Source organism: Anolis carolinensis, chromosome 4 (genome assembly GCF_035594765.1).
Source record: "Anolis carolinensis isolate JA03-04 chromosome 4, rAnoCar3.1.pri, whole genome shotgun sequence".
NCBI classification, from domain to species: domain Eukaryota; kingdom Metazoa; phylum Chordata; class Lepidosauria; order Squamata; family Dactyloidae; genus Anolis; species Anolis carolinensis.
Genome location: NC_085844.1, coordinates 235311196 through 235450412, shown reverse-complemented (window position 1 = coordinate 235450412; position 139217 = coordinate 235311196). Strand labels below are relative to the sequence as shown.

Below are 139217 nucleotides of genomic sequence, written 5' to 3'. Positions count from 1 at the left end.
GTTGGACAATGACTCTGGAGACCATGGTTCAGTTCTCTGCTCAGCCATGGAAACTGGGTGGCCTTGAGTGACTGAAACAATTCTGACTAAATGTTTGTTGCCCCACTTTTTCTGCTATTTTTAAACTGTCCCAGTTTCTCTCTCCACCACTACTTTCTTCCCTTATCCTCAGCTTATTTCAACTGCTTCAAATAGTACTCCAAATGAAAAAGTAACTTTGCACTCAGTTAACTCAGAAAAACAGGACAAGGGAGGAGTGGGTAGAGTCTTGTCTGTCTCTGTGGACCCAGGCAAAAAGGAAAGTGCCACAGCATCTTCCATCTTGTGCATTCTTTCTCCCTAATTATTTTTGCCATCCTGACCACACTGTGCTGTTGCTTAGTCACACATGCCCTGCTTTTCATCTGTGAAATATCTATGTGTAGTTCGGCACATTTAAAATGCTTTCTCCCAATAATTATAACAACAACAACAACAACAACAACAACAACAACAACTTTATTTTTGTACCCCTCCTCCATCTCCTCGAAGTGACTCGGGGCAGCTAACATGGGGTCCAGGCAATTACAATAAAACAAAGTAAAATACATACATGACACGTGTCATCAACAAGTAAAAATACTTACACAGTAACATAATAAAACAGTAAAATAGTAACAGTAACATAATAACTCAGCCATTTGTTTGCTGAATTGGTATTGTAGGTCAGCTTGCCAAAGCACATCGCCATTAAGGTTGACACATTTTCAAAAGATACAGAGGGGCAGACCTATAAAAACCTCTAAAATCATGGAAAAGTTCTGGGCTCCTGAAAAATCTCAGATCCCATGGGATTCCCCCAACCAGAAATATCATGATGGCAAACAAGCAGAATCGTACCAGTACTAGACTCAGCTTGTAGAGGTAAAATGGGCACTACCACACCCAGCATTTTGTGCACAGTTTGAGAGCCATGCATTCAACCAATACTTCAAAATTTCAGATTTTGTTATTCATACAGGACACTTTTCTGGCCTTGAAATAAAGGACAACTCTACAATATGGGACACTTGGCAACCTGACGTTACCACCAATATGTCTAAATGTCTGCCAAGTGCTTCATAGCTTCCTTGTTTGGGCATTCTTATGAACCTACCCCAACACACACACATTAAAAGTGGCAAGACTAAGGAGATGTAAATCCTGCTCAAATGCTGAAAACTTTAAAATGCAAAGGAGGCAAGTTTCATGCATTCTGCTCTTGCCCCATTTACTCACATCATTCAAGTTATACGGCGCTTTCTAATCATGATCACTAGAAGGTGGTTAGCATTCCTCTTAAGACTTTCCCCATCAATCTGGGGAAATCATGAGGAGAGAAAGTGGGACTGGAGCCAATATGTTTGCATTGCCAGATTGAATATGGAATGGGCTACTGTAGTTCTAGGTGTTAAGAGCATTGTGCTAAAAGGTAGACATACCCTGCTATAGTCTCCCACCATTTCAGAGATTCCGGGCTTCTCTTCTGCATTCATTAGAGATTTTTTTGCCATTTTATATAATGGGACTTTTGACCCCACCACCATTTTATATAATGGGGCTTGAGCATCCACTGACTTTGGCATCCACAGGGAGAGTCTTGGAAACCAAACCCAGTGGATACTGAGTGCTCACTGTAATTGATTTTCTATAAAGATTTAATAGCACATTTTCCACCATACCCTTGCAATGCTGCAAAAACGCATTTACTTTGTAATTAAAATAATGCGCTCAGATTTGGTGAGACATCAGATACAACTCTAGCATATATGTGTAGTGTGTTTGTGTGCATGCGTGTGTGTATCAGAACAGTAATTTTAATTAAACTCTGTCAGATGAAACCTTCCCCCAAAAAACAGAATTCAAGATAAAGTTCTGAATTGTTTTAACATGGGCTTTGAGAAAGTACAGGGGCATATTAGTTTCCTTGGAAACATTGGCAATGTATTAGATGTATCAGATCTACAAAAAAGAAATTTGCAGGAAGAAAAGTCTTCTCGCTTCAGATATTGTTAGGACTCTTTCTGTTTTTCAAAATCAAATGAATGTGTGCCTTCTAGGATGAAGTCGCATACTCCCCCACAAACATTCCTCATTTCTATTAAACTGAAAAATGATTTTAAAATGTGAAGTTCTTGATACTAATGTCTTATTTAAATATGACTAGAAAAATTACTTGTTTTAGTTCTATAGACTTCAAGCAAATTACCCAGGATTTGCATAATGTTAGGTTTTAGCCCAGGCACAGGCAAACTTGGGCCCTCCAGGTGTTTTGGACTTGAACTCCAACGATTCCTAACAGCCTACTAACTACTAACTTCTAGGATGAAGTTGCATACTCCCCCACAAGCATTACAATCACTTGTGATTTTATTAAAGTGTATGTGACATTTGAGTTCTTGACTTTCTCTTCTTTTTCTTGTTACTTTTGGCAATTATTAATTTACAACAATGATGGCAAAAGTCCTGGCACAACTTCAGAAGCGCTATCAGTCTTTTTTTTTTGCCAAACAATGTTTCTTTTTAAATAAATAATTAAATAAACGAGAAGACAATATTTGTTTGTTTTTCAGACTTGATGTTTTAGTCAGTTTATATCAGAATCACATACACTGTCTTCAGTTCTCTGTCTCTGTCTATTCCAATCACACGCCTGCACTGATGTGAAAGTTTTAGTTTTGTGGTTTCCAAGTAAAAGAGAAATTGGTCCTCTGCATTATAGTCATGTGTCTGAAGCCCTTCTTGAACAAGTCCATTATAGTGGAATCATGGACAATTCACACAGCAAACAATAAGGCTTGAGAAAACCAGGTATTTGCAGACTTAAATGCCATTAAAGCAGTGGTTCTCAGCCTGTGGGTCCCCAGGTGTTTTGGCTTCAACTCCTAGAAATCCTAACAGCTGGTAAACTGGCTTTGATTTCTGGGAGGTGTAGGCCAAAACACCTGGGGATCCACAGGTTGAGAGCCACTACATTAAAGGAACTGGATCTTGTTTCATCTTGGAAGCTAAGCAAGATCAGCCCTGGTTAGTATTTGGATGGGAAATTGCCAATGTACCCCAGGTGCTGTAGGCTATATTTCAGGAGAAGGACTGACAATCTTACACTTGGGTATTCCTTGCCTAAGAAAACCCTATGAAATTTTTGGGGTCACTGTAAGTCAACACACAACTTGATGGCACCTGCACACATGAGGCATGACACATGTGGCATGAGGTGACTTTGGAATAATTACTAAGTCTCATCCTCATAATCTATCATTATCCCACTTTTCTCCACCAAAAACCATTAGTGTTCATAATAGCTATCAATAGAGAAAAATACAGTGTAATGAAAACATAAAAGCACGTCAATTCAAAGATGCATTGAAAGAAATCATCAGCATCTATCATATCTACATTGGCAAATACCCATTAAAAGCCCAGAGCCTGTCAGAATAAAAATACCTCAGCCTGTTAGGCCCCATCTACATTGCCATATAATCCAGTTTCTAAATGCCTATTGTGTGCTTTAAACTGGATTACATGGAAGTGTAGACTCAAATAATCCACTTTAAAACAGATAATCCACATTCTGAAACCGGATTATAGGGAACGGGAAGTGTTGATTCAGCCTCAGAGAAAGGACAGCAGAGATGGAGTCTTCCAAAGTCTTTATGTTCCTACAAAATATGTCTCCAATGTTGCCGAATCACAGAGAGATGGGCCAGTAAGATCTTAAGAATCAGGTGATTTCTTTCAGACAGACTGCTGAAAATCATTTAAGATTCCAAAGTACACATACTAATATTTAGAATAGTTAAGAGATTGGTAACCAGGTATGCTACTGTAATAGTAGAATCACATGCTTTTAGTAACTCATCCTAGCCAATAACACAGTTAGTTTTATTTAATTTGTTGAAGTTTGCAAACTGTTCAAAGGCAGTTCCACATGCACCTTTTTCATTAGTTCAAACAGGACAGAAGTAAAGTTAACCATGTTCAGATGTGTCATTTCAATAAACGGGCACAGCTGACACACTAGCCATAGCTATTCATACATATTCCTGGCCAACACTAAAAATCAGTTTGAAGGTCCAAACCAGAAGTGCATTCAAGCTGTGACTCTTGACTCTTCAAGGGCAACATACCTATCCAAAACAGATTGACTCCTTGATCTGCCTTTTAACTAACCAGAAGCATCCCTATTTTATTTAGATTAGGCTTCAATTTCTCTACATCTCATAAGAATGGACTCTGATTCAGTGCTATCTCCTTGCCATCTGGAATTAGCAAGGAGATAGAGATTTTCATGCTATCAAATACTCTGGACAACCTCTCCCATTGATTCCACATATACGTTGGGAAGGGGGAACAAGATAGAACAGCAAGATCCATAAACCAGGAATCCTGACTTATTGTTATGTGTCAAGGCGGCGATATTACCACTAAACAAGCAAAGAAACTCTGCCTTCCCATGTAATTTAGGAATATATAACTTAAGCAAACCCAGGCGCTCCAGGTTTAAATTTCAGTTCTTCCAGCCAAACCTAATCACCATAGCAACAACTCTAAAGTGAAGATGATACTTAGAAGCCCTCTAAACAAAAATAAATTGCTGAGCATGTGCAGCTCAAAATGATATCCCTTTTATTAATTAAAGGGACATGCCTCAGGTGTTCACCTCCACTTTCACGTCCCCAATAGAATTAGGCTCATATGCTGCATCTGTTCACTTTGAATTGAAACATGAACCTTGGATTTTGGGAAAGCGTATGTTACCAAGTTCAGGGAAATACTTGACAGAATTCCATGGCTAGAGATGCTAAAAAAAACCCAGCATGGGTGGGATTTCATGGAGAAGGAACTGCTAAAAGTACAATTGAAGCTGTTCAACAGTGGAACACTCTGCCTCAATGGGTGGTGGAAGCTACTTCCTTTGAGGCTTTTAAGCAGAGGCTAGATGGACAGTTGGGGTGCTTTGTGCTTTTCTTGCATGGCAGGAGGTTGGACTAGATGGCCCATGTGATCTCTTCCAACTGTATGATTCTATGAAGCAGAAACACTTGAAAAAGCCATGTGACTGCACAGTAAACTCAATGAAGATATCAAAATAAAAAGGTATAAAGGGTGGAAGGAAGGACACATCACCAAGTAAGAATACAGATGTGTAGCCCAAGCATCCAGGAACAGTGTAAGGAAAGCTAAAGCTCAAAATGTGCTTTTCCTGGTTAGACAAGCAAGGGGCAACAAAAGGGGGATTTTCAAATATGTTCAAAGCAAGAGAATGATGGAGATGGTGGGACCTCAGTAAGAATGGTAAATGCTAGCAGGTCACAATGAAATGCTCAATCCCTATTTCATTTCATTTTCCTCCTAAAAAGAAGACTGAGTACTTGCATGTCTCAGCAGAAACCTTGCTAAGGAATCTGAGTTCTAAATCAAGGTTGGTAAGGATTTAGTCAGGAATCATCAATTTAGCCTAATTGTGTCCAAATTTGCAGGGGAGATGAATTGCATCCCAGATATTGAAGGAACTTGCTGACATACTTGCAGAACCACTTATCATTTTTTAAAAGAAGTCTTGGAGAATGAGTAAGGTTCCAGAGGACTGGAGAAGAGTGTGCATTGTCTATTTCTTCAAAAAAGGCAAAAAGGGCGGGGGGGGGGGGGGACTTTATCACATAAGGCAGGTAAACTGGCATTGCAGATCGACTATCATCTATTGCATGATGCAATGGTCTACCTCTTCTCAGTGATTTGCCAATCCCTAGCTATTAATGGGTAAAATTCATCAATAAGTGGCAAACTCATGACATTAACATCCCCTACCTTAGTGCAATGAGTCCTTTCCACTTCTGTGCTAGCATGCTGGCAGCAAAGTGAAGCCAGGGGGTGAGATTCCTCTCCTTTCTACTTTCCACCCTTCTATTCCTAAGCTGGTGTTTTTCATTTCTTTTATATTTTATAGATATCCTTGCCTTTTGTGTGTGGTTATTTTTTTGTGTTAAAATTCTGGAATTGCACAGTTGTGCTCTGTTGCCTCAGTGCTTAAAACTGGATCTAATGTTTTCATGTTACAGGAGGATAGGTTACAACTGAACATTAGAAGGATCTGCTTGACAACAAAAGGAATACACAATGAAATCGATTGTCTAGAGCAGTGGTTCTTAACCTGCAGTCCCCAGATGTTTTTGGCCTTCAACTACCAGTAATCCTAACAGCTGGTAAACTGGCTGGGATTTCTGGGAGTTGTAGGCCAAAAACATCTGGGGACCCCAGGTTGAGAACAACTGGTCTAAAGCAATGATTTCCAACCTGTGCTCCTCCGGGAATTTTGGATTTCAGCTTCCACAATTCCAGCTAGTAAGCTGACTTGAATTTCTGGGAGTTGAAGTCCAAAACAACTGGAGGATCAAAGGCTGAGAACCACTGGTCTAGAGAGAGATGGGAAATCCTTATCTGGATGTCTTCAAAAAGAGTCGTGAAAACTATCTGCTAGGAGTACTATAGCATTAGCTGGAGATCCTTTATTGAGCAATGGGTTAGATTTGATGGCCCATATTGTCTCTTCCAACTGTATGATTCAATGCAACCTACCTTGGATCATCTTTGACTGTCTGTTTAATAATTAGTGATGGACCACCTATAAATTATAGAACATAGGGAAAGTTGCAAAATTTATCTAAGAGAAGATTGATATTGCTATAGACTTTCTGTGACATAAAGTGTGAAGAAGGTAAATAGGATTTTAAATTGCTTAGAAGGTATGCAGTACTTACCTAAGCTATATCCCTCACAGTTCAACTGTTAATGCCCCAGATTTATTGTTATTGTGTGTCTTTGTGTTGTTTTCAACTTATGAAACTCTAAGGTGAATTTATCTTGACAAGATTTGCCATTGCCTTCAATTGAGATTGAGAAATTGTAACTTGTCCAGCAGCTTTCCATAGCTGAGCGGAGATTTGACGTGGTCCTCCAGAGTCCTAGACCAACACTCAAACCACTAGACCATATTGGCTCTATGTACAATGGCCGGCATGGCTATTTCACTTGGAGATTGAGAAGGCTAAAACATAAGCAACTGGCTCAAGGTGGAGACTGGTTCAGAACACTAAAATATGCAGTCACTCTTTTACACACACAGTTTCTCTTCCAAGACAGAAAGACAAACTGGTGAGGCAAACAGTATTCTTTTCAGTACAATATCCAAAGGTGGAAACTCAAAAGAAAGCCCCATCTAAGTGTTTAAAAACCCTCAACGCAACCATTTTGCAATCTAATAATAATAACAGCAATAATAATAAAACTTTATTTATACTCTGCCACCATCTCCCAGAGGGACTTGGGGCAGCTTACAAAGCACTCAAAGGTGCAACACACAAAATGCAAAAATTGCAGAAACAATAACATAAACAATAACAGCCAACATAAATATCTCACTTCACAAACCCCCCTGGTTAAAATCAATAAAATACAGCAATAGCTGCAGGTATAAAACAACAATAGTCAACCATAGCCATGAAATTTATGGGTCTTCACATATATTCCTTAAGGCATCTAAATATGGTCAAAGGCTTGTCGAAACAACCATGTCTTCAGTTGTGTGCGAAAGGCTTTGTGTAAACCATTGTGTAAATAGGCACACTAACATGGCAACTATTTCATGACTGCACCTGCAGCTTGTTGTGTGTGTATGGTGACCCTAAGGCATCCTATCACACAGTTTTGGGGGGCTGGGAGGATATGATTTGCCCAAGATTGCCAAGTTGGTTTCCGTGGCCAACCAGGTCTCCAGAACCATAGTTCAACACTCAAACTACTATGACACACTAGCTGCCTACTACACCAGCAGCACTGTATCCCAAATGTGTTTGGAAACATTTGGTTTAAATCTTTTTACACAGGTAGAATATACTTTGAATAAGAACAGTTGGTTTTAAGGTCAGAAGCTTTTACTCATCGATATACTACACGAACAGCTTTCTTTAATAAATCATTAATGCTTCAACTTTGGAATTGGAAAGGTGCCTTATACAAAGTTAGATCATTTATCAGTTGTTCTCCTCTGACTGGCAGGCACTGTCTGAGTTCTCAGACAAAGGTCTTTGACATCACTTATCAACTGATCGTTTCAACTGGAGATGCAAAGGACTGGATCTTGGATCTTCTGCACCTGGCATTCATACCGCTGGCATTCAGCATCTGGCATACTTCTGCACCTGGCATTCTGCCACTGAGCAAGTTTCCTGCCCTTGAAGCATCTTCTTATAATAAAATAGTCATCTCAGTTCCAGGATCTCTTCAGCATGAGAAATTAAATCTACACAAGGGAATCTTGAGTGGAGGGAGGTAGATGGGTCAAACTGAGTCATGGCCCTTTGGAGTAGTTCCAGAGGGAAGTGTTGTTCCTAACCAGGGATTTTGCTGTTCTAAACTCAAGATCTTGTCCTTGCTTATTTTTTTTTGAAAGGCAGTGTAAAAATATAATACTGTATGAGGTTAGGGGACCTTTGGTATTCTGGATGCTGATGAACTACTGTTTGTATTATACCGCATCACTCTTGATGCAGACAAGATCTACCCGTAGTTCAACAACATGGGTGTGCCTACAGAATTTCTAGTCCCCATATAGTCAAAGTAGGCAATTTGTGCAAGCCCATATTCAGTTTCTGGTTGCTTGAGAGTTACTAATAAAAAATAGACCTAATACTATACCGTACCATAATCTTTATCAACTTGATGTTGATACTGAAATACAACATTTAAAAGCATATAAAGACAAACTTAACCTAATGTAACAAAGCCTTACTGTATTATAAAACCGATTTTATTGTATTATAAATAAATATACTGTATGATAAAATTGATTTTATTTGAATTTTTATTTAAAGTATTATTTCTTCAATTTTTTGCCAGTGCTTGAGTTCTGGTTAATTGCTTTATTTATAGATGCATGTATATTTTAATTGCAGCTTCTTTAAGACACTGATTGCCATTCTGAGAGGCTTCCAGGAGAGACAATTCAATTTTTATTTTGCCCAGACCTACTTCACAGGGTTGCTGCGAGAATAAACTGGGAGATAGCCTATGTATGTGGCTTCAACTGTTTGGAAAACAGATGGGACATAAATGCAATACAGTAATACAATTATGGTCAGCTCTCCATATCCATGGAGTCTGTATCCACAGCTTGAAAATCCCCCCTCCAAAAAAAAAACAACTAAAAGGCAAGCTTGATTTTGTCATTTCATAAAATAAAGGGTACCATATGACTACAGCATGTAATGTAATGTGACTTGAGCATCCATAGATTTTAGTATCCAGGGGTGTCCTGGAAACAAACCCCAGTGGATACCAAGGGTCCATGAAGTCAGTTTATTTATCGTGTCAGAAGCAACTGAGGGTACCAGTTGTAATTCATTTAAAAAACACAAAGTTTTAAAAACTTGGCAATTATACTAAATGTGCTTTAACCAGAAGGTGGCCACTAGGAGTGCATTTGGTACTGCTATAGGAAGGTCCTCCATTGTGCATGTGGCAGGGCTCAGACTGCACTGTAATAGGTGCTCTGTGGTTTGCTCTTCTCCACACTCGCATGTCACGGACTCCACTTTGTGGCCCCATTTCTTAAGTTTGGCTCTGCATCTCGTGGTGCCAGAGTGTAGTCTGTTTAGTGCCTTCCAAGTCAACCAGTCTTCTGTGTGCCCAGGAAGAGGGAGTCTCACATTTGGTATCAGCCATGGCTTGAGGTTCTGGGTTTCAGCCTGCCACTTTTGGACTCTCGCTTGCTGAGGCATTCCTGTGAGTGTCTCTGTAGATCTTAGAAAACTTTCTTGATTTAAGGTATTGGTGTGCTGGCTGATATCCGAACAGGGGATAGGCCGGAGGTGTCACTGCCTTGGTCCTTTCATTATTCACTGCTACTTTCCAGTGGATGGTGCAATATTGGCTAAACAGTATAATTTCTCCAGTTCTTTCCCTAGAAGCGACTTGCAACATGAAGTCAGTGAATGAAAGGCAGGTTTGTGGGGGGTTTTTTTGTATTTTAATGAAATTTTCACAATGGGAAAGAACCTGTTGGGGAGTGTTAATTGAGACACTACACCTGCACATCTTATTCACATCTTAATTAATTATAGATACAACAATTCAAACATCCATGGCTTGAAAATATTTCCAATTTTTTTTTCCAAAGACCAAACTTTAATTTTTGCCATTTTATATAAGGGACATATTTTGTTACTCTATTGCAAATAATGGGACTTGAGTATCCATGAATTTTAATATCCACAGGGATGTCCTGATACCAAAAACAGGCTGTTAAATGCAAAGTTTTGATTTTTAATGCAAAATTGCAAAAGAAAAAAAACCCCTTTGGGGTGGGTTAATTGGGACAATGCATATGCACCTTAATTACAGATACAGAAATTATCTATATTTCTGTATCTGCAATGGGGGCCCCAGCCAGGCCAAATGGTACCCTTTTCTAATTAAATAAAGTGAGAACCTAAGACTCACCCATGAACTTCAGAGCCCTGCCTGGGAAACAAAAGATGTTTAGAGGGAAATTGCCTTTTCAACCCGCTCCCCCAACTCCCCCTCTTTGCTGAATAGACAAAAGTCTGAATGCAGCCCCCATAGAACAAATGCTAGGTCTGTCCCTTTAAATGGGGCGGAGGGGGGAGAGAAAGAGAGAGACAGAAGGAGAAGCTGTTTGTGCTTTTGTGATAGCATCGGGTCAACTTAAGGTCAGCAGCCGCCCCCCCACCAACCCGACCCCCCCCCCCCTCCAGCCGCGCTGATTGCCTGGCTAATGAACTGCGTCTGCCTTTGCAGACACCGCACCACGTGACTTAGTCCTTTTTCTCCCCCTCCGCGCACACAGGCAGCTGAGCCCTGCCTTTCTCCCGCGCCTCATGCAAATGAGCTCCCCTCGCCGCCAATGGGAAGCCTCCACCTGAAGGATTCGAACTTTGGATTGGCCGGCCAAGGCGTAGAGGGCGGGACGGCGGACTAAAAAGTATCCTTAACAAGCGAGACGGGGAAAGTCCTGGCCGGGAGAGCGAAACCTTGTCTTAAAGGGACAGACCCTTTTCTTAAAGGGACAGACCGTCGAAGCCGGATGATCAGAAGAAGCGGTGGCTGAGAATGCATCTCTGTGGATTTCCTTTTTAAGACTTTCAGAGCGAGAGATAACAGAAAACAACGCCTTAAGTACGGTTTGAAAATTACACAGATACAAATTAAATTACCTTACATACACAAACACTGCTTTGTTTTGCTTGGGAGCACAGAAGGAATTCTGGGCATGCCCTGGAGCTAGGATGTCAAATGCAAATAATAATAATAATCAAGTGACAAGAGAAAAATGCAACTAGAGTCTGGAAGTAAACTGGGAAAACATCGATCCTTTCTCTTTATAAAACAATTTTTGTTTCATTAAAAAAAAATCCCTTGGTGGCACAGTGTGTTAAAGCGCTGGGCTGCTGAACTTGTGGACCAAAAGGTTCCAGGTTCAAATCCCAGGAGCGGAATGAGCGCCCGCTGTTAGCCCCAGCTCCTGCCAACCTAGCAGTTCGAAAACATGCAAATGTGAGTAGATCAATAGGTACCGCTCCGGCGGGAAGGTAACGGCGCTCCATGCAGTCATGCTGGCCACATGACCTTGGAAATGTCTACGGACAATGCCGACTCTTCAGCTTAGAAATGGAGATGAGCACCAACCCTCAGAGTCTACACTGAAAAATCAATGCAGTTTGACATCACTTTAACTGTCATGATTAATTACAATAGAATCCTGAAAGTTGCAGTTTTGCCAGATATTTAAGTTTATCTGCAAAAAATTGCTGGTGCCTCACCAAATTAAAACTCCCATGATTCAACAACATTGAGCCACGGCAGTTAAAGTGGTATCAAACTGAATCAATTTTACTATGTAGATGCACCCAAGCATGCCCTTTATTTGAAACTGGAAGGTTTGTCCTTATAAGATTAGTAGATCTTTTGCTAATTACAGGGAATGTCACCTATTTTGAGATTCTTTTCATATAAACTGAACAAGATGAAAAAAAAATCCCATATTTTGACATGTGGACCCTTTATAAAGGCAGAAATGTATGAATGTTGGCAATATGTTGATTTTACAGATAAATACTTGGCTATCTGAAGTTTCTTTTATCGTGTCAGAAGCAAACATACAGCAAGTTGCTTCTAGTGTGAGAATTGGCCATCTACAGAGACGTTGCCCAGGGGACGCCTGGATGTGTTACCAGCCTGCTGGGAGGCTTCTCTCATGTCCCTGAATGGGATGCTTGAGCTGACTGAAAGAAGCTCACTCCGTCTCCCAGATTCGAATCGCCAGCCTTTAGGTCAGCAGTTCAGCCAGCACAAGGGTTTTACCCATTTTGGCACTGCGGCTCCGTGCAACTATATGAAGTGAAATGTATACTTTCATTCAATGTGGTTTCAATGCTGGGATTTGTAGTTTGATGAGGCAGCAGCACTCTGTGGCAGAGAAGGCTAAAGACCTTGCAAAACTACTAGGATTCCCTAGCTTTCAGCCATGTCAGTTAAAGTGGTGTCAAACTGCATTAATTCTGCAGTGTAGATACACCCTTGGTGTGTTACTAAAACACGAACTTGTTCATAGCGCCTTCCTGACTGTCAGTTTTGAAAGTCATGAATTTTGATTGTCTTTTATTGCTGTTTTGAAAACCTGGCAACACTATTATAAACTGAATTTCACCATTGTGACCTTCCCTTCTTGTTGCATTTGGGTTAAATGAATACTCAAAGAGAAGAACGTGGCTGGAGATTTATTTGCTCAGAAGCTGCCAGCCTCCTGACAGGTGAAAAGGAGAATAAGCCAAGAAGGTGTTCTCTCCCTTCTTTTCCTTTCTTTGCAAAGCACAAAATGTTAATTAAGGCAGGAGAGAAGGTGTGACAAGTACTTGTTGCCAATCTGGGATCTCATTTCTTTCTTTCTCCTTTAAAAATAATAAAATAAAGCAACTTTCACAGTTGAAAGGGGGAAGAGCAGCCTACCTACCGTGATAATGGAACCCTGTTCAAAATAGCTATAGTGCTGTGCATTTTAATGTTCCTAAATGGAAGTGACTCAGATGTGCCACAGCGTTTTTTTCTCTTGTTCCAAAGTGCTGTGGGACAACAAGACTTTATATAGATATGCCTTCATATTCCCCAACTGTCAGTTATTTATGTTGATACTTAAAGACCACCCAACCTACCCAAGAACTCAAAAGCGAAGTTGCTGATTGCCTAAATACAATTCAGTAATGCATGTCCTTAAGATCGGCCTCTGTGACAGAGAACTGGAGATTTGCCTGTGAAGTATTCCTTCTTAGAAAGGAGTCCAGGAAAACAATGGTCCAATTGGCTTCATGTGTATTACAGACAACTGAAGGAAAGATATTCAGAATGAAATAATCAGAGATACAGAAGGGCAAGTCCTGCTGATGGAGCAACCTGATTCTGAAATGGTAAACTCTATCCAAGTATACATTTATACTGTAGAATTAATGCACTTTGGCCACACTGCCATGGCTCAATGCCATGGGATCATGGAAGTTCTAGTTTTTAAGGTCTTTAATCTTCCTCGCTAGAGAATGCTGGTTCTTCACCAAACTACAACTCCCAGGATTCCATAACATTGAGCCATGGTAGTTGAAGTGGTGTCAAACTGCATTAATGTCGCTGTGCGCTCAGTTGCCTTTGGAAGATTAATAAATGTATGGATAGGAGCGATCCCACAACATGTATGGACAACATCTACTTTGACTCCCAAAGGCCTTTTTATAAAGTTCCAAACCAAAATACCTCAGTAAACTTAGACCTGGAACAAGAAAGTCCTCCTTGGGATTAAAACTACTTAAAGAGGAGGAAGTGAAAAATAAGAATAAATGGTTAGTTCTCTCAATGAAGTGGTGCCTTGGGGAACTGCATTGACGCAGATACTTCTGAGGCACCAACCTTTGCTGACACTAAATTACTAGGTAGTGAAAACAAAAACAAAAAAGGGATTACACAAAGCCCCAAAATGATGTCTTCAAACTGAAAAAGTGGAAACTAGAATGGCAAATGAGATTTAATTTTAGCAAGTAAGAATGATGTTTATTAAACATCTCTAATTTCATATATACATGGGTGAAACCTGAACTGGGAGCTACTGACCAAGAAAACCAGCCCAGAGTGCAGCTTTGTTAAAAATAATGCCAATATCAAGCTGTTCTTATATGAAATCCATTGCGGGATGTTTAATTTTTAAAAGGGGGGAAAGGAAGGGCAGAAGTAGTACAGGTGCATTAAAGACTTAGAGAGGTTTTTCTCACGCTCTTATAATATACAAGTGCAGTTGATGTCTTTTAAAGGCAAACTCTGTGTTGGGCCTCAATAAAAGAGGACGAAACTGGAATGGCTAACCTGGAGCCTTCTGCATTTTGCAGTCAGAAGTCTTTCCCATCATCTCCTGCTATTTGATAATCTATCATAACAAAAACGTATGTGTATCTGTATGTAGCCACCACAACTACATACAGACACACAACTGAAATTTGATACTCGGGAAATTTTGGAAGTGTGCACCTTTGAGTGATTTGGTTTTTAAAACACATCCATTTTAATCAATCACAGTCTTTCAGAGTGTGCAATATTTCTAAAACAACTTGATGGCAAACTAGTTAATTTGAATTGCTGAACACTCAGTTCAGTCACTAAGTGGAAGACATCCCAAACCATGGCATAGCCTTTTCCCAGGAAAGTTACTATAAAAAGAAGAAATGTTCTAAGAAGCAATCATATAAAGGTCATAGTGACTGAAACCTCTACCACTTCCGCAAATTCAGTAGATGATGATGATGATGATGATACACTTTATACCCTTCAACTGTCCCAGTTTGACTGGGACCGTCTTGATTGATTCACCGTCACCCCACTTTTCAGCTGCTTTTAAAAAATTCCTAGTTTATCTCTCCTTCTCCCATTTCCCCTTTTACTCAGCCTTATTTCAGCTATTGCAAACTGAAAGTACAAAAACAGTTTGCACAACTCTGCAAGGAGGATAGAAGAGAAGAGAGGTTTCTTGCCCTTCCTAGTAAACTCAGCAAAAAGCAAACTACTGCAGCTCTGCTAGTTTGTTTGTCTTCATCATAAACAAATTTAACCATATAGAACAGACTGAAGTTGTTTGGTCCCAGACTTTATCAGTCACATGTTGGAGGGTGTAGTAGTTCAGTTGAGATCAAAATATTGTGGAGCTTTTGCTCTGTCCTACTCTGACCTCAAAGCTGCTCAGCCAATCCTTTCCAGTGGTTTTGCCATTAGTGCAAAAATCCCTTAATGCACTTTAGTGTCAATGATTCGAACAGTTGAAGGGATGCAGGGAATGGCTAAACATTTACTCATGCAACCAGTACTAGCCTTGCCACATGCTACAGAAAGATTGGTACCTATTTTGTAAAATACTAGTTAGAAGAGCTAAAAAGAAACAGTCTTTGCTTGGGCAGAACATCAGAACAGGATCTCTGGAATGGTACACAGTGAACTTCACGGATATCATGTATGGCCCCATAAACAACAGCCCCACATACTGCTGCATAAGCTGCTCTTTGAACCTTTAGGGGAGTATCAAAAGCAGTTTGCTAAGCAACGCAAACAGCAAGAGAAATAAAAAGTCAGACACACTACTCTCGGGTGCACATGAAAAGGCACGTGCACACTCTTTGGAGGGTAGCCATTATTAGCTGGGAACAAGGCACATTATTTGCAATGTATTAGAATAATTATGTAAATGTTACCCATTCTGGCATACATGGAGTGAGGTTGTGTGTGTATCAAATTTGTTTGCTCTAAGAATCAACAAGAATATAATGGCAAAATAAGAAACAGATGCCTGGATAGCAGTTATAGTAGTCTAATGGGACTAAAGGCTATGGCTTCACACTATGGAATTTGTGATAAGAGAGGTCATCTTATCATCAAATACACTAGCAGATCATTCCAAGCACTTGTCCAGCTATATGATTTTCTATATGAGGAAGTCATGACAGTTATGGGAGCTGACATAACTGTATAGTGTGGATACAGGCTGTAATCCAACATTCTCTCAGTGTAGCATACATGTCTGCATGCAGAGTTATGGTGCCCCAGCACTAAAGATTCTCCATGCAGAATATTTCACATTGATGAGGTGCCGCTCTGCGATGTGCAATTCCAATGCACAATCACAGTGCACAGTGACTGTGTACAATGCACAACTGCAATATGTAGCATTGTTGTATGCACAACCCTACTTCTGCTGCTGCCAGCAGAATACACTTGTTGTTCTATTGTGAATAATTTTCCTTGCCAGTGGCGCAGTGTGTCAAAGTGCTGAGCTGCTGAACTTGTGGACTGAAAGGTCGCAGGTTCGAATCTGGGGAGCGGAGAGAGCACTCGCTGTTAGCCCCAGCTTCTGCCAACCTAGCAGTTTGAAAACATGGAATGTGAGTAGATCAATAGGTACTGCTCCAGTGGGAAGGTAACGGCGCTCCATGCAGTCAATCTGGCTACATGACCTTGGAGGTGTCTACGGACAAAGCCGGCTCCTCGGCTTAGAAATGGAGATGAGCACCAACTCCCTTATGGACAGCTCTCTTGTCTTCAAAATGTGAAATGGCCTACCATTTCCTGCAAGATGGTATAGTTGCTTTTGTGAATGACAACTCCCAGAACCTCAATCCTCTGAGGAATCCAAAAGCAGTTTTCCTTTCAGTGTTTATGCTACAATAAAGACAATAGGTGTGCTTTACATGCTTTGGGCTTTTGTGTTAAAAAAGAAGGACCTGAGGAAAGAATGCTCAACTTTCTCCTCCTCATAATTCTGCTTGTTGCCCAAGACTCAAAACAACTCACTATTTGAAAGAATACAGCCAAAAACATATAAAAAGTAACTATTAAAATAGAGTTAAATTCATTACAATATTAAAACAACCCAGATCAGAATAAAAGAATGAAACCATTTAAAAAGACGAAAAGCTCTTTAAAATAGTTCAGTGAAAACAGGCAGCATCCCCAGCCTGTTCTTTAAACATTTCTATTTCCAAAATCTGTTGAAATCAAAACTTTCAATTGTGTCCAAAACCATACTAGACTCTTGTAGCAGATTGAAAATGCTGGTAAGAAAATTTTCTTCTTCATTTAGGTTTTTCCCCCTCTTATTTGACAAACAAATCCTCCCAAGTGATGGAATTAGCTTGGATTAGAGGCACTGTAAAGTAATTTTAAATGACTTTTTTCCATAACCATGTTGATTGCTGAAAGGCATTGGATCTGGTCCTGTCCATCCCTGTCTGTTGCCAAATATGTGCTATAAATCTCCTCCCTTTTAAAAACTTTCTCTTGGGACTTGAGTTCCCGCTGCATTGCTTTGCCCAACCTACTGGATCACAGGAAAGACTGCAGCAGAGGGCAAGAAATAAGAAGTATGACAATGATTGTAATGAATCATTCAAGATCCTCTGATGGGTTTTATAGCTTCACAAGATGCATCTAGAGAGTGGCTTTAAATATTCATTGTTAATTTGTGGTACAGATGGGTTAGTGGATCTAAAGGCTAGATCTAGCACTTTCATTTTAAAGAATGATAATGTTAAATCCTGCGTTTTGTAGACAGTTGAAGTGGGAAGCACCAGTTTTTAGCAAATGGCTCTTGGTGCCTACACAAAGCAGATAAAATATCGGGAAGGGTTATAGAAATATATGTTGCTCTAGCAATCAGCAATGGAAGCCAGTTAACAATTCATACATTAAACGTTTGAAGCCCATAAGGAGATACACACTGTGCTTCAAGGCTATGCAATCAAAATAGAGAAGAGGAGTGATAAACATTGGATGGTCATTTGAGTGTTGGACTACAACTTTGGAGATCAGAGTTCAAATCCCCGCTTGGCCCATGAAAACTAATTGGGTGATTTTGGCCAAGCCACGCATTCTAAGAAAATTCCATAATAGGATCACCTTAGGGTTGCCAGAAGTTAGAAATAAGTTAAAGATACACAACAAGAATAACAAGAAAGGAACACACTGAAAATAAAAGTGCAGATAGTAGTTACACGAAAAGTTCTCTCAGATTTGTAAAAAGTATGACGTAGAGTGAAATAATTGTAAGGACAAACACGAATTAGATTTTTTTAAAATCTCATTAGCTAAGTAGTTCCGTTCAAATCAATAGGTTAGCCATTACCCACCTATGTTTCACTTTTTAAAATCATGTCAGAAGCGACTTGATAACATACTGCAAATTGCTTCTGGTGTGAGAGAATTGGCTGTCTACAGAGACGTTGCCCAGGGGACTTCCTGATGTGATAGCTGGTAGGTTTCTCTCATGTCCCCGCAAGCTAGAGTTGACAGACGGGAGCTCACTCTGTCTCGCAGATTTGAACCGACAGCCTTCAGGTCAGCAGTTCAGCTAGCACAAGGGTTTAACCCATTACACCACTGTGGCTCCTATCTAAGTTCCACTAATTTCAATGGGCCAACTTGTAGGGTCTTCTCAGTGGTTGCCCCTTAAACTTCCTTCCTAAAGAGACTCCTTGCAATCCTTCTGTCACCACACAAAGATTTTTTTTATTCCAACAGGTTTTTGAGAACTGATTATTTTATTTGTAAAGGCAAGGCTTTTAAGATTAAGCTGTAATTATTTTGCTTTTTAACATTTCAATTGTATGTCTGAAATTGTTTTTAGTGAAAGCTGCTGTTTTGTATTTTTTTTAACCAGGTAGTATTTCTTTGCATCTATAAGTTTCGTGGAGTCCCATTTCTCAAGAAAAGGCAGGATATAAGCATAAAGGCAACAGATCCTGTTGGAAGATAAGCAGGGCCAACCCTGGTAGTACTTAGATGAGAAACTGCCAACAAATACCAGGTGCTGTAGGCTGTATTTCAGAGGAGGAAACTGGCAAACCATGAAACACTATGGAAATCATAGTGTTGCTATAAGTTGCCAGGTGACACACACACACAGAGCTCTCTGGGACAACAAGAGGTCCACAAACATATAACTTGAAGGCACACACATACAGCTCTCATGAAGTCCATAAATGTATTTGCCCACCCCAAGCTAGAAGTATAGATATATTACTGTTCTAGGAGCCGAGGTTGTGTAATGGGTTAAACCCTTGTGCTGGCTGAACTGCTGACCTGAAGGTTGGATTGCTGACCTGAAGGTTGCCAGTTCAAATCCGCAAGATGGGGTGAGCTCCCATCTGTCAGCCCTAACTTGCAGGAATATGAGATAAGCCTCCCAGTTAACACATCTGGGTGTCCCCTGGACAACATCTCTGTAGACTGCCAATTCTCTCACTACAAGAAGCGACTTGCAGTATGTTCTCAAGTCGCTTCTGACATGATAAAAAAAAAACCAAACTATTGTACTGTAGTCTGTAGTCCTAAAAGTGTTTCCTCCAATACAAAGTTTGGTTTTATTACTCCTGCACAGATGGGCTATCTAAAACTGCTCTCTTTCAGGTCCTATTACTCGAATAATTATAGTCATTTTTCCAAGAATTAAAAAAGGCACTGGGAAGACTTTAAATTATATAGATCAAGCTAAAATGGCAACTTTTCAGAATATTTTATCTGCTTTTTTAAAAGTCCAAATACGTCTAGGTAAAATAGAAGGTATTCCAAGAGACACTGGCTGAGTAAAATTGCTACCTGTCCTGATTTCTTATCTTCTACAGTGCACTAGATGTTCTAGAAAAAAAACAGTAAAATGGCTGCATAAAAGTGTATTACTCATATTTGCTTGGCAACAAGGGCTCAGACAGCACACAGACAGCTTCTCAATGGTTAATTATAAAGTTAGCATAAGTAGGTCACTGTTTAATGGTTTCCGACGAAACATGAGCAAATGTGTCTTGCTAACACAGTGACTTATTTATGACTCAGCCCCATTCTGCAAATGTGAAGATGTGCATTAGTTATAAATGTATAGTTTGGATTTAGCTCAAAAATCTGATGGGTCTCAGATTCCAGTTCCTGGACGTCACTGAGACCTTACCATTTGCTTAATTTATAAACACTCTCTACAGGTGAGATGCTGGGTCACAAAGCTAAGGATGAAAGGGGTGGAATTGGAGAGAACCTGAGATTCAAAGGTAGGATTTTCTGGTCATGACTTGTGAACTATACCGCTGGATTTGGGGATAGATGCATGGCAGCGGGTGCAACTCTCCATGTTCCATGGGAGGCAATTCTGTCTACTAACTCCCAACAGTTGTATGGCCCAGTCTACTAAGGCAAGTGGCTCCTGTTCTGACCATTGAATGGGGCATGCCAGGCATCAAACTTTGGGCAGAGGAAATACTCCTCTGCCGAGCAGTAGAATATCTTCCCAAATAGATTTAATAGTTTGCATATTTTAAAATATAAGCTGGAGTCTGAACAGGATTGGGACCATAGCCAGGTTAAGATACTGGTTAATGCCTTATGTGCCATGAAAATCACATACATCTCTACTATTCAGGAAGGAAGACTCAATTGGCACTAATTCACAGACTTATCTAGGCCCTTCAAATTCCCCTGACATTCATGTTTTTGTCTCAATCAGATTGCATGCACAAGAGCAAGGATTAATGATAGGTATTATTTCATACCTTCAGCACTGTTTGTATCAAATTCATGTATGGATCTTGGTTGGGTTTTTTTATCTGACTCTATATGCATACATGTGTGGGTGGGTGTCTATGGTTATAATTATTAATATATAAGCCATGTGGGGTGTGAATGTGAAATATATGCGACTGGGATATCATTAATGAAATAAATACATCTTCTGTTTTCATCTTTTGTGTCATTATTTTTCTATTTATTTGATCCCTTTCGATGTAAAAATACTATTAAAATATTATGCCAAGTAAAATTGTAATACAATCCTATTAATTCTGATGTTCTAGCATTATAGCAAAAAGGAAAATAAATATTTAAAGGAAGAAAAAAATAATTCATAAATGTCAATAAAGCAGACCAATCTGCTTAATTTGCCTGCTTTGCTATTACTTGTGACTTGCATTTCCATGAAGAACTATATTTAAATGACTACTTGTGACTAAATTTATATATAAAATGGCAATGATAAAACCAATTAAAATAAATTTAGTTATGAATTAAGTTGAAAACTGCCAAAAGAAAAAGGAGGAAAAATTTTAAACTACATTAGTTTACTTGAATGGGAATTTCAGCAGAAATATTCAGGCAGAATTAAGTTATTAATGAAGCTATTTAACTAATTAAATGAAAGATAATGCTGAAGACCAAAGTTTTTAAAAAATCAATAGATTTTTTGATGCACTGGATGACAAATGGTGTTTTCAACTATTCACAAAGCTATTTACAACACAAAGTTGGAGGGGTAAAATGACGGATGGGATTTTTCATCTTTTTTGTGTGTAAAATAACTTAAAATAACAAAACTACCAGGATTCCTAAAAATGTGCCCCTTTTGATATAATGGAAATTTAAAATTTTAAAACACTGATTATGCCTTACTTGGAATTTTGAGCCCCCAGATGGCGTAGTGGACTAAGTGACTTGAAGGTTGGGTTGCTGACCTGAAAGCTGCCAGGTTCGAATCCCACCTGGGGAGAGTGTGGATGAGCTCCCTCTATCAGCTCCAGCTCCATGCGGGGACATGAGAGAAGCCTCCCACAAGGATGGTAAAAACATCAAAACATCCGGGCGTCCCCTGGGCAACGTCCTTGCAGACGGCCAATTCTCTCACTCCAGAAGCAACTCCGGTTGCTCCTGACATGAAAAAACAAAACAAAAAAAACCCTTGGAATTTTGAAATCCAAAATAGTCCGAAATTCAAAATTGTCCACTTGGTTGGCTGATAGTGACATACTTGCTTTCTGATAATTCAGTCTACAAAAACTATGTTTCAGGCTATTATTTAAAAATTTATTTAAAATAGTGTGTATAAAATTACTTTCAGGCTATGTATGTAAGGTATATATGAGATATATATGAATTTCATGTTTAGACTTGTGTCTCATCTTGAAGACATCCTGTTACATATATGCAACTGTTCTTCAAAAAATCAAATCAAAATATGGAACACTTCAGGTCCCAAGCGTTTTGATCATGGCCGTAGTCAGAAATTTTTTTCGGAGGGGGGGGGGTGTTGAAAATTTTGGGGGAGGGGGATGAACCCCTAGCTTCCCCCCCCCCCCAGCTATAGACCTGTCAATATCTGCTTGAGATAGTGCCTGGAGGGACTCTTAATTTTTTGCGTCTCGTAAACTTAGCATGGGGATTTGGTTAACCAGTTAAAATTCATGAGTAAACCAGGTTTTGTTTTTTAACCTGAAAATTTGAGGGGGGGGGGGGTTGAACCCCTAAACCCCCCCCCCCCCCAAGCTACAGGCCTGGTTTTGAGTTAGGGAGACTCAATCTGTAATGTAACTTGTAACTTAATGTCTCAACCTTTTCATGTTTTGTAAAATGTTCATGTAAATCTCAAGCCAGTATGCCTCAATTAACAAAGTCTCTGAAAAAGAAGTCCCCTTTTACCACGTTTTTTCATACCTCCTTCTCCCTCTTTTCGTTTGTTGACCTGGAAGATATTTTGTTAGCATCAGCACTAGGAAGAAGATAAAATAAAGCTGAAGAAGCACAGGCTTTTGGTACTGGATTACAGCAGCATGTTCACAGTAAAAAATGCAATATAGTTTGAGCTGGGGAAAAATGGGATTGTACTCTAGCTGTTCCTAAAGTAGCTGTGTGTGCCTAGTTGTAAAAGACATGCTAAAGAGCAGCTGCATTCAGAATCCCTGACTGAGCATGTGCAAACAGTTAGACTGGAAAGCAAGGAGATAATAAGGACCTCATCAGATGGGCATGGGGAAAGCAGGGGAAAGAGGGGAAAGCAGAGGGAAAAGTCTTCCTTTGTTCCCTACTGTCTTCAGGGATAGCCTCCCATCTCACATGGTTTCCCGTCCTTGCCCTGCTTCCTCTCCGTGTTCTTCAATTGGAGTCGGGTAACATTTGACTTCTCCAAAGCCACTCTGGGCTCTGTTTCTCCATGCTGCCAAAACAGAGCCTCATGGGGCCCCGCCAGAAGTTGCCTTTGGTCATGTGATGCATTTGGTAGGATTCCATTGTGGCAACACAGAGAAACGGGGAGAAGATGCAGAGGGAGCTATGCCTGATAAGGCCCTAAGTCTGCCTTACCAACTGCCACCAGAATATTAAAAATGCAATACAAGTTTGGCCTCCAAAATGGAATTACCATATTTCCTCAAATCTAATGCTCACTTTTTGTCTTAATTACATAGCCAAAAGTGAGGTGCGCATTAGATTCGATGTCACATTAGAGTCGCATATGGAAACCCACCTGCACCCCTCCATCAGGCTGAGGCTGGCCACATTCACAAGGCCTTCAAAACTTCTTCAGTTTTGAAGGCCTTGTGAATAAGGCCTTAGTTGGGAAGCCACTGTCTATCCAACAGCCTGATGAGGGCATGGATTCTCCTTGCCTTTTGGCCTTTCTGATCCATGGAGCAGAATGGCCAACAGGCAATGGGAAGCCATGCATTACATTCAACAACAAATAATTTTTTTGCAATATACATCTTCAAAATTGAGGTGTGCATTACAATTGATGGTACATTATACTAAAATAAATGTGGTAATAAGAGGTTGATAAAAGATAAAGTCATCCCTGAAAGAAGCTTTCATTAATCTCCAGAAAGTTCAAAATGCTTTTGTTTCCATATAGAAGGCATATCTGACCTGGTTGTTTCATTTCACATATGCATATTGTTAGTTTAGACTAAAAGGTTTCTTGAATTATGCTGAACTACTCTTTTTTATTCTAGTGTTAAGAACCTATCACTTTTCCGTGTTATTTCTGCTACCAAATTTTCTGTTAAGAACTAATGGCTAGGAACACAGCTGCTTTGTTAATAGCTGCTTTGCTGTATATATTTTATATTTATGTGTGCAGAAACTATCTCTTAAAATCACCTGTTTTGTCATTTCAGTTTAGAATTCAAAACAAGCATATCAGGAGTACTAGCGTTATACCTCAGAACTGTTTCAGGTATGCCCTCTTAACTCCCATGATTGAAAATAGGAAATAATGAAAAGTATTTCTTCATCTGAGTGCCGCTTTTATCTAAACAAATACTTTTTGAATCCACCTGGCTCCTGCTCACCTTAGAACTGGCTAAAGTGGCCTAGTAAGCTTTCTCTTTTTGTCTCCAGCCCTATGATAATTCACAACCTTTCAGCTGCTTAACTTCCAAAATCACATTTGTCCTCTGCAATACAAGACTTTTCTTCTTATTCCCAATGGATTAACAAGTATTGTTGAAGCTGGGCACAGACTGTCAGGTGGCAAAAGTGTGAAGATTAAACAACCTTATGGGAGTCTGTTTCTGTTCAAAAAAGCCTTTTCATCAGAAAGAGAGAAATGGTTTCCAAACAGACTCGGGAGACTGTAAAAGCTTATTTAATACTATTTTTAAATCCCATTTTCCATGGAAGGCAATAAAAGTTCACACTCTCCATTAAAAGGGGGGAAACATGGTTGGTGCTTCATTATTTTCATCAGCTTGCAAGTGCTTTTGGTTCTGCGTATCCTTTCATTGCACATCCCCCTCCCATCTCTTTTTATGCAAACATACACACACATTTCCCTTATATTAATACATTTGGCATTGTTTCTTCCCCAGGGAATGGAGGGGCAAGATAAAGACCCTTTAACCAACTCGAAGTAGTAAATCATAGCTATCAAGAATTATGGGGGGAACATTCCTTTTTTACAAGATAACCCAAAGCTGTCTTTATCTCTGAGTAACAGGATTCGCCAAGTATTTTAGCAGCTTGTTCACACTGCTATGGTTAAGCTTGCATCAGCATTTTGTATTAAAAATTCCTTTCTTCACACAGGTTTATTTCTCTGCTTAGGAAGAAAAAAACTGGACTAAATCTCGGTGCAAAGTGGGGCATGGGTTTAGGATTGACCCCCCCCCCTCCCCAGTACTCAGCAATATGTTAAAAACTAAACTTAAAATTTAACTTTTAAAAAAGGGTATCTATTAAGCTGAAATAACAACAATGTCTATTAATGCTGCCAGTACTGCTGCTACCACTATGGGCTATTTCCAAAAGTTACAAGATGCCTTTCAATTTATTTGCTGTCACCCCACGTCCTTTCTTTCATATGCAAGTGTACGTAATGCATCAGACTTTCAAATCACAAAAGTGTTGGCGAAGGCTAACAAAGAGGTAAAAATGTTGACATGTTTGTCCTTGAACCATTTCTTAGTCTCAAACAGTATATTGCATCAATTGGACTTGTTAGATCAACTCTTACATTTAATCCTATTGACTCAATGTGTCTAATAATTTAGACTTAGCTCCTTGTCAATAAGCAACACGATCCAAAGCATCATGATGAAGAACCTTAGTTCCAACTCAGAGCTTTGAAGTCCCCTTCCCAATACTTTATTGGTCATTTTCAAAATCAGATGGGAACCACAGAAACTCAATATGGAATGAGATTTTATAAACCCTGTGGCCCATTTGAGCACCTCCATCAGGTGGCTCTCCAGTTTTTGGTTTCAAGATCTCAGTACCCCTCTAAGGTTATTGATTCCCCTTTGAATTTGTGTCAACATCAATATATCCTTCCCTAATATTCACCAGGATTCTGCCTTTGTACAGTCTGGCCCTAGTTGACTTGCTTAGCAGAGAATAAAACCTTTATCTTATTTGAAATTAGCTTTTGAAACATTTAAAGGTTAGGCATTTTGCCACTTGAGACAGTAGACAATATGTGCCTTCATTCTATATACATGATAAACTGACTGGTGATTTAATTTTCACACTGGGCAGGTGGTTTAATTTTACACTGGTGATAAGGTAAAATCTTCTGTTATACTACCTGCTCTAAATTTAAATTGCTGTTCACAAAACAAGCATTTTCCAAGTTCTCAAAAGCTGTGGGATCCAAATGTTAAAAAAAGAAACACTTTTCCCCAAAAGAGATGTCTGGTTCTCAAAAGTTCCATAACTTTGTCATTGACTTAGTGGGCTATTTGTTGAAGTATTTGTAAGTCCAATTGCAAGTTGATGGGCTAGAATAAAACAACCCCTTTAAAAGAAAGGATGTCCTTTTGCATAAGAGGTCTTTAGATAATGACTGTAATTATCATCTAGCACTTGCATTGTCTTCTCAGTTGAACCATTTCTTGCAAATCCCCAATTGACAGACTGTAGGTTGTGGATCCCCTCTTGACTTCATTATAGTCATTTGTCTTCCATTGTTCCCTGAAATGAGGGTAGCATCACATGTTATGCAGCAAACACTATCACCATTTGAACAGCTCTTTTTCCAAGTACATCCTCAAATATTCATATACATGCGGCCCACTACCTTCAGGACACTTCCAAGTAGGTATATAAAGCTGCTTGTACACAAGTACACAGCATCCACATTTTATGTATGAATACAGCTGGTGGCGCAGTGGGCTAAACCACTGAACTTGCTGACTGAGAGGTTGGCAGTTCGAATTCCACTGTTAGCCCCAGCTTCTACCAAACTAGTAGTTTAAAAACATACAAAGTGAGTAGATCAATAGGTACCGCTCCGGCAGGAAGGTAACGGCACTCCATGCAGTCATGCTGGCCACATAACCTTGGAAGTGTTTACAAACAATGCAAGCTCTTTGACTTAGAAATGGAGATGAGCACCAACCCCCACAGTCAGACATGACTAGACTTAATGTCAGGGGAAAACCTTTACCTTACAGCAATGAGAACACAACAAATATGCTGCTGGGTTCATAGTGAGTTCATTATTATTTTTCTACAGTGGTTATCCACGTGCCTATGGGAGGAGACATCGATCCATCCAAACTAGAAGCCATGGATAGCCTTTAACCTGTTTTTGTTTGATGCTAATTGCCACCAAGTTGGCTTTGACTTATGACAACCCTGTGAATTAGAGATTTCCAAGGATCCATCTAAAGTGTAGAATTTATGCAGTCTGACACTACTTTGACTGCCATGGCTCAGTGCTCTAGAATCATTGGATTTGTAGTTTGATGAGGCATCAGCATTCTTTGGCAGAGGAGGCTAAACACCTTGCACACTTACACCTCCCATGATTCCATAGCATTTAGCCATGACAATTAAAGTGGTTCCAACTGCATTAATTCCACAGGATAGATGCACCCCAAGACACTGTAATTATTAGCAGTCCTGTTACAGTCTACAAGTTTACTTGATTAAGTCTATACAAATGTAATGCAGTCTTCCTCTTGTCCTACTGCCTTCACTTTGCAGCGTTATCGTCTTTTCCATTGTATCACATCATCTCGAAGTATGATAGCCTCAGTCTAGGCATCTTGGCTCCTAGGGAGCATTAAGGCTTGATTTGCTCTCAAATCCATTTATTTGTGTTTTTGGCAGTCGATCATGAATTCACCTAGTCTCTTTTTAAAGTCACCCAAATTGGCAGCTGTCACTCTATCTTGTGGTGATGGATTCCATATTTTGATTCTGAGCTGACTGAAGAAGCATTTCCTGTTCCCTGCCCCGAATCTCCTACATTTAGCTTCAGGAGATAACCATTGGTTGCGATATTATGAAAGACTTAGTATTGCCACATCGTGTGTAATTTTATACATCTCTTTCTGGTATCCCTTACTCAGCTTTTTCAAAGTTAAAATAGTCAAAGTGTTGTAATTTTGTCTTGTACAGAAATTGTTTCACTCCCTTTATTATAGTAGTTGTCCTATTCTGTCACCTTTTCTAGCTCCGCAGTATCCCATTTTCACACTGGATGACCAGCCCTGTACTCAGTAGTCCAAGTGAAGTTACACCATAAATCTGAATAAGAGCAAGATGATACTGGTAGTAATATATTTCATTGTTGAAGGCTTTCATGGCCGGAATCACTGGGTTGTTGTGCATTTTCTGGGCTGTATGGCCATGTTCCAGAAACATTCTCTCCTGACATTTCACCCACGTCTATGGCAGGCATCCTCTGAGGATACCTGTCATAGATGGGGGTGAAACGTCAGGAGAGAATGCTTCTGGAGCATGGCCATATAGCCTGGAAAATGCACAATAACCCAATATATTTTATTCCTTTTGAAACTATTACACATAATTTGTTTTAAAAAAATAAAAAATGAAGCTGCACAACGAATTGACATATTATCCAGCTTTCCACCACAATTCTAAAATCCCTTTCTTGGTGAGTTGCCAGTAGTTCAGTAGCATCAGTGAATATGACAAGTTGGGAACTATTTTATTTTATTTTTTCTCAATAAGTATCACTTTACATTTGCTTAGACTGAATATCCTTTGCCATCTTAATACACATTTGCCTGGCTTAGGCAGATCCTTTTTGTGCTCTTGACTCAATCTGTTTTTGTTCTAAATTAAATTATTTAGTATTGCTAGCAAACTTGGCTACCTCATGTAATATAATCTGTGGAGCTTCCTTAGTCCTTATGGAGGCAAAAGCATGTGTGACAAATTTACTTCTTTTGTAGATAACATTTGCATAAAGGAACATCCGGATTTTGAAAAGCTGATGCTAACAATTGCTGGTTTGTCTGACAGCCTAAAATGGGGACCTCTCTTTGCTGACCTAATTTTCAGAGATGCCAAAATTAAACATCCACTAACCCAGCAAACATCGCTGGAAGCACTGCAGGAAAGTGAGATCTGTAGGCTCGCTCAAAAGCAGGCATCCAAAAGCCAAACTCTTCCAAGACTCCAGTAATGGCATACCTAACTAATGCTTGTACATACTCTGAATTGCTCCAGTGAGACTTTGCATGAGCTTGTAAACCTGTGGTGTTCAATGGCTTACATGCAGGTCTTTCACAAGGCACACACTTCTTCACAGTGACAGCAAATTGCGAATGATGAACCTAGTCATCTCCCCCTCAGAGAGTGTGGTGACACTTTTCTAGTTTATCTTCCACAGGTCTCTCCAGAGGGTACATGAACCACAATTCACTCTATATAGGCGGTTACACTGAACACTGAAAAAAGAGCTTGGAAACATTAATAGGTGGGGGGACTATAATTTCCCAAATTCCCTGGCCATCATGCTCAATCTGGTGTTTCTCTCTAGTCTTTTGGTTTCTTATAATGATCACCTATGATGTCGAGCACACAAACCCACATTGCTTTGACACACAGCTGATTTCTGCCAGGAGTTCCACAGGCTCACAGGAAGCCTGAATTTTCCTTCCAGATAGTATTCAGTCACGTGGAAACATTGTATCTTCCCTTTAGAATTGCTACATTAGTTAAAAACTGCAAGCAGCCTCTCTCCATTGAGGCTCCACTGTCCTTTGTTACATATTAACCCAGAGGAATAATTTGTATCCACTGCTTGCTTTCACTTCCCTGTCTGCAAAAGAGCTCCTTTTGCAGGCTGCTTCCACTAACCAAAAATTAACCATAAACCCCTTTCCAAGCCGTGGATCTCAGCCAGCTTGGCCGAGGTGGTCCAGAACTGCCTCAAGAACAAGGAAATGCAGTTCTTTCGACCACGGATATGGAAACCCACCAGGTCCCCATATCTGCAACTCAACGGATTCACTCCGGACCAATTCCATTTCACTCTGGAATACTTTCTAAACTAAACTGCTATCTTTTTGCCACAGTGGCCCCAATTCGCCTCCTCACTAATGTATTGGATCCCTTTCATGAATAAGTTTGCCTTTTTATGAATGAGCATGGGCAACGCAATCTAAAAATGACCTTTTGCGCCTTCTTATGAACTTTTTACATATCAGGGACCCCTTTCCCCTTTCCCTGCATGACCTCATTTTTGCCTGATGGGCTGCTGGAGAACCACTGGGATTCCTCTCTTTCCCCCTCATGAGAAACACAAAGGAGATCGAAGCCCTTTGAACGCCTCATGGGATTATCTGTGTCTGTCTCCCAACACATGGGGATGCTGGGTCTCATGTTTCTCCCCCATTGTGAATCCCACATGTGTCTCCTATCAATTTTATATTAATTTTTATTTGTATTATTATACTTTATGATATCGTGCCCCTTATAAAAGAAGCACTGTGACCCTGATGTGAACTTTTGACCAGCACACCATCCTGACCTGAGCACCACCAGGATGCCTCAGGCCATGTGCCACAAGTATGGATTACCATGATCACCCTCTGGAAATAAAACAATGGACTTCTTCTCAAACCTCGGAGGGTGATGCCAGGCCATTTGGGAACGAAGCAACTTTTGGATATTCCAAACATTCACCTAAATGGCTAACCTCTTCCATGGCAAGGGTATGCCGCCGCTGTCAAGACAAAGCCATCTCCCTTCCTTGGACTCTGAATCATTTAATTCCATCAAGATTTCCGATGCTGCTGCTCTTTCATGTGTCAGGACTGTCATTCATGTGTCAGACTCCCATCCAAGGGACTTGTTCTTTCAATCAATGTATCAATAGACAGGTCCAGCTTGCATGGCCCTGGGGCTCTCGCCAGACCACTTGACAAAGGACCTTACATAAGGTTATTCATTAATCCTGTCATCAACATATGTGTTTGCCTTTGTTTCTCCTGTTGCCGCGCCTCCATCTCTCCCATTGGCCAGCGAAGGAGAGACGTTGCAGTCGGGGCTCGCGCTCCCATTGGCTAAGGCACGTGAGCCCCCCAGACCGCTCCTCCTGCCTCCTGACATCAGGGACTCCCCTGACCAATCAGCAAGAAGATGGCCAGGTGGGCGGGAGCGGGAAATTCAAAATGCAAACGTATAAAATGTGTATTTTTCTGTGTAATAGCATGCTGGTTCTTCTTGCAACTTATTGCTGCTGTCATCCTGCTCCAGCTGGACCAGAATAAACTTGGTGACCTCTGCTTCAAACCTGGTGAGCCTATTATTGGGACTAGGGAAATCTTTATTTTGCTTCTTGCAAGCTCACCACGTCTTGCGCAACCCTCTTTCTGGGTCTGATGCGGGTCTCCCTTTCCAGAGAGACCCCCAAATCTTTGATCTCCTCATCACCTAACAGCAACTGTTTACATTGAATTGCTTTAAGAACTGCTGTGTGACCTTTCTTTTTTCTTCTTCTCCTTCCTTGTCTCTTTCATTGTATCTCATGTCCAGACATTTGAAAGCTTTTTGGCAGGAGAAGGGACGTTTTACACTGGAGGATGAATACTTGGCTGAAAAAAACATGTACAAGAATTCCTGGAAACTTGCAATGTCTAGCCTCAAAATATAGATTACTTATGGTGCACCTCTTCTCCACACTAAGATCTGTCTTAAAATGGAGGCAATGCTGCTGCCATCCCATTGATCCTCCCTATGAGATTCCCAGACATTATGGACAATGACTTGGTAGTTGAATTCTGGATTGCAACATTTAAAAATTTCACAGGTTGCTAGTGAGATTGTATTTTTTGCATGCTTTCCTATTAACAAAACAATCCTATACAATTCTCCTTAGAAGTAAACCTCAGTGAGTTCATTGGTTTGGCTGTGCAGATTTAAGGAACTTGTGTCACGATATCAATAAATATATCAATGTCACAGTATTTCTGATTTTTGTGTGTGTCAGGAGCAACTTAAGAAACTGCAAGTCGCTTCTGGTGTGAGAGAATTGGCCGTCTGCAAGGACATTGCCCAGGGGAACACCCAGATGTTTGATGTTTTACCATCTTTGTAGGAGGCTTCTTTCATGTCCCCGCATGGGGAGCTAGAGCTGACATACAGGAGCTCACCCCCTTCCCCGGATTCGAACCGCTGACCTTTTGGTCAGCAGTTCTGCTGGCATAAGGGTTTATCATAGTATTTCTAATTGCTATGGGTGATTGTGAAAATGGAACTGTGAAAAAAAGCCAATAGGGGAAAAAATCAAGTCACTTGAAATGTGATGCTGGGGAAAGGTTTTGAGAGTTTTTCTCCCCTTTTAGAGGAAATGCAGAATCTAAATCCAGTAAATGAATGAATAAATAAAATACCGTAGGTTTCTAAAAATGCAAATAAATGGACATTACATTTCTGAGTCCTCATTAGAAGTCAAGACAACTCAACTGAGGCTTTCATACTTTGGATGTATTATGAGACGACATGACTCAATGGAAAAGATGATACTGTCTGGCAATGCTGCAGCAGGAAAAAAGAAAAATAAACAGTAATTCCGTCTCTAGAGTCTCTGAGTATGTAAGACCTGAGCAGGGATTGCAAGACCTGACCAGCACTCTTGAAAGAATCTCCAAAACAATAGCAAGTAGTGTGAGAAGCCTGTTACTGGCTTTGCTTCTAGCTATGGATCTTTTTCATTTGGTGGATTTGTTTTCCATGTTTTAACTCAAGTCTTTTGAGTGGGAATTGCAACAATTCTTAGTTCAGGCACCACCAGTAAGGGTAGAGTATAAATAAACGATTAAATGGATAATATGAATACCGACAATGACACATATAGGTACAGAGTTATGTTATAATCACAGTACGCTATGATACTATCAGCTGAAAGGACTCTCTCTCTCTCCAACACACTTTTCTTTTAAAATACATGGTGAGGAGATCCATAGGGACCTACAAGCCAAATGAAGGCAACATCCATGTTAGGACACAATGTACTTGAACATCAGATGCTGGTACAAGCCATTATAATGGAATACAGCATCACTTTCATAGCCTCCTTCTGGGCTTCCCAAGAGCATTTAGCTACAGATTTTGCCTTGCAGTAAAAACCTTCCAGGGGATCAGTTGTATTAGTTTATCTGAGGGAGAGAAGAAAGGCATTCTGGTATCTGAAATCTTGCACCAAATAAAACTTTCGTGCTCTTTAAGGTGTCGCAAGACTCTCTGTACTGATATGGCTAGTGGAGGCGGCAGGTGACCTTTATTATGAGGGATGCACCTTATTTGAGGTTCAGAAAACAGTTCCTTTTCCATTTCAGATGTGAAAAAGCTCTAAAATGTGTGTGGGGGCATGCTTCATAAGGACCAAAATGTATGCATCATATAATTTTTGAATTTAGACATTTAATTTAATTAATTTTACAGGAAACTTTGGGTTAAATGAACTGAGATCAGTAATTTAATTTGATTACTAGGTAGGACATAAATTTGTTCATAAGTCCATCTTGACTGTCAGCCCTGCATGTCATGCATTTCGACAGTCCCTTACTGTCGTTTTGAAAACCAGGACACACCTCTAAACACAGAATAAACTGAGATTAAAATTTCCCCATATTATGGAACTATGGATAGAAGATAATTTCTCCTTTCCAGGCACAAGAATGGGAAATTCTAAGGGATTCTCAGAACATAAAGTCTCTTCTGAATTAGAGGCGAGGATGGTAAAGGCACTCATAGCTCCATCTGCCATTGGATTCCCTCAGGAAAAGGGTCACTCCTGCTAGATCTCCCCTTTGTATATATCCTTCTGTTATTTTCATCCTGAAATATACAGGACCATAGGTTGTTCAATACCGAACCACTCTGGCATGCTTTCTTCAGAAATGCTCCAAGGCATCTCAATATATGCAAACACAGGTCCCTTCCACACAGCTGTATAAAATCCACAATGAATTGGATTATATGGCAGTGTAGACTCAGATAACTTAGTTCAAAGCAGATATTGTGTATCATCTGCCTTGATATTCTGAGTTATATGGGCCTAGGATATTGTAATATAACAAGAAGAAGAAAACTTAGGTCCAAAACACTTCTGGTCTCATTTATTTTTCATAAGGGTAACACAACCTGTATAGTAGTCATATCTAACTGAATGGATATTTTAATTATAAATAACTAGCTTTGCCCGGCCACTCGTTGCTGTGGCTTATGGGAATCCTTTGTTGGCCAGGTGGAATAGCAGTGAATAGCCTTGCAGTCTCAAAGCCTGGCTGTTTTATGTCAAGGCATTGAATGTTTGCCTTTATGTGTGCAATGTGATCCGCCCTAAGTCCCCTTCGGGGTGAGAAGGGCGGAATATAAATGCTGTAAATAAATAAATAAATAATAAATAGCTGGAGCTTTTTGTTGTATGAACATAGAGGCATGGATGAGGGATTGTGCTGCCAAGTTTAGTTTCTGGGATGTGTAGTTTTGTTGTTTTGTCCTAGGCCGAAATTTCATTACCCTTTTATATATATAAAGATGAATTTCTGTTTAAACATTGCACAATAATTGTATAAAGCAGGCATGGGCAAACTTCGCCCCTCCAGGTGTTTTGGATTTCAACTATTGGCTGCTATGAATTGTGGAAGTTGAAGTCCAAAACACCTGGAAGGGCTGAAGTTTGTCCATGCCTGGTATAGAGTCTCATTTTGGTGCCTGACGTCTGGTGTCACACCCCTAAGCAGTCTATCCTAGCGATGCCACCTCACTCCTTGCCTTGGTTTCTTCAAGCCTATCCCAGCTCCGTTTGCAAAAAAAAAAAAAAAAAAATCTGGCCACTGGGTTGCTGTAAGTTTTCCAGGTTGTATAGCTATGTTCCAGAAGACAACAGACAACTTTTAATTCCCACCCTGGGCATTATTCCATAGATATACCGTGTTTCCCCGAAAATAAGAGTGTCTTATATTAATTTTTGCTCCCAAAGATGCACTAGGTCTTATTTTCAGGGGATGTCTTATTTTTCCATGAAGAAAAATTCACATTTATTGTTGAACAAAAAAATGAACATTTATTATATACTGTACAGTAGTTATCACAAACCAGCATAACCAGACAAACTGTGAATCTTATCAAGAATTTCTTGTTACTACCATTATTTCCATGTACAACACTCTATGGTACACACATTTACAGATCCTGCATTCTCTGGTGTTCTGTTTGGCGGGCATGCTTCCAAACAAAACCTTTGCTAGGTCTTACTTTCGGGGGAGGCCTTATATTTAGCAATTCAGCAAAACTTCTACTAGATCTTATTTTCTGGGGATGTCTTATTTTAGGGGAAACAGGGTATAAACCTCCCTTGCCTAGTTTCCAACAGACCTCATAACCTCTGAGGATGCCTGCCACAGATGTGGGCAAAACGTCAGGAGAAGATGCTTCTGGGACATGGTCATACAGCCCGGAAAACTCACAACAAGCCAGTGATTCCGGGCATGAAAGCACATTGAACAGGTCTGGGCACCTTTAAGAGTCAGGGCAGATGAGCTTGGGAAGTGGGCGGAGTCAGAGGGAGGCGACGCACCTGTGATTGGTCAGCCGGGGCGTCCATTCACTTTCTTCCCCTTCTTCTTCGCCTCCCTCCTTCTGGATTCCTTCCAGAGGCGCGCTCCCCCCCCTCCCTCCCTCGCTGCCGCCCCTCCCGTCGGAAAGGGCAGTTCCAGTCTAGCGCTGACGTCACCCCGCCTGTCTGCTCCCAGCCGCTTCCCCCCTCCCTTCGCGAAACTGGATCTCCTTGGACTTGAATGAGGAGCAAAGGACGGAGGGAGGGAAGAAGAGGAGGAGGAGGAGCGGGGAGGGAGGAAAGGAAAGAGGGGAAAGAAGGGAGGGAGGGAGGAAGGAAGAGGGAGTTGCGAGAGAAACAAAGTGGCAGCAGGACTCTTTTCCTTCCCAGCGCTCAACTTCGAGGGCTGAGCGGGGCTCGGGGGACATGGCCGGGGCCGAGACCGCCGCGCTCCACGCCGGGCTTTGACTAGAGCTAGAGCCCGAGCCGCCTGCTCCCCTGCTCCCCCGAGAAGCGGGCAGAGAAGCGGACACTCTTCGCTCGCCCGCCTCGGCCCAGGCGAGGCGCCGGCTTTATGGTGATCCCGGCGGAGGAGGAGGAGGTCTGCGCCGAGGGTCCTGCTTGCCGCCGGGCTCCGTGGCCGCCCCGCCGCCCTCCATGTATCACTTGATGGGGCTCAACGGCACCAGCGGAGCCAGCCAGCCCAATGTCTCCTGCACATGCAACTGCAAGCGCTCTTTGTTCCAGAGCATGGAGATCAGTGAGTAGGGGCGCTCCGTTTTGGGCAAAGGGGGAAAGGGAGGGAGGGAGGGGGTCTCGCCCGGACAAGGGCTCCTTCCCCCACTTCCTCCTCCCGTCCCCCAAACTCTTCCCTCTTTATACTTTCTCTCCCGCAGAGAGAAAAGTTTTCGACAGAAAGGAGGAATGCGTTGTCGGAGGCTTTCCTGGACGGAATCACTGGGTTGCTGTGAGTTTTCTATGCTCTCTCCTGACTTTTCGCCCACATCTATGGCAGGCATCCTCAGAGGTTGTGAGGTCTGTTGGAAACGAGGCAAGTGGAGTTGATATCTCTCTGTGGGAGAAAGAACTCTTGTCTGCTTGAGGCAGGGGTGAATGTGGCAGATGGCCACCTGGGTTAGCACTGAAGGCTAATTCTAGGAGGAAAAAAAACATGGAAATGAACAAAACCTGGCTACAGATGCCCTTACTGTAGAAGAACATGCGGGTCAAGAATTAGGACTCCACAGTCACCTAGGTACCTACCGCCAAGACACTTGGAGAGCCATCGCGAGGGATCGCCCAATATTATTTTTAAAAAATCTAAAATTGGGACTATAAATAAAAAGAGCAACACTCTGAAAACGGGGGAATTCAGGACATGAAACAACCAGGGCCAGCTAACACCTCACAACAAAAGATTTCCTCAAGCAGGAAGCAGCCAGGCTTTGAAGCTGCAAGGCTGTTCGGTGCTAATCAAGGTGGCCAATTGCAACATTCACACCTGCCTCCAACAGAGGAGAGTTCTTTCTCCCAATCTGGACTTTCCACAGATATAGAAACCCCACTTGCCTAGTTTTCAACAGATCTCTGAGGATGCCTGCTATAGTTGTAGGCGAAACTTCCGGAGAGAATGCTTCTGGAGCCCAGAAAACTCACAGCAACCCAGCCAGGAAAGCCTTCGATAAAGCAGAAAAGTTTTCTTTTGAATCGGGCTTGCAACCCGCACTCCCATCTCTCCCGCTTTCCTTCCCTCCTCTGGTTAACAACCGCCACTCTATCCATTTGGCGGAGAAATACGAACCTGGGCTTGTTTCCTGACCCACTCTCAACACACACACACACACACACACACACACACACACACACACACACTTCTCCAAAGCCAACCACTCTGTGTCCTCGTTTTAGGCTTGATTGATTTTGAAGGTAGAGGGGGGAAGCTGAACTTCAACTCAAACTCTAACTAACCCCCCGCCCCTAAAATAAAATGAAAGAAACCCCCCTTGCTTTTATGGGGGCGAAGAGGGAGAAGCTGGTTTTCCTTCCAGCCTCCAAACGGGCGCAGCTCCCTTTTCTGGCTCCTTTTCTGCCCCCTTTTAGGGGGAGTCCGGGGCCGGGTCTCCCTTCTGGAGGAGGGGGAGGAGGCAACCCCAGGCGGCTGCTCTGCTGCTGGCCCCGCGGAGCTTTGTCTCTCCTTGGCCGAGCCAGACGGCGGCCCAGGCTGCTGGGGCTATTTAAAGCACCCGCTCCGGCAGAGGAGGAGGAAGAGGGAGCAAGGAGAGCAGGCAGGCAGCCGCGTTGGGAGCCCTGGGCCCTCCACCGGCTCTCCCCAGGCAGCCCCTTCCAAAGACCAGAAGCCCTCCCCTCATTTGCCACTCCACTCCTTCCCACCTCAGTTTCCCATTTTTCCAGGCCGCCTTTCCTAAGTTCCAGCCCCTTTCCCACTCTAGTCTTGCACCCTTTCCCAGACCCTCTTCCTCACCCCAGTCTTTCCAGCACCCCTTTCTATCCCTGCCTTCCCCAGTTTCCAGCTCCCCTTTCCCGCCTGTGGTTATCCCACTTCTCCTCTTGCCCCCTTTCCACCCCAATCTTACCAGCTCCCCCCTCCTTTGCACCCTGATTTGGCTCATTTTGCAATCTTCCTTTCCCTACCCCAATCATTTTCAGCTGCCTCTTTTTCCCACCCCAATTTCCCCAGTTTTTCCCAATCCTCCCCTTCACACTCTAGACTGGGGTGTTTCCCACTTTTCCAGCCCTTCTTTCCATCCCAACCTTTCCCAGTTTCCAGCCCCCTTTTCCACCCCTCAGTCTTTCCCACTCCCCCAGTTGCCCCCATAGAATAGTAGAATCATAGAGTTGGAAGAGACCTTGCGGGCTATCCAGTCCAACCCCATTCTGCCAAGAAGAAGGAAAATTGCATTCAGAGCACCCCCGACTGATGGCCATCCAGCCTCTGCTTAAAAATCTCCAAAGAAGGAACCTCCACCACACTCTGGGCAAAGAGTTCTACTGCTGAACAGCTCTCACTAAAGCTCTTCCTAATGCTCAGGTGGAATTTCCTTTCCTATAGTTTGAAGCCATTGTTTCGCGTCCTAGTCTCCAGGGCAGCAGAAAACAAGCTTGCTCCCTCCTCCCTATGATTTCCCCTCACATCTTTATACATGGCCCTCATTATGTCTCCTCTCAGACTTCTCTTCTGCAGGCTAAACATGCCCAGCTCTTTAAGCCACTCCTCATAGGGCTTGCTCTCCAGACCCTTGATCCTTTTAGTCGCCCTCCTCTGGACACATTCCAGCTTGTCAACATCTCCCTTCAATCTAGGCGCCCAGAATTGGATACAGTGTGATTCCATGTGTGGTCTGACCAAGGCAGATTAGAGAGGTAACATGACTTCCCTGGATCTAGACACTTACACTCCTATTAATACAGGCCAAAATGCAAAAATTTCCAGCCCCCCTTTCCCGCCTGCATCTTTCCCACTTCCCCAGTTGCCCCCTTCCCACCCCAATCTTTCCACCTTTCTAGCCCCTTTTTTACACCCCAATCTTGCTCATTTTGCAATCTTCCATTCCTCATCCCAGTTGTTTTCAGCTGCCCCTCTTTTCCACCCTGATTTCCCCATCTTTTCCCAACCCCCCACTTTACACTCTAGACTGGGATCTTTCCCACTGTTCCCAGCCCCCTTTCCATCCCAACCTTTCCCAGTTTTCAGCCCCCCTTTCATGCCTCAATCATTCCCACTTCTCCAGTTACCCTCTTCGCATCCCAGTCTGTCCTACTTTTCCAGCCCCCCTTTTCCACCTCGTTTTACCACTTTTTCAACCACCCCCTTCCCATTCCAACCTTTTCCCATTTCCAGTCCTTTCCCACCCACTTTCTCCACCAGTCTTTCCCACTTTTCCTTTTTCATATACACATGCCTTTCCCCCCCAAAATGTATAGTTAAAATAAACTAGGGTGATTATTGGAAGGATACGTAAGCATGGAAGAAGGTTAGAACAATGATTTAATCAGAGCTAGACGGTCTTATCTTAAATTACAATTTTATGTAAAGTATTCACATTGTCCATGCCTGCGCAGCAACGCATTCCTCGCATACTCAATTCACTTATTTCACTTAAAAGTTTGTCTGGCAATTTCCTAACACGTCTCTACTATTGGAATAATCAATCCTATTAAGGGTGTATTGTGGGAAAAATGCAAGAAATGATAACAATCCAGAATTATAAGATGTAAAGGGTGTATACATTTTGGGAGACACCCCCTTTAACTCAGTTTTCTGTCCTCTTCCCAGTTCCCCTCCCCAACTATTGAATTTTCTCTTTCTATAGACCCAGTCCCAATCCTTCTCCCTGAACTCATATTATTAAAGGATTGAATGCATTCATGCAGTCTGAAGGTTATTTGTCATGTTAACTAAAGGGGATCCCTCAGAGTTAAGAGGCAGCCCACCTTGGAAAGTCATGGTCAGGGTCTAATGGGGTGGATGCCTTGTGCATTTGGTGTTTTGCCCTATAAGTTTCCAAGGGAAGCCATATAATGGGAGAGTAGAAAGCTGAATCAAATGAGTTTGTATTGATCCAGCAGAGCTCCTGTTCTGTCCGAGTAGACCTTGAGAGGGGAAAGGGACCCACCACAATACTGTAGAATAATAATTTAGCAAAGAAGTTGCCTTACCAAGGAGTCTTGTGTGTTTGTGTGCACCTTGAGAATGCAAATGTTATGTCCAGCACACCAGAATTTGTGACTATAAATAGTAATCACTAGGTCTGAGAAGTAGATTACAGCTCTGTCTAGCCTTCTGAAAGGCTAAGTCAGACAAAGTTGGCTGTTTTCCCTCTGTGTGTGTGTGTGTGTGTGTGTGTGTGTGAGAGAGAGAGAGAGAGAGAGAGTGTCTATAAAACCGGCTAAGTCAATGTATTGTACTAGAGACCAACGATAAGACTTTCCGCATTGTATTCCCTGGATATTTCTAAAAATCTTATGCTGGCCTATGCCTGTAATAAATCTTTTGTATATAAAATGTGTGTGGCTATGTGAAAGCAGCATGGGTGGTTAAATAGCTTTATAAATGTCCTAGGGTGGGGAAAACAGTGATTTTAAACCCAAGCTGCAATTCTCTACCTGCTTACCTGACTTAGGCTTAATTGAGCTTCTCAGCAGTCATGTATATAGCATTGCAGTTGATGCAGTCAAATACATTTCCACTCTGTTCTTTCTTTACTCTTCTGTAATGTTATGCACAAGATAGGCTTCTTTTTCTAAAAAAAATTCTCAAGCACAGGTAAGATTTAGGAGATTTTTGGATTTTTAATAGTTAATGAATTTAGCAGATTTTCAGTGTTCCCTCCTCATTTGCACACCCACATTGTACAAGTAAAGGGTCTGGTATTTGAAGCATCAAACCTGTGCAAAGGACAAGAGCGATATGTATCCTCATTAATTCTTGGTGTAGTAGTGCCCTTGATGTAACTGCTATATGGCTAGACTCATGGGGTCTAATAACGCCAGTGGGAGGGCCTGTCTCTCCCCTTGCCCCTGCCGGTTGAAGGTGTATGTGCCAAATTACTTCCTCCTAAAATTCTGCAAATTAAAAATCCATGTCCATGGAAAACGTGGTTTCTCTCAATACTGCAGACATTAAAATGGCTTTCTCTTCGCACCCTCAGTCTTTAAACTGTTTTGGCTGTAGCTTTTGAATATCTATCACCCAGAGAATCCCCAACACATGACTGTATTTTCTTTGCTTATAATAATATGTATGCAGCTTCTGCCTACTGTGTAATGAAGTGCCAAATGTTCATCTCCCCGTCTTCCAAGCCCCGTCTCCACATTTCCCCCTGCTTTTCTTTTCAAATGCATCACCTTTATTTTCAGTCCTTTCCTCCAGGATAATCAGCCGTAATGATGTTTTGGCTGACACAGAGGCAGTCTTGTTAATTTCGTTGTCTGCTCTTCCAAATAGACTTCATTTCTCACTTCTGATGAAGTGGTTCTCAGGGGAATTTGACCTGCAAGGTTAGCATTAGTACTAACTGCATTCTCTCTCTCTTTCCTCCCCTCTTTTTCCTCTTTCACTGTGTATTTAGAAATGCAATCTTTTGCTGTGATCCCAGACAAAAGGGAAATGGAGGAGGGAGTTTTAAAAAAACTTTATATATTTTCTTTAAATACATTATTTAGGGTATCAAAACCTCGAAGTCCCCTAATTTTCATATATGCTATGAATCCCTAAAGAAGTGTATGGTGTACAAACTCTTTTCAAAACCATGATCTTGGGACGGTTAAGAAATACAGTACTTTCATTTGTGTGGGATTTCTTATAATAAGCTACAACAGAATTAAAAATAACTCTATATACATCCTTGTTGCTGGTGAGATTTAACATTGTGTCCTTATTTGAGAGTAATTCTTATGTAAATCTATGCAACTTAGTTCCAGGTATTTGGTATCAAAGAATATCACACTAGGTGTGTTCATATATGTGTGGAGCAAATTTTTCCTTTGATACCGCAATACAGCCACTGCCTATTAAAGCTAACATAATGGTTTAATTCAGCTCTAGATTATTCTGTTTTTTGCAGTTTGAATTCTGAGAACATGTAGTTTTGAGTTTGGTCTTCAGTTTAGTTTGTCTGCACATTAAATTTGAATTTAACTTAATTTTTTCCTACATATACATATACAAATGAATATTTTAGTATCTCTTCCAGATAATGTATAAAGCTGGATTTGCCAGACTATCTTAATGTATAACTAAATCTAATTCTATTCACTTTGAAGTAACTTGATAAAGAACTGGATAATAATGCTGCAGACAGCTATATGGATATTTGTGTGATAGACCATCAATGTTATTTGACAAGAGAGGACGTTACTAGAATCAGCCTATGTCCATAGGTAAAAGTAAAGGTTTCCCCTTGACATTAAGTCTAGTCATGTCTGACTTTGGGGGTTGGTGCTCATCTCCATTTCTAAGACGAAGAGCCGGCGTTGTCCATAGACACTTCCAAGGTCATGTGGCCTGCATGACTGCATGGAGCGCCGTTACCTTCCCACCGAAGCGGTACCTATTGATCTACTCACATTTGCATGTTTTCGAACTGCTAGGTTGACAGAAGCTGGGGCTAACAGCAGGAGCTCCCCCACTCCCCAGATTCGAACTGCCAACCTTTTGGTCAGCAAGTTCAGCAGCTCAGCGGTTTAACCCACTGTGCCACCGGAGGCTCGTTCAGTCCCATAGATCTTTCAATAAAATGTTTATTTGATAGACATTGCAAAAATTCAGAAATCAGCACTGATCTATAGTGCAACCTATGGAACATATGAAGATTTTCTGGTTTCGGAACAATATGTTCTCTTTCAAACAAACAAAAAGCAAGGGTTGACACTTTGAAGACAGGACTCAACCTATAGTGTTATTTAAGACTTTTTCTGGGTGTAGATTATTTCTTTTGCTTTTTGTGCAGGCAAAGTGTTGGTTGGTGATCTCTAAAGAATTTGTTTAAGGCTAAAGTACTGTGCCATTTACTTGAGAGTAAGCTGAATAAAAAACAGTAGAAAACACTTTTTAAGGAAGCATACATGGAATTGGAGCATTCTTTGGCTCATGGCTGCCACCTTGTAGACACTTTGCTTGACTGCTTCACCTTTGTTTTGCTTCAGATTGTCCACCTATGCATTGAACTATTTCTGTGTTGCTTAATAAAAGCAAATTGAAACTCCTGTGGGTCAAGCTCTTAAAAACTTTATCACTTCTTAAAAATAGCATCAGGTGGCATGGGGTGTAAGAGTAATCCTGATGGGGAAACTTGTGGTGCAATAATTCTAAATGTTTTCTTCCTTCTGCTTGATGATTAGTATTTGTACTTGTTTGTGCCCAATATAGTTTAGAATAATTAATCTGAATGACTCCCCTATCCATAGCTGGTTCTATATGCTGTATAATGCTTTTTGCAACTACATTATATGATCAATATAGCCCCATATACTGCAGTCTATCTGCATTGAACTGCATTACATGGGTCTACACTGGCTACATAATGCAGTTTCAGACTGCATTACATGACAGTGTAGATCAGGTCGTCATTTCTTATCCACTGCCTTTTAGGCTTATTGAAAACTGCTCTTCTCAAGAATGATGGAAAGTCCACTGTTCAGCAATTCAACACAATGATTGTATGTAATAAGGCTAAGAGCTGGAGTATGCTAAAAGGTAACTGAGCCGCCTTAAGTGGTGTTGTGTATGTGTACCTAAGAATAATCCATATAAAGCTTTAGCAAACATGAGAACAAGCAAAAGAATTTCAGTCTAGACAAAATGTGAATCTTACTCCATGTGAAACCTAGTGAGAAAATATTGTAGAGGGGGAAATAAATATTCTTTAAAAAATATTATCATATGTGTTAATTCGCTCTTAGGTTAATGAGAAGACTTGTCGGGAGGGATCTTCATTTCCAATTAGCACCTGTAGACAGAGGAAGCACTCAGTTGCTAAACGGCGCTCTTGGATTAAGATTGCAAAAGCAGCTCTTTTCCGTCCCTCGCTCCCCCCTCCCTCCAAGTTCAAAGTCTTGACTACTGTACAGACTGGCAAGTACTCTGACCCGCCGTAGCAACCATTCATTGCGACGCCCTCCGAGGCAGCCAGACATCTCTGATGTGGTCCTAATCAGACAGATGAAGTGAAATGAGGTCAAGGCAGATCACACTGTTGGCTGCGGTTGTAAATAACAAATCATTCAGATCGGCTGAGTATGGCTCCATCCTTCATTAACTTACTGTGCTTTCCGCAATTCCTTGAAACTGTTAATTCTGCACGTTGATTCTCTTCAGCGTTGTTTGTCATTGGGTTTGTTTGTTCAGGGTTCACAGTTTCTTAGCGGAGGGCAGTTTGTTTCAAGGCAAAGGAAGTTACACTTCCTGCTGAGGTGTGTGTGCGCGAGAGAGAGTGTATGTTGTGTCTAAGACTGAGAGAACAGAGAACATCTAAGCCTCACGTGTAGAAAGCAGAGTTATAAATCTTTAACTACTTAGCCTTCTTGCATATTCTTACCATACTCTTAGTAGTGCCTTGTTTTATCAAGACAGCATCAGAGACACCAAATCTTTCATGAGCTGTGTTAGCCATTCCGCAAAATACAATTATCATCCAAAATCCACAAAGCAGTTATTTATTGGGACAACTAAACATACATAAAAGACACTATGCAAGCTTTCAAAGTTCATCTGGCTTCTTCATCAGGCAATAGTATTAAAAATCTTATAGGAGATAAAAAATGATATTAGAATTACAGGCTTACGTTTGTTGTTAGGTTAGATGGTGTGGAGAGAATGTCCTTGACTGACCACTCTTCTCTTTGGTCAAGTGGGCTCTGGCAGACATAGTCGTAAAATCCAGGAAACAAAAAGTTAACTCCATTAGCAAGAAAAACAGCAACTTATGTTGAGTTCTAGGCTGTTTCTGTCCTGCCCCTTTCTTAGACAGAGAATATTGAATTTCTCAAAAAGTCCCTGTATGGTTGCATCTGGAAAGCCTTATGGTGCTGTATAAGCAAAACTCACAAAATGCAGTCCCGATTTTTTTAAAAAACAAGAAACTTTGTTGCGGGTAGAAACTTCAAAGAGTTGAATCCCACTGCATTGGCTTCCTCTTTAGGATCTCCCTGTTGCAACTAAAAGGGGTAGTATCTTCAAAATCCAGAAGACATATCGAAGGGTAACTGTGCTGGCTGTACAGTAAAATTCAATAACATCCAGAATTCACCAAATAATAATGTCTAATTCTGATATCAAGGTTCCTTCTTGAAATAGTGCCTTCTGGGGACACTTAAGGGAACTTAAGTCATTTGAGTAGCCGCATATGTGAATTCCTGACCAATAGTGGATGCTCCTGCACCCCTTTTACATGTAGCTGCGATATTGGCAGGTACAAATCCAAAAGAATCAGGTAGCCCCTGCTTGTGGTGGAAGGGAACATACCATACCCAACATGATAATCGTAAATCAGTCTTTGGGTATTTGAGTACCATAAGCAATATGACCTAGAATAAGTAACATGATGCACTCATATAGCTGTGATGTGGTTTTGAATCAATATGCAAAGTTCTATAAATACCCTAAGGGCTGGTGTGGGAGGGTCAGCCTTGGTTAATACTTGAATGGGAGACTGCCAATGGAAGTGTATATTCCAATAGGGAGGAACTGGCAAAACCACCTCTGAGTATTTCTTGCTTAAGAAAGCTCTATGAAATTCATAAGGTCACCATAAATTGACAGGTGACTTGAAGGCACCTACAAACATATGCAGTTCCTAATGCTCCCAAAACATAAACACAAGCACATATGTGTTTGTATGCACTGTGCTGGGATGCAATACCATAGTAATAGCAGAATTTTCACAAGGAATGGTTCTATTATCAGGGGTAGACACGAACTTGCACCCCTTGTGTCTCTACTCCCTACCGCTGCCTTGTCCACTTCCTTCTTATAAGTAGTCCTTAGATCTTGGTACTTTCCTTTTTTTCTCCCCACCCTCTGGTGTTGCTTTTATTTCATCTAGCTTTTGTCATCTGTCCTCCAGCTATCCTCTTATTCATACCACAATGATCTTTCTTGCTCACCCATAGAATGCCATCTGATCTTAAGCCTTGTGATATTACTTCAGAGCCTTCTCTCTTGCCCCATTGTCCTTTAGTTCCCCATTTCTTTTGTTCTTACTCCAGACTTCCCTTTTCTATTTGCTTTTCCTTCACCATCTTTGCCACGGGATTCCCAGAGTCCCTGATTTTTTCTGTGGCTTGAGACTTCTTCTCAGTTTCCAATCTCTTGAGTTTCTCTTTCAAAACTGTTAATATTCGGTTCCGCTATAGATGCTAGATTGTAATTGCATGAGTTCCATTAGCAACTAAATTTTCAATGTGGCAACACCAACTCAGCCAATCAGTGGTTGACATTTCACCATCCAAAGGATATCTAATTTCGGTTGCCCTTTTTAATAAAGATAGAAGAGAGAATGCTATTCCAAACAGTGGCATCATTTACTTTCTTTCTAAGATTTTAAGCAACAAATCATGTAAACCTGTTTCAGAAAGTACCCTATTCAGACATTGTTTTCATCTGAGCAAAATCTGTACCACCAGTATTTGATGTCATAAAACAAGAGCATCTAGTCATAGTTCCATGATAAGTGTACAGTAATGTGTATAGTGGCCCTTATTACAAGTTTGATCCCTTCTGTTGAATGCAAGTGGCTGTTGTAAACAAAGTCTGGTTGAACAGTCCATTTATGAGTTTAAATGCAATGTCACCATCCTTATTTGAATGAAAGGCTAAACTCTAGTTGCAGAAGGGTAGTGTGAATAGATGCACCATCGGCTTATGTGATCCCCCTCTCACCCCTTTGGCTGCAAGGATGAAATCCAATGTGTTTTGCTTCCTTATTAACTATACTTCAGTGTTCTATCTGAACTATGATTTACTGAAACAAGCTTTCAAACAATGGCTTATGAAGTTGCCTTGATTCAATAAACTACGATTGAGGTTGACTTTACTTTATGGTTCAGGTGGAACACTAAACTGTGGTTAATTGAAAATGTGTGCAAAAGCTTCACATTTCATCCTTACAGCTGCACTGAAGAAAAGGGATGTACCTGAACCCAAAGATTATTCACATAACATTGAAGTATTATTTAAACTCTTAAGAGGCCATTTTGTAATGCAATGTTGTAAAGGTTTAAGGTCTTTTCTTCATCCTTGATGTAAATATACTTCAATCTGTGTTTACATTACTCCATGGTGCTTCTGTTGCATAGGATTAACACAAGCATTTTTTCTCCAGTGAACTACTAACTTTTTCTTCAAGACCTCTAGCAGTGTTTTATACCTTTGTCCCCTCTGCCTCTTTTTGATTATTAGGAAGCTGAAGGGTTATTAACCTAAGGGATTTGTCTAGGTGAATTGGCCCAGAGTGCTTTTTAGAGAGAACACTATACATTAAAAGTTCCCCTGATACGTATTTACCTTGAAGTCTTCTTAAAATAGACTTTCAGGCATATGTGTAGTTGAAGAGACATATATATCTAGATGCCAGCAGTCCAGACTACCCAAATCTGTAGGGATTTGACATAGACTGCAGTTGGGTCAGAATTGAATCCCAAAGCAGACATTCACAGCATGGAAGTCAAAGACAGCTCAATATTACTGCAAACAGCTGTATTGAGAAACTGGATGCATTCCAGCCTGTGCCACAAATACGCATAGGAATAAAAATCCATTTAACGGATCTTCGGTCTGTAGGTTGAATTTATTTTGGCAAAGCGAATAGTACAACGTTCACTCTTCATTTTGCATTCTCACTTCTTCATATTTTCCACATTCAGAAATTACTCATTGGACTTGGACTAAATCATTGCTGGAAATGATATTCTGGGCTGGCAGTATAATTGGTTTAATACAGACGGGCTTGTTCTTACAATGATATTTGAGTGATAGCCTAGAACAATGGTTCCCAATCTCTGGGCCTCCGGGTGTTTTGGACTTCAGCTTCCAGAATACATGACAGTTAGCCAAACTGGTTGGAGCTTCTGTGAGCTGAAGTCCAAAACACCCAAGGGACCAAAGGCTCAAAACCACAGGCCTAGAACAAAATTTTGATGTGGAGGAGGTAATAATGGGAATCCCCAAGAAGAAATGTAGGTATCCTTATTAACCAATTTCAGTACTTTCACCTCTGCCTGCAGCATGTGTGTCCAAAATCTAATGGGTCTTAATTACACATTGAGGATCAAGCCACTCCAAACCACTTAATATTTCAACTGCTGACAGAATACAACAATCCACTGGTGCTGGGGAAATCGGCAGAAATTTATTTTAAAACAAATATCCCTGGTGCCATGTCCAGCCAGGCCAGCCTTCTTTTTGGCTCCTCTCCCACATGTAAGATTTTGGTGACTCTCCATGTCAGGTGCACTTCCTTTTCCATACTGCCAGTTGTGCGGTGCCTTAAGCTTTTTAATTTTGGCCTCAGTTCTCTTTTGGTGCAACATCTTCCTCCCTTTGCCCCATGTCACCTAATCATTTGGGGGTGACCAACTGTAGTGATGCCACTGGCTGTTATTGTGAGCCTTATCTCTACTGTACCACTACAGCTCAATAGGCATAAGAACAATCTTAACTTCCTCCTTGTACATTTCAGGGGCATTATTAGAATTTTTTGCCTCATAGTGGAAGACACCATCTGTAGATGGGAAGCTACTTTCATGGTTATAAGTCCAATTGCCTTGTGTGTGTAAGATGCTGTTAGCCAAATGATAGATACTGTTCTCCAAATTACAATTTAAAATGTTTGTCTTTCTGAATCCTCCACTGATGTAGATCTGAAAGTGAAGCCTCTCTAGCATGTCAAAGCCCACATTCTAATAATCCACTGCAAAGTCACATCTCTTTTTGTGTTCATTATCCTATCCATTTTTGGTTCTGTTTTTTTGGCATGACTTGTGCACTTCTGATCTTCCAAGTGGAATACGTACACCGCAGTCCTGTTGGTGTTCTTTATACATGTGTAAGTTCCATTGGGAAGCAGTTGATCACTTTTATCTGACGTGGAAAGGCCTCATTCAGTTCAAAATCATGGGAGCAAAGTGACACATGCACTAATATTGCGTGTGTGGATGCATATTTGATTGTGCGTTTGGTTGTAAATTCAGTTACACATGTAGTTGTACAATAGTGCCATTCAGCACAAGGGTTCTACATGCAAAAATCTGTGCTGGGAAATCCAAATGTAAGATCTCATCCTCACAAATACAGTGGGTTGCTTTTGTTCCATGCCTAGGAATATTTGTCCATCTAGGCTTAGAATTACCTACTGTTAATGGCAGGGGTGGTCTAACAGAGAAGGTCTTTCCCTTTTATCTGGAGATGATGAGGACCATACATGAGACCTTCTGCACTTGGAAGTTCATGCTCTACCCTTTAGCTGTATGCTCCCATTTCAAACCCTTTTTATTTTAACATCAACATCCAGTTTAACCAATGCCCTGTCTTTGATTTGCCCATGTTAGAATTTAGAGTAGACGGCTTCATCCTATAGATTGTTTTCACTTCATACTGGGCTAGTTATTAGCAAGTAATGACTTGCATATAAATAGAAACCATTGCATATATTACACCCACACCCCTTGGTATTGCATGAGATATTCAACTGTGGTGCAAGCACTGAAGACATCAGGAAACGTACGTGTTATGTGTGAGTCAAACCTATCACTGCCATTTTGTTTATTTGTTAGTTATTTTATATCCTAACCTTTCTCCAGTTAGTTTAAGGCAATGCACATGGATCTCTTCCAATCTTCACATGACAGACAGAGCTTAGACAGTGAGCATCATGGCTCCGCACAGATTTGAATGTGGATTTCCCAAAGTCCTGGACCAGCCAGCACTTTAACTACTGTGCTGCATTCACTGAAAGGGGCTTCTGAAACATATAGAGTGGCTCTTATCCACATTCTAAATACTGTATCAGTAGATTTTTGTACAGTTACTGTGACTCACTGCTATGTAAATGTTTGATTAGAATGCTAATTCTATAGGATTGGGTCTGTTACTGTAGCCTTGCCTAATGTCTACAGCTTTCCAGAAAATAAAATTTACAAAGGGTAGCTCTGTAGGTTTTGGTTGTATCCTAACGTGATTTCTCCGCCAATCACTTTGTAGGTGTTTTGATGTTTAATTGAAGATGGTGTGGAATGTTACCCATATCATCCCATGCTATTATTTGCCACATGTTAAGTGTAATGGTTAGTTATCATTATAATTTATTTCCAAGGAATAAAATAGTGAATAAGCCTACTGAGTTTAGAGACTGTTAAAATTTAAAAGCTAGGACAGCTATTTACAGGGCTATTAAAAATGTAAACATTGGCTGAATTTTTCAATAATTGCATTTATTTGTGAAATGTTTAGTTCCTGTTCAATGGGAACATCTTAATATTTTGCTTGCTGTGCCAAAAGTGCCTTAGGCCACACAAGGGTATTAGTTATAAGAACTTATCTGCAGCCAAACAAAGAGCTATTGATTACTTATATGTGTTTCTAGTGGTTTAATCTTGCATTTTTTTAAAAAATGTTGCAACTGTTAAAGTTAGGTACTAATATGGCCAACATACAAAGATTTCTTTTAAATGTAGATTTCTGTGATGATAATGGTGGTAGGGAAGGGAAAATGGACCCATTTCAAAGATATGTGTCCTGGGGCAAGAAAGAAATATATTTAGAAAGTATACACTGGAACATACACTGCAGCATTTTAATGATGTTTAATAGCTCAGATCCCATGTATTTTATTTCTGTTCATGGTAGCCCAGACAGCTGCAAGCTGTGAATACCTCGCACTGCTAGTAGAAGAAATGTTAAGCATGCCCATCACCCTATCTACTACTACAATCCAGCGTCATCTTCTGAAATCCAGTTTTCAGAAAGTTTGGATAGGCAGACCAGTTTATGCACTTGTGCATGAATGTGTGCACACATATATGCTATAACTTCATGCTATTATAGTCAACAAATGTGAGCTAAAACAGACCCATTAGTTAGTGCCGAGATATTACATCTCCCCAGTTTATTACATATTGAAAAGTCTTTATTAAGTGACCCTCAGATCTCAGCTGATTATATGATTCTAGGCATCGCGTATGATTTGATTGTAGGAGATACATATTATATTATAGCCGTACTAGGAGAGAAAAACTCACATTGTAGAATTAATGCTGTTCATAACCACTTTAACTGTCATTGCTCAATGCTATAGGATAATGGGAGCTGTAGTCTTTAGTCTTTCCTGTCAAAGAATGCTGGTGCCCTGTCAAACTACAGATCCTAGGATTCCATAGCATTGAGCCATGGCACTTAAAGTAGTGTCGAACTGCATTGGCTCTACAGTGTAGAGGCAACCTCAGAGAAAAGAACAGGAGCCTTGGTGAGTTAAATGAAAAGTCCATTCATTCTAAAGCTTCAAAGAGGTACATTGTAGATTCTGGGAATTGTATTAAAAAGGTAGCATTTTTCAAGCACTTGGGAGTAGCTGTCATCTGCATTTAATTCCATGCTTCATTCCTCTTGTTTATCCTTAGTCCACTACTAATCATTAGTTCAGTTGCACAACTCAATATTATAGTATTATAAAGTTGGGAGAAAATTGTACCTCTTTCCATTTTTCCCCCCAGTGTGTATAATTTTATAAGCCTCATTTTCTCTGATTTCTCTCCTAACCTCCTAATTTACAAGGATTCAAATGCCTGAGAAAGTTATTGTAGGGAACACGTTCCAGCCCTTGATCATCCTGCTTGCCACCTTCTTGGTTTGTTTGCAGTTCTGTGGTCTTTTTTTACGATGGGGTGACCCCAACTGTACATTCTTGAATTGGTTTCGTCTTCCCATTTGCAGACTTGCTATGCTGCCTCCTGCCCCTCCGTTCAAAGGATTTCTAGTAATAAATCCTCAGCTCATGAATCAACTTTGATTAGTGTTGTGTAAAGAACATGAGTAATATCTTTGTTTTCCCCCTCCCCACTTTTGACTTTCCGATTGGTGTCTACAGAAGGCCAAAGGTATAGTCTTATGGAAAACGTGATTCATTTATTGGTTTGCCTGTTGACTAGTTATCTTTCAGTAATTCCAGAGAGCTGCTACCAGCCAAGAATGATTCATACATGGCTAAGTGCACAAACAAATGGGGTCATGCTCATCTGCAGAAACTTTTCTGATCTATTTATGGCATCTGGGAAAGAGGTGGGTGTATGAACGATGGTGGAATGGGTGGCAGTTACTTTTGTGAATAAACCAGTTAGGTAATGGTAACTCACCGTTATATAAAACACTTTTCTTCCACTTTGCTAGTGATTCTTACAAAGGACAACTTTTAAATGCTATTATGTCTGCTTAATGATATAGCTGTCGTGTTTCTGAATTACTTTGTTGAAAGACAGCTAAACCTCTCGCTTCATCAAACCTACAGAAAATGCTGCTGATTGAGATACCCTGCCCTCCCATTCTATTTGAAACACATGCCTTGACTATTAGGAGTCAAAGTTGGTGTATAAAGAAAACTATCTAAACTATAATCTGTCTTGGAGGCCATAAGGCGATGATTACAAGATTCAGAATGGAAAAAGCCCTTATCTATCCTTTATAGCATCACAACTTTATTTAAACAATAAATCAGTGATTTTTAAGTACAATGTGATTTAAACATTCCATGGAAACCTACTTAGGTGAGGTTCATGAACCCCCATGTCTTGTACAAATCAGCCTGGATATTTCACAAAATGCCAAACACTCAATAGTGAAATTTAATTTTTCATTTGGTTTTGCTCCAAGCAATACGTATATGGTTCTGATACTCAGTTTCAATACATTTTTAGGTATTTTTAGACACCAATATCTTTACAATGTTATCATGCTAATGATGATGAACTTGGACTCTCATTGGAATATCTTATTATTCTTACAAAGTAGGCTATTTGTCAGCCTTTTTTGGGGGATGAATCTGGACATAATAATTAACTTTATTGCACTTGTTTTTTTTTCTTCTTTTTCACCTTGGAATTCCTAGCCTTTTGCTTTTGTAGCTTGGACTTTGCTCACAGAGTTGCTTTGGGAATAAATGATTTCCCAGTGTTATGTAGTTTATGTTTTTTTAAAAATATTTTTTTAATCACCTTTCCCCTCAGTGAGCAGTTGAGTAGATTTTATTATAAAACTCTTAACTTCTGCAATTTCATTCCCTCTTTCTCTTTTTTAAAAGGAAACCTGAAAACAACAGAATAAAATTCTTATATTCCAATAAAACAGGAGAACCCTTTAAAATCAAGGAGTGGTATTAATGCTGGAAAGCTTGATGGAACAGTGTTGGACATGCCATTCATCTAAAGGCCAATTGCAGTGGATGCTAGGGAGGGTAAAATGCTCTCACAGATGCTGTTAGCAGATGTTTAAAACTAACTGTGCCCTCCCTTTGTGTATACCAGGGCCGGGCTGTGGCGCAGCTGTTGAGCAGCTGCCTTAAATCACTCTGACCATGAGGTCATGAGTTCGAGGCCAGCCCGTGGCGGGGTGAGCACCCGTCAATTAAAAATAAAAAATAGCCCCTGCTCGTTGCTGACCTAGCAACCCGAAAGATAGTTGCATCTATCAAGTAGGAGATAAGGTACCACTAAAGTGGGGAGGCAAGATTAACTAATTTACGACCTGGAATGAGGAAGTGAGGAAGTGCCATCAGTGTGGATGATGAAGCAGCTGCTCCCCCCTGTGGCTAGAATCGAACATCCCCTCAGAAGAAGGTTAACTTGCCTCTGCGTGTGTCTCTCAGTCTCTGTTTGATGTGTTTATGGGCATTGAATGTTTGCCCTATGTGTGTTATAATGTGATCCGCCCTGAGTCTCCTTCGGGGTGAGAAGGGCGGAATATAAATACTGTAAATAAAATAATAAAATAAAAATAATATACTCTGTTGACATTATGGGCTAGCTATTCATATCAGTTAGTCATTGGCCCTTAGGTTAGTCATTGGCCCTTAGGTTTTTTTGCTAAACATTCCTTTACTTTGTGCTGACAAAGGCGAAGCCCCAAACAATGGGTGGGTTGCCTTTATATTGAACTTCAGTCCCATTAATGTGGTTGTGTCATTTTCAGAATAAATGGTTCAGCTAGTTCTACCTATTCAGCATATATTGAAGTCTTATTTCAAGGACCTTCATTCAAACTGATGCCTTGGGGACTCAATGGAACAAAAACTACATGGGGTTCACATGTCTATTCAACAGAATTTACACACATTGTGTCGACCGTACACTCATAGATTTGTTTCCCCCTGCAACATATATAGATAGCTATTACATACAATGTTACAGCTATTCACACATGCATATGTTCAGAAAAGTTTTATGGTTTTATATTCCTGTTCACTATGTGCAAAGAACAGAAACATGGGATTTTGTGTAATTTTTGAAAATACAATAAGCTTTTCCTAAGAGTACAACCAACACAGAAATGTGTCCCTTGTACAGCTCGCTGGGCTTTTTCTAATAAATTCAGATCTTTCTATCATCATGAATTTGCAAAGCAATAGGGTCTTAGCCGCCCATATCTACATTTTGGTTATTAAAAACATTGGCACCCTTTACAGCATTATTGTACATAGTCAGCTTGTGGAGGATGGGAGAAGGGCTGGAATTACACATATACATACCTTGAAATTTGTGTGAAAGAAATGGGAATATCAATGTATTGAAAATAGTATAGCAGTATCAGAGTTCACAGGGCCAAAGTACTCAGACAGTTTGACTAGAAGCATTGAGGGCATTGGGCACCCATCTCCGATTTCTCTGTCTCTTCTGAGATTAGCAGCAATTTTCATAATGATTTAGCATAGGATGGATTCTGTCCAGCCACACATTTTGGCCAGTATTCTAGATCAGCTACTTAGCTTAGTCATGTAGCGAAACACTGTCTCTTGGCCAGACACCTCCCTCCAGTCCTGACTTACTAGGCAGCAGGTGCTGCAAGCAACAGTGATCTGTCTTCCTGTTGTTCAAGACACAGCAGACAGATGTTCCCAGCCTCCTCCCTCTAGCAATCTCCTGAGCAAGGAGGGATTGCAACAGAGATCCTACTTATGGCTGTCACAACAGAGATCACTGGAGGGAAGGGAGTAGGAATGTCAGTCTGCTGCATCCTGATCAACAGAAGACAGACTCCTGGACTGTCCAGTGACTTTTACCTGATTGAAGGCAGTCATTAAATGAAGGACTCTCATGTCAGAGACTAAGATTTCCAGTTAGACTTAAGGCTGTGTTTGTTTCAGAACTACACAGCTGGGAAGAAAGATGTGGGAGAACTCTGGACACATGGAGCAAGGAGATGGTATCCTCTTCTTCTAAGCTGGCTCCAAAGTTTTGCAAACAATAGTTTCACATTGGCCTTTAAGTAGCGCAGAATACAGTAATAATGGTAGTCATGATCATGGTAAAGGACAGAGCAAGCTTAATTTTTTTTCCCTGCACTGTAGGGGTTTTACTGCTTGGCAAAGCACACGTGCTTTATTTATTCTCAAAAGGCTTTTGAAGGAAGCATGTGTCATCTCCTATTTTGCTCTAGGCAGGGTCAGAATGTGTGTATGCTTTTCCTGACTATCTGTCTAGGAATTTGTATTGAAATCTTCCACAGAGTCATCCTTGTGCAAACAGAACTCTCACTTGAAACTGGCAAAGGTGGCCCCTTTCCTGCTTTCCTTAAATAATGATGATAGCAGTAAGGAATTCATATTCAAATAATAATTGTATTGATAGGTATGCACATATTTAGTGTAAAGAAAACACATTCTCTGAAAAGAAGGGAAAGCATTCCTTTTCAATTACCAGAAATGAAGCAGGGGTTTTCATCAAGTCCTGAGAAAACCATGAATAAGTACATCCTCCTCCTCCTCAATCAAGCTGTAGATACGGCAAGTTGGGCGCGGGGGGGGGGGGGGGGAGATGAGGAAATAACCCCCAGGCATCAGATTCCCCCTTTCCAAAAATATATATATCCTTCATTTCCCAAATGTGTACCACTACCTAAAGTGAGACATTGCTAGATTTCTTATTCACAACCCCTTATTCATGTTGCCTTCTACTTTTCTTTGGATGTCCAAACTACCTTTCCCAATGTTGAGCTGAAATGTTAGGCTTCTACAATGCTGGAAATTTGAGGACTGAAGGAAAAATACATCAGGTGGTGGCAGATTTTTTTTTATTTAAGAGCAATTTACTCACCCTACCCCCATAGTATAGCCCTATCAGAGTTTCTCCACTGTGTAATATGTCTATAGCCAATATAGGCAGCTTTTGAAGAAATGCAGGTGTGAACCTACAAAGCAGCTTAGTGCAGCTGTTGTGTTCCCAAAAACATTGGCTGTAATCTAACAACTTAAGCTTTATTTTGTGTCTCGATAGGTACTGCATATTCAAGTGGATGGAATGATTCAGGATATTTAAGCCTTTTGGATGGGGTGGGGTTGGGGGGCTTTCTGCGCTTTCTTTGCCTCTCTCTTGAGTGGAAAGAGGGGGGAATTTTCTCCTGGCATAAAAGCTTTCCCTTTCCACTCTCCAAACGATCAAGTGACACTCTGATAGAGTTTGAATGCCATCCATTTTAGGACAAAATGAATCTCAATCTTGGGCTTAGCAACACCGGGGAAAACAAACACTTCCCACAGAGCTGTCAACAAGAGCGGTTTTGGAGTGGTAGACTCAGAGATTATCTCCATCTCAGCCACTTTTGAACTTGTTTCACTGCCCCTAGATTTGCTTTCTGTTTAAACCTAGTCAACTTCCTCAACGTATGTTTATTTCTTTGTTGTGGTTTCTTCAGCAAGGGCATTGCCAGTTAGGATGAGCTTTGCCAAGCTTGAGAAGTCACAGCAAATTTAAATTAGAGAAAGGAGTTTACCTAAAGCCTTAACCAAAAGGAGCTTGCAAAAACCCTTGATGGCCAAATAAGACAGAGCTCTGGTCCAACCTCTTTGAGAACAAAGTGTTTTTGCAAAACCTGCCATGCGTGGGTCATGTGTGATCCAGAAGATAAGATTTGTATGAGGTGAACTCCACATCAAGATTAGAATTTGCACAATGAGCAGAACATAGCGCTGATAAACAGAATAGCTTAAAGTAGGACAACATAAAGAATATTAATGTAGCTGCTTTGCATAATACATCCACCCAGAAACAACTTCATATATTAAAATATGGATCAGTGGGGGTTTTGTTTATTTTTGAGAAACAGATTTTCTTCCAGCTTGAAGGATGCCATGCCTTCCAACAATGTCAATTTGCCAGGTACAGAAGTTTAATCCTCTAGGGTCCCACTTTTGCAATTCATGTTAGAACGTCCCAGTCCTCCACTTTTCCCCAATTACTTTAATTTCTGCAAACTGAGTTTAGAGCACAAAGGTAGTTTGCATTCAATTATGTATAGATTGAGGGTATGTTTAGAGGTCAAAATTATGGATTTTTATATGACCCATGGATAAGTCAAGGAGAGGGGAAAGCATCAATGCCGTCTCAGAAGAGCAGCCACTGCCATTTTTCCGCCTAGGCCTGTGGTTCTCAACCTTTGGGCCTCCAAGTGTTTTGGACTTCAGCTCCCACAGTTCCTAACAGCTAGTAAGCTGTCTGGGGTTTTTGGGAGTTGAAGTCCAAAACACCTGGAGGTCCAAAGGTTCAGAACCACTGGTCTAGGCTTTCAAAAAGACCTGAAGTGGTGCCATGGTGGAGAGAGTGGTGCTTCTTTGAGGTTCTCCCATGATGGACTATCCTCTTGTCTTTTGCCACTTTTCTCACAGAAGGGGATGGTTCCTTTTTAATAAGTGGTAAAGTACAGTACTAAAATTGACCCATGGATAAGTCAACCCAGTTTATAAACATTTTTGACTGAAGTTTTTAGAAATAAACATGAGTATATACAGCACATCAGTAGAAAGGGAGAGGAAAGGATGGAGTCTTTCTCTTCTCTGTAAGGTTAGGCAAAAGCAAACTGTTACAGCTTTTCCTAGCTTGTGTGTTTTTCATCATCAATGAGTTTTGCCACTCTGGCTACATAGGGTTTTGTTTTGTTTTGTTTTTTGGAAGAATTGAAGTAATTAATTTTATGTTTTTAAGCTTGAATAATGTATTTTATGGATTATTGTTAATGGTTTTAAATATGTGGTTGTTTTTTTACTGATTTTGTGTGGCATTGAATTTTGCCGATTTTTGTAAGCTGCCCTGAGTCCCCTCGGGTGAGAAGGGCGGGACAGAAATTGCTTCTACTGCTATATATTTAGGAAATATTAGATGGAAATTTTTAGATCAGAAAAGATAGTGTTGATTACAATGTGAACTAGATTAAGGAAGATAACACCTGCTCCCTCTCCTTTGCCACTTTTTTGTTTTAAAATCACATTTTTTATTCTCCTTATCCTCTAATGGTATAATGGCCACTCTTTTGGATCAGAATTTTTCCAATATTTTAAGGCTAGAGATGTTTCATTTTTCACATTACAAAAATAATGTGGGGACATTTTTGCTCTTCGGTTGTCCTCTTTAACAGAATATGCTTAAAGTTGCTTTTATCTCCTGGGAAGGAAGTCTGGGTTTGAGGTGGCTTCAAATGTAAGAAGGAGGGAAAAAATGGCTTTGAGATGCTGGGGAACATATTTGATCATATTCTCAGCCGTTTCATTGCTAAAGTAGAATGTTATGCAAGGTTATTCAAGGTCATTTTCCATAAAAGTTCAGCTGGAAAATCTAAAATCCATGCCACAATGTCAATCTTTCCCCTTTTTGTTAGGGCGGGACTCGTTATAGCTTAGAAACTAGGATATTTCTCCAATGCCAGAGTGAAACTCTTGCTGATCCAGTTAGCATGCATTGCTGTGGAGGAAATAGATTCTCTATATTAAAGTAATATCAGTCATCAACTGGCCTAGGTCTGTTTCCCTGTCAGAGCTTGGAATGGATTTCTTATGTGATATATACCCAGTGGCTAGTTGGCCATGGGCTTGAAAATGCAAACGTAGTCTCCAGTTGGTCATGAAATCGAATGGGTAGCCTTGAGCAAACCAGTTTTCTCAGTCTGTCTTACTTCACAGGGTGATTATGAAGATAGCATGTGGCTCTAAGCTCCTTGAAGTGGGTGTTCTGTGTTCCTTGCAATCAATGAGTGATCTGGCTCGCTTTTTAAAACATATCTGCACACCCCTAAACTAGTTTGATGGCTATAAGTATGGGTGGTCCAGCCACTGAAGCCAGGTATTGACCTCCAGATCTCCTGGGGCACCCCACTTCAACTGATGTTCCTCCACTCTTCTTCTCCTTCCTCTCATCGCTTCAACATTCACAGCAGGGCTGCACAGCATGAATCAGTGCTTGAACCATGTGGTGTTCCTCTTCCACCCTTTGTGAATTATGAGTTCACACCCATGTAATGGGGAAAGGAACACAAAACATAGTTAATTTGCAAAAGAGCAGAAAGCTATCTCCACTTAAGTTATAGTTGTAATGTAGTTAGGAAAATGGAATTAATTATAATCACCTTGTTATTTGTAACTTAACTTCCAAGCTTTGATTTACTTAAATCTATTTTATTTCCCCAGCTTGGAAGTCCCACCAAGTCTTCTCATGTACTCTTCCTGTGAATATCCTTGCCGATTTAAAAATTCACTGCATTTATCTAGTTAAAATAGTCTGTGCTCCACCCAACTGTCTTACACCATAAACCTGTGTTAGATTGTTATAGTCCTTGCCTAAAATTAGAAGTACAATATAGATATGGTTTGCATGCACTTCATTTCTAACGTAGGCTCCACAGGTTGCAATTGAATGTATATGCACAGTTTTTCTTGGTTTTGTTGGCATTAGAACATTTAAACAAATGGATTGTTTCCCCTTTTGATTAGTAGGGTACCAAGGACAAGGGATGGTAATAAACTTGTTGGCATTGATTTTAGTGGCATTTTTCACTTCCGTCTCTACTCATGATAAATGGTTTGAGGATCCACATTTAAATAAAGATTTATCGGATGCACACAGTAATGTTAACATGCTACCCAGTGGAGGTTCAGTACTTTGCTTTGTATGCCCTCGCAGATAGCGTTCTAATGGATTTTGGACATGAAAAACCTATTTGTAATTTATCTGATGGGTACACTTATTTGAAACCAAACTCCACAGTTCTGTATATTGGGCTGATAAGTTGGAGGATTCATAAAAGCAAAAAGCTTGGGAGAGTATCTCTAAGTGTCTATGGTACAAAAAAATCAGAATAGCTCAGTCATAATGGACTGGATCTCTGAATGCTTCACAGCAGAGGACTTTGGCAAGAACGAACTTTTGGCTCCGCAAGAGAGGGCTCTGAGAAGCAAAATCATGTGGACCAATTTTGATTGTGAAAAACCGTTTTGGAAGTTATTCTGTTCTCATTATGGAACTTCTTAGGAGAAATTTCACACTTGACCCTTTTCCTCCCTGGTTCCTAAAAGCATCACCATAAGTGTTGTGGATTAAACTTAAACAAATCTATGAAATAGTGAGATGTAATTATAAGCTTCTGGGAGTTGGTAGACTTTGAAGAGTTGGCTACTACCTGCCCATTGATTGACATATTATTATTGTTATTTGTTATTTATTTATTTATATACCGCCCTATTTCCCCAAGAGGACTCAGGGCAGTTTCCAACTTATGCAAAGTATTTTTTTTTCCGTGTCAGTAGCAACCTGAGTCGCTTCTGGTGTGAGAGAATTGGCCATCTGCAAGGATGTTGCCCAGAGGACGCCCGGGTGTTTTTGATGTTTTTACCATCCTTGTGGGAGGCTTCTCCCATGTCCCCGCATGGAGCTGGAGCTGATAGAGGGAGCTCATCCGCACTCTCCCCGGGTGGGATTTGAACCTGGCAGCCTTCAGGTCAGCAACTCAACCTTCAAGTCACAAGGCTTTAATTCACCACGTCATCGGGGGCATAATTTAATTGCCAATAGAACCATACAACAAGATAGACATAAAACAAAATATACAGTACTGCTAAAAGCCATAAAAATTAAAATAATACATCTATTCTGAATTATAGTACCTTTTCATACATTCCTTTGTGAGAGGTATGATATGAATCTGTTCCATGAGATGCTATGGAACATTTTTATATGGTAGAACACAGTGTTTCTTTTACTATAAATTATTTTTATAATTATGAATAGATGATTTAGCAAATGTACTGTGGACTAGTAATATTTGTGCACATATTTGTAAAGCAGTTACTGTTTATGTGCAGATAACATTGACTGGTAACACATTACTGCTTTTATGATCACTCAGTAGTTTTAGTGATAACATCTACACTGACATCTACTGTATTTCATTGTACAAGAATAGCCGATGGTAAGAAATGATGGAACTTGCAGTCAAACAATCTCTGGAGAGCCATATGTTTTCAATCCATGCTTTAATTCTTTCAAACCTATGTTAATATTGTGACCTCTTATTTTGAGGGAAGGAATTCAGTCTGGCCCAAATCTACTGATGCCTGCTTATGTCTGGCAGAAAACAGAGTTAACCTACAGGGTAGAAAGAGAAATGTGGGTATTAAAAGCTAACAGTCATTGATAGATATTATCCTGATGGGGCATGAGTGAGCTCTCTATGCCATTATATAGAGACGACTTTTCTCAGGTAAAGTATTGCTAATGTTTACAGGCAAATGCAGAAGCTTATGAGTAACCTAATATTTACAGCTCTGAATATTGCCAGATGATACAATTTTCAATTTTTGATTTTATGACTTAAAAATCAAATCAAATAAGCTGTGATGGCTGAGGAGGAAGCTGGCTGCACTGCACTTGGCATTTTCATTCATGAATGCATTTCAAGTATTATTGGGAGGAAGAACAATTATTGCTTGGTGGACTCCATTCACTACTGCCCTGAATAACAAATGTGAGCTTTTTTGCTTGGAAGCTAGACAAATAATACAATATGCTGCATCCAACAAAAGGATATGCCACCTTTCCCTTGTGTTAGCAAATTGGATATTTACTCTCTCCACCTGCCTTCCTCCTTCCACCCACATGTTTCAGAATCCAGAACAAGATGTCCTATGGCACGGGAGGTATCTGGCAGTCATGTGTAAGAGTTGCTCCATGTGCGGTTGCTGAGACAGAAATGATAGGTGTGCTGACAGACAAGCTTGTTCGGAGGTGAATTGCTTTTCATTCCAATGTCTCCAGGCACTGAATGTCTGGCCACGATTTCCCAGGTAAACTGGTTCCGCTCACTATTGCCAAAGCTGCCAGGATCTACCTTAGTTACGCTTCTTGCTATGTTGCTAAGAGCTGCCATTGTGAACCCCCTAAAATGGTATGAGAGTTCCTTTTTGTGCCATTCATGCCATGGTATCTCTGCCGCTGTCTGGGAGGACTGCTAGGTGCTTGAGACATATCACAAGCAATAAGTACACTTAAGATTTCTTTCGCTTGTTTGAAGTGTTCGGCGATTTTCACTAGGCATTGCCTACACACTAGAAGCTGAGGTTTTCCTTAAATAACATCTAAGAAGTCAGGGTGCTGGGTTCTTGACTAGTGTTGCATATTTCCTTCAGTGCTCATGGGGAGTTTTTGAATACACACAGCCCTGGGCATTGTGGTTTTCAATGTTACGAGGTGCAATTTCAGAGGAAGGATCTTGCAAAGCCACCTCTGAGCATTCCTTGCTTAAGAAAGTCCTATGAAATTTGTGGGGTTTCTTTAAGTTAGCAGGCAACTTGAATGCACACACACACATGTGATATATGTGGTATATATTGGTAACAAAATGTGTGATCCAAGGAGTAGTTTACAATAAAACCTCTAACAAAGATTGCTTTGTGAAATGTTAGAAGAAAAAGGGGAAGAAGGTGTGTGCAGCACAGCAAAACAAGAAGAGAGCTCTGAGCATTTCAATAAAAGGCAGACCTCCCCATATCAGATAGTTATTCCCTGAGCCTTTGTTGTCTGCGTCTGGTCTGTAGCTACAGTCTGTCTGTTCGCTGCAGCCAGAAGAAAGGAAAAGCTACCCTCAAATCCAAAAGTGCCTCTCTAGTCACAAGCTTTTGTCAGTGTTGCCATATGGTTTCAAGCTTCCTCCCCTAAAACATTGCTACCTGTTTCCAAAATACAACCGGATACCTTTGCTGCATTTTGTGGCATTATGTATTCCTTGCAGGTGTAACAACTGCCATGATGTAGTAGTGATGAGGCTGACATTTTTAGGCACTCATTGAAGCTTATGCCCTAGTAGAGGACTTTGCATTGAACCCTAAAGCCATTGGTTTTCCTCCTCCTCTTTCTTGTTTCTACTCTTCATATAATTTTGAGCCATAGCAAGAACAAGGAGAGGAAGTAGCAAGCCTGCATTTGGCTTCTGGGATATGTTACCCATTGAGCCTAGTGGCTGAGCATGAGAAATGACAGTGATGAGAAGGTGATCCCACGTAGGGTGGCTTACCTAAAGACTTTCCACAATTCAAGCTGAACTTGTGCAGTTAACATCCTTGTGATCATTGCAAAAGTTATTGCTTAATAAGTTGGTATTGGCTATGCTGGTTGGGGCTCATGACATTTATTGTCTAACAATAACTAAAGGGTTACAATTTATCCACTCCTGAGTTAAAGGTTGTCCACTAGCAGGGTATTGCAGTGTTTGACTCTTGGCCAATCTAATCAGTGCAAACAACCCTGAACTGAACTGATTAGTGATCTGGTTAGCTATAAGATAAATTAATGACTGCCTGTATCTTTACTAGAACACATGTACTAACTTACCCAATAATACGTTCACTCACCAGGCAAATTGCAAATAAGCTTTCTATGTCCAGAATCCATCAGAACGCTATATGCTAAGATAGAGAAAGCAAAGTACTAAACCTCCACTAGGAAGCATGTGAATATTAGACTGTGTGCATTTGGTAATTTTTTGTTTAAATGTAGCACGCCAAACCATTTATCATGAGTAGTCTTCAAGTTTTGGTGAATCTATTCTAGAGATTTCTTGCCAAGGTTTATTCAGAGGAAGTTTGAAGTATAACTGTCCTAAAGTTACCCAGTGGGTTTCCATTATTGATCAGATTCCTAGATTCTTAGTCCAATGGCTGCACTATTCTGGTTCAATCACCACCCCTTACTAGCTTCATGCATATCAGTTTTTCAAAAAATATCACTCTGTTTGCTTTGTAAAAAAAACGCTCTTTCTCACCAGCCACTTGGTTGGTGAAAGTCTATTTGAATAAAAAGGTCTTTGTCTCATTAGAAAGCCTGACCCACAGGAGATGGTACAGTATTTAAGCTGTTCTCTTTTTCATCCATGGTGGGTTTTGACCACAGACCACAGCTCTAGTTCAGTCTCTTGCTGCACAAGTATATTCCCAGGAAACATCTGTGCTGAGGAAGTAATAATTGAGCCAGCACATCCCTGCTTCCAGTTGCTGCTTCTCATTGTGGTGGTTCTGTCTTGGTGTGATAGCTAAAAAATATATCACTTTACTCACGCAAACTGCCACTGGAAAATAGCAACTGTAGTTAGATTTATGCTGGGTCAAGTATTGCTTTCTCCATGTGGCTACATGATCCCCAGGAGTGCTTATACTGCTCCATGTGCGGGAAGCATCTGAACATCTGAAACAGCCCTCATCACAGGTCTTGACCCTTAAATCCATATCAAATTCTACATTGTGGGCACTTTTTACTTTCTGTGTGAATGCTAATATTGGTTTTATGGCACAGAAACACGTGGACTTCATCAAAGATTCACGAAGAAGAGAGCTGGTAGAGGGCACATGTTTTGCATCCTGAAGGTCCTGGGTTCAATCTTTCTAGTTGAGAAAAGAAACCAGGGAATAGATGATGGTAAAGGTGTAGGCCTGAAGCCACATACCCTCCACTTATGCAGCAATAGCCCCAGTTAATTCTCTTTTGCTCCATAATTTCAACTGCCTTAAAATGCCCCCAGTTTATCTTCCCCACTTCCCTCCTTTGTACTCAGTTTACTTCCAGTGCAAAAACAGTTTGCATCCAACTAACTCTGCAGAAGGGGGAAGAATTTTGTCCAGTAGGCTCAGGCAAAAGCAAACTGCAGCACTTTCTTCTAATTTGTCTGTTTTTCCTCATTAATGTCTTCACCCTTTCAAGATACTGTAGAAAGCAAAATGTTAGAATGAGAGGATTTTCTCTTTAATTTTTATGGGTTGCCTTGTAAAGACATACATACTCATAAGACTGATTTGTAACTTGGTGTCCTCTTCATCATATTTGGGTATATAGAATATAGGCTACAAGAAAAAAGGAGTCATTTGGCCAATACCAAATCTTTCTCACTCACACACCATTTGTATAGGCAGGAGATATGTTTGGTAGTTGCTTCCAAGGCACCTCCTGTGTTTAATGCATCCTCCATTCTTCCTCTCAAGAGAATTCTGGAAGTATAAATATTATGGCAAAATCTCCACCCCTGCTCTCTCTTGCTCACTCATACAAAAGGAGGGTGGGAGGGGAAAAGTGTCTCTGGGGAGAAAACATGTCTTCTCTCAATCATGAAAGGTGAAGCCCATTTTCAGAAGTGGTGAATAAGCACAAGAAAGGTGAGGGTATATATTCTATTTTGTGTGTGTAGAAAACCTTATTTGGAATGAAAATTAAATCTTTAAAAACATTTTGACTCCTTTTTGGGACTGGGAGCTAAACTTTGCAGATCATGTATTGCAGAAGATGATAGCAAGGCCTCCCCTGATCCTCTTTATCATCCACTTAATACAAAGTCTGTAACAGTGGTGTTAACAGGTTTGCCTGACCCAGGGTTGGGGCACTGTGGAAAGGTAAGGGTCACAGTAACCATCAATTCTCCCCAGTTTTATTATACTGGCATGCCAAAGTACCTACACCCATTAAAAAATATCTTTGGGAATCCCAACTCCCTCAAAGAGGGTCAGCATTCCTACAGATTGTGAGTGTGTTGCGCCCTAATCCTCAACCTCCCCATATCTTTTAATTCCCCAAAATAGTGTCACTTCCCATTTTTATTTTGACCAATCTTTGTCCCCACCCCCCTTTGGGAGGGTTTAATTACAGGGGTTAGGATGGGGGCTGTGCTAACCTATGGCTTTTTGCAATAGGCTTGACCCACTTGAGGATTTGGGGGCTAAATATTTTTTCAACAGTTTGGAGTGATAGCATTTTGCACACTGGTGGTCTAGAATTTCAAGGTGAGAAGTTCATAGCCTGGTGATGCTCTAAGACATGCTGAACTACAACCTTCACTGGTTATATTTGATCAGTACCAATTGGATGTTCAGTATAAAACAGGAGGGTGTTTGGTTGCACACTGCACCATTAGATGTTACTGGAGGAGATAGCAGAAGTAGGAGATACCAGACTGTGGTTTTCAGCTGCAAATGGTAAGATTTCAACTGGACCAGATTTGGGGAAAGTTTGCAGACATCTCACCGTGCTTCAGCTGCAAATCCCATCATTCTTAAACATTGAACAGAGTGGATAAGTTATTTCTGAATTGGTGGCCATGCTGATCCTAGAACTATGGGAGTTACAGACCAAAAAAAAAAAAAAAAAAAAGAAAATTTCCAAACTTTGTCATCAACCTTGCTGGCTGGAACTTACAGAGTTGCAATTGGACAACTCCTCTCCCATCCCTAATTCACAGGCTTCTAGCTTTCAAGATCGAGAGAAATTTCATCCCCCAAATGGCCCAAGAAGGTTGTGTGTTCTGACAAATGTGCGTAGCCTGAGTGTAGTTTCCATTGTGTCTAGCCATTTGGCAGTGCATGGTTAGAATCTTACTTGAAATTGCCAGTTATGATTTGATATTTTTCACATAGGAGTTGGTGAATAAGAAACATGAGTTGAATAAGTGGATGAGTAACCTTTTGCTGCAGTGCGATTTATATTTTCAGAGATTCTTTGCTTGTTTTGCTTGTTTATTAAAATCAAAATAAATGCCATTGATCTTAATAAGGTTTACAACCTTTTTTATTTGGGAGGAGGAAGAGATAAAAATCTTCATTGTGCCCTGCAAAAGTCTGCTCAGAAAGAAACCCAAGTCACTCATTAGGAGAGTTCTTAGAGATATTACAATTTAATGACCAGAGTGCAGAAGGGAAGGAGTCAGGTTAATAGTTACTTCAATTTGCTAAAGTCAGGCAGAGAAATGATACCTAGAATTATAAAGTTGGAAGAGACCCCATGGGCCATCCAATCCAACCTGTGCATCAACTCATGTTTACTTACTACCTCATCAGAGTTCCCTCTTCACTTGCAGCACAGAATCCACTAGCTCCCATCCCTCAACATAGATCGACTTCCAGTGGGGCTCTGTGGTGCAAGTGAAGAGGGAGTGTCATAAGCCACTGCTGTGGCATAGGCAACAATGGGAGGAAGCCAGACGACAGACGTGGGATGGAGTGAGAGGGAACACGGATGTTGCTTGGCCACACACATTGTGGTTTTCACCAGTGAATACATTGGAAGGCATGGGCTATTATTATTATTATTATTATTATTATTATTATTATTATTATTATTATTATTATGTCTATTCAATTCATTTAATGCTCTGTAGAATACAAGGAAAAGGCAAAGGAGAAATAAGCAAAGAAGAATCCGAGGACACTCACAATGACCAAAACTAGTCCAATAAATGTAAAAAAGAAAGAAATGGAACAGAACCTAGCCCACAAAGAATAGAAAGCGGAAGGACTTCTGTATCCCCTCCCTCCCTTCCCCCCCTTCCCTCTTCCTTCCCTTTTTTTCTTCTTTACCTCTTCTCCCCTTTTCACCAACCCCTGTGAACCATCTCCATTTTTATTTTTTACTGTACTGTATGTATGTGTAAGAAAATCTGAATAAAAATTTATTTTAAAAAAAAAAAGACAGCTTGTTTATAATGTCAATGTGTACATAAGCCCTTGCAGCCTATAGAGCAGGCACGGGCAAACTTTGTCCCTCCAGGTGTTTTGGGCTTCAACTCAAACAATTCCTAACAGTTGGTAGGCTATTAGGAATTATGGGAGTTAAAGTCCAAAACACCTTGAGGGCCGAGGTTTGTCCATGCCTGGTATAGAGGGTTTCTTGGGAAGGCAATGTTCTATTTTAAGATGTTTGACTACAAAAAAGGAGTTTTGAGACATTCTAGCCCGAGGGAGATGGGGGACATCTCTGCCCTCCTTTGTCATAGGAGTAGTTTCCAATTTTCAATGTCACACCACTCTTCAGGGAAGAAACAAGCAATAAATAAATAGGAAAGAAACGGTTACTAAAGGTGTTAGGTCTAGCATGTTGCAGTCTCCAGAGGAAAGTCTGGCTTTGTTTCTGTGTGCTCCAGGATCTCAGCATGGTTTAAGCGCAAATGTTAACCCGTCATATGGTTTCCTTGAAATGATATGTGCAGCAAAATCCCCCAAATATATTACAATTGGACATTCTTTACCTTGTCCTGGTCTTCCTCCCTGCACCCCACTCCAAGGCTTCTTTCCAAGTTGTTTTCTGCTTCCTCCCTCTCCTCTCCCCTCCCCGCAGTATATTCCAGCCTCTGTTCTCTGGAGCAAAGCATGTATCTCAATAATACAATACTTGCCTTCTCTTGCATTCAGACTGAAGGTCTAGACGCTTTCTCTACCTTTTGTTCGCAGGGGTCATGGGGTTAGTGTAGTGTTCCCAGCCATTTCTCTCTCTCCCGAGCCCTGGATGCGTTCCCATAAGAGGGGGTTAGGCTTGGGAAATAAAACCAGGACTTGTCCGCGGAGAGCAAACCCCGCTTTTTAAGCGTGCTCAATTTTTATAATTACCAAGGCAGCTCCCAAAGAGAAACGTGCTTTTGAAATGCGTTCAAAATTACTCCCACTCCAGTTCTTACATGCACAGATTCTCAGCTGACACCGTCTAAATAAAAACCTTTTAGCCTATGCCAATAAGTCTCAAGCAAGCTGCCAAATAGGAACCAGGACCAAGATACTGAGAAATAATTTCTAAAAAATCTCCACCCTTGAAACATGGGAGTCAAATCTAAGCAAGGCATGCCTCATAGAAAAGGGTACAACTGATGTTCTTCTGTCTACTGCGTTCCACACACAAGATGTTCAGTCTTTTGGGAAGGGGGTGTTGTTGAAACACATTAGCAGAATTTTAAATATCTTTGTTAGAGTCAGTCCCATAGCAACAAAGCACAGTCAATGCATTGGCTTGTGTAGGCTTTCTCCTTTACTCTTTTTTTAAAAAATGGTAAGGCATTTACTTTATTATTAAAAGTTTTATCCCCCTTTTTTCAAACAGTGTTCTGTTTATTCAAACAACCCTCTTCCCTTCAACTTTGCAATTGTTGTGATGGAACCATCTGTTCTGCTTGTTGAAATCCACATTGACTCCATTGCTTGATCAAGCGGGCTGTCAAGAGAATAAGATTGCAAGGCTAAGCGTGCTGGCTAGGAAGTACGTCACACCAAAATACATAGAACGTACATCTTACCTATCAAGCCGGTAAATAAATGTTTAGTTAGGCTCAAAATGTCTGTTCCAAGATTAATTATGTTTAAATGTAGTATCTGATTTCAGGGGACTGTTGGGGTCTGAGCAATATAAGGATCCTGTTCCCATCTTCCAAAGTACAATTGTCTCTGCGCACTTGTGTTTTTGTTTTCTGAAGATTTGGTTATGTATATATTTTATTAAAATGTTCTCTCTGAAAATCTCTAGGTTCCTAGAGGCTCTATGGTCAACCCTCAAATGCTGCAGGACTAGAGACTTATAGAAAGAATGCCTCACTAGGACTTTCTAGGTCCTTCAGTGCAATTCTGTGTTCAGTTTCAAGTAAACGTTAGTCCTAGTGCCATGCTGAAAGACTGAGAAATTCCTAGAGAGATATTATCTTTCTATATATGTGTGTGTGCGCTTTTCATTTTCACAGGGGTTCTGTTCCACTAGACCAGGTTCAGTTCCCCTAGACTTTGACCCTCCAGGTGTTTTTGGACTTCAACTTCCACTATTCCTAACAGCTGGTAGGCTGGAGTTGAAGTCCAAAACACCTCGAGGGCCAAAGTTTGCCCATGGCTGCTCTAGCCCTTCACTATGTACATTTGTCCCATTTAAAAGACACAAAATACATCATGATCACAATTGCTGTCCCCTGGTGGCTTCTTCAAGAAGAGATGGTAAATTTAATAATGTATGAGAAGAAAAGTAGTGGTGTTAGAGAGTCACCGGTCTGTGTCAGGTATTATTGGGAGTGAGTCCATGAGGACTACAAGGTTAGGCTACAACATCCCATGGCCATGAACAAAAGCAATAAAAGGGAAAAACCCCCAGTAAAAATACATTTTCAATTGTAGTATAGCAACAAAGCACTTCCTTTTTGAGAACTGTTTCTCTCTCCATCTTGTTGTCTTAATGATCCTTGGACTTTGTTGGCCACTATTGACAGCAGACCGATAGACAGACAGGTGCTTGATCTGGTCCTAGCTCTTAAGTTCCTACCAAGTTGTCAAAACCCCATTCAGTCTTTCACGAGGGATGGTTCTTACAGGGGGATAATTGAGTTCAGAACTGGGTTGAGAATAGGATCAAGGTTAAGAGCAATCCCTTATAAAAGGTTTGAGAGGAGGGCAGTTTACAAATCCTTCAAAAAGGGGTGGGAAGGAGAGACAGAGAAGAATCTATTCTTCACTGTTCTTTTTTTGTAATTTCTTTCAGATAACCTACGCATCTGTGTCAGTGCAATTAAAAGAGAAATTCTGTCTAATGAACAGTTGTAGCCCTTGGGCTATTGTGGGAAGAGCAGTGAAGTTAAGAACAGTCTTATTAAAATAATAATTAAGAAACAAGGAAAAGGGGTTGCAGCATAAGGAGGGAGGTGGAATAATACATGTTGATATTGCAAAAAGTGGTGATAAATGGCAGCAAATCCAATTTAGAATTTCCGGGACAAGCTTCCTGGTCACACCTTATCACTCAAAGCAATAGTGGCAAGAAACAAAGGCATAAAGGCTACTGATCCCATGCTCTCATCTTATTGTATATCTAAAACAAAACATACAACACAGTTCTTTCTTTACCTGTCTACACAACACAGTTCTTTCTTTACCTGTCTACTCAGATGTAAATCCCACTGAATTCAATTGGCCTTAATTTCAGTTAAGTGTGGTAGCAATCCTATGCACACTTGTATCCAAGCATGTTATTACCATACTATCCAACTGTCCCAATATAACCGGAACCGTCCCAGTTAATCCTCTGTTGTTCAACTTTTCCAGTTGCTTTGGATATCTCTCTGTTTCACTCACTCCCCCAGGCAACAAACTTAGTTCAAAGTGCAGAAGTAGTTTGCATTAAATCAATTAAGCTGGGGAAGAGAAGGTAGAAGAAGCTTGTCTTTCCCTGAATGTACAGACAAAAACAAAATGTTGTAGTCTGTCCTAGCTTGTTGCTATTCCTCATTAATATTTGTTGCTATCTTGACCAAAGACTGGTGCTGTTGAGTATGACGTGTACCAGTTTTCATCTGTGATATGTTGTACAGTGAATCCTTGGTATTTACTGAAGTTTCGTCCTGGACATCCATCCCCATGGATACCAAAATACATGGATGCTCTGTTTCCATTATATTCTATGGTGTATTTGAAAATGTCCCTTAAATAAAATATCAAAATCAAAGTTTGCTGTTTGGAATTTTTAAAACTATGAGTTGTTGTTTCTGTGGATACAGAATCTATGGGTATGTAGAGGCAATTGTATGTATTCCTCCATCACTGTTGTGAAACCTCAGCTTCCAACTGTAGCTACTTTTGACTTCTTTGTGGTAACTGCTTCATCCATATATCTAGGACCATTTGACTATTACTTGCTTCTTGATACGAGACTGTACTAATTCACTTAAAAATGCAAGAAAAGAACTGAAACAAAATAGTGTCCCATTGAGTAATTTTGCAAAAGTAGATCATGCCATTTCAGTTCTGTATAAAAATGTGTTTATCGTGAGAGTGGTTCTTTTTCTTGTTTTCCTGCCCTGTTTGTGGCCTGACATAGGTGGGTTATCTGTGCTACAAATGCAACTTGGACTTGGTTTTCTGCCAACTCCTAGGGTTTTTTTTTTCTCTTGGAAATAAGTAAGCAGAGAGAGATCTTGGCCAAATTGCTTCATAGAGAAGGATCACAGGAAACTGCCACATGGCTCTGCAGGAAACCTTTGAAATATAACTCCTTTAGGCAACAACTTGTAGAATGTGCCCAGTAGCATGACTTATTTGAGTTTCAGGCAGGAGACTTTCTCAGATCTACTTGGGGGCACCAGAGATCAAACTTGGGAACTTCTGCATACCAGGCATGTGTTCTACCACAGAGCTTCAACCCTTTCCCCAGTCTCAGTGGCTCTTAACCCAGCAAATATATTCTTTCTAGAACCTACATTTAAGAGTTGGCATTACTTCAGGTCACCAGATACTGAGAGTGTAGAATAGCATGAATTCCTCTACCAGATCTGGTAATGGTTGCCTTTAATTGGAATCACAGTGCTGGATGTAATGTGCCTTTAAAGATAAATGTACATCTTTATGTTCTGGGGAGGGAGATTTACACTCAACTGAGTGTAAACTTCATTTCACTTTGTATTAATCCATGGCAACCTACCTTCATCTCATGCTGCAACTCCCATAATGCTCAAAAAGCATGGCCTTGGCTGGAGAGGTGATAGAAGTTATAATTCAACACAGCAAGACCATGCAGAGTTGTGAAGGCTAGTATGGAAGCAATAGTTGTGCCATTCCTACAATTCCTCACTTAATGAATATCAGTGATGGTTGGTAAGCTTCCCTCAAAGATAGGTTGCCAACCTCTCCTGATTGTCACTTTCCCTGTGTATTTACAACCTTGCATGCTGTAGCGGACTCTGGAAACAGGTGGGTATTATTTTTGGTGCACATATTCAACTTTTACTGGTCACACAAGAGACTAGCATTCAATATGAACTGTTATTGGGGTAGACAAAGTGTAGCCTTTGAGTTGTGTACTTATTATCCTGGGCTGTTTTTCATAACCCACAAGGATCCAAATATGCTGAAATAAATCCCCCATGTCCACAGAAATCACTGTGGAACATAACGGATGTATTTTAGAAGTGGGTGCCATCCTCCAAGATGTACTAGGGGCCAGTATGAGCCCTTGACTCCTAATAGTTGCTCACCCTTGACTTTTGCCCAGAATCCTCTGTAATAGTAATTTTAAAGGCTGAAGTGAATAGTTATGAGGAATGAGCTATTGTTTTTCTTCCATGTCATTTTTGGCACACTTTCACTTTGTCCACTACTACCCACCTTCAACTCCTTGTTTTTTACAGTCCAGAGAAACAATCACACAACACTTAAGTTACAAAGGAAGTTGGGGACATGTTCTTCCAATCTCAACTGTTATGATATACCATCAGGTTGAATGCTGCTTGGAAGCCCTTCTCCTGTCCTCTGTGCAGGTGCTATTAATCTTTACTATTGCTATCTCTTGCCCATGATGTAAATACTTCTTTGGGATACCCCAACTGGAGGCAGTGAAGGAAGCCAGGTTAGAACAGAGGCAAAGCGATAGCAGTAGTGACTGATGGAGTCAGGAGAAAGAAACAAGACAGTAGGCCTTCAGCCAACATTCAGTGGAAGCCTACATGTGGAACACGTGGTACATGTGGAAGCCTACATTCAAAGGCAGGCTCAGAAGGCTCCCAGCCATTTATCTGTTTTCTATCTTTTCCTGGCCATGAGCATTTCTCTGTTTTGATTTTGTTGTGTTTTCATTTGATTTGACCTGTATTTTTATCCCGTCCTTGTTTTGTATCAAGGCTATGTCATGTTTTCTTCCCACACTGAAACATATACAAGTTGGCTCATATTCCTAATTGAAACCTGTATTTGCACACACTATCTAATGTCTACAACTTTTCTCATATTTTATCCCAATTATGCACATTGAATCTCATCACATTTTAAATCCATTTCTTGAATAGGGTATTTATGTATTTGTGTCTAAAGGCTTAGGAGGTGCAAAAATACTACTGCCCAGTGAAATTTCCTTCTATTCATATTTCCCAGCCGAGTTCATTTCAAACACCTAAGCACATTACTGTTATTCTTCACTAGGTGTAGGACTGGAGATTGTGCTACTGGAATACAAGACACCACTTTTCCAGCTTTACGACATATCAGTTAGAAGCTAAACATTCCCAGATACATTTATGATACCATTGGCAACATGTTGTCAGAACTTGGGGTTAGACCCATAAAATATCCTCCATTTCATTATAATGAGGGATACTATAACCTTAGGCTCCCAGATGTTTGATTACAACTTGCAGAATCTCCGATCATTCTTATATTGGGTGGGAATTCTGAGAACTGTAGTCCAGCCACATCTATGAACATCATTTTGAGAGCCACTGTTTTTCTGGTCCCCTTTTGTTGTTGCTTGTTGCCAGTAGATTTACTCTGAGGGTGCAGCAATGGCCATGCAGAAGAGATCTGTGATTCTGGACCTCCTGCAGTTGCTGAGAAGTGCTACATGCTAATTCAGAGCATGCATGTTATGCTAATAGTATGTCTCAGTGCAGCTGATAATGTAAGTTATTTCCTCCAGAACTGATGCCCCAGTAGCAATGGTTCTGCAGTATCCTTCATTATCACTCTTGGGCATGCTCGTTCTTCAAAATCTAAGCAGATTGTGTATATGTTATATGTGTGTGATTTGAAATATTTTAAGTCTCCAGCAGCTCATAAATGCAAGGAAGCAGAAGATGTTTCCTCTCTTGGCCCGGTTTTTCAAGAATTTTCACTTCACCCACAAACTTGCCCTTTTGTTTAATAAAGCAGGTGCAGATGCCAAGATCAATTGGCTGCCTGTAACTGAGAAAGTTGTCTGCTACTGCTTTTAAAGTAAGCAGCTTGGAAGGCAACATTGTGTTTCTAGGAGCTGATGCATCACTTAACTCTTTGCATATGATTGAATTGCTGAGCAACTAAAAGGTGAAAGAATTAAAGCTGCGTGAATGAGCCTAGTGCTCATCTGTTGCTTTCCTTTCAGTCATCTGTTGCTTTCCTTTCTTCTTCTTACACTGAGTCATCCTGGTATGAGTCTTGACTTTTTTCAAAGTTCTGCCCACTTGGCATGACTAAATGGTATTGTGAAGTATGTTGACTCCATGCCATCATGCAAAATGGGTAGAGCAACATGCGATAAATACATAGCCCAAACAGCACAGTCTCGGCAAAGCAACATGGTCTGTCGGCACATCACACTTCTTTTGCATTGCTAAGGGTCAGAATATGGCACAGGAGAATGCAGTATTCAACTTAAGTAGGCAAGCTGTAAACAACTCATTTACTGGATCATATAATGAAGACTAGATGCAAATTAAATAACTTCACCCTCTCTCAAATTACCAATAAACCTGGTTTGATTAAGGTAGATTTCTCCAAGGCAATGCCAAAGTTTGGAATTATAAATCACCATATAGCCTGTTATTGTTGAGGTGGAAGTAAATAAAAATAATAATAAAAAGTAGGGTCATGTTCTATGATCCTATTATTTGCTGGAACTGACATACAATTTACTTTTTAAAACATTAGTTTTGGGAAGTATCTTTCAGTGATTTTCAGCAGAGCATGGAAAAGTTACTTTTTGGATGACAACTCAAATAGCCCTCTACTGACCTGATTGCCTTTTTATAAAAACAAACAAACAACAAAAACAAAGTTTAAAAGAAATAAAAGGTAAAGATAAAGGTTTTCCCTTGACATTAAGTTTAGTCGAGTCCGACTCTGAGGGTTGGTGCTCATCTCCATTTCTAAACCACAGAGCTGGTGTCAGTAGACTTCTCCTAGGTCAGTGATTCCCAAAGTGGGCGCTACCGCCCCCTGGTGGGCGCTGCAGCAATCCAGGGGAGCAGTGATGGCCACAGGTACATATATAGAATCATAGAATCATAGAATAGTAGAGTTGGAAGAGACCACATGGGCCATCTAGTCCAACCCCCTGCTAAGAAGCAGGAAATCGCATTCAAAGCACCCCCGACAGATGGCCATCCAGCCTCTGCTTAAAAGCCTCCAAGGAAGGAGCCTCCACCACGGCCCCGGGGAGAGAGTTCCACTGTCGAACAGCTCTCACAGTGAGGAAGTTCTTCCTGATGTTCAGGTGGAATCTCCTTTCCTGTAGTTTGAAGCCATTGTTCCGTGTCCTAGTCTGCAGGGCAGCAGAAAACAAGCTTGCTCCCTCTTCCCTATCTTTCTGTTTAATTGCTATTAACATTTATAACATTTAAAAAAAATTAATTTCCAGGGCGCTGAGTATATTTTTTCTGGAAAGGGGGCGGTAGGCCAAATAAGTTTGGGAACCACTATCCTAGGTCATGTGGCCAGCATGATTGCATGGAGCACCGTTACCTTCCTACCGACGCGATACCTATTGATCTACTTACATTTGCATATTTTTGAACTGCTAGGTTGGCAGAAGCTGGGGCTAACAACTGGCGCTCATCCCGTCCCGCGGATTTGAACTGCCAACCTTTCGGTCAGCAAGTTCTGCATCTTAGTGGTTTAACCAGTTACCCCACCATGGGCGCTTTAAAAGAAATACATTTTGTTATTAGTTTGTTATTAGCTGTCATGTTCTGCTTTGACTTATGAGAGTCCTATGAATAAGAAACCTCAAAGAGCCCCTGTCATCAGCATCCCTGCTCAGGTCTTGCAAGTTCATGGTCGTGGCTTCCCTGATTATCTGCTTTGAACTGGATTAAATGGCACTGCAGATTTATATAATACAGTTCAAAGCAAATAATGTGGATTTTCTGATTTGATAATCTGGATTACATGGCAGTGTAGAAGGGGCCTTAGTGAGAGTTCAGCTTTATTTTGCTGTAGGACCGATTCATGTGCTTTCCTGGCTGCTTTCTTCATAGACCTGTTTTCCACATATATACAGGCAGTCCCCAATTTACAAACATCTGACTTACAACTGACACATTGTTACAAGTGGGTGAGATAACAGAAAGTGAGAGAAATCTATCCCTCAAAAGGGAAATTCACTCCTCAATGAGTTTTCTTGGGGAAAAGGTGTCCCAGTTGGAGCACCTTGGAGACGGCTTTTAATACAAAATACTATGGCATAAATTATTCTTACTTTGGTATCCCAACTGTATCAATATTTTTATCATCTGCTTTAAAATTATGTAAGTCATTTGCCTTTGTTATTTTTGTTTCCCAAATATTCAGCTGTAATCATTCTTTTGAACTTTCTTCTTTAAATTACATCAGTAGTTATTCCAAATTTTTACTCGTTTCGGCTGGTAATGTGGTGTCATCTGTGCATCTTAAAATGTTGACATTTCTTCCCCCAATTTTCACACCTCCTTCTTCTGAGTCTAATCCTGCCTTCTGCATGATACGTTCTGCATATAAATTAAATAGATGGGATGGGAAATACCATTTTGTCTGACCTTCTTGCCCATTGAAAATCATCCTGTTTCTCTATGTTCTGCCTTGACAGTGGTCTCCTGTTTAGGTCACACATCAGGTCAATCACATGTTGTGTACACATGTTGTTCAAGTAGCAATTCATAGTTTTTGCATAGTCTATATATAATCAAAGGCTTTGCTAACAAATTATAATGCAGAGATTGATTTCTTTCTGAACTTCTTGGGTGCGCACTATTAGCCAATGTGTGTTTGCAATATTCTGTCTAATAACTCTCTTTTTCTTGAACCCAGCTTGGACATTGGGAATTTCTGTGCAAAAAGGAAAAAACATACTGAATTTTAGTTTCCCCAGACATTTTTGTTATATTACAGATTACATGGAAGCCATGGAGATGCAGGAACAACACTCCTTTTAGATCCAGTAAACCATGATTTATGTAGCGATTATCATTTTGTGTGAACAAGAACTTTCTCTGAAGTATGTGAACTGACTCATTGGGATGATGATACACCATATAATTCTAGAGACCAATGTTTGCATTTGATTTTTTGGGGGTGTAATTTGTGAATCACTGCCTTTGGAAATTGCATTGGACAAAATGGCCAGTGGACCCTGTATGAATAAAAGACCCTCACTCCACCCCATTATTTGCATGTAGCAATTTACATTCCGACCACTTGGACGAGAGTAGATTTTAAATCCAACCAAAGTCTATTTTGAGTATTGGCTGTAACAATAATCAAACTTAGGTAAAGGTAAAGGTTTCCCCTGACGTTAAGTCCAGTCATGTCTTACTCTGGGGGTTGGTGCTCATCTCAATTTCTAAGCCGAAGAGGCGGCGTTGTCCGTAGACACCTCCAAGGTCATGTGGCCGGCATGACTGCATGGAGCACCATTACCTTCCTGCCGGAGCGGTACCTATTGATCTACTCACATTGGCATGTTTTCGAACTGCTAGGTTGGCAGGAATGAAACTTATCATTTTGCATTTCATAGTGGAGAAGGTAGGAGAGTGGAGCAGCTATTTAAGCTGGGAAAGAGTGCAAAAAGGTTTCCTTGAAAAGAACAGATTTGAAGCAAGAAATATATGACATCGAGTAGGGTTGTAAGGGACAGCAAGAAGGAATGTGTGTGACTTGGTAGTATAGTAGAGTCTCACTTATCCAACGTAAATGGGCCGGCAGAACATTGGATAAGCAAAAATGTTGGATAATAAGGAGGGATTAAGGAAAAGCCTACTAAACATCAAATTATGTTATGATTTTACAAATAAAGCACCAAAACATCATGTTTTACAACAAATTGACAGAAAAAACAGTTCAATACACGGTAATGTTATGTAGTAATTATTGTATTTACGAATTTAGCACCAAAACATCGCAATGTATTGAAAACATTGACTACAAAAACATTGCCTACTAACAAATTGACTACAAATAAAGATAAAATTGCATGAAATAAACTTACAGTAACAACATTGTCGGAAATTAGATACGTAAAAAGTTCAGTCCTTGCTGCCTAGAGAAACAGCTGTGGATCTGGGAGGGAGACAGACTGCGTTGGATAATCTAGAACGTTGGATAAGCGAATGTTGGATAAGTGAGATTTTACTGTAGTTCACAGGCCTTTTAAGAGAGCAGTTGATAATACTGTCTACATTTAGAAGAAGAAGAAAACATACATTCTGTTTAGTGTGTATCATAATTTTCCTGCCCTGGAGACTAGGATGCGGAACAATGGCTTCAAACTACAGGAAAGGAGATTCCACCTGAACATCAGGAAGAACTTCCTCACTGTGAGGGCTGTTCGACAGTGGAACTCTCTGCCCCAGACTGTGGTGGAGGCTTTCAAGCAGAGGCTGGATGGCCATCTGTCGTGGGTGCTTTGAATGCGATTTCCTGCTTCTTGGCAGGGGGTTGGACTAGATGGCCCATGAGGTCTCTTCCAACTCTACTATTCTATGATTCTATGAGAGCAAATCAGACGTTTAGGTGATGAGCAAACATATAACAACTTTCAAATAATAAAAAGGCAAGGCAAGACAAGAACTCAGACGATAATTGTTGCCACAATGAGAATAGCACCATAATATTATGAATATAAGAATACATATTTGGGAAGACTACATTGTAGATCAGTCTTTATTCACTAAATGGGAATCACTTTTTTAAAAAAGTCAATCTATTTTGAGTTCTTTCTAATATAATAAAATAAAAATAAACCATAGCCATCTGGTTATGGTGTCACTGTATATTGTGAATCCTGGGATTTAGGTGTATGTGTGGTGTGTGTGGGGGGATGAAAAATGATTCACAATCAAGTATTGCTCATTTTCATTTAAAGATCCGTCTGACAAACTGCAGTCAACTGAGAAATGCAATGCTGCCTCTTTAAATGGCTACTCTCTGTCACTGCATCTTGTGGGGCTTAAATGCCCTTTGTTATCGCAGTCTAGACAGGACGCAAGCAGAATGTATGAGACTGATATTTTTTTTTAAAGGTGCAGGGCGGGGGAATTGACAAGTGTTAGGTGAATTCTACTGGCTTCATGTAGAAAGCGGTTTCAATGGGCTTTCCCCCTCTCTCATTACTAGCATTTATTTGATGTCTAGAAAACTTCTCCCCTTCTTTTGTTTATTTTCAAGAAGGCTGGAAATGAAAAACTAATATTATGGACTATGTATTCTTAAAATTGCTCCATTTCTCAGAAGGAGACATTAGCGTACTGAAGCTTGCTCCACTTTAATTGCCCTTTTTATGACTGTCTAGACATCATTCAGATACCGGCATTTTCCTCTCTGGTTATATGATAGTCCAAAGGCTTTTCATCCACTCCCTTTTAACCTCTTGCCTGATTTTTGTTTTAAAAAAAGGCTGTTTCTTTTTTTAAAAATTCTCTATAATGTTGCTGATGTTAAAGTGTGTTCCAATGTGTGCAACTGGGAGAGGGGTCCATTTCCCATCTATCCATCCATCCTTCAAACAGGATTCTCTTTGGGAGGGAGTCACTTAAGGAGATCACATTTCTGAAACCGTCTTTATATTCTACTACAACTACATTTGGAGGGTAATTCTCCCCTGTTTGCTTGCATTCATATTTCTGGTAAGGGGGAGAGAATACAATTCCCCAGGCTGAGTTTTAAGAATGGAGGCACCAAGACATCTGAATGAGTTTGGGAGGGTTTTAGTTTTGCAAATGAGACACATTAATTAACCCTGTTGCCATAGCTACTTCTTTATTATTAAAAGGGGAGGGGTGGGGGAACCCGGCTGTCCTCATGGAGACTCTGCCCTCTGATCCCCTCCTCCCATTCCCAAACCAAAGGGAATAAAACTGACCAATTCTCCAAGAATATTGTAATTTTTGTCTTCCCTGGTCGAAATTGCAGGAAGGAAACTGGGATAATAAGGAGAGGAAGAAAGTTTTCCATTCATCCCACAGTCATTTTCAGAGAGAGAGAGAGAAAAGGGGGGGGGGGGTATATCACAACCTCTAGAAGCTTGTTAGAAGCTAAGCTAAAATTACATGTGTGAAGGCTGATAGGAGCATTTGGGTGAGGGGAGGGTGGGCCAGGCTTTCTTTAGCCTGCAATAAAGGAGGGATTCTGTTGCTTTGTACTCCCCCTCCTTTGCCTTCTGAGGGGGGTGGGAGAAGGAAGGCATTGTTGGTGTTGACCTTGCTAAAAAGCCATAAATATTTGCTTCCATGCCCCCTCCTCCAACCCAGCAGCATCCATCTACCTTCTGGTTGCTACACTTAGGGTGGCAGAAAAGATCTCCATTGAGAGCAGTGTTGCCAGGAGATGCAAGGGTAAGATTGGATAGCTAGAAAGATTGGATAGCTAGAAAGATTGGAAAGATTGGAAAGATTGGATAGCTAGATTTGGGGATGCAGGTTGGCTATGTACATGTGCAAAACCTATCCTGCTTCTTCTTGTACTTTAGCAGGCATTTGTTACCAAGAAAAAAAAACATCACATTTTAGAATACAGTATCACATCCATTTTTGCTGGGGTTAGAGGCACAAGACCCTTGTGAAAGTGGTAAGTAAAATGTGAAATTTTAATACACTATTTGAACACCAGGGGGCCCTGGTGGCACAGTGCGTTAAAGCGCTGAGCTGCTGACCTTGTGGACCAAAAGGTCCCAGGTTCAAATCCTGCCACCCTAGCAGTTCGAAAACATGCAAATGTGAGTAGATCAATAGGTACCGCTCCAGCGGGAAGATAACGCCGCTCCATGCAGTCATGCTGGCCACATGACCTGGAGATGTCTATGGACAACGCCGGCTCTTCGGCTTAGAAATGGAGATGAGCTCCAATCCCCAGAGTTGGTCACAACTGGACTTAACGTCAGGGGAAACCTTTACCTTTTATTTGAACTATGCACCCCAAAGGTGACCATAGAATGGCCCTCGAGCACCTAGAATTTCCTAGAGAAGTGTTCTCTTTAAAAATCTGTAGTTTCTCCAGTGGCAGAAATTGAACATAGGAGGCACTATAGAGAACTTAGAGAATCATACAGAGAACATGTTAATCAGATTTTTGAATAATCATATTTGCAAAAGTTAAAACCCTAAATACTCTATGGACCACAACTCGCATAATTCTCATTCAGCTAAGAGCATGTAAAGGCCCATAATATCTGGGTGGCACAGGCTGGGGGAGAGGAGAACTCAAGTAGACAATCAGTGAAGTTTTGCTTAAGTTCTCTTCCTTACACTGTATTCCCAAAAACTGAAAGGGTTTCTTTCATGTTGAGTCCCTTCGGGGAGAGAGTGTGGGTTAGAAATAAAGTAATGGTAGTGGTAGTAGTAGTAGTTGTGGTTGTTATTATAATATTGGGGTAAGGAATGGACCGTTTCTTCTGTGTGTGTGTGCCCCTCCTTGAGATACTTCTTGATTTATGTTGACCTCATGAATTTCTTAGGGTATTCTTAGGCAATGAATCCTCAGAGATGGTATTTCTGAATGATAGCCCATAACACCTGGTATTCATTGACAGTTTCCCACCTCATTACTAACCAATCTCCAAAATCAGACAGGCTTCATACCTAGAATTTAAATGGCCAGTGGTCCACAGATGTGTGACCTTGGCTGGCTCCTACTCTGAGGCATAGCTCAAATGTTCTGAGTTCACCTGCTTGACTGAATTGCATCTTCTGCTTCATTACCGGTAAGCTGAACCTGCTGATTTCTGATACAGCTGATGTCATGGTTTGGTCATTCTTGCTTGCCCTGGAATATTAGGAAGGGTAATGTCTGTACATGTGAGGGAACCTGAAATTTGATTTTGGCCCTCTTTCTAGAGCTATGCTTGCTCACAACACAAGAGTTGATGTGGTTGGAGTGGGCTATGTGGAGGGTGGAGTTCAAATCCCTACTCAGCCATGGATTTAATTAATAATAAAATAATAATAAAAGCTTTATTTATAACCCACCTGTCACGACCCAGGCTACAGAGCACCAATAACCATACGCAGAGGCCAGATTCTATCTAATATCTTTATTAAGGAAATATATAAAGTTAATAAAAGCAAGTGTATGAAATAGTCCAGAAGCAGACCTTTCAGGAAAGGTCAAAATTAGTCCAAGAAAACAATGTCCAATATGAAATATTAAGGTCCAAAGTAGTAATCCAATAACCGAAACACTCACTTTGCCAGGCAAAGTGAGGGGAGATGACAAGGTCCTTTAGTCCATGAACTTGAGCAAGGCTAGAAAATAACTTGATACTTGAAAACAAGGCTTGAAACGTGGAACAAGGTAACGAGGAACAAGAACAAGGTCCGTGGAATAACTTGGTAAAATCCGTGAAACAAGGCAAGGTTTAGTCCTGGGAAACAAGGCAAGGTCCGTAGGTAAACAAAGGCTGGGAACCAGGAGCGAAGGCTGGAAACAAGGCAAGGCTTGAGCAGGAACGAGGCTTGAATCGGAGCGCGCTGTCCAGACACAACTCGCTCCGGAGGCTGACGAATTGACTCCGCAAAGTTACTCCGCGGGTAAAACACCTATATAGAGTCTAACTTTCCCGCCGAGAGCAGTTCTCTGGGAACCAGAAACGAAAGCTAATCTCTGAGACCAGATGTTTGACTCCTTAAAGATTCTCATGGAAAGCAGGCTTAATTGGCAAATTCTTAGCAATTATTCTCGCACTCCTGCGCGAGGCTGCTTCCAAACCCCTCTGTTGTTTACAAAACTCATGGCGAGAGAACACGGGAGATGTAGGCTCAGGGTTTGTTTGACATACTTCTGGGACACAACTTTCTTGCAGGTGCAAGGTTCCCAGATCTGCCTGGGAAAGATCTGGCTGAGAAGATTCCAGTTCTGACTGGGAAGGTAAAAAACCCAAGTTTTCTTCTTCATCAGGCATTACAATGTCATGAGCAGGACTACAAGGCCCATGAGTCATCACACCACCCTATCTCTCCGAGGGGACTTGTGGCGCTCCCCTCTTTTTCCACAACCAATCTAATGGAGAGACATGAATGATGTCTTGTCCGCGTGACGTTTATAGTCCTCCTTGGCTTGTTCCAGTTGCTGGAGCAAAAGTTGTTGCACCGCTGTGAGTTCCTGCAGCCAATCTTCTGCTGCGGGAACTTCTGAAGTTTCAATGACAGGGGGAAAGAAACGTGGATGGAAGCCGTAGTTTGCAAAGAACGGCGTTTCTTTTGTAGAAGCCTGGACTCCATTGTTGTAGGCAAACTCCGACAGTGGTAACAGAGAAGCCCAATTGTCCTGTTGGTAGTTTACATAACAGCGAAGGTACTGTTCCAAAGTGGCATTGGTGCGCTCCGTTTGCCCATCCGTTTGGGGATGATGAGCTGAAGATAAACGAGAGTCTATGCCCAATAGTTTTTGTAGTGCCTTCCAGAAACGAGAGGTGAATTGGGATCCACGGTCTGTGACCAAACTCTTGGGCAATCCATGTAGTCTGAAAACATGTTGGAGGAATAAATCTGCAGTCTCTTGGGCCGTGGGAAGGCCTTCACAGGGAATGAAATGGGCTAACTTGGTGAAAAGGTCCACCACCACTAGGATCGTGGTGAATCCACAGGAAGGTGGTAAGTCAGTGATAAAATCCGCAGAAATTATTTCCCATGGGCGAGATGGGGTAGGAAGGGGGTGTAGAAGCCCTGAGGGCTTCTCCCTTCTTATCTTGGAGCGCTGGCATACTGGGCAGGTGTTGACATATTTCTCCACATCTTTGCGGATCTTGGGCCACCAGAAATCTCTTAGGATCAAATGCATGGTTTTAAATAGTCCGAAATGCCCTGCTGGTTTGCAGTCATGACACAGACGAAGTGCTTTTTCCCTGCCCGGTCCGGGTGGGATATAAACATGATTTCTATAGCAAAGCAGTCCATCTTTAAGCGAAAAGGGAAAATGCAGACCTTGACGAAGTTGGTCCTGCGCCCAGGCATCTGCTTGCTGACTAGCCCTGATTTCTTGAGCACAGATGGGTCCTGGAGTAGAGGGAGTTGAATCAATGGGAGTGGATTTGGTGTTCCCCACTGTGAGCGTGGCAAAGTTCTCGGGTTGTAGTAGTTGGGATTCAAAGGTCTCCTTGCGTCCTGCAGCGTATTCCGGTTTACGTGACAGGGCGTCTGCTTGCTTGGTTTGGGCTGGAGTCACATAATGAATCTGGAAGTTGAAACGTTCAAAGAATAAAGCCCAACGTTGCTGCCTCTGATTTAGCTTGCGGGCAGTTCTTAGATGTTCTAGATTCCGATGATCAGTGTGGACTTCAATGGGAAATTTGGCCCCTTCTAGCCAATGTCTCCAAGTTTCAAAAGCTGCCTTTATGGCTAATAGTTCTTTTTCCCAAATGGTATAGTTCCTCTCTGGTGCGGTTAGTTGACGAGAATAATAGGCACAAGGATGAAGATGATCTCCCACCGGTTGTAGGAGCACAGCCCCAATTGCCACATCAGAGGCGTCCGCTTGCACCACAAAAAGGGTTTCAGGATCTGGATGCTGAAGGATTGGCTGGGATGTGAATAATTTCTTTAGTTGCTGGAACCCTTTCTCTGCTTGATCAGTCCAGCGGAAGGGCTGTTTTCCACGGATGCAGCTAGTGATTGGGTCAGACCAGCGGGCAAAATCTGGAATGAACTTGCGGTAATAGTTCGCGAACCCCAAGAATCGCTGCACCTCCTTCTTGTTAGTTGGCGCCCGCCATTCCAATACTGCTGAAACCTTGGCTGGATCCATGGAGAGCCCTAGGGGCGAGATACGGTATCCAAGGAAATCTACCTCTTGTAGATCAAAAGCGCATTTTTCCAGCTTGGCATAAAGTCCATGATCCCACAATCGTTGTAACACCATTTTGACGTGGTTCTCATGTTCTGATTGTGATCTAGAAAACACCAAAAAATCGTCCAGGTAGATTATCAAGAACCTATCTAGATAGTCCTGGAAAATGTCATTGACAAAATGCTGGAACGTTGCGGGAGCTCCGCATAATCCATAATTCATAACTCGGGACTCGAATAATCCGAATTTAGTCTGGAAGGCGGTCTTCCACTCGTCCCCTTCTCTGATGCGAACTAAGTTGTAAGCTCCCCGAAGATCCAGCTTGGTGTAAACCTTGGCTCCTCGAAGTCGGTCTAGTAGATCCGAGATTAAGGGCAGGGGATAGCTGTTCCGCTTGGTGATATTATTCAATGCTCTGTAGTCCACCACCAAGCGTAATTCCCCTGACTTCTTCTTCACAAACATCACTGGGGAGGCGGCTGGGGATTGAGAGGGTCTGATGAATCCCTTGCGGAGGTTTGTCTCTATGAATTCCCTGAGAGCTTCTTGCTCTGGTTCAGTCAGGGAGTAAAGATGCCCTCGCGGGATCGGGGCCCCCTCCACCAAGTCAATGGCACAGTCATAAGGTCTATGTGGGGGTAATTTTTCGGCTTCTTTTTCATTGAATACATCCCAATACTCGGAGTACTTCTTTGGCAAGGTGATAATGGGCTCGGTGTCTGTGGCATGGCAGACCTTGGCTACGAGGCAATGGTTTTGGCAGTACTTTGAAGCAAACTGCAGTTCTCTGTTGGACCAGGAGATGCTTGGGTCGTGAAGTGTCAGCCATGGAATCCCCAAAATCACAGGGAAATGGGGAACCTCAGTAACAAAGAAGGAAATCTCTTCCATATGTTCCCTTATCCACATCCTGGTGGGTTCCGACCACTGGCTTACGGGGCCCGTCTTGAGAGGGCGGCCATCGATGGCTTGCACCACACGGGCATTCTTGAAGTCATGATATTGTAATCCCAGAGAGTCGGCATACTCTCTATCAATGAAATTGTTGGTAGCTCCTGAGTCTATCATGGCGTGGATCATGACGGGTCCCTTTTTTGCTGACCATAAGGTGACCACTAGAAGGAACAGGACCCCGGTTGGCGGCTCTTGAATGGGTTTCTTGACCGGGTTGGCGAGCCTCTCTACGCCCGGTCGTTGGCTTCCCCCGCCGGCTGTGTGCCAGCCGCCTCAGACGCCTTCGTCTCCGTGGAGGACGCCGCCGCAAGACGGGCGGCGGGCTTCCCTTTGGCTGGGCACTCTCTGGCGAAGTGGCCCCCATTTCCGCAATACCAACAGAGATTTAGGCGTTGGCGGCGGGCCTTCTCGGCGGCATCTAATCTGGGACGCACATTGCCCAACTGCATCGGCACCTCCTCGCTCCCTCTGGGGTATGGGGATGGTGGTGGGGGTCTCCACACTGGACGTGGCTGAACGCTGGCGGGAGCGGGGGGTTTTGCCCCAGCTCTACCGCCCTGGCCTCGTACCCACTGTTTCCTGTTGGCAATCATGACTTCAGCCCGTAAACATTGATCGATGAGTGCTTCCAGCGTTTGGGGAGGATCCACCTTGGAGATTTCCTCCAGCATTTCAATGTTGAGACCCTCCCGAAATTGTCCTCTGAGGGCAACATCGTTCCAGCCGGTGTTGTGGGCCAGCACTCGGGACTCGGCTATGTACTGAGACATGGGTCTGTCTCCTTGGAAGAGGCGGCGGAGTTTGTGCCCGGCTGCCTCCAAATTGTCCTCGATTCCCCAGGTCGCCTTAAGGTGGTCCAAGAAATGTTGCGCTGACCTTAGATGTGGGGAGGCTTGGTCGAACAGAGCCGTCGCCCAGTTAGCCGCTGGCCCGTCTAGGAGACTGTAAATCCACGCCACCTTGATGTCTTCCTGGGGAAACTCGGCATCACGGGCCTCTAGATAAGCTTGGCATTGGCGACGGAAAACATGAACCTTAGAAGCTTCTCCAGTAAACTTGGTTGGCAACGCCATGGCCGGAAGACGGATTCCGCGTTCCTTCAAACCCTTTATTTCCCCATCTTGTGCATTGAGCTTATCACGGATTCGGTCCACCTCATCCTTGTCGATGGTGTAGGTAATCGGCTGGCCGCTCGGCCCAGGTCCGGCTCCGGTAGACATTCTGGCCGAGGTTAATTGGTGCTTAGGGTGGCGGAGTCAAACTGTCACGACCCAGGCTACAGAGCACCAATAACCATACGCAGAGGCCAGATTCTATCTAATATCTTTATTAAGGAAATATATAAAGTTAATAAAAGCAAGTGTATGAAATAGTCCAGAAGCAGACCTTTCAGGAAAGGTCAAAATTAGTCCAAGAAAACAATGTCCAATATGAAATATTAAGGTCCAAAGTAGTAATCCAATAACCGAAACACTCACTTTGCCAGGCAAAGTGAGGGGAGATGACAAGGTCCTTTAGTCCATGAACTTGAGCAAGGCTAGAAAATAACTTGATACTTGAAAACAAGGCTTGAAACGTGGAACAAGGTAACGAGGAACAAGAACAAGGTCCGTGGAATAACTTGGTAAAATCCGTGAAACAAGGCAAGGTTTAGTCCTGGGAAACAAGGCAAGGTCCGTAGGTAAACAAAGGCTGGGAACCAGGAGCGAAGGCTGGAAACAAGGCAAGGCTTGAGCAGGAACGAGGCTTGAATCGGAGCGCGCTGTCCAGACACAACTCGCTCCGGAGGCTGACGAATTGACTCCGCAAAGTTACTCCGCGGGTAAAACACCTATATAGAGTCTAACTTTCCCGCCGAGAGCAGTTCTCTGGGAACCAGAAACGAAAGCTAATCTCTGAGACCAGATGTTTGACTCCTTAAAGATTCTCATGGAAAGCAGGCTTAATTGGCAAATTCTTAGCAATTATTCTCGCACTCCTGCGCGAGGCTGCTTCCAAACCCCTCTGTTGTTTACAAAACTCATGGCGAGAGAACACGGGAGATGTAGGCTCAGGGTTTGTTTGACATACTTCTGGGACACAACTTTCTTGCAGGTGCAAGGTTCCCAGATCTGCCTGGGAAAGATCTGGCTGAGAAGATTCCAGTTCTGACTGGGAAGGTAAAAAACCCAAGTTTTCTTCTTCATCAGGCATTACAATGTCATGAGCAGGACTACAAGGCCCATGAGTCATCACACCACCCTATCTCTCCGAGGGGACTTGTGGCGCTCCCCTCTTTTTCCACAACCAATCTAATGGAGAGACATGAATGATGTCTTGAGCTCATTGATCAAAGGATATGTGAATGGTGATCCAATTCTCATACCAAGGAACAGTGGTAGAGGCCTCACTTCTAACTCTCACTGCTGTTGCAACATTGCCAAAAGTTATAATGAGTTGCCATCACTAAGTTACACTCTATAGTTGGGTATTCCTATATCTGTTTACCAGCACAAGTCTTAGATAAAATATACATCTATTCCCCACTTAGGATAACTTAACATTCACTAGAATAAGCAATGCCTGAAGCTCACCGACAACCTTTGGACAAGGCATTTCCTCAAAAGCAGAAGGAAGATTATGGGTTTCCTAAGGGCACAGATGACCTCGTTCTTGGAAATAGGATTGTTAATAATAAATGCAGACAATTGAAGCATCTCTATGTGTGCCAAATGTCAGGCTGGGGTAATGTTGGTTGTGGGAATGTACCCTTTAACACTAGAATTCTAAAGTAAATCACTAATCTACCAAAAGGAATGTCTCTTGGGCCCACCACAGATACTTTATGTGGTACATAGGATAGGTAGGAGAGGGTCTTCTTAGTGATGGTTCCCAGGTTTTTGAGCTCCCTTCCTAAAGAGGTTAGACTGGCTATCCTTTTATGGATAGTTGAATGCCATTGGTGACTCAGGGATCAAAAGGGACATTTCACAATGTGCTGCTGTTTAGTTCTTTGTGATATTTTTAATGGTCTAGTTTTTACATATATTGTTAATTTACTTGTATTTTTAAAGTTTTGTAGAATATGAATTTTAAAGCTTTAAGTCTCCTTAAGTCCCTGAGCAGGAAAAGTCTAGATGGGATGAAAGGGGGGGGGGATGTAAAAAAAAAGGGGGGGGATAAAGCAGCAGTTTAAAAGTAACTACAGTAGAGTCTCACTTATCCAACGTAAACGGGCGGGCAGAACGTTGGATAAGCGGATATGTTGGATAATAAGAGCTTAAGGAGAAGCCTATTAAACACCAAATTAGGTTATGATTTTACAAATTATGCACCAAAACATCATGTTAAACAACAAATTTGACAGAAAAAAGTAGTTCAATATGCAGTAATGCTATGTAATGCTATGTAGTAATGCTATGTAGTAATTACTGTATTTACAAATTTAGCACCAAAATATCACGATGTATTGAAAACATTGACATGTGTTGGATAATCCAGAACGTTGGATAAGCAAGTGTTGGATAAGTGAGACTCTACTGTATAATTTTATTTATATATCCACAAAAACCGATACTAAAATAAAAAACCCAATTAGTCTTGAAGGTGTTGCTCCTCTCCTTTTCCTCTCCTTTCCTTCTACTTCCCTTCCTCATTTTTATGATGCAAGGGACTAACACAGCCACTTCTTTGAAAACTTACTAGGAAAAGGCTGGAGAAAAATTTATATTACTGTTGTTTACCCTTGAGATGGCAAGCCTAGGAGGGTTCAATTGCTCCCAGCCTTCAGAATTGCCTCTGGTTTTGCTCCCACGCTGCTCCCAGCTACACAGAGAGCTTCTGCCCATTTGGCTTGGAATATAGTGTGTTTACATAACATGTAACCCCCAAGGGGGCAAGTGTCACTGCCATGTTATATAAATACAAAGTATGCCCAAACCACATGGGGAACATCTTTACACCTTCCAGGAGCAGCTGTCATGATTCTGGGCCATAGGCTGCCGAGGAACCTGGCAGAGAAAAAGGCTGGAGGCAAAAGCCCCTCAAAGGGGAATCCACTGGGAGAAGAAAAGGAGCCAAGATAGCAGACCACTCACTGTTCTACACACAGTAGGCTTTTATGATCCCACCAGGTCCAAAAAGGCCAACAGGATGCTCAAGATGAGTGGCATCTCCCTGGAACCTTTGCAAGGATGTCTTCCTGTTGGAATGGTTTGGTCCGCTGCTCATTGAAAACAGGAGAACCTGAACCTGGGCTGTTCCACTTCACATTTGGGGAGAGGGAGGCATGTAAGAGAACACTCAACTCTTTTTCATACATGCAGAAAATAAGATTGTGGAGAAAAAAGCTAGTCTCAAACTCCTCTCAAACACAAAAAAATCCTCTAAGAATCCATCATCAGGAAACGTATGGTAGACTTTTCTTTCTGGTCACAACTGCAGCAAGAATTGTTTTTTCTAGTTTCCACATCCATGCATACACATCAAAAGTAGAAGAATAGATAGTAAAAGTAGCGGAAATAGCAGAAATGGACATTTTGACAAAATATCTTCAGATAAAAGACCCTTCAGTACTCAAGAAAGACTGGGAACCCTTCAAAAGTTTCATGGAAGAAAAAGAAAAGAATATTCCAGCATGGAGATTTATGTTTAAAATGTTAATCTTTTACATATTTTACACAATGAACTAAATAATATGGAAACAACAAAAAAATATGTATCTGAAAGAGTATGTAAAGATTTGATAATTACTTCAATAAAAAATAAAAAATCATGTGCTTTCAGAAGAACAGTTTAAAGGCTTCATAAACTTGTGACACTGTGTGCTTTTTTGCAAAAAGGAAGTGGAAACCCTACCCATCTGATTGCTGTTAACTTTTTTTGCAACAAGCTCTCCAAGGAATGAGTTTGTTTCCCTTCTCCTTCTGTATTATTTAGGGAACCCAGAGAGCCAGACAGTTTGCTGGCGAGACAGATGTGCTTGGGCAATAACAAACATCTATTTCCATAACTAGAAACAAATTTAGTAATTGCCTCTTTCAGTGGAACTTGATCAAGCAGGAAATGAAATTCCTAAATGGCACTTAGCAGATCTATAGCTAAGCTCCACAGTGAGGCAGGCATTCTGTTATCCAGGGTTTTACGTGGCTTGAGGGAGAAGGCTATATTCTCCAAGCCATGTTTCAACGGAGTTTTACAATGGGTTTTTGTGACTGAAATGGAATTGTATATGTATATCATTGTGCCCTAGTGGCTTGAGTTCTGGACGACTCTGGAGAGCAAGGTTCAAATCCCTGCTTGGCCATGAAAACCCACTGTACTATCCTGGGCAAGTCAAATACTCTCAGCCCCAGAAAATTCTGTGACAAGTGCTTTAGGGTTGGTTGAAAGTCAGTAGAGGCAGAGCTTTGAACCAAAATTTTGGAAGATCAAATGTAGAATCCCACCCTGCCTGTGAAGCTAGTTTCTGTGGTTCTGGCTGCATATGTTCCTGGATAATTATATTATTATTTATTACTGCGTTGAAAAATGATGTCAGTTAGAAATTATTGGACATTCCTTCTTTCCAGCCCACAATCATGTTTTTGTGCAGTATATATTTGCAAAGCTGAATGCCTCTGTCTGACCTTTTGTCATGATAAAAATCTATGATTTTAATGGAGAAACCCAGCCAGACATTCCTTTGTGTGTTTGTGTATGTAACAGGGAGCGTGGGTAAACATTAGGGTAAGAAGAAAGGTTGTTTAGCTGGAGGCTTTCTAAATAGGTCTGGGTTAAACAATGTAGCAGCTTCCATTAAATATCCACTCTGTATTGAGACTGATACATCTTCCAGAAAGAAGTTGTCGGAAATTTGCAAGTTAATTTCATTTAAATGTACAGGAAATTAAAATATCCCCTTGACTACCCTTGTAGCTGGGAAGCCGGAAAACAAAGCCTCTTTAGGTCATGCCAATTTGAAAATGGCCAGGTGATAAAGCTACATGTTATTAAAATGCTCTTTAAAACCTAGTTGTTGCATATATTGCTGCAAACAACTTAATATATGATTTTAAAACAAAATTGTATGTGATATGTACAATTTCCATGTAAAAGGAAAGTTTATCCACTTCTATACATAAACTTCTTGGGGCAGAATATTGTCATTTTCCTTTTGGTTATTTTCCTCCATATAGCAGTGGATTGAGAATACCACTGAATGACATAACAAGTTTTCTCTTTTGTTGTGAGTGTTTAGATTCAATGAACAGAGCAATTGCCTGATCCTTGTCCTCATAGCAATTGAGCTGTGCATATAACTTTCTCATATACTGCATATGAAGCCACCTTGGGTTAAGATAACCATATTTGAACCTTACCATATATGTCATGCCTGACCATCATTCTTCTTGTATCTTTAGACTAAACATTACAAAGATTTAGAAATTTTGTGTCAAATGTATATGTGCCATGTGCTTTGAAGTCATCCTTTGACTTTCAGCAACCCTGTGAATTTCATGCGATTTTCTTAGGCAAGGAATGCTCAGAGGTGGTTCTCCTATTTCCTTCCTCTGAAATGTAGCCTATAGCACATGATATTCCTTGATAAGTCTTTCCAAGTAGTAACCAGGGTTGTGCTTCCAACATCAGATGCATTTAGGGAATTTATGCCATCTCTACATCAAATAGATAGGCATAAAACACTGACAATATAGAACAGTTAAACACCTACATTTTTCATCCCTCTTGTATTTTGTATTAATTCTTAGAAGGCAAACAAACAAATTGTCTGCAAGACAAATAAAAACCATTTTGCTTGCAGTATTTTCTACTGACCTTGATGTCTAGGAAAGAAAAGGGAGGGGATGTCACCTAATCTATATCTTCCAGCTAGAAAAGAGGTAGTTAAGGGATAGTATGATTGGAGTCCTCAAATTATTGGAGGATTGTCCCGTAAATGATGGAACAAATATGTTTTCTCTTGCAGTAGATCTGAACCACTGGGTTCAAATTATAAGAGAGGAGATCTTGACTAAATATTGTGATATTGTGACAGTGGAACTCATTTATTTGGAAGATGATAGACTCTCCTTCTTCAGCTAGTATTGAGTAGGGAAGTTTTAGTAGTGGGTCTTCTGTCTTGGCAGGAGCCAGGGCAAGATTACTTTTGAGGTCTCTTCCTAGGGAGCTAGAAAGCTGCCTCATACTGAGTCAAATCATTAGTCCCTCTAGGACAGTGGTTCCCAACCTTTTTTTGGCCAGGGACCACTCTCCAACTTTAGTACCAAAAGAATTACAAATCAGTTTTTGGTCAACTTTAGATTCGGTTTGGTTATTTGGGGTGCTGATTCAGAAAATTGCATTGGATAGACCACATCAACTCTAGTTTCTGATACAGAACATATACCATTCAGTAGTCACCATCTGCTTGCCCATAGAAAACCATATTTAATAATCAAGAGCTGATGTGGCCTATCCAAGGCCTATCCAATGAATCAACACCCTAAATAACAGACCTAAAAATGAAGACACCAAGGTATCCCCGCTTACAAGTGCCACATGGAATGGCTCCACTCAGGGGGAGGGAGGAGGAGGAGAAGCAGCAATCAGGAGGCTTGTTGTCGCACCTTTCATGGGTAGTTGGTCCCCTCCCTCCTGACATCCCTGTTGCCTTGGCATTATAAGAGGGTTTCGCAAGACCGACTGCTCCCATTGCAATGGTGTAGTAACTGTGAGGCTGTGGACCATATTTTAGTTCTTGGGGAACACTGGTGGTCCACAGGCCATAGGTTGGGAACCACTGTTTTAGGATCTCATCCCTCCAGCGGAAGAAAGCAGTGATAGTCTTATCTCATTCCCTCCCATCTTTCCTCATCTTCTGGGATAGCCAACCATAATAATAACAATAATAGTAATAATAATTTTTATTTCTTGCCCACCTCTCCTCATGAATCAAGGCGGGTTACAACATTGTAAAACACACATTCACCTAAAAACATTCTTTAAAATACACATATTGAAACATATTTCCATAAAATACATATTAAAATACACAAAAAGGTAGACATAGAGTGGAAGTTTAAAATGCATCATTAAAACTGTCTGGGTAGGCCTTCCAGAAGAGTTAGGTCTTCACTTGTGTCTTAAATTCTGACAGTTGATCTAACTGTGGGAACCATCTCATGTCCTTTCCGTGTCCAGGTTCCATTTTTCACCCACTTTCTGCTGCTTTCTCCCATTTGGAGTTGAGTAACACCCAATTCCTGAAGATGAATTTAGAGCTCCTTTTCCATGTGCTGTAGAAAGTCCTACTGAAAGTACCCTTGCGTCATGTAATGTCTTCCATGGGACTCCTGTGGGACTCTGTTTCTGAAGTGCATGGAAACAGAGCTCTAAATCGGTGGACTTAAGTCTCTAGTCTGGACTACTGGATGGTAATTCATTTAAGAACAACTTTATCCTCCACAGGTTCTCATCCTTTACATACGGTGAGTGCATGGAGTCACTGTGATGGTTCAGTGTATCTTTTCTGTTTGGATAAGTTATGATTTTTCATTGATTCCCTCCAGACACATTAAAACATACTGTGTTAAATCAAAGAAATGTGAGTAAAAGGAACGTATCTACTAGTTGTGTTTTACAATTGCCTACACCAGCTAAATTTCATAGCATCATAACAGTTATTTCTACTTGCACAAGATATTGTATGTATTGTTTCACATTTCAGAAACATTTTCTTGTGCAAAACTCCAGTTTGAGATGTAGAAACAGCCCATTTTGTTTGTGGAAGAAGCCATTTGACTGCAAAATCATGTCTTTTGAATTCAATCCATTGTGGACTCTGGAATGATATCACTTCCCCTTTATTCTGCTTGTGTTTGCCTATGGATCAAAGGGAAAGCTTGTGACATCACACAAAGGCTACATATTTTTTTTCCATGGAACAATCATAAACCAGAGACTGGGTAATGTTTGTAATGAATTCCCATAAGAGTCCACATGGACTTTGATTTCTCATATTGTGCTTTCCTAGTTGATTTCTCCATGGACATTTTTCCATGAAGGAACTGGCCTTCACAGACTTTACCACCTGCAATCTAAGGATGCCCTTGGGAAGCAGAGAAGAGCTACCTGCTCTATGTATTTCCTACTGCTATTTAGCATTTCTGAAGCACAGAAAAGTCTATGATCATCATAATCCTCAAAGCATCCTATGCTTTGAAATAGTCCTATTTGATGTAGAGGTGCTACTGCTAAATTATGACTTGAAGAATTGCAACCTAAGGGACCTGACCTCAAGTCAGCTGTGGGACCAGATGAGAAAAATGGAAGCTAGTCTGTGGAATACAAGCATAAGCAAAAAAGCATTAAAAGAGTTGCCAATGTCTTCAAAACAATGTTAAAGTTTTCCTGGCATGGAATTATCACTGAGGAAAATCACCAGCTAATTTTACAGAACATATGCTATTCTTCTGAGAAATATGGTCAGTTTAAAGAAAAACTTGGCCAAGCTTCTTCTAAAGCAGTGGTTCTCAAGCTGTGGGTCCCCAGGTGTTTTGGCCTATAACTCCCAGAAATCTTAGCCAGTTTACCAGCTGTTAGAATTTCTGCGAGTTGAAGGCTAAAACATCTGGGGATCCACAAGTTGAGAACTACTGTTCTAAAGCAAGATGTGGAACCTGTGATCCTCATGTTGTTGAGCTATATAGTAAGAACTCTGTAGCTTTGGAACCGATATCTGAGCTTTCACAAAGCATGGGCTTTGAGGAGGTGTTGTTTTTCTAGGAATATACTTGGTCCTCCAGGCAATTCTTTGATATACTTCCTCCGTAAATTACTATAGAGTTGTGTTGGACCTAGCATATTCCTAGAGAGGATATCCCTTTAGGAATCTTTACATCCTCCAGTACAACTCTGTGATACACTGGGATTAGACATGAGTTAATTTAATGACATTTGGTCATATCCACAATTTCACATATGCATGGTCTGGTCGAAAATATATCCCCCCATGGATATGGGGCCAGAGGGTGGGTGGGGTCTTTCTGGTTAATCAAACTGGCTAGAGTCAATATAGGAACTGCATTCAACAGTGACAGGACTATGGATTCTTCTTTCCGGGTGTAAAAAATGAAATATGTAACACAGGATGAAACAACTTTTGGACATTTTGTAGCCATATTACCTATATCCACAATACTGGGGATACCAGCCATTTTTCAGTACCGGGCTTTTGCATCTTTTCTGCCTTGTAGTGATCTTTTTGTTCTAGTCATACATTTCTGCCTCTCTCTGTCAGACCATCTGATCAGCTCCTTGTTTCATTTCCATCTCATAGGTGTTAATTTGAGTGATGGTGTACATTAGGGCAACAAAACTTCATTGTTGGCTGGTGAACATGAGCTATTATTTCAAAAAGGGGGGGTGGCTGCAGATGGGTATGTATCACTTTCTATTTTAATTTTCTTAATGTTTTTCTTTGTTGAAAAACAGTTTCACTTTGGGTAGAAATCTAAAACGATAAAAGATTTAGTACAATTTGGTTATCTTATTTTCAATTTTTTAAAAAATGCATAGGAGCATTAAAAATTCAAGATTCTTTATAATTACCTAGATTGAGCCTATTGTATTTCAGAGAAGCCCAGGTTTGATTATATCCTGTGCTTCACAATTAGTAATGAATGTCAGGATACAGTCAAAGCCAGCTATGAAATGTTGTTCAAGTCTGCTTCTGACCAGGTATCTCATTAAGTGGCTATTATTTTAAATCTCTTACAACTAAAAGGGCCACCTCAGCCTTCTTATTAATCATGTTTTAGCGAACAACCATTTTAAGTATTGGCACGTCAAAAAGATGATCCTTGAATGGTTTTTCTCAGGAGGAAACCTTAGTGCCTTTCATGAGAATATTCTTGGAAGCTCCAGAGTGAGAAGTGCAATGGGGATGCACACATCATTTCTGAAGAGCAACTTGGAATGGCTAGTCTAGCTGCCACCATGTCCAATGGCAGATTATGGGATTAAGTCATGTTCTCAGTTTAAGTGGAGTAACAATGAATCACAACCTTAACCTAGGCTGCCCCCCAAATGTATTTAACCACCTGGCCTACAACCCGCTCTTGGACCCTCCCCATTTTGTGGTGTTGAAATTCTCTGGTGAACCCAGAAGTGTTCCTTAGTAGAAATACCACAAAGTCCTATAGTTTGGAACAGCACTCAAGAAATCAAATAGTCCAACCCATTGCTGATGAAGGAAATCTGCTACTATTGCATTGCTGATAGGTGATGAAAGTCCAATGGAGGCTCCACCACATTTGAAGTTGTCAACCAACTTTTACGGTTAGCAGGTTCTTGTTTGTATTTAATTGAACCCACATTCCACAAATGACAAATTTGTGCTGTCATATGTGAAGCAAACATGTTGTCAAATGGAGAGTGATTCTGAAAAGTCTAAATGCACGATCAGACAGTAGTCTTTTCTTTGTAGCACCCCCATTGCATTGTGTAGTGGTTCACTTTGGAGTTTCTACCATATGTGTAGGATGTGACTTAATTTGCTGATATTAGACCGAATCTCACTGGGGCTTCAAGCTTGCAATAACAAGTTGTGTTTTTACTGTCATGCTTAAGAAAGGCTTTGTGATTTCCTTACATAAGTGTTGCTGCAGGTTGCACAATAGTCTATAGTGCTCCTAAAAATATAGCTGTCTAGCCTTCCACCACCAGCCTAGGCACCCCATTTCCCTCCACAATCTTATACAGTTATTCCAGCAAAGCTGTTCATTATTTATTTATTATTTATTTATTTACAGCATTTATATTCCACCCTTCTCACCCCGAAGGGGACTCAGGGCGGATCACATTACACATATAGGCAAATATTCAATGCCTTTTAACATAGAACAAAGACAAGACAAACATACGCTCCGAGCGGGCCTCGAACTCATGACCTCCTGGTCAGAGTGATTCATTGCAGCTGGTTGCAGCTGGCTTGCACTCCAGCCTGCACCACAGCCCGGGCCCAATTATGCCAATTATGCAATTATGCCACATCTCAACAGGATCTTGGCCATTGCCGTCTCCCACGCTTACCCACCTGAGTTCAGTGGACAGGAAGAGCCTACTATCTTCTTTGCAATTCTTTTAAATTGTAAAAATTTGTATTGGAACCATGTTCTTTTCTTCCCTTTTTATTGGACAGAAAAACCAAGACTGAGTTATTCTTTACCAAGATCACTTCCATGAGGTTCTGAGATGCAAGAAACACACTATTTCCTGACTAATTTTTTGCTGACATATCACCCATAGGAAGCTCCAGTTTATCTCTCCAACCCCACAACTCATGTATATTTTGTGAATCCTCTTTAATCCTTTTATCCCTCTGATTTTCTCCCCTCTCTGCTAACTATCCAGTATAATCTCTGGAATTCAGCACAGGTGTTTGTGCTTAGCTGAGGAGCTTTAGTGTTCAAGCAACACCCACCCCCTTCCTTAGCTTCCAGCAACGTAGTGAGTAAAGGAAAGAGAATACAGATGACAATTTAGGATTACATTCTGTAGATACCATTTTAGGGAAGAAACACACCAGAGAGTCTGTTGCTAAAAGAAGGGCAGGGGTGCGGGGGGAAGGATATCTATGCAAGTTCCTTCAAGGTCCTTTCTATTGTTTTGTGGAATGCTGTACAAAGAGCACTGTGCCTCGGCATTACAGAGCAGAAAGATGTTTCAATCCCTTTGTAGTCTTCCTCTATGCTCATGCAATGTGTGTATGCAGGCATATAGATATGGACAGAATTTTTGTTATTGCTTGCCACCAAAGCTGGCTTTAACTTATAGCCAACTTATGATTTTTTAATTTTATCTTGTCAGAAGCAATTTCAGAACATACTGCAAGTCGCTTCTGGTGTGAGAGAATTGGCTGTCTTCAGAGACAATTGCCCAGGGGATACCTGGATGTGTTACCGCCTGCTAGGAGGTTTCTCTCATGTCTCCACAAGCTAGAGCTGACAGGTGGGAGCTCACCCCATCTCGCAGATTTGAACCGGCAACCTTCAGGTCAGCAACCCAACCATCAGGTCAGCAGTCCAGGCAGCACAAGAGTTTAACCCGTTGTGCCATCGCAGCATGAATGAGAACCCTCAAGAACCCTGGTCCTAAAAGTCTAGCAAATTAAGATTTGGGATTGAATCGATCTCCCTGCAATAGTCTTCCTCTTTTCCTACTGCTTTCTACTTTGCTGAGCATTTTTGTCTTTTCCAGTGAGTCAAATCTTCTCTTCTTTTTTTTTCGTGTCAGGAGCAACCCGAGTCGCTCCTGGTGTGAGAGAATTGGCCGTCTGCAAGGACGTTGCCCAGAGGTCGCCCAGATATTTTTGATGTTTTTACCATCCTTGTGGGAGGCTTCTCTCATGTCCCCGCCTGGAGCTGGAGCTGATAGAGGGAGCTCATCCGCACTCTCCCCGGGTGGGATTCGAACCTGGCAGCCTTCAGGTCAGCAGCCCAACCTTCAAGTTACAAGGCTTTATCCCTCTACACCAAAGAGTGACAGCCAGTTAGAGTTGAGGTTTGATTTGCTCAAGAACCCATTCAATTTGTCTTTTTAGTAGTCCACAGTACCTGTAAAACTCTCCTCCTGCATCAATTTTCAAATAGGTTGATTTTCTTGCTGTCAGCTGTTGTCACTGTCCAGCTTTCACACCCCACACATAGAAACTGGAACAGTGAGAGCTGAGCAAATGCTTCCATTTAGGGAAACAATGCTCTCTCATTCAGGTTTAAAAAGAAACATTATATTTAATAATAAATTAATGCTGAAGAACATTCTGAAATGAAAACCTCAAAGCAAACAGGATACATTGTTCAGCCGTTTGGTTCTCAACATACTTTCTTATTGGTTTCATATAACTATGATATACAATCGTAAGGTCCCTGATCCTTGCTGCTCACCCCTACTTTTTATTGCAATCATTCTTATAGTCTTTTCTCAAGCCAGCTAGCTTTGATGAGCGGATTATATAATAATTGGAAGAAATAGGAACAGCAGCTGTAAAATGTTGTTACCCAGTTTCCATTCCATATGCCCAGTTTTGCCTCCCTCTTGCTAAAACTTGGCCATTGAAACATTGAAAGTTACTAGGTATTTCCATGTTTAATAGGCGTACTCCTTCCTTGTTAATGTGACTCATTTCCTGGCTCTTTTAAGAATATTTTGCCAGATGAAATGAGAAATGCTTGCTTTACGTTAGGTGGGAAGTGAGTCCTATAGAGAATGGAGCATTAAGCCACTCAGTTCAGGCAGTGCCTTTGGGTGCTGTGCTGGTGGAGTCAAGAACCAACTGGGAGGAAAATAGGAAAACTTACACATAAGCCCCAAGAGCATACCATGATGCTTAATGAGCAGAGTCAAGGAAACTACCAAATGTTGAAATCCTGTATATGAACGAGAGTGCAAATAGAGGAAAACCCATGCCAAAAGAAATATGAGTTCATAATAAGAAGTGTAAAATTTAAAAAATAGGGACAGATATTGCCAAATTCATTACAATTCTTTAGAAACTTGAAAATCAGGGAATGAGGTAGGGAGATAGTTGAGCCAGGCAATGGGAAAGATATGAAAGGACTCTTGGAGGAGGTTAAAAAGCCAATAGTGAAGATGAATGAACTTCCTGAGTCAGATGTCCCTTTGGAAGATTGTTGGCAGATGTTCCCATTTGAATAGTTTCTTTGGGCTGTAAACTGGTTGTTTTTGCCCAATAGATTTCTCCCTAAGCCCGTTGAACAGTTAAATTTAGTCAGTTCGCTCCCTACTCCAGCTATTTCCAAGCAGCACTAGAAAACTCCTACCTGAAGCCCTATAGTATTACTACCAATCTGTGTAAACTAGCCTAGTCCTATACATTGGTCGTGCTGGATGTGGGAATGATGGGACTTGTACTCCAGAACATCTGGAGGTTTTGTGTAACAGACTTTAGTGAATTAAACCTGTGGTCTGATTCAGCATTAGGCCACTTCAGTGTAAACTTCCTGAATCTTGAGTCATCTTCTACCCAATTTACTTCACTGAATAGTTGTGAACATATCACAAAGCTCCTTTTGAGGAAGGCTGAGGCATAAGGCCATATTTGGAGATGTGCTGAAAAGCAAGTGATGTTGAGCTTTGGTCTTAGAAGCTGCTTGTTTTGAGGTGGTCAGGAAGGCTGTTCTTCAGTGATAGACAGAAACAGCTACTGATTTGAATCCACTTTTAAAAACTATAGGAGCCAGTCTGACCTTGGAAGCTATGTAGAGTCGTGTCCGGTTAATACTTGGTTAGTTAGGAGCCCCTGGTGGCACAGTGAGATAAACCCTTGTGCCAGCAGGACTGATGACTTGAAGGTTGGGTTGCTGACCTCAAGGTTGCCGGTTCGAATCCAACCCGTGAAGAGCACAGATGAGCACCCTCTGTCAACTCCAGCTCCATGCGGGGACATGAGAGAAGCCTCCCACAAGGATGGTAGAAACATCAAAACATCTGGATGTCCCCTGGGCAACGTCCTTGCAGATGGCCAATTTTCTCACACCAGAAGCAACTTGCAGTTTTTCAAGTCGCTCCTGACACAATAAAAAAACTTGAATAGAAGGCTGTCAAGTACTGAAGGCTATATTTCTGAGCAAAACTGGCAAAATTACCTCTTATACTTTGTGTTAAAAACCATGAAATTCATGAGGTCACAATAAGTCGACAGGCAACTTGAAGGCAAACATGCACAAACGCATGTGTGTTTCCAAACAGAGAGCAAGAGCAACAGACTTTGCCTGTTTAAAAAAGGAGTCTGCAAATGCTCAGTGACTTCTGCCTTCGGAGGCACCTGGCTTCTATTGCAAAGTTATTCCTTTTAGTGTCTGCTTCAATTTGGCTCGTAGTTCTAAAGAAGCAGGTCTTCATTCAAATCAGGAGGAAACCTTGGCTGGGTTTGCTTGGAGCCGAGATAAATGAAATTGCATGCCCGTTGCAAGTCAGTCACATGGGGCTTGCTGTGGAGAATGATAATGAGTCCCCCCGCCTTCCCAACTCGCCTTGTCACACAGATTGCATTGGCTAACAAGATTAGATTTTCATAAATTTGAGACACTTCCCCTCCCCCGTGCCTCCGTGGGCAGCCGGGAGTCCAGACATGGCTGGATCTTGCACATACTTGGTTGCTCGCCAGGGAGGGAGGGTGTGCACTGGGGAAGGGGAGGGGGTTTGTAGGTCAGATTTAGATTGTTCTAGGAAACAGCTTGTGCTTTTCTCCTCCTCTCCCATCTGCAATAAATTGTTGCAGCATGGATGATTGAATGGGCTTCTAACAGATTTGGAATGCCTTGGAATAAAAATAAAAACATATACAAACGAGAGGGGATTAGTATTGAAACAAACCAGTGCTTTCCAGTTTATGAATCAAATGTTGAAACATGGTAAAAGAAGGCCATTTCCAAAATTTCAAAGGCAGCTATCCTCCTATTGCTTTGCTAGCAGTTTGAGACATGTTTGGCAATATTCTGTTTCAAGGAATAGCAGATTTCCCAGAGATCCAAAAGTAGTGACCAAGAGTGAGTTATGAAGTTGGATCCTTGTTGTTTTCAGGTGTTTTTCAGGTCATAAATGTATAAGTTCGTTAAACCATTCTTTCTCATCTTCTCTCTCTCCATCTGCACTGAAAACAATTGTACTGACTTTCCTCAATGAATTGTATTGTTGTACGACCTCGGAACTTTACATGTTCTACTACTGAAAAGAAGGTGTATGTACTAAGAATGGAAAGAATATTCAAAAATTTGTTTTTGAGTATAATTTGATTGGCAAGAATCCTAGACAACACAATAATCTTCACTGTTTAGGAATTATTCTATCAACAATTTGCACGTGGCTGTTTTGCACAAATAACAACATTTTCTTGACAGAAAGTAGCATTTCTAAGCAGAAATTTTATTTTCTAAATAGAAAATGCTGCTTCCAATGTAGAAAATACTATTTTTGACATAAAACAGTCATGTGCAAATATGTCCTGAATTGCACTACTTTGTGGTTTTTGATGACTTTCTTCTAATCGGAGGAAAATTACCAAAATTAAATGTCACTTCCTCGAGGAACAAAATAGCCAAAATTTGCATCTCTATTACATACAACATTGCACTTCTGGGATGGTCCAGTTCATTTCCTTGGTTAGGGCTGATCAGTAATCATATGCACCCTAATCCCTTTTGTCAACCCACTTTTGTGATCACACTCAATCATCCATAGAGCAAACTTTGGAATAGTGACTTTATTACTGTTTCCATTTAACAGAAGGTGGCAGTGACTCTGTGAGTGAAAGATCTTTTCCATCAGATCCTCTGTGAGGTTGATGGTTGACCAAGGATTTCCGTATAGATCTGCCCAAGTCAAAAGCAACATAATAGCCGTGAAGCTGTTATCATTCTATTGTTGCTACTTAGTGATCTGTGTTCTTACCTGTTTGCTAGACTGCCTTGGGTTGGACTCCAAAAAATCTCCTTTTAAAACATATATAGACCATTTGCAGCTAGTTCTTCACTCCAATCTAGGATAAAATTTTAGTAGAATTTGACCATTAGGCTTACTCCTGTCTTATTTGTTGTTAGCACTCAAAGATAGTACAGCTATTTGTACTGTGCATGATTGTACAATACAGTGGGCCCTAAGTATCTGCTGGGGTTTGGTTCCTGGACTCCCCCATGGATACCATAATAGTGTAGTAAAATGGTGTCCCCTGTATAAAATGGCAAAATCAAGGTTTATTTTTTTAAAACCTGGAATATTTTGAAGCCTTGGATGGTAGAATCCACAAATGCAGAATCTCTAGATAAGGAGAGAGATATATATCCTATACCGTCATTTTGCAGTTGCACATGTAATTAATTATCTATGGTTAGAAAACTGCCTCCATGAAACCAGGCAGGCAGACTTTTAAGAAGCTGAATATTATTTTCTTTCATAATCATCAGTTTGTCTGTATGTTGCCTTTCTCAATTGAATTGTAACCTGTCCAATGTACTTCTCAAGCAATATGCAATGAAAACAATAATATCTATAATAATGATATATTTCCAAATGAAGCATGAACAGTTTTTTTTTCAAAATGTGTAACCAAAATTTATAAAGCCATCCCATAGTGGTGCTACAAACATTGTGTGTACAGTATACCAATTCATTTCTGATTTCTGCATTAAAATTCAGCACCTGAATTTCCGAACAAAAATTTGACATTAAATGCTTTAATTTTCCAGTTTATGGTTTCATCTGTATTCAAAAGATATTTATGATGAGCCGAACTGAACACAAATTACCAAATGGTACCACAAGTCTTCCATAAGACTATTGGATTGATTGTGACTCAGTCAAATACGGACGGTTAACTTGTCAGATGCTGTCAAATGCTGACAACATGCTTGCTGTCAAAATCTGTCAAGTGTTGACTTTCAAGGGGAGGAGAGACTTTGGATTTTTTTTGGGGGGGGGAGGTAATGTTGGAAAGGCAATGGCCACCAAAATATCCATAAATACAGATTTCAAGTAATGGGTTAATAATTAAGAAAGGGCTGTTCTATACCACTTTGCAGAGCTACACAACACCTGTAGTGTTCTGTTTGTACAATGCACAACTAAGCACATCCTGCCTATGACCCCATCCAAGTTGTGATTGGTGGATTGCTGTGTAGAGCAGAAAGAAACCGCATTTTCTGCAACAGCCTCATTAAGTCCCACTGGAGTAAGTGGTTTGAGGTTTACAGCCATAATTGAAGAAAACTGGCTATTGCTAAAAAGAAATAAAAAAAACGCACCCTCCTGAGACATCCATGTGAGTGCTAGAAATCCTTAGTGATTGATGAGTGTTTTCAGTCAGTCCTTGAAACTAATAATACATATGGGAATGTACAAAAAAAATATTTATTTGCAAAAGCCTTGTTCTCTATTCCTCCTGCCCAGATTCCCAAAGCGTCAGTGTTTGTCTAGACAAAAAATACAAAGAAGCAGGTTGTGTCACTTTAATGCAGTGTCTGAACCTGCCTCAGAAAATGTATTCAGGAGTAAAAATTATGCTAAATTAAATTAGTGTGACCTTACTTTGCATTTTGAAGCCACATTTGTCCGTCTCATAAAGCTCGATGCATCCATCACCTTTCCCTGGGGAAAATTACAGAGAAAAATGGAATGAGGTCTCCTCTAATTGAAAAGTGACAATGATTAGGAAGCCCAATACAAAATGTGTTGATTTTTTTTTACAGAAGAATTACACAAATAGACGTGAGCTGAATGATAAATTCATGTAGTTTATTTCCTTTTCTCAAAGAATTTTATCTGCAGTGTGACTGAGGTGCTTGTATGGTTATGATAGTAATATATTAACCAAAGATTACTTTAGAGGCTCGCTGTCTGAACTGAAAACAGACCAGGTAAATTCAGTTCTGTACACATCTGCCAGCTCCTGGAAGGGGAGCACCTAATTAATATGAAATGGCAGTCGTATTTCCTCAACTGCTTCCTTTGCATGTACAAGGCTGTCTTTAGTATTATGGGAACATAGTTTTCTCTGTGTGTCTGTGATCCTGGCCAAAACACTGCTCCAAGATTATAAAAATACCCCCCCCCCCCCAATTTATTTTATTTTTCTATGACTGAGAGAACTTTGCCTCTGAACAGATTTGTCTCTGGGTTCAGGATAAAGATTTGCTATTTTGAGCCCAAATTCCTTCACTTCCTGAGATGGAAGGAAAAGCATTCTCTCTGGTCATCATTGATGGTTTCCATAGAGCCAGCCCAGTCCAAATGCTTGGCTGTGATGGATCTTCCTCAAAGCCAGTCATTTTGGCCAGGAACCAGGTGTTCTTGGATATCACCTTTGGTATTGGATCGCAGGCAATTTCTCAGGGCTTTCTTTTCATAAAGGGATCATCCCCAGACAACTGCATACTGGTCTAGCTAGTAGGGCTCTCTGGAGCTGTGCCAAGGCTAGTGTTTCACAGTTTTAAATGGGAGCAGAAGTCATGAAGAACGTGGTGCATACCATTTTTCTTAATAGAACACTTTAGTCACACAATAGTATGTAAACACAAAACTCGCAACTAGTTCCTTAAGTCTGTGATTGTGGTCTTACTTTATTTATTAACTTTTGGACATGTTATTTGCCCACCAAGGTTGCAAAACATCTACCAAACGAATGAGATATTTGTGCATCGTTGGAGACCTAAATTCAGTCGATCACATTGTCCCCAAAGGATTATGAAGTTGATACTTAGGAAATTCAATGTACAGTTCAAACACGGACTTAATGATCTTCAAGGGGTTTGCTAGAAGTCTCTTGCATATAGTAGAGCCTTGTTAGTGGTAGCACCCACTCTGTGTCTTTTGGACTTCAGCTCCCAGAAGTCCCAGTTATCTTACCAGGTGTTGGGAATTGTGGGAGCTGAAGTCCAAAACACCTTGAGGAGCAGAGTGTGAGAAACACTGCTCTAGAGAATTTAGAGGTGGAACTCCATTATCACATTAATTGTACGCATTTTACAGAAACATTTGTTGCATGTTTGTTGATGTTAAAGCTTGTTTTCAGAACAATTGCCTTTTTAAAAAAACCTCCATCTCCAAAGTTTCTGTATTTTTTAATGTGTATCTCCGTTGTCCTTCATTTTTATCATAGTTCCTGATGGAAAGCAGTATCTGCAGAGATTTCCTTGAACACTGCCCATTTAGACTCAGACTTTTCAACTTCTATAATGACATAATTGGTCTATTTTTAAGTAACAACATTTTGTAGTTGTCATTGCTGTTTTAAGGAAAACTCAAAACATTTTAAGCTTCTCAGAAAACGGATCGTAAGTAAAAGATCCATTCTGCGTTGAAGTTGGTGAAAGTCAAGTCTTTTGATTTCATGGAAGCAGCTAATTCCAAGAACTTGCTTTCTCGTTTGCTTTAAACACTGCAAAGTGTAGTTTTAATTTGGCATATATTATTGTTCCTGTTAATGGCAATTGTTTAGAGGCCATGTACAGTAGAGTCTCATTTATCCAAGCCTCGCTTATCCAAGCCTCTGGATTATCCAAGCCATTTTTGTAGTCAGTGTTTTCAATATATCGTGATATTTTGGTGCTAAATTCGTAAATACAGTAATTGCAACAAAACAGTACTGCGTATTGAACTACTTTTTCTGGCAAATTTGTTGTGTAGCATGATGTTTTGGTGCTTAATTTGTAAAATCATAACCTAATTTGATGTTTAATAGGCTTTTCCTTAATCCCTCTTTATTATCCAAGATATTTGCTTATCCAAGCTTCTGCCAGCCCGTTTAGCTTGGATAAGTGAGACCCTACTGTACTTAGAAATATCTATCATCCAGGGGAAAATGAGGCATTCCTTCTCCCTAAAAAGGATTGCCTCTTCATTTTCTTTTCAGCATTAAAAAAAGAGGAAGGAGGAAGAAAAGGAAATGAAATGTAGCAGCACCTTTAAAACCAACTTTTTTATTTTCACATAAGATGGATATAAACCAGCTTCTTTGAATGCAGTGATAATAAATATTCAGGTAGAAAACCATTTTTACACAGTTGCGGGATAGAGATGGAATGCCATCCGTTCAGTGTTATCAAAAACCCACCAAAAGAAAAATAAGCATCAAACATTTAGCATTACAGATGTAATAAAACTAATGAATGAAACAAGCCACTCTGCAAAAGGAAGGAAAAAAGCCTCTACCTTGCTTCTGAATTTTTTTCACAAAATCCTTTTTGGCATTATTTACAAAGAGCCCATATTATCTCAAATTGCCTATTGCTCTGAGCCTCACGTCAGCTATATGTACAGACAGCATCTGCAGGGGCTCCTTCCTGCCCTTGAAAAGCCAGCATTCATGAAGTGGGGCTGGGTCGAGCCAGGAAGAGGGGAGAGGAGGCGGCCAGTTTCGGGGAGTCCTCCGCCGACATCTCCCAGCCCCCTGCGACTCTCCCAGACGGCACTGAGTGGCCTCCACCGTTGTGCGTGATGTGACTGCCAAGAGCCGGCTGCCTGAACTCCACCCTTGAGGCTCCCTTGTATGTCTGCCAGAGTGCTTAAAGCTGTCTAGGACTCAGCCAACCGTACCCAGGGTGAGAGCGGTTAACACAAGGACAAGGGGATTGTCCCCCCACCTCCCTGTTGGGTTCCTGTTACCTTTAACCCCTCCTGGCTGGCACGGAACAAAAGGGATCCCAACATGCCAGGCTTTTAGTGGCCTCTCATCCCTTTTGCTTCGGCCAAGCTGGGAGAGTCCCTTTACAAAAGGAGCCCTTGAATGTCCCCAGCCCTCCTCTCCCCCCCCCCTTCCTCTCCTAAAGGGCTAAACATTCAAATGTGTGTGTGACTGGGCTTTGTTGTCTCTTCCCCGCCTCCTCAAACCTTGACGCCAGTTGTGCCACGTTTTTGGGACATGTATCTCATTACAGTACAAAGGAAATCCCTACCTCTTCTCCCTCCCTTCCCCACCTCAGTTTTGGAGGGGGTTTAAAGTCCTCTGTTTATTTACAGACTCTCCAGGCAATCCCCTATGAGAGGCTATGGCCAGGATGGAGATGTTGGGAAGGAACAATACGGGCACTGTATGATCCTCGCTGAATGGAGGGGCTGCACTCTTGCTTAATGCATGGAAAGCCAGCCATGGAGGGAAGCTGTGGGGGGCAAAAGAGAGGGTGTCCATCCAGCTCTCTCTCCCCCCCCCCCGTCCCCCCTCTGTGGCTGGGTCGATTTCTTCAACCCCCACAATTTGGCTCTTTCTGGTGCCATTCATTCCATGGATGCTGAAAGGAAAGCCATTTAGCAACCAAGGCACTCCTGATGTGCAAAGAACAAATATTGGAATGAAGGAGGATCACCCAATATCAAGAAGTAAGAGTTCGAGGATGGAACAGAACATGATGGAGAACAGCATAGCCAAACTTATTGGCATTTTCTCACATTTTACAGCTTTTTATAACCTCTTATTTAGGTGTTATAGTTTTTCAGAACTAATATGGCCTCATTATGAACATTTTGATAATTGCACCTAATTTTGGCTCAAAGTTTTCTTGAAGAATGTAACTAAGCCTTACTTATGTCCATGTTTGACTGTTGTTATAATATGTGACTTCCCTTGAAAACCCGTAACAAGTTCAGGGTCAGCAATGAGAATATATACACTCCTCTTTCTTTAGTACAGTAGAGTTTCACTTATTCAACACTCGCTTATCCAACGTTCTGGATTATCCAACACATTTTTGTAGTCAATGTTTTCAATACATCATGATATTTTGGTGCTAAATTCATAAATACAGTAATTACTACATAGCATTATTGTGTATTGAACTACTTTTTCTGCCAAATTTGTTGTATAACATGATGTTTTGGTGCTTAATTGGTAAAATCATAACCTATTTTTTTTCAATTAGTTTTTTATTGAAACTTTCTTAAGTGTTACATAAGTTACAAGTTGTAAGGATACAATGGGTGAGGGGAAAAGAAAAGAAAGAAGAAAAAAACCCTGAAGAAACAGGAATTAGGTAGCAGAATAAAAGGAAATATAGGGAATAGAAAGTTCTTTTTAGTCTTCCGCTTTCTGTCCTGTGTGGCTTAATTTACATTTCTTGTTCGTTTTTTCCCTTTATAATTTGGTCTAGTTCTTGATACCCAATCTCGGGTTCTTCTTTTATTTATTTTTCCTTTGCTTTCAAATCATAATAGGCTTTTCCTTAATCTCTCCTTATTATCCAACTTGATAATAGGCTTTTCCTTAATCTCTCCTTATTATCCAACATATTCGCTTATCCAACGTTCTGCCGGCCCGTTTATGTTGGATAAGCGAGACTCTACTGTACCTGTTTTTGTGGACACAACAAATACTATTATCCTGCATGGAGTTAAGTTGCCAAAAGCATTTGTGCAAGATTATAGCTCAAGGCTTCGTGTGTTTATGCTTAGGCCAGACATCTTTTAAAATGTTGTTCTACCGGATGTCTTTTGTTGTATGTATCAATAAGTTTGGGGAGGTAATAATTTCGAAACACTTGGTGTTTTGTTGTTTTAATGGTGAAATGCTTTGTGATACAATGTGTGCTTGTGAAAAGAAGGACATTGTTATTTAAACAGAGAAATAAGTTTATCTAATTTTTTAAAAATCTGAACTCTTTTTATATAAGCCACATTCTGCTGACAGGCTGCATCTGTGTTTTGAATCCAGATGAATTAATTGAAAGTTAAGCAGTCATATAAGAGTTTCTACTGTACAAGGATATTGTTGGTAGTTATGGAACTTATTTGTGACACCTTTGGGAAGGAATGTGGGAAATGTAATACAGGGTGGGGAGGCATTCCCGGTGGCTGGCATAGCAGCTGCTGCTTAGCAGACTGCTCCAAAGTAACTGGCAGAGCTGGTCTCCCTCTTTACTTGGCATTTCACATGCTTTTACTGGCACCTCACCATGCTTAGGTGCCAGAAGGAAATCTCACCATTAATCCCCCCAAACCCAGCCACTTTTTCTTAAACAAAGTCAACACACACCAATCAAGTGCATAAAAGAAATAGTGGAGATATTGTGCATTCGGTTCCAACCGTTTGACTGTTCCTTGGTGGTAGTTGAGGGCTGATTTGAAAAAAAAAATTGGTTTCCATGGCTGCTTCTCTCTGTGTGAACATAGTTTGGATAAAAATAGTCAGCAGTAGAGTTTGATGCCTTACTTTTAAGTGCTCTTCTTCCCCACCCATCACCCTTGCCAATTTTCCTTTCAGCCTGCTGTTCAAAATACACACAGTGAAGAATTAGGGTTCAAGTTTACGAGCCCTAAACTTTTATCCCCAAGTATTTGAAGAGTGCACTCTGCCCATGTTCGTGCATCCAAAAAGTTTTTGAGTATTTTCAGCACAAGGCTTAAAATGCAAGGTGAAGAACTGGGAAACCTTAAATTAAATCCATGATTTTTTTCCACTGGATGCCCTTTAATATTAGCCAAATTGTGCCCCAGATACAATTCTAAAAAGATTGCCTTACCCATAATCCAAACACTTCTTAACATCAGTTCTCCAAACAGCTTCTAGAACTTAAAATTGCAATTTTTGGATCTCTGAGGCAAATAAACTGCCCGTGTCAATTTAACTCAAAGTCACAGAACATTCTCCTCTATGAGCAATAGTAAATGGGACAGAATTTACCTATTAGACCTTCAAACCATTTCCAGCCATTGGTATAAGTGAGGATGTCACTGCATATTAAATGAAGAAAGATGAAGTGTCAATTGCTAAACCTTGATAATTGATGCAGCTGCCGCAAATAATCTGACTGGGAAAAGAAACCTCACACAGAGCCTGGGAACAGAAGTCTGCAGTTTGAGAAGCGAGCAGGAATAGAGAAGTGTATGGGACAAAGAGACCAGCAGGAATGAATTTCACACACAGACTTAAAATAACCAGCTAGCTCTCTTGTCTAATGGTCTTATTGGAAGAGATCGTCCAGCAGAATAGCATTGAGGAAACAGCTGGCAGGGACTAACTCACGGGATTCATGTTGCAGGCATCTACTCGCAAATCATAGATCTAGTTCTCTTTTATGCTAGTGGCAACTGCTAGGATCTAAGCCACATATACGTACAATATGAATTGTAGCCAACTCAACACTTTATCCACTTGGCTGGCAGATTGCCTTCCAAATGCAAACTTGGAGCAAACTACTAGTTAAACATGTAGCATGTTCCCGTACACATCGTTTTTCCCTAATGAAATGGCAGCCACTAGGAAAAGTCTATCAAAATTAAGACTCTGGGTAGCAGAGAGATTCGTTGTTCATGTAGCTCTTATTTGAAACGGAGTAGAAATTTTAGTGCAGTCCCATTCCAGATAGCATCTCCAAGGGATCTTTGGGTGGACTACAGTGAGCAAGACATCATCTGTTGCTAGTAGCATAGCATATTTAGCAAAATGCTATTGGGTTTCTGTTTTGGTAGTTAGGTTTTGGCATGTAAACTACAATTGCTATTTGGTGAAGGGGTGGTCTAGTGTCATTTCTGGTCATTTCTGACTTAAGGCAGTCTTAAGGGAAATCTATCATAAGGGTTGTGTGGGTACGACTCACTCAAGGTCACCCAGTGGGTTTTAAGGGCTGAACAGGGATTCAAACTCTGGTCTTGCAAACCATTACACCATACTGACTCTCAAATAGGCAAAGACTTATGGTGATCCCGTGAATGAGAACCAGAAATAAACCTCCTGAGTGTTGGAGGAATGAGCTAACTCCTCTTTCCGATGGTTTCTGTACTCATGCTTCTCTCTCCCCCACCCACATTTGTTGCTGCTATTTTAAAGGTGGGGGGAATAGACATGCAAGACAAAACTACCCATTCAGACGAATGTGTAGCTTGAGCCTTACTTGTATCTTTTTTCTGTGGCTCATTCCTGGCTCTGATTAAATCTTGGTTCTGTTTCTTCCCAACGACATTCCTGAGTCTGGCGCATACAGCCCATAAGGGAAAAGGCCTATTTCTTCTTAATGCCTGAAGCACAGGTGAGCATCTGTGTGTTTTGCAGCATTAATCTCTTGGCCCACAGACAAGAAAGAGAGATATGCAAGGGTGGCATCTGTGCAGTCTGCCTGGAGAATATATCCTCCCTGGGCTGAAATCGCCAGGGAATAATAGTCTCTATCAAATGACTGTGTTGTGTCTCTGGGATCAAATTCTTTCCTTCCAAAAACCACACCACAGTCCAAGCAACGTGTGGGGAACTGTATCCTGCTCCCACAATGCCCTCCGCCCCTGATTCTCCTGAGCTCATCTGAAGTTTAACTATAGCCTGTTGCTGCTTGTTCTTGTTTGCTTGGTGTCTTGGGGTTGCATTTCTTCCTCTTCCACCCCCACCACGCACACATTTTTTTCGCAATACACTTTTGTGCCAGCCCAAGCCATTCAAGCTGCCACTGCCAGCTGGCTGAACTGAGCACTGAATTAAATTACGTCTGGAAGTCTGGTATGTGGATGCCACTGGGAATGGTTTGGAATCAGCATAGGTTAAGAAAAGCCCGTGCTTTTTCAATAGAAGGGAAAGACATTTGTTGTTGTTGTTGTTGTTGTTGTTGTTGTTTTGTATCCATTGCCTGTTGTTCAGTGGACTTGATCACTGTGAGTTAGAGAGATGTGGAGATCTGGAATAATGTCTTGTAATGGGGAGACCATGGAATCAAGGTACAGTAGAGTCTCACTTATCCAACATAAACAGGCCGGCAGAACATTGGATAAGCGAATATGTTGGCTAATAAGGAGAGATTAAGGAGAAGCCTATTAAACATCAAATTAGGTTATGATTTTACAAATTAAGCACCCAAACATCATGTTATACAACAAATTTGACAGAAAAAGTAATGCAGGAATGCTACGTAGTAATGACTGTATTTACGAATGTAGCACCAAAATATCACTATGTATTGAAAACATTGACTACAAAAATGCGTTGGATAATCCAGAACGTTAGATAAGCGAATGTTGGATAAGTGAGACTCTACTGTACATGCTTTTGAAAGTTTTTGAGTAGCAAATGCTTTCTGAAAATGTATTTTAAAAATCAGGGGAGATGGCTGATTTCACAGAATTCCTAGTTTTTGCCTGTTTGAAGCATACCTGTTTTGTTGCTGTTGTTGTACTGCTTGTTATTTTAGGCTATTTTATTCTGATGTGTTTTTGCTATAAAGAATCAACAATATAAGATTAAAAGTGGGCATGGACTTCCAGCAGGAAGACCTAGCTATGCCTAGAGAATTGTTCTGTCTAGACATCTAGTGCAATTCCATGGTCAATATCCGGTAGAACTTCCAGTGGAATCACTCTGGGGTCCTCAAGTGAATACTTCTCTAGGTCCTCCTATACAATTCTGTGGTATTCAAACCTCTTTGTGTATAACTGAAAGCAAGTGCAACAAGTTCATGTAATACGCATGCCTGCTTGAGACATGGAGAGTAGTAGCATTGATGATTGACAGTAGGTGTAATCTTTTTCTGACCTGTCTTAATTTGTCTCTTATTTTTGCCAGAAGACAGGGACATATGTTTGTTGGTGAAATCCAGGGAGCAGAGTTACTCTTTCTTTTGTTAATTCCTGTTTTAACTTCATCATGAGACACCCATCAGTCTTCCACATACTTTCCAAACCGAGCTGTCTAGTGGAGCAAATTATTTACAAAGCCTTGCTGCTTCATGCTGTCCAGATAACACATTTTCCTTTTTCTAAAATGGATTACATCTTGTCTTTTATGAAGCTATACAAGTCCAGTATGGCCCTGGGTCATCTGTTAGAATTGGTGCCTTACATTTTGCATCATATTCTCTGCAGACCCTTTGAAGCTTACCTAAAATGTACTGAATGCCATAGAAGCTTTTGTGCACCTTACTCTTCCAGGTAATGTAGTCATGATAGATCAGCAATGGCTCCCTGCAATATTTTGAGGTTTAGAGGAAGTTTTACTATTTTGCTCATCTCCTGATCTGGAAGCTGAATGGGGTGTCGACGCTCTTAGCTCTTAATTGTAGCGTATTTAATTTAGGTGCTTGACAAATTAGTTTGAGTTCAAAAAATGGACTGATCCTGAACCAGGTTGGCTCACTTTCCTTGAAGCAGGATTATCACTTGAGTAACACAGTTTGGAGCTATACTGAACTACACAATTACAACAATCCTCCTTTAACCATCATGGCTCTGTCCTGTGGGGTTCTGAGATGTGTATTTTGGCAGGTACTTCAATTTCTCTGAATTATAGTTCAAGGGAATAGACTAGATCTCTCTAGCACAGAATTCTAAGTGCTTCACCAAGTGGCAAATCCTAGGATTCTAACTCTGTAGTACGTATACCTGCATACTTTAATTTGTTTAATGCCTTCTCATGCCAATGCCTCTCTAAATGTGTGTTCTTTTCTTCTCTTTTTAGCGGAGTTGGAGTTTGTACAGATAATCATAATTGTGGTGGTCATGATGGTTATGGTGGTTGTCATCACGTGTCTGCTGAATCACTACAAACTCTCTGCACGGTCCTTCATCAATCGGCACAGTCAAGGACGGAGGAGAGAGGAGAACCTATCATCAGTAAGTAATCTAGGCCACCCAAGATCTAATACACTTTTGGATCACAATTATTGTTGTGTGCATTCTTTGCCAACAAGCGTGGAAGGGATTTGTGGCAACCCTAGAAAAGAGAAATAGCAGCAGGTCTGACTGTCCATCCAGCATGCAGTTAGCCAAAATAGTGTGTTCTGGCTTGACCTCCTCCCCAAGTCCACTTCAAGAAACAGCTGCCAAATGGGGCAATGGAGATCTGTTCAGCTCCCAATCAGGATGTTAGGATTATGACATTCTGACTCTCCTATGACTTGTGGCAGGGATCTTGCTTCTGTCTGTTGCAACTGCAGTCATTGCTTGGGGAGGTAGAATTGACTGTGTAGTTTTACTAAATATAGACAAGTTACGCACCTCTAACTCTAGGTTACAGAGCTGTAACTGCAATTCTTAATGCAGGTTGAGTATCCCTTATCTGAAATGCTTGGGACCAGAAGTGTTTTGGTTTTCGGAGGAGGTCTTTGGGCTTTGGAATACCTGTATTTGCCAAAATGAGATATTTTGGAATTCATATCCACATTAGACACATCGCTTAAAGATAATTTTAGGTACAATGTTGTTAATAATTTTGTTCATAGAAAAAAGTAGGTGTTCATTGAACCATCAGAAAACAAAGGTGTTTCTATTTTAGCTGCGCATGTGAAAATTTTGGATTTTGGAATGACAGATAAAGGATGCTCAATACGTATCAACATTTATTCCTGTCTTCTGTTAACAGTTATTTTTAAAAGATAGTTGTAGACATTAACAAGTATAAATAGCACCTAATTATAAGCTGTTATAACATCAGTTGAACACCTCAGAACTTCTCAAAGGATAGTTAATGGCCTATACCTGTGTCAGAACTCTGATCATAAGAAATACAGATTGGTTGGCTCTACATTGCAGTTACAACAGATTGACACCACTTTAAGTGTCATGCTCTAGTCAATGAAATCCTGGGCTTTGTAGTTTGGTGGGGTATTTGGGATTCTCTGCTAATGCTAGTCCACACCACTGAAGTACAGCATTTGAACTGTCTAGTGTACCCCAAACAGAGAAAAAGTGAGGTATAAATAAATGTAATAATAATAACAACAACAAATCCCAATATTCTTCCTGATGGCAATTCCAGTGGAATCAAACTGCTTTAGTTGTGCAGTATGGATACATCCATGAACTTTATGGAAAAGAGAGTTCTTTCGTGCTGTCAAAAAAAAAAAACTTGGTTTGCCTGGGTGCTCCTATGATTTGAAGGACAAATTTTTGTGATTTTTTTAATTCTAAAGAGTTATAGTGCTAAAGTACCCATTCACTGATTTTGCCTGTAGCACTCTAGTACATCTAGAGAATTAAAAAGGAAAGCAGAACACATGTATACTTTTTTCTTACGTGTTTCAGCATTGAAAAGAAGCCTACTTGAGGGTGGGAATAAAATTCTGAAAATGATTCCAGGAATTGCTAGAAAATACTTTGGGAAAACAAAAACATTATAGGCATTGGCATTATGGGGCCCATATTGGGGGGGGGGGAGTGGGATATAAATAAAAGAAAATAAAGTGTTTTCAGTCTTACACACAACCCTTTTACCACATGTCTGAGAAATACCAAATGTTTGATGTTAAGAAATGGCTCTTCAAGAAGAAAACTCTTGAGCATATTACCTTAGGGGATTCCTCTGTTGCTCAGTGGTAAGGATGTCAACAGCTGATAACTTGCAACCTGAATTACCCGGGTCTCTGTCAGACAGGCCTTTGAATCTCCTGGCAGAAAGAATGCAATCAACTTTCAGGCAGACATGCCCTACAGCAGTGTCTTGCACGTTCTAGGTTCTTTTCCCCATACATTGAACAAAAAAATCTACATAGGTTGGCTTTAAGGATCATAACTCTCAAGTTGATCTGCTTTTTTAAAAAAGGTGCCTTTTAGGACTATGGCTCCCAGAATTCCCCAACCAACTATAGACATAGTAGCTACAGGATTCTGAGAGCTGCAGTTCAAAAAAAAAGTTACTTCTTTTGGCCTTGAGCAGTTGCCAGTCAGAAAAGACAAATCCCTTCTTCATCAGTCAAAGATTTAGCTCTCTATAAGACCAGATCACATATCCGCTGGGTAAACATTTATTTCTAGATATAGATGTTTCTTTATTTGTCAAATTCATCTTGAAAATAATATCCCTGCATTAATCGCTGTTACATAAGGTCTTTGTGTTGTAGCCCAGACTAGCTTGACTCTACCTAACAGAACTGCAAATGAACAACCGAAATGAGCAATTCTATTATAAGCTTAAGATTTGGGATTGAAAATATTAGAACCAGATTGGAAATGATAACAACTTTGTTTCCCCAGCAACAAAGGAATTGACCTAAAAATTATACATAGGATGGCTTCAACACAATTCTAACTGTAACTTTAGATGTCCGAGTCTCTTGGACATCTCATATTTTTAGGTTCTATAAGTCAGAGTCCATTTGATAGCAAATTACTAATTAGAGGAGTATATCATCACTAAATCGAGGAGTAGGAATATCCCATGGTTCAAATGCTGGCTGACGCTATATCTTGCATTTCTAATTCATGTTCTGTTGCAAGTATCAAAGTAATGATAAGATGGACCCGAAGAGGCAGGCAGCTGCTAACAAAAGAAAGGCAAATGCATTCTTGAATTTACTGCTCCTCCTCCCATTGCAACTGCAAATTGAATGGGAGCTCCCCTGGCATTGGACCTACCTTTTCCAGTGCTTCATACCACATAACTTTCCATTCAGCTTTTAGAGCAAATGCAAAATAAGAGACAGTAAAATGAGGAGTGTCTTACACCGTAAGAACCACCTGTGGGTAAAGTGTTTTGTTTCACAAGGCTGCAGCTTAAGAAAGGTATTGGTTTATCAAAAGAATGGGAGCAGGGGAAAGCAATACAAACAATATCTCTACCTACCTTGGAACTGATGCATCGAAAGTCACCAAATGTCACTCTCCTAGCATTTGGTATAGCTGTAACTGAATTTTTCTTTTCTGTATGGACAGTAATAGGGGAAAGAATCAGAGAATCATGGAATCATAGAATTGGAAGAAATGTCATGGGGCATCTAGTCCAACCCCTTTCTGCCAAGAAGCAGGAAAATCATATACAAAGCACTCCCATCCAGCCTCTATTTAAACGCTTCCAAAGAAGGAGCCTCCACCATACTCTGGGACAGAGAGTTCCACTGCTGAACAGCTCTCTCAGTGAGGAAGTTCTTCCACGTGTTCAGGTGGAATCTCCTTTCCTGTAGTTTGAAGCCGTTGTTCTGCGTCCTAGTCAGAAAAATAAGCAGTTGTTTTGGATAGGAGATTCTAAAAAAATAGCCCTGACATTTTATTTCATCAATTTTTCTGCCTCCATTCTCAATTTCTGATTATGACTTTATTTAATAGAGCATCTGAATTTTTATTTAACAAATGAGGACTGAAAGGATATTTAATTGGGAAAAAGTGTAACAGCGGAAGTTTTGTCTGGTGTTATTCACTGTTAGTGAATACAAGTTTATTGTTTGTAAAACATAAGACCCTTCAAAGTGCGAGGAAAAGTAGATGGTTTAAAACTCCACAGAGTTTCCAACAACGTGACAACCACCAGCTGCCTCCATCCATTTCTTTCCTTACACTAGAGTATACAGCCTGACATCAGCCCAAAGAATTGGAGCGGCAGATGGGATAACGCAATGGCATTGCCCACTGCTAAATTAAATATAAACCAGTGAGCATAAGGCAGTGATATACTCACCACTTCATAAATCTGCCCAATGGGATGGTGAAAAATAAACATTTGTATGGCTCACAGTGATTCCCGCCTCTGCCCTGTGTTTTAAACTGTTATCAGTCAAGCGTCCAAGGCAGCCAAGTGGAATTCCTATTGCAGCAAGGGTCTCTGATGTTTACCCTCAAGTAAGTGTGCCTGAGATTTCCCCTGAACATATCTCTCTGCCAACAAATCCTTGGTGGAGAAAGCAATGCTTCCTTATCTCATGGGAATGTCGCAGTTATTCCTGATACTATGCATATCAAGTGTTTGAACATCTCAGAAGAATTCTGTATGCAAAGTGTGGCTCTGTGGCCCTTTCCTTGCCAAAGGGAAGTTATCATTTAGTCAGGGATAAATTTGCAAAATTATTTTCAATAGGGAAATCTCATTGCAGGATTCGAAAACATTTCTGTAACTTCTCCAGGTATCTTAAATTAAAATAAACTAATAGGGCAGAGAACAGTGGGAGTACACTTTCCATGAACATTAAGTCCTATTTCCATTTTCTGTCTACTATCTGATGGTTCTTTTATGTATGCCCCCCCCTAATTTTTAATTGTTGTGATTTTTTTTAGCATTTTAATGTAGAAGCAGAAATTAAGGCAAAGGCACCAAATCCGGGACTAATTTCATAGCTGCAAGCAATAGGTTTCTGAAAGATGAGTCTTGTGTTCGTTATTTTTTAAATTTTATTTATTTAGGGTATTTCTATTATTTATTTATTTGTTTGTTTGTTTATTTTATTTGCGGAATTTATATTCCACCCTTTCACCCCGAAGGGGACTCAGGGTGGATCACAATATACACATAATTGGCAAACATTCAATGCCATATACACATAGAACAGAGACAGACATAAAGGCAATTTAAAATTCTCCAGCTTCCTGAGGGTATGATCGATTCCGGCCACAGGGGGAGCAGCTACTTCATCATCCACTGTGACAGCAACTTCCTCATTCCAAAGGCTTCATGGACATTTTTTTAGGGTGTCGTAAATTAGTTAAATTAGCCTCCCCACATATAAGTGGTACCTAAATTTCCTACTTGATAGATGCAACTATCTTTCGGGTTGCTTAGGTCAGCAACGAGCAGGGGATATTTATTTTATTTTAATGGTCAGGTGCTCATTCCGCCACGGGCTGGCCTCGAACTCCTGACCTCTTGGTCAGAGTGATTTATTGCATCTGGCTACTAACCAGCCTGCTCCACAACCAGGCCCTATTTCTACTCTGCCTTTCTCTGCAACACAGACCCAAGACGGCTTACAGCATACCAGCATATAAAATCTATCATACAGAAATGTATAAAAAGGTAAAACCATAATAAAACATCAATAAATAAAATCCATTAAAAAAAGATAAAAGCAATAGCCTTCTCCCTGTGTATGCCCTCTTATCTACCAACATTAAAAATCCCCGATATCCTCCCATACTGCAGGGGTGTTTTTTTTTTCCGTGTCAGCAACAGACTTGAGAAACTGCAAGTTGCTTTTGGTGTGACTTGCAGTTTCTCAAGTGCTCCTGACATGGGAAAAAAGCCTTATCAAATAGAAAGGTCTTGACCCCCTTCTTAAAGCTGAGAAGCGATGGAGCAGCTCTTAATTCTTTGCGGAGCGAGTTCCAGAGTGGTGGAGCAACACCGGAGAAGGAGTCTTCTCTTGTTAAGCATAACGGCATACTGGTGGGGGCTCACGTGGCAATTTGTGTTTTCCCACTAGATCTAAGTTCATGCCCTGGGGTGTATCGAGGGACATGGTGCTCCAAGTAGTTACATTCCTCAACTTAATTAATATGCCATATGAAACCACCTTTGGCAGCCCATTGTCTTTCACTCCAAAATAGGCTTTTATCTTATCGTAACATTTTAAAGACAAGATTTATTGTAAAAGAGAAGGAATGTAAAAGCATCTGAGCATCTCATTTCCATATCTATGTGTTTTCCCCTCTTTTGGTAGCAGGGCAGCCTTGAAATTTGTTGACAGAGTCTGGTTTTTGAAAAACAGCACAACAACATAATATAATAGAATGGATTTATTAAATAGTTGGTGTCACATACAAAGCAGCTAGTTGTATTGTACATTGCGCCAGCACTCTAAGCTATGCATTAATGCAAGCGATATACAATGGGGGAAAGTATTTCCATTTTTAAATCCACAGTAGTGCTACATGTGAAATGTACCTTGGGGTTATTGTTAGTTGTCTGTTGACCATGAACCAGAAGTGTGATGCTGTAGCAAAGGAGGCAAATGCGATTGTAGCATGAGAAGCATAGCTTCCAATTCAAGGGAAGTAATGGTTCTACCTAATTCTTCTCTGATCAAGTGTCATATGATCAGTTATGGGAATGTAATTTTAAGGAACTAGTTGGAATGAATTCAGAGAAGGACAAGGAGGAGAGGTATGGAGGCAACATGATTGCCCTCTTTAAATATCTCAAGGGCTGCTACAAAAAGAGAAGGGGGTAAGTTTGTTAGAGTTAGAGTTATGTCTAATGGTTTTAAGTTATAAGAGGTTTGGACTGAACATTAGAAGCAACATATTGACCATGATGGAATTAATTGTCTTGAGGGGTGGTGGAGTCTTCTTCTCTGGGCATCTTAAAAAAAGAGGCTGAATCAGATGGCAATGGTTTAGCTCAGTGGCTTCCAACCTTTGGTTGTCCAAGTATTTTTGGACTTCATCTCCTACAATTCCTGACAGTTGCTAAACTGGCTGGGATTTCTGGGTGTTGGAGTCCAAAACAACTGGAGGACCAAAGGTTGGGAAGCACTGCTCTAGCTGAAGATTCTACATTGAATAAATCGTTGGGCTTGATGTCCCATAGGGCTTCTTCAGACTCTCTGATTCTGTTATCTATATAGCTTACATTTAGGGATTTCATTTTGTAGCATTTGCATTTTTCCAGCACAATTTCATTCTGTCCAATTTCCACATAGTTCATATTTTAAGTACCCAAGATATTTGTATACATTTGCCTAAAATGTGCACATTTTAGTGAGTAACTAGCTGTGCCCGGCCACGCGTTGCTGTGGCATTGTCTGGTGGTGTTGGTGAGAAATTGTTGAGGTAGTGGTGGTATTGAATGTCTGTTGTATGGTTGTCTTTATGTTTAGTATGCACACTGAAGTGGATTATATGGCAGTGTGGAGTCAAGATAATCCAGTTCAAAGCAGATAATATAAGATTCTAAATGCGTTATATAGCTGTGTGGAAGGGCCTTGAGTCTACACTGCCATATAATCCAGTTAAAATCTGATAATCTGTGGAAGAGGCCTAAGTGAGGCCTAACTGTGCCTGTCCCCTGGGCTGAGGAGGTTGCTAGGAGACCAAGTGGGCAGAGCTTAGCCTTCAAACTGGCAGCAATTGGATAAAAACTATTATTCCTCTCCCTGTAATTAGGACTTTATTTTTCTTTTCTTTTTGTTGTATCAACCTAGAGCCGTGAATGATGGGTTGTGTTGTCAAATTTCGAGGTTGGGGGGCCTGTAGTTTTGTTGTTTTGTCCGCTGCCCTGATGCCATCACTCTTTTATATATATAGATAATCACTGTTATATGCCTTTTGTATGTTGTCTCCCTTAATATAAGCACTTTTGTATCTATTTTCCTTGAATGTGTACAATTGAGGGCATTTTTTGTGATTGGAGAGCTGTCATAAAACTGTGTCAAAACCAAAGGATAATTCCATGGCGGTTTGTGTGGAAGTCTGAAAATATGAATGAGATCAATTCTCATTGAAATGCAAAGCACACAAATTTCTCTGAAATCCTTACCTACCTTACAGTGTTCTCATTAGGACTGAATGTGCTAACTCCGCTCCCCCATCTTCGTTGGAGAATAAGATACAAGTCTATTTATGTGTTAAATTATTTATATCCCACCTTAAAGCAAAGATGGGTCATGGAAAACAGAACTGTTTTTAAAGAATGTAGGTAATCTGAACCATAGATCCAATAACCTATTTTAGGAGTTATAAGAGGTGTTTCTGATTTTTAAACTGTACAATTTGAAATGCCATGGTTCAGATGAAAGTACTCAAAGGCAAAACAAATCGGTGAAGCCCCTATGAAGATAAATGAAGCCAGCATTTACCCTATATACCGATGTGTGAATCTAGAAATTATAATCAAAAAAATCATCCCCAAAAACCTGGGTTGATTTATTCACAGGTCAATTTGAGTATTATACATTAGCACTTATCAAAAAAGGAACCCTCTCCTTTGTTGAGTAGAGTGGCAAAAGGCAAGATCTTAGTCCATCCTGGCAGAACTTTAAAAAAGCACCAATCCCCTTTGCCCTCGTCATCACGGTGCCACTTCTGGTCTTTTTAAATGTCTGGGCACAGAAATGATATCGGTGGTCAAGAAAGCTGGCCATGAACTGCCATCGATGCTTTCCCCTGAATGCAGAAAAAATGTTGACTTATCCATAGGTCATAACAAAATCCATAACTTTGGCTCCAAATCTGCCCTTGACTTACACATGAAGTTAATTGATAAATAGGTACCGCTCCGGCTGGAAGGTAACGGCGCTCCATGCAGTCATGCCGGCCACATGACCTTGGAGGTGTCTACGGACAACGCCGGCTCTTTGGCTTAGAAATGGAGATGAGCTCCAACCCCCAGAGTCGGTCATGACTGGACTTAACATCAGGGAAAAACCTTTACCTACCTATGGATATATCAGATATTGAACTTGGGGCATTTTGCATGCAAAAGTATGTGCTTTACCTTTCACCTACAGTCTTTGGCTAATACTGGGAAGATAGCCATATCTGATCTGAAGATAGTTGTGTGGGAACTGCCTCATCCGCTTTACAAAGCTATTGCAGGGGTTACTGAGAATCATTCATGAGAAACCTTTGCAATCTTTCAAAACAGTACATTGTATGAATAGAAGCATTAATAAGCTTAAGGGGGAAAGAGGCACCATCCAGCTGGGATTCTCCTAACTTTTTCCTGTTCTTTCCAATTTTAGGAAGGAAGCTTGTGGCCTTCGGAAAGCACAGTGTCAGGAAATGGCGTAACGGAGGTAGGCATCAGGGTCAAAACATAGCTTGAAGCATAGTTTGTGTTGGCTGGTGCTTGAAACCCAAGAATCATGTTTTTCTTCTCTCTTGTCTCCAGCAGCAAGTCTACACCCCGAGGCCTACAGACAGACTAGCGGTTCCATCCTTCTTGCAAAGGGACCGTTTTAACAGATTCCAGCCGACGTATCCATACCTGCAGCATGAAATCGACCTGCCGCCCACCATCTCTCTGTCGGACGGAGAGGAGCCCCCTCCGTACCAGGGGCCCTGCACGCTGCAGCTCCGGGACCCCGAGCAGCAAATGGAACTCAACCGGGAGTCGGTCCGAGCGCCTCCCAACAGAACCATCTTCGACAGTGACCTGATAGATAATTCAGTGTACGGGGGACCCTGTCCTCCGAGCAGCAACTCGGGCATCAGCGCAACCTGCTATGGGAGCAATGGCAGGATGGAAGGACCGCCTCCCACGTACAGTGAGGTCATAGGCCACTTTCCTGGGTCCGCTTTTTATCAGCACCAGCAGAACAACAGCGGGATGCCCTCGATACTCGAAGGGGGCAGGCTTCACCCTTCGTCACAAATCAATAGCCTTGAGAGCACAACGGCATGGAACAAAGAGAAAGAGAAACAAAAAGGGCACCCCTTTTGAAAGAAAAAGAAACCAATTGGGGGGGGAAAGAACACTCTGCACTTCTTGTTAATGGGATCGGAGGGTTGGTTGGGTGGGTGGGCAAGGTATGGAGAAATAGGGGTGTGGAACAAAACACCCTTCTCCACCTCTGTGTAGTATAAATATTTACATGTTACGTTTGGTCTGAATGCACAAGCCAACAAAGCTTGCAAAGAAAGATTTGTTGAGCTCGGTCTAGAAGGTTTTGGTTTTTTTTTTTCCTCGTTTTGTTTTCTAAAGAAATCTACAGCAGTCCTTTTATTTTCTACCCCCACCTTTAGTTTCGTTTCAAATTGAGCTGCGTGTGTGAATGTGACACCTTTTTTGTTTATTTCACTTAACTTTAAAGAAAAAATATTTGCACAAAAACGTTTGTTTAAAGATCTGCAATATATATATAAATATATATTAAAAAAAAAGAAAAGAAACTGTATGTGTGTTGGGGAAGCAGGAGTATTTTTATAATAGAAGAGACCTATTGAGGGGGGGAAAGTTTTTGTTGTGTTTTTCTGAACTAGAATAAAAAAAACATGGCAATTTTTGAGAGCCAACTCAAAAAAGCATGTGTTATGTTGTAAAAAGAAGAAGAAGAAAAGGGGGAAACAAAAAAACAAAAGCAGGGGTTAGAGTTATTTATATAAATGTTGAAAATTTTGCACTATTTTTTAATATAAATGTGTTAGTGCTTGTGTTGGTCGAAAACCTCTTTCATGTCTACCACAAAACTGTTAAGAGAAATATGGCGAAGACTAAAAATCATACGGGAGGGAATACCCATAAGATGGAAAACACAGATCGGGAATGAACATCATGTAAGGATGGCATCTTGTGCAATTTTTTTAACTCTCCAAATTCATATGCTCATGTCTAAAACCTGAACGAATTCTATCACACCTGACTACAGGTATTGTTGGATACCTGGAAATGAAATCTATGTTCCAATGCATCACTTGTGAAGGCAATGCATGTGTTTGTTAATTTTCTCTTTCCTTGTTTTTTTTTTTTTAAACAAACAAATATGTTGTTTCAGGCCCCTATTTCGTTGTATATGGAAGGAGGGGGCGCTTTCTGAAAAGCAAGCAAAGAGGCGATTTATATACACTCCTCTCAATCGACATTGTGCCTGTAAATTTTATTTTATGTCACCCTTAGGTATCTGTTCCCTGGGGTCATAATGCATCCATTGTTTTACATTCCCTATGAAAACAAGATTTATTATTTTTCTTTTTGTGATTTAAAAGTTCTGAGTCTGCATTTGTGTTATGATTATTGGAGGCGGGACAGAAAAAATAAATAACAGGATTCCAAAACAGTTCTGCAGACAGACGGCCCTCCTAGACAGAGCTTGGAAGTAACAGGCTACAAATTACAACCATATATGTGACATGTTACTTTGGGAAAACCTGAAGGCATAACTGTGTTCCTTTAAAAAAAAACTTATTAACAAGTGGTAGTGATATTGCTCTACCTGCCCACATATGACTTTTTATTCTTAGGGGCTAAAATGCTTTTGGGGATTTGGAGGGGACTCTTCACCCCACCCCAGAAATCAGGCAATTTTCTCACTTTATTAATTTCTTTTTAAATGAACTAAACAGAAAAAGGAACAGATAATTAATTTATCAAACTTTAATGCTAATGAGCCACTTTGGGGACTTTGTAACAAGTTGCATAACAAATGAAGTTACTTTTCAAGCTCTGTTTCTAGCGACTGTTCAAAAATGGGAGCGAGTGGGAGCTTCCGTTGGATCCAACCTCTGTCTGCTCTGAAACCCTTGGAGCACATAGAGGTGACATGTTCTTTTGTGACAGCTCTGGAGAGCCAACCTCCTTAACAGGCAGTTAGAACAGCCCTTTCTATTGCTATTGTCTCACTAATTTCAGGAGGACCATAAAAGCATAAGCAGTCATTAAATTGCCTTCTTTTTAATGACTGGGTGATGGCTTCTAATTGTCGTCTTCTCCTCTCTTTTTTTTAATATCAAGCTAATTTGCCTGTCTACAATTAAGGTAATAAAAGCGGGGGAAGCGTCAAGATCCCATAAACCTGCCTTATAGATGACTTTTTAAATAATACCCTGGAAACCTGGTTTGGGGCACCTCATGTTTTCCACAAGGTTTTAAATAAGCTGCATAAATGAAGGTTGCCCAGATGGTGAAGGGCAAAGTCTCTGTGCCACTAATGCTTAATGTAGAAAAGGGGGAGAGGAATGGCAGGTGCAGAATACATGCTGCTCTGAAACACCTTCTATTTACATACCAATTAATGAGATGGGAGTTTTGTTCTCCTTTGTATTGGATATTCGGCCTGGATAGAACTCCCTCCAGGCCAAATGAAGCTTTCCAGACATGTATTGCATACAACTAAGTGCACTTCCTCTTATATGTTTGCAGTTCCAGGCAGATGGCAAAAAAGGGGGTAGCAACCTTATCACTAGGGCAATAATTTCTGAACATAGGTCTCCAGATGCAGAAATAATGGGAAGCCTTGCTTCTCTATGGGTTGCTTGCATTCACCCATGTCAGGCTACAATTTGCAAAAGCTCTAGCCCCATGGTTCTCAACCTCTGGGTCCCCAGATGTTTTGGCCTTCAACTTCCAGAAACCCTAACAGCTGATAAACTGGCTGGGATTTCGGGGAGAGTTGTAGGCCAAAACACCTGGGGATCCACAGGTTGAGAACCACTGCTATGGCCATTGACTATGTTGACTGGGGATGCTGGAAGTTGTTATCCACCAACATTTAGGGACTACCCACTCCAGGAACTATTGTCCTAAGGTGGGGCTGCATTCAGTGTGATGAGTCAGAAGTTGTGCAGGCTTATGAAATAGAAAAGGCAGGCATCCCCAGTCCTATCAAATCCACATTGGTGGTCTTGGGATTTAGTCCCACTCTTGTGCTTTTCCTCTACACTGAAAGAAAAAGAAGGTGCTCAATAAGCAGTCCTAACGGATTACCTCCTTTTCTTGACTGCCTCTTGTTTTAACTATATTTTAGTTCTTCTAGCTGAAGAGGTTGGGCGCACATGTTGATGGGAACACATCAACTCCGGTGGTGTAGTAAAAGCTAAGGAGCTTTAGAAACAGCCCCTTCCCATGTTCTGCAAGTTGGTCTTCACTCGCAATTCTTCCTGGTGCGGCATCCATCTGTGTCAAGGTTTTGGCACCCCACCCTCCCTCAAACAAATCAGCTCATGCCATCTTTAAAAGTGTTCCCTCCCCCCCTCCCTCCCCCTTGTTTTATCGAGCATTATGTCTTACAATGCTATTGTTTACATTGTTTTATTGATATTGTATAAAAGATCTAATCAGTTGCTTTAACCCTCTTGGTGCATTTGTATGTGACTGAGTGCAAGTGAGTGAGAGGCATAAATTATGAAGAGCAAGAAGAAGGACATGTAAAACACACACACATACACACACACACATATATATACAAGGAAATGAAATCTTGTTCTCCCTGTCTTGTTATAGATATGAATCTATAGCTAGAAAGGCTGCCAGCTCTCCAGAAACAAACCTGTCTGCCCTATTCTTCTGCCTTGAAAAGCAGCATGCTGGGCAGACATTGGAGAGTGAAACTTGTTAACAGTATGGGGATGTCAGTGGGATCCCATGTTCATGTGTGGATATGTCTACATGGATCATGAGGGATAAATCTATCAGTGGATACTGGGCAACTGCAGAGAGAATCTTGCTGGCTTTATTACCCTCTTGGTGGGCTTCCTGAACATATCAGATTGGCCGCTGTGGGTCACTGAGTGTTTGTTCTGAAACCTACCGACCTCTCCTTTATGGTGTTATGTTTTCAGCTGGTGACAAAGGAACAGCTACAACAAGCTGTTGAAAAGTTGGCAACCTTTATGGCTACAGAGTTCCATGTTCTGGGAAATACAAGAGCACTCCATTGAAGGAAGCACTGGGATTGTAGAAGGAACAGTACTGAGTGACCTTTATTTTTAAGCAAGGAAGTATAACATTCTGCCAGATGCTAACTAGTAAGGTAACATAAATGAAAGATATGAAGGCAATAACTCTTGTTTTTATGCGACTTTTCTATTACTTGAAGGGAGGAAAAAGAACCCCAAAATTGGAATGAAAAAGGATGGCGGTAACAACAAAGAGATGAATTTGAAGTTTTTGCAGTTTTTAAATGAAACGTTTGCCTCTTTTTTTGCCTAGTAATCAGGTCTTGAATCTTTTTTTACAGCGTTGGAGCCTTGCCTCCTTCCTTACAACACCTACAATATACAGATTTTTCAAAAAAATAACTCAAAAGAGTCATTCTAGCTTCCTACAAAAATTACAAAGTCAGTGAATTTCTAGAAGCATTTTTTTAAAAGTATCTTTCCTTTATGTGACATGTCTATTTAGTGCCTTATTTTTAAAAACACAGAAATCCTCCCTTTAATAGAAAATAGCAAAAAAGAGAGGGGAATCCAATCATTTCTAATGGAAACTTCCAGGGTGTGGTCACTTTTGCATTTAGATCCCTGGGTTGCAATTTTCTCTCATTAATTTATGTAGGGTTTTTTGGGGGGTACCTTTACTTTAAAGGTACCTTTGAGCCCCACTATAACGAGTTTGATGTGCCTAGCTGTGTAAGGTGCTCCTTCGTTGTCTTGCCATCTGTTTTCTTGGGACTGTTTGTGAGGGAACTTGAATATATTTTATGCACATATCCTACTCCAGTAGGGTAGTCCATTGTGGTGGGTTTTGTAATCAAGGATACCAACCAAAAGACAAACTGAAATATACCTACTGCCCTCTTGAGCCAAAATGAGTAAACAGTAATGTTTTGTGTTTTTGTTGTTTGTTCTTGCTGTTCTTGTTATAATTATTATTATGTTCTTTGTTCCGTGGTCTTACTAGTGTGTTTGCTACACACACACGTATGCACGCCCTTCTGTTGGTTTGGGGTGGAGTATGAGCATCACATATCTAAAAGCTCTGCCATCTTTGCAGAATTGTCAACATGGCTGGAGGTTGTTTTAAAAAAAATCACACTGGAGTGCCTTGTACAAAATGGGCAAATCTCACAGGTTTCCCATGGGGCCACCAGCAGAAGCAGCAGGGATTGGTGGCGTTGGGACCTTTGGGGAGCCCTTACCAACCCCTCTGAGCTTCATGGGGCTGCTGCTCCTCCCCACTGTTAGTGCCCATCTGCTCTCTCCAATCAGGCAAACCATGACAAGAGTGATGATGACATGAAGAAGGCCTTCTTGACTTGCCTTCATGCTTTTCTTCTGGGTGATGGTGTAGATTGGGTTCAGAGTGCAACTGCATTGGGCACCTGGGACAATTGTGGAGAACAAGACCCAGAGAGAGCATCTTGCCCAAAGGACTCCCCAAAATCTGGAGCAGGTTACTAACTTTGTCTCTTTACTAGAATACTTGACATGCAGCAGTGAAGGCAAGACCAGGTCTTTCTTGGCACTGAGATGAAGCAATGGTTGAGGCTTCAGCCACTCTATTTCTCCATGTTGGGTTCTGTTAACTGGACAAGGACAAAGTCAGTAAAGACAATTTTGGCTAAATCATCAAAATAAGATTTTTGAAGTCAGTTAACTTATGTTGAAGCGCAATTTATTTTTCTGAACTGTTGATTTCTTGCCCTCCCAACACTCATTCACACACATAAGTGTCTCCCTGAACAATCCTTGCCTATACTTTCAATTGGTTAAACACTACAAATTTTGAGAATTAGTTAATCAGTTCCAGTTTTAGTTTAAGCACCATACTAAATACTGCACGGTTGAAATATGATTTTTTTGGTGTGGAGAGAATAGATTTCTCCCTCCAAAAGGTTTAATGCCAGCAGACAGAGGAGACATGTTACTCCATTGGCTTTGTGATTTTTATTAGGAAACAAACATTTTTGTCTCAAAGCAATAGCTGAACTTGAAAACATTACTTTTAGGACTACAAATCCATATCCCCAATCATCTCAGTTTGACATGAACCATCTAGATTAATCTGCTGCCCCACTGTCATCTGCTTTTCAAATGTCCCAGTTTCTCCTTCCTCCTACTTGACCCCCTTGTCTTCAGCTTTCTTCAATTAGTGCAAACTGATGTCAAAAGAAGTAGTAGTATAGGAATCTTGCCCTTCCCAGTAGTCTCGGACAAAAGCCAACTGCTGCAGCCTTCTCATAACTTGTGTGTTCTTCCTCTTTAAGAACCACTTTGACCATGTTCTGATATTGCTTGGCCACCTGTATCCTAGTTTTGAACTGTGAAGTATTGGTGGGTATGGAACCCAAATTCTTTCCAGCCAGACTGGGGCACTTTCAGAGTTGAAGGCAAAAAGAAAAACTAATCTCTCCCACATCTCAGCTCTAGGCTGTAGCTGTAAAATGTATCTAAAGCCCCACCATCACCACCACTATTCAGATGCATTCCTGACTTTAGCTGTCACCTTGGATTTCAGCTTGCCACCATTTGATCACTTATAGCTCATGCCCAGGAGACTACAAATATTGTGGGCAAAGCTTTTCCCATTACAGATGCTCTGTGCCAGGAAAAGCAGTATGTGTTGGCTTTTGCCTATCAGGTCCAGGAGTTCTGCCAAAGGAAAAAAAAAGAGTGGCAACCTTAATTGAATTGTGCCGACAGAATTCCAAACATGGAATAGGAACGATCAAGGACTCACATTGCTCTTAGATTTTCTCACATTGCGTTTTTATTTTACACTTGTGTATTTACATTAAGAAATGTCACCCATAACTATTAGTAAGATCAGCAACACATGTAAACTGGCATCTTGGCCTTTAAATCATTCCAAGTGTTCCAGTTCTTACCTAGCCTTTCAAGATAATCTGGAAGTGCTTGTTGCCAGGTTGTATTAATTCCAGAAATTAGGAGCATCTTTGAGCATTTATGTCATCAGCAAAGACCCTTGTGCATAATGAGTAGATCAGTGGTGTTAAGAATTCTAGTTTCCTCATTCATTAAAGGGAAACAGCTTGGCCACAGTTCAGGATGTTGATGATAAAGTCAGATCTTCATTGATAAACACCAGTGAAAATGTGTTACTCGTGACTCAAGAGAAAGACCACATGAAAAACTAAAATTGAAGAAGAAGCAAGGCTCCATTTCTGTTTGGCAACCTCCTGGGCTCCAATGCCAGTTTGTGAAAGGTTTTACAAGTCAGGGTTACTTCAAAACCAATGAGGCAATATTTTTAGGACTGTATCTTCAAGCAGAGCAGAAACCAATCTTAAAATCAATTCTATTAAAAACATGATGTACTGAGATATGAATTTTGGAAATCATAATGGTAGGCCTTAGTTGGGCCTTTTCATAGTTCTTGATTTCAACCATTTGTAAGCATTAAGCTTAAAAATCTGATCCATTATTGATTTTAAGAACAAGGATATGACTGTCAGCCAAAAGTGGGGAGGATAAAAATCAATATACTTCTTGAGAATATCTTTTTAATACATCTAAATCTCTTTAAAATTGCACTAAATGCTCTATTTAATGGAAAGGAAAAAATCCACCATTTCCCCCTTTAAGAGTTGAATAAAAAAGCCAGATGTGTAGCATAAACATACTAACCAAGAACAGAATGAATTCATTTTCTCCTGTATGATCTGTGTGGCATTCAGATTTATATAAAAATATATATTTTCCCCCATGTACTACAACTAAACTTAAGGGGTTGGATGGAAAAAACACAATTTTCCATAAACTGCGCTTTCCAATTTTTGCTGTAATATAGAAGCTCATGAAGGACTACATTTAAAGTCCTAATTTGCCTGCCTTATAGTCACATTTCATTGTATTTTAATATTTTCTTCAATTTCCAGTTGCATTGCTTTTGGCTTTGGAGTTTGTTATAGGCAGTCCTGTAATCCTGATTTTTTTTTTGTTCAAATAAAAATACGTAAACAATAGACAGCACATGCAATGCAGTAATTATCTATATTTTGCTGTTTTAGTATGAATATGTACTCTGATGCCAATTTCCACAATTCTGTTGTAAAACGCTTCTTGTGTAACAGTAACCAATAGTGGCAATGATATGTCATTCTATTCTTAAAAAGCTGCAATACTTTAAACAATAAATTTTACAATACTTTGGATTGCCTGCCTTCATTTTTTTGTTTTGTTTCATCCAAACGTATCATGTTTTGGAAATGTGGATGTCCATATTTAAGGGAGGCAACAGAAAGCTGTCAGATACATAGATATTTAAATCTATCATGGTGGGTTAAAATCGACATTTTATGGGGGCTGTGTGATTTTTGGAAATCTGTTATACTGATCTGTTGCACATGGCAAGGTTTTGTGTGCGCACATGTGCAAAAAAGTATTTAGTTTATAAGAAAAGCATTCCTGATTTGCTTACTGCACTAATATGTCATCCTGCCTTTTGGAGAAGAGAAACTTTAGTCAAAACTTCTTAACGTGTGTCAGTAGGTGAACTTTGCCAGATTGATAGACGGTTAAGCACAAACTGTCAGAACTGGGACTCTTTTGTCCCCCTTTTTCCTTTCTGAAATTGTAGTCAAACTGCAGCAGTCACATTAAAATCAGACAGCTGAGGACCCTTTCCTCATTTTCAGAATGACTGAGATCTTACATAATTATAGATTCATTGTGCTACACAACTGTGGTGTTGCATAAGGCATTGAAGAAAGTGCAGCCCAACATACATTTCACATCATGTGCAACACACGTCCGTGTACGATGGCACCACATGTACAATTGCACTTATGCAACCTATAACTGAATGGAGACTTTGTACATCAGACAAAAGAGAGCCAGCATGGTATAGTAATTTGAGCATTGGACTAAGACTCTGGAGAGTAAGGTGATTTTCCATTTGGCCACGAAAAGCCACTGGGCCCTTCTCAGCCTCAGATACCCGCTAAAGAGGGTAATTTTTTTAATAATCTTTAAGTGCCAGTGTGGAAGTAATGAGTGTTGCAGAAATATAAATGCAATACATCTCATAGTGAGGACCGTTGACAAGGTAACTTATCTGCTGTCTATGTACTAACTTTTGATTTGTCCTTGTAAGTCAAATCCTCCTTTATAGGATTTCCTTATGTGGATTATTGAAAGAAACTGCCGTATGAGAGACAACAATATATCCACTGCATTGCTCATTCCTGAGTCTTCACATGAATGCACAAGAAGTGGATAACATCAAACAATGGATTTACCCTTGAGTTCATTTTCTGAAACTTTCCGGACCAAGTTGTCACCTTGCTGTATGCAACACAAAGAGCATTTGCTGTTTCCCCACACTACTCACAAAATAAGGACAAGAATTAGACACACACGCACACACACACACACACACACCCCGCGCGCTAAACCATTGACTATTTTTTCCTATTTCTTCCAAGCCTGGGACAGATAATTTGTCATTGCAAGCTAGACAGAAAGTTGCCTCATACTGAGTCAGAGCACAAATCCATCTAGCACAGTTCTATCACCTCTGGCTGGCAATGCTCCTGGCTTCCAGTGGGATTTTTCTTCCTAACCTAGAGTCCCTGATATTACCTGGTGGTGTCACAGGAAAAGACTAACCAGACATGGACTTGCTGTGCTTCAGGAATCAACCAAGATGGGGGTGTGCTCAAAATGATAACAATAGGATAGGTTAAGGATATACACAATGTACATTAAACTTCACAGGATTCTGGTACCTTTAAACATGCAAAGGGTGAGCGGATTAAAGTTGGGTTTCCATCTCTTGAAATGGAACAGGAATTGACAACTCTTTTTGGCATGGTTATATTCTTACAGATATCACTAGCATCTCAGTGGTTGCATGCCAGTGGTAGGTAAAAGCAGAGTCCAAAATACTTACCTACTTCTATGCTCAGTGGATGTGGAACTTTCTTTCCTAGGGAGACAGATAGATAACTCTTACCACAGTCTGAACAGATTATGTGCAGAAAGCTTCTAAAATTACATTGAGGTCCCCAAGCAGTCCCTTTAGCCTCACTCCAGTGAACAACATTTTGGCATGACCTTAAATGCAGGTAACGTAAGGGTGAAATCCTGTGTCTATTTATCCTAGAATAAGTTTATTTACAGCATTTATATTCCGCCCTTCTCACCCCGAAGGGGAGTCAGGGTGGATCACATTACACATATAGGGAAACATTCAATGCCTTTTAACATAGAACAAAGACAAACAAACATAGGCTCCGAGGGGCCTCAAACTCATGACCTCCTGGTCAGAGTGATTCATTGCAGTTAATTGCAGCTGGCTTGCTCTCCCGCCTGCGCCACAGCCCAGGCCTGCACTCCAGCAGACATGCATACAGTTACACTGTATAATCCCTAAAGTTGCAGGTGCATCTCAGTTACAGAAGGGCATGATTTTGGTACCAGAGGCAGAAATGATATGGAAAGAATAGAGAACACTTCAACATCTTTCAGTAAACATTTTATTTAAAACTACTAATATGCACATGTGAGATAAAAGAACCGGCTAGGTAAGCCTTCCAGAAGAAAACAACATGAAATCTGCTGGAGACCACTTGAAAACTTCTTCCAAAATGCATTTATAGCTACACCAGGCTCCCCTTTTCTTGTGATTTCCATTTTGGTGGCCATGTCTATTCTTTCTGTTTGCACATGCTCACTGAGGGATTCTGGATTCTTGCCGGATGTAGGCAGGCATGCACGGCTACAGTAGCATCAGTTAGTGGAAAACCCTGCTCATTCTCCAACTTTGTTTATTTAATTGTTTACTGCAAACATTCTACTGCAACCTGATGCTAAAAGTCTTGTCTCTCCAGCATCCTTTGAATGCTTTCCTTTGACATCCTTTGAATGCTGTAGCTAACTTTTTTAAAGTCCAGCTAGCCAGAACATGAGGAAAAAGGTGACTGACAAGTGTAAAACAACCTTTGCAAAGCTTTGTCAGGAGTCTTGTTAACCAAAACATGGCTATATTTAACAGTATGTCCATTTTTTGTTGTATACTTTCAAGTCATTTCAAACTCGACATCTTCAGGTGAACCCATCACAGGCTTTTCTTGACAAGATTTGTTCAGACAGGGTTTGCCTTTGCTCTCCTCAGAGCATGAGAGAATGTAACTGGTTGCTCAAGGTCAACCAGTGGGTTTTCATGAGCAGGGATTCAAACCCTAGTCTCCATAATCTAATGTTCAAACCACACTATTTATCATGTATATTACCATGAGCTATATGATGGAGAAATATAGGATATGCATGTAATAAACAAGCATATAAACAACAGAAATTCATTTTTGACAAATTTTCTTTCCTGCATAATTTAGAAGCCTCTACCATCTGTAACCTTGCAAACATTAAATGAATTTATATCAGCATATAGTTGCGCTCAGAGATGTTCCAAAATCTCTGAAATAACAATATGGCACAATTCTCACTTTAGATTCCAAAACACAAATGACATCAAGAGCTATTTTGAAGAACACAACAACCTCTGGGTGTCTCAAAGAGTGTTGTGCCAAATCATTTCCTTGGGTCACTATGAGTAAACAGCTGAGTATGTGGGTCACATTGACTCGTGCCGGTGTTATTTATTAGGCTTCTGTTGGAGTTTGCTGTCAGTGCTTTTCAGCCGGACTGATCTGATACTGTTTACCAACAACACTGGAAAGGAAGAAATAGGACATGCAACAAAAAGGAAGGTCCTGTTCAGACAACTATCTTCCAGGTTATTCCATTTCCCTTTCCCCATCCCCTTTCTTCTTCCATATCAAAACCTAGGAATTCTGTTTTCCATTATAATTATTCATAGTGCATATTAGGCAACTGTGGATAGGGGCTGGCCTCTTAAGTCTCTCTCGCCCATACGTTTTTTAGTTCCACACATTTTGGGGTCCTTCCTCTATCACACTGGCTCTCTTTTGTCAGCATTCCTATCAGTACTCACCAGCTGTGTTTGCTGTTTTTAAGCATAAGGCATAATGATAGTAGTAGCTCCCATGTGGGAAAATGAAGAGTTTTGCTCTTTCTTTATTAACCAAGGTTGTTTCCCCGTTTCCTGTCCTTTGTAACGTCTTGTTTAGAGAAAAGTTGGGGATTAAATTTTTAAAATGTTACCAAAACTCAGAGGCATGCTCATCCAGCTTAGCTTCAAGGATTAGACAGGATCCAATGCCTTTAGAGTATTTGCATATAGAGTACAGCTTCTTTATATGGGGGATACGTTCAAAGTTTCCCCCATGGATTCCTGAAACCATTGGTAATAGCAAACTCTAAATTTTGGCAATACTTGGGCAGGATGCATACCATAGAATCACACTGGAGAACCTAGAGAGACCTACAAACTGTTTTTTTTTTGGGGGGGGGGTTGTTTTTCTATCACGGATAAGTGAAATTTGATATCAAATCCATGAATGAGATAAAACTGTGCACAACATTTTTTTTTCAAGACAGTATTCTCATCCTGAGATTTCCCCCACTTCCTTACCTTGAAGACAAGCTTTTTACAGACTCTTAATAATTCTCAGTCAACATTTGGGGATTTGGGGAGTTCTAGTTCAAATAAAGTTCTGTCCTAGTTAAAATCTTTTGATAACCCAAAAATGGATAACACAACAGAAACTGAAGAAAAGCATAGTGGTGCTGAGAAACAAAGAAAACCACTATCCATTGTAGAAATGTTGTTATTCTCGTGTTTTTTAAATGCCCCTACATTGTTTTTAAAGTGATGGTGTAAGTATGGTATTTTATTTAATTATCATTTCACATTTTTATCATTAACGCATAGACCAGCATTTCTCAACCTGGAGGTCGGGACCCCTGGGGGGGGGGGTCACAAGAGGGATTTCAGAGGGGTCGCCAAAAACCATCAGAAAACATATTTCTGATGGTCTTAGGAACCCAAATCCCTCCAATATTTTATGATGGTCATGGGGGTTCTGTGTGGGAAGTTTGGTCCAATTCTATTGCTGGTGGGGTTCAATGCGCTCTTTGATTGTAGGTGAACTATACATACCAACAACTACAACTCCCAAATGTCAAGGTCTATTTTCCCCAAACTCCACTAGTGTTCACATTTCGGCATATTGCGTATTTGTGCCAAGTTTGGTCCAGATCCATAATTGTTTGTAGTCCACAATGCTCTCTGGATGTAGGTGAACTATAACTCCAGAACTCAAGGTCAATGACCACCAAACCCTTCCAGTATTTTCTGTTGGTTATGGGAGTTCTCTGTGCCAAGTTTGGTTTAATTGCATCATTGGTGGAGTTCAGAATGCTCTTTGATGGTAGGTTAACTATAAATCCCAGCAATTACAACTCCCAAATTACAAAATTACCCCCCCCCCCCAACCCCACCAGTATTCAAATTTGGGTGTATGACATATTTGGGCCAAATTTGGTCCAGCGAATTAATATATATCCTGGATAACTGGTACTTACATTATGATTCATAACAGTAACAAAATTACAGTTATGAAGTAGCAATAAAAATAATTTTATGGTGGGGGTCACCAGAAAATGAGGAACTGTATTAAGGAGTCATGGTATTAGGAAGGTTGAGAACCACTGGTTGAGACATTTCTTGTTATAATTCATGACATGAGTTGCCTTGGGTCCCATGTCAGCAGAACGATATGATACAACTTTTTAAAAAGGAAATAAATACATTGTGGGGTTTTTGTATGTTTTCCGGGCTGTATGGCCATGTTCTAGAACAGGGGTCCCCAAACTAAGGCCCGGGGGCCAGATGCGGCCCTCCGAGGTCATTTACCTGGCCCCCGCCCTCAGTTTTATAATATAATATATGGGAAACACATATAATATTGATAATAATATTATAATGTAATACAATATAACACTAATAATAATACCATATAATAATATTAATTATATATTCTATATTACATATAATATTACTAATAATATTATAGTATAGTGGTATAGTGGTATATAGTAAAGTAATATATAATGCTAATATTGTGCTATGCTAATAATGTAATATATTGTATGTACATATAATTTGTAAGCCACTCTGAGTCACCTTTGGGGTGAGAAGGGTGTGATACAAATGTAGTAAATAAATGCAGTAAATAAATAAAGAATAAATACATTTTAGACTTAGGCTCGCCCAAAGTCTGAAATGACTTGAAGGCACACAACAACAACAACAACAACCCTAATTAACTTGACTATCTCATTGGCCAGAAGCAGAAGCACACTTCCCATTGAAATCCTGATAAATGTATGTTTGTTAAAATTATTTTTATTTTTAAATATTGTATTGTTCTTTCATTGTTCTT

At 40.7% G+C, this 139217-nt stretch overlaps 1 protein-coding gene across 3 annotated transcripts; it reads left to right on the top strand.

Moving 5' to 3' along the window:
- Positions 1 to 35304: 35304 nt before the first annotated feature.
- On the top strand, positions 35305 to 133061 carry pmepa1 (prostate transmembrane protein, androgen induced 1). Of its 3 annotated transcripts, none has more exons than XM_008115234.3 (4): positions 35305 to 35942; positions 115331 to 115485; positions 124254 to 124307; positions 124406 to 133061. In XM_008115234.3, the coding sequence occupies exons 1-4, from the start codon at positions 35840 to 35842 to the stop codon at positions 124952 to 124954; spliced, it is 861 nt and encodes a 286-aa protein (XP_008113441.1). In that variant the 5' UTR covers positions 35305 to 35839; the 3' UTR covers positions 124955 to 133061. The 3 variants fall into 3 exon arrangements, with proteins under 3 accessions (XP_008113441.1, XP_003223770.1, XP_062835041.1); XM_003223722.4 differs by having other exon boundaries at positions 35306 to 35942; positions 124403 to 133061; XM_062978971.1 differs by lacking the exon at positions 35305 to 35942 and adding an exon at positions 110124 to 112922 and having other exon boundaries at positions 124403 to 133061.
- The last annotated feature ends 6156 nt before the right edge of the window (positions 133062 to 139217 follow it).

Excerpts from the sequence above, each read along its gene's own strand:
- pmepa1 (XM_003223722.4), top strand. The coding sequence starts at position 35,840 with ATGTATCACTTGATGGGGCTCAACGGCACCAGCGGAGCCAGCCAGCCC. Across the intron at positions 35,943-115,330 it reads GTTCCAGAGCATGGAGATCA|CGGAGTTGGAGTTTGTACAG; the intron begins GTGAGTAGGGGC and ends TTCTCTTTTTAG. Across the intron at positions 124,308-124,402 it reads CAGGAAATGGCGTAACGGAG|CAGCAAGTCTACACCCCGAG; the intron begins GTAGGCATCAGG and ends TCTTGTCTCCAG.